General features: G+C 46.6%; 1 protein-coding gene across 1 annotated transcript; it reads left to right on the plus strand.

Moving 5' to 3' along the window:
• Positions 1–16,418: 16,418 nt before the first annotated feature.
• LOC137537295 (zinc finger protein 850-like) lies at positions 16,419–97,207 on the plus strand. Its single transcript, XM_068259372.1, has 11 exons — positions 16,419–16,476; positions 17,314–17,420; positions 17,510–17,632; positions 18,614–18,711; positions 18,823–19,483; positions 44,753–46,625; positions 51,800–51,912; positions 77,307–77,429; positions 78,637–78,734; positions 78,846–78,926; positions 95,512–97,207. Exons 2-11 carry the CDS (start codon positions 17,366–17,368, stop codon positions 96,868–96,870), a joined length of 4,584 nt encoding a protein of 1,527 aa, XP_068115473.1. The 5' UTR covers positions 16,419–16,476; positions 17,314–17,365; the 3' UTR covers positions 96,871–97,207.
• Positions 97,208–144,179: the final 46,972 nt, after the last annotated feature.

A 144,179-nucleotide genomic window follows, 5' to 3' on the forward strand; every position in this document is an offset into this window, starting at 1 on the left:
CACAGTCTGAGCTGTTCAGGTCAGAGCTTCCTATCCTTAGTGGTGCTGCACACAGTCTGAGCTGTTCAGGTCTGAGCTTCCTATCCTTAGTGATGCTGCACACAGTCTGAGCTGTTCAGGTCTGAGCTTCCTATCCATAGTGGTGCTGCACACAGTCTGAGCTGGTCACGTCTGAGCTCCCTATCCTTAGAGGTGCTGCACACAGTCTGAGCTGTTCAGGTCTGAGCTCCCTATCCTTAGTGGTGCTGCACACAGTCTGAGCTGTACAGGTCTGAGCTCCCTATCCTTAGTGGTGCTGCCCACAGTCTGAGCTGTTCAGGTCTGAGCTTCCTATCCTTAGTGGTGCTGCACACAGTCTGAGCTGTTCAGGTCTGAGCTTCCTATCCTTACTGGTGCTGCACACAGTCTGAGCCGTTCAGGTCTGAGCTTCATATCCTTAGTGGTGCTGCACAGAGTCTGAGCTGTTCAGGTCTGAGCTTCCTATCCTTAGTGGTGCTGCACACACAGTCTGAGCTGTTCAGGTCTGAGCTCCCTATCCTTAGTGGTGCTGCACACAGTCTGAGTTGTTCAGGTCTGATCTTCCTATCCTTAGTGGTGCTGCACACAGTCTGAGCTGTACAGGTCTGAGCTTCCTATCCTTAGTGGTACTGCACAAAGTCTGAGCTGTTCAGGTCTGAGCTTCCTATCCTTAGTGGTGCTGCACACAGTCTGAGCTGTTCAGGTCTGAGCTTCCTATCCTTAGTGGCGCTGCGCACAGTCTGAGCTGGTCAGGTCTGAGCTCCCTATCCTTAGTGGTGCTGCACACAGTCTGATCTGTTCAGGTCAGAGATTCCTATCCTTAGTGGTGCTGCACACAGCCTGAGCTGTTCAGGTCTGAGCTTCCTATCCTTAGTGGCGCTGCGCACAGTCTGAGCTGGTCAGGTCTGAGCTCCCTATCCTTAGTGGTGCTGCACACAGTCTGAGCTGTTCAGGTCTGAGCTTCCTATCCTTAGTGGTGCTGCACACAGTCTGAGCTGTTCAGGTCTGAGCTCCCTATCCTTAGTGGTGATGCACACAGTCTGAGTTGTTCAGGTCTGATCTTCCTATCCTTAGTGGTGCTGCACACAGTCTGAGCTGTACAGGTCTGAGCTTCCTATCTTTAGTGGTGCTGCACACAGTCTGAGCTGTTCAGGTCTGAGCTTCCTATCCTTAGTGGTGCTGCACACAGTCTGAGCTGTTCAGGTCTGAGCTTCCTATCCTTAGTGGTGCTGCACACAGTCTGAGCTGTTCAGGTCTGAGCTTCCTATCCTTAGTGGTGCTGCACACAGTCTGAGCCGTTCAGGTCTGAGCTTCCTATCCTTAGTGGTGCTGCACACAGTCTGAGCTGTTCAGGTCTGAGCTTCCTATCCTTAGTGGTGCTGCACACAGTCTGATCTGTTCAGGTCAGAGATTCCTATCCTTAGTGGTGCTGCACACAGTCTGAGCTGTTCAGGTCTGGGCTTCATATCCTTAGTGGTGCTGCACACAGTCTGAGCTGTTCAGGTCTGAGCTTCCTATCCTTAGTGGTGCTGCACACACAGTCTGAGCTGTTCAGGTCTGAGCTCCCTATCCTTAGTGGTGCTGCACACAGTCTGAGCTGTTCAGGTCTGAGCTTCCTATCCTTAGTGGTGCTGCACACAGTCTGAGCTGGTCAGGTCTGAGCTTCCGATCCTTAGTGGTGCTGCACACAGTCTGAGCTGGTCAGGTCTGAGCTTCCTATCCTTAGTGGTGCTGCACACAGTCTGAGCTGTTCAGGTCTGAGCTTCCTATCCTTAGTGGTGCTGCCCACAGTCTGAGTTTTTCAGGTCTGAGCTCCCTATCCTTCCGACCTCCGATAACAAGAACCTCAATTTTTTCAGCATTTAGTTTTAGCCAGTTATTATTCATCCACTCCTTGTGGGGTAGGGTTTGTACAATAAATATAACTGTGTGTCATCAGAATAGCAATGATATGTCAGGCCATGTTTTTGGACAATTTTTCAAAATGGGATTATGTATATGGTGAATAGCAAAGGGAACAGTATCCTGCCCTGGGGTACACCAGGCAGCCTGCCCTGCTCTGTGCTCTAGTCTCTAGTTACCTGTGCTCTCACCTGTCCTACTCTACTGTACTACTACTTCTGTGGTAGATAGATTTGTACTATTATTTTGTAGTTAGCAAGGCCCAGCTTTACTGCTATACCTGTCCTGTATCTGCTCTCTGTAATCTAGTCACACCTGTTCTATTATTTAGCTAGATTCTTCTATTGTTTAGTTAGTACAGTAGTGTACTCTAGTCTGTGTATAGGGACCGTCAGTCAGCGTCAGCTAGGGTCTTTGTGTGCGCAGTGCACGTCTGCGCTGTCCGCACCCTCTCGTTAGTGCTACACCCGTCCTATTGTTTATTTTACTTCTATTGTGTATTCCCTGAATTTTGTACTGTACTGTAGTCTGTGTATAGGGACACCGTCAGTCAGCGTCAGCTAGGGTCTTTGTGTGCGCAGTGCACGTCTGCGCTGTCCGCACCCTCTCGTTAGTGCTACACCCGTCCTATTGTTTATTTTACTTCTATTGTGTATTCCCTGAATTTTGTACTGTACTGTAGTCTGTGTATAGGGACACCGTCAGTCAGCGTCAGCTAGGGTCTTTGTGTGCGCAGTGCACGCCTGCCCTGTCTGCACCCTCTCGTTAGTGCTACACCCGTCCTATTGTTTATATTACTTGTATTGTGTATTCCCTGAATTTTGTACTGTACTGTAGTCTGTGTATAGGGACACCGTCAGTCAGCGTCAGCTAGGGTCTTTGTGTGCGCAGTGCACGTCTGCGCTGTCCGCACATTACAAGGTGCTGCTGCCCATGCGCCACCAGCTATTACGCTCAAAAATAGCTGCCTGCATTAATTTGAAAAAAAAAATTGTAATTATTTTAGAGGTGTCCGGGTTGAAAACTGTGCTGTCCCAATTGTGTATTGGACACAATGTGGGCTTCATGACCGCTGTCTGGAACCTCATGCTGTGTATTTACGGCCCTGGAACCACCGCTAGGAACCAGGGCCTATTATGTCAGTCAAATCACACTGCCTGAAACACACTACTCCTCCTCCTGTAGCTGCATTGAGCTTCTGCTGTCTGTGTGCTGCTACCACTGCCAGGGAGAACAGAAGAAGAACTATTTTCTGCTGCCACCTGCCCACCCACTCTCCTACCGGCAGCTATTACCGCACTACAACTTGCAACTACTTCCTCCTCCTGCTGATGTCTGTGTTTTACCACCGCCAGGGTACACAGAAAAAGGCGCTGTGGCTTGCAATGTGCCACTACCTACCTATTATGCCATCAACACAAATATAACTAATATTACAAAAAGGAGGATGAGGATGAGGATGAGGATGAGGAGGAGGATGAGAAGGAGGAGGAGGGTGAGGATGAGGATGAGGAGGATGAGGAGGAGGATGAGGATGAGGAGGAGGACTTTTTTTTATAACTACTACATCACCACATAATCACTTGATGTTTTTCTTCATAAAAAAGGTGGTTTCATGCATCATTGACCTCCAATACAAGTTTTACAAGCTATTTAAGGCCATCTCTAATATTTTACTCGAATACAGACTTGGATAGTGACGTCGGATATCCGAGGTCGAATCGGATATTCGATTAACTCGAATATCGAACTTCGAGTGAATTCGAATAGTTTACTATCCGAATTCGACCAAACTCGAATAGGATAATGAGGTATCCGAGCAACACTGGCAAGGATGCTGTTTCTGGAGAGCCTGGATTAAAGTTGGAGGTAGACAGCCGTTTCAATAACTTTCCCCAGAAAGGGGAGGTTAGAGACTGTAGCTGTTTAGAGCATCTGGGTATAAGTATGGTTTCTTGAGTAGCAGCCTGACGATTGCTTCTTTCAGACAGGTGGGAAACCTCCCATCTTATAAGGAACTAGTGGACCTAAACCCGTTTAAAAATGGGCTAGGTCTGTCACTGCGCATGCGCCCGCACATTTCTGCCATGCTCGTGCACATCGCGCCCGCCCACCTGCACACGCACGCCCACCGGCCCGTCCGCACCTTTGCCCATCATCGCTCGCCGTGCGTCACTCTCCCTCAATGTCTTTGCATCCCTGCACATGCGCAGAGTGCATGTGGGACACACACAGAGACAGTAGGGTGTTATTATAGAGGATTGTTGACTATTTCGTGGAATGCCAGTGTAAATAGTTCAGGGCATTTCAACATGAACTTAGTGGGGCCAGGGGCCAGATCGCAGGTAGTCAGGCGAAGGTTTGAGAGGATATCTAAGATACCTTCTTCAGTGATTGCCTTGAAATCAGACCACAGTGGTAGGCTATTGTTTCATCCGTTATATGGCTCTGCATGGGTTTACGGTGCTGTGACTTCAGATCTTATGGAGGAGACTTTGAGAAGAAGTGGGCAAGTTTCTCTCTAAGGTTCTGTGAGGGTCTGATGCTGGTTTTCCGGCCAGATGGGCTGGAGAGATTGTCAACTGTGCGGAAAAGCTGGGCAGCTCTCACAGCTGCATTTGCAATATCCTGAGACAGGAATAAGGGCCTTTTCTTGTTGATCAGTGTTTATTCTTTTTCAGGTGAGCAATTAGCGAATGTTTGTCTTCAGGGGACTGATGTTTGTGCCCCTGTCATTACAGTCAGCTCTTTGTTTCATTCTTTTACAGAGTTATCGAAGCAGAGAGTGTGATGTAGTGCAGGGCGTTTAATGCGTAAGGGAGCTATGGGGTGAAAAGCAGATGAAAAATAGTGGTTATATTTAACCACTTAGGGACCAGGCCAATTTCTAATGATCGGTGCTGCGTGGGCTCTACAGTAGAGATGGGCCAAACCTCAGATTTTCGGTTCGCGAACCCCGTTCGCGAACTTCCGCGGAAGGTTCGGTTCGCGTAAAAGTTCGTAAACCACAATAGACTTCAATGGGGAGGCGAACTTTGAAAAATAGAAAAAATTATGCTGGCCACAAAAGTGATGGAAAAGATGTTTCAAGGGGTCTAACACCTGGAGGGGGGCATGGCGGAGTGGGATACACGCCAAAAGTCCCAGGGAAAAATCTGGATGTGACGCAAAGCAGCGTTTTAAGGGCAGAAATGACATTGAATGCTAAATTGCAGGCCTAACGTGCTTTCAAACATCTTGCATGTGTATACATCAATCAGGGAGTGTAATTAGAGTACTGCTTCACACTGACACACCAAACTCACTGTGTAACGCAGCGCAAACAGCTGTTTGTGTAGTGACGGCCGTGCTGGACTGGTGCGCACTGTGGCGAGAGTGTAGGCAGTGGCGGTTTTCAAGCCCATATGGTCGCCGGGCTGTGGTAACTAAGTGATAGAACAACAGTGACTGTCCAGCTGATCAAATTTGGTCTGACCACAATAAAGCAACGACCTTATTATCTTTTGTGTGCCACCCCCACCCGAGACACTCAAATAGCCGGTGGTCATTGCTTCATTGTGATACGCAAGCCCCTTCACCGTGGCAAGGTAATGATCACGAAGGGGGATGGGCACATGTACATGCCTTTTGTTTTTTTGTTGCAGCCGCCCGCAGTGCAGCCAGAAAAAATAGGCAGGCATGTACACGCACCAGAAAAAGTCGCTGCTAGCAGCGGCCTTAAAAATTCAGGAATCCGCCTAGAGTCCTGGACTCTGTTGATGGTGGCAGAGAAGGCAAGTGGCCTGCAGGCAGAGATGCTGTGTGTGGGGACTGACTTAGTCTTCGGTCGTGCAGTAGCCCTCCGTGATCCATGCCTCATTCATTTTGATAAAGGTTAGGTACTGAACACTGTCGTGACTTAGGCGACTTCTCTTCTCAGTGACAATGCCTCCAGCTGCACTGAAGGTCCTTTCTGACAGGACGCTTGCGGCAGGGCAAGAGAGAAGTTGTATGGCAAATTGGGACAGCTCTGGCCACAGGTCAAGCCTGTGCAACCAGTAGTCCAAGGGTTCATCGTCGCTGCTCGCAGTGTCTACATCCACACTCAAGGCCAGGTAGTCGGCTACCTGCCGGTCCAGGTGTTGGTGTAGGGTGGATCCGGAAGGACTATGGCGAGTAGTTGGACTAAAGAATGTCCGCATGTCCGACATCACCCTGAGATCGCTGGAGCGTCCTGTCCTTGCCTGCGTGGACTTGGGAGGAGGAGGGATACTGCCAGTGGTACCTTGATTGCGTTGTGCAGCCACATCACCCTTAAACGCATTGTAAAGCATTATCGACAGCTTGTTCTGCAAGTGCTGCATTCTTTCCGCCTTCTGTTGAGTTGGTAACAGGTCCGCCACTTTTTGCCTGTACCGAAGGTCTAGTAGCGTAGCCACCCAGTACAGGTCATTCGCCTTGAGTTTTTTGATACGGTGGTCCCTCAACAGGCTGGACAACATGAAAGCTGGATGCATCTCCTCTTGCTCTTCCTCCGTGACAGGACGGAACTCCTCTTCCTCCCCCCAGCCACAAACAATACCACGGAAACGTGGAGCAGCAGAAGCCCCCTGTGACGGCTGCCGCGGTTGTTGTTCTTCCGCCGCCTCTTCCTCCTCCACAGAAACACCTTCATCATCATCAGAGTCTGACTCCTCTCCTTCCCCACACGACTCCTCTTCTTCCTCCTCCTCCCCCCTCTGTGCTGCCGCAGGTGTTGTGGAAACATCGGGTTCAGATGCAAATTGCTCCCACGACTCCTGTTGCCGTAACTGTTCTCGTTCACGCTCCTCCACAGCTGTATCCACCACTCTACGCACGGCACGCTCCAGGAAGTAGGCGTAGGGGATCAAGTCGCTGATGGTGCCCTCAGCGCAACTCACCAGTTTGGTCACCTCCTCAAAGGGCTCCATGACCCTGCATGCATTTTGCATCACTGTCCAGTTGTTCGGCCACAACATCCCCATCTTCCCAGATGGTGTCCTTGTACTGTAATGATACAGGTACTGGGTGACGGCTTTCTCCTGGTCTAGCAGGCGAGAGAACATCAGCAGGGTGGAATTCCAGCGAGTCGGGCTATCGCAAATCAAGCGTCTCACCGGCAAGTTGTTTCTACGCTGAATGTCCGCAAAGCGTGCCATGGCCGTGTAAGAGCACCTGATATGCCCACACAACTTCCTGGCCTGCTTCAGGATGTCCTCTAAACCTGGGTACTTGGACACAAATCTTTGCATGACCAGATTCAGCATATGTGCCATGCAGGGTACATGTGTCAGCTTTCCCAAATTCAACACGGAAATGAGATTGCTGCCGTTGTCACACACCAAGTTGCCGATCTCCAGCTAGTGCGGGGTAGGCCACTGATCCACCAGGAGAGCTGCTCCAGTGTGACTCTCCACTTTGAGGTAAGACATGTCTAAGATGGCGTGACACCGTCATACCTGGCATGCAGCATAGGCCCTGGGGTGCTGGGGCTGTGTAGCTGGAGAGGAGAACTGCCACTCAGCCAAGGAGGAGGTGGAGGTGGATGACGACAGCGAAGAGGCGGTAGCAGGCGGAGCGGAGGTAGCTGGAGGCCTGCCTGCAAGCCGTGGAGGTGTGACAAGTCGGTCCGCTGCGCAGCCACGTACTCCCTGCTTGCTGCCATCGGTCACCAGGTTGACCCAATGGGCTGTGTATGTAATGTAGTGGCCCTGCCCGTGCATGGCAGACCAGGCATCCGTGGTCAGGTGGACCCTTGACCCAACGCTCTTCGCCAGAGATGACACCACTTGCCTCTCAACTGCATGGTACAGTTTGGGTATGGCCTTTTGTGAAAAATAATTGCGGCCTGGTATCTTCCACTGCGGTGTACCAATGGCCACAAACTTACGGAAAGCCTCCGACTCCACCAGCTTGTATGGTAATAGCTGACGAGCTAATAGTTCCGCCACGCCAGCTGTCAGACGCCGGGCAAGAGGGTGACTGGCAGACATTTGCTTCTTACACTCAAATACTTCCTTCACGGACAGCTGGGTACTGCTGTGGGCAGAGGAGAAGGAACCGCTCAAGGGAAGAGGCGGTGTGGAGGAGGGTGGCTGTGAAGGTGCAAGGGAGAAAGCGGATGCAGACGATGCACCTGAAGGAGTAAGAGGAGAAGGAGGGTGGCTTGTCTTTTGGGTGCTGCTTTTCCTCAGGTGTTTTTGCCATAGCTATTTGTGCCTTCTCTCCAGGTGCCTTCATAAGGCACTTGTCCCTACGTGAGAGTTAGACTTTCCACGGCTCAATTTTTGCTGGCAGAGAGAACAGGTGGCTTTTCTTCGATCTGAGACCCACATGTTAAAAAATTTCCAAACCGCTGAACCCCCCTGGGGTGATGGCGCTAGGGTGGCATCAGCAGCTGACGTTGAAGGGCATGTTGGCTGGGTGTCCACAGCTGGTGATACATGGCGTGCCGAACACTGCCCCCAGCTGTTTCTGAGGATGAGCTCCCTCTGCTTCTATCATGGAGTCGTCTTCTCCTACTCCTCTCTGACTCCCCCTCTGAACTGTCCCCCTGGTCATCTCCTCTACTGGGAACATACGTGGCATCCGTATAATTGTCATCATAATCCTCCTGCCCAGCTTCGCTTTCCTCAGACACCTCCTCAACTGCACCAACTTCAGGTGGTTCATCATCCCCCTCCTCAAACGTTACGCCCATACTATCGCCACCTAACTCAGACGTATGAGGTGGTGTACCTGTGCCTTCTTCTTGTTGTTGCAGTAGTGGCTGGGAATCAGTGATTTCACCACCACCAAATAACTCCTGCAAAGTGTCAAATGCAGCGGATGTGGTGCTTGTTGTAGCGCTGGTGGCTGCGGGAGATGAGGTGTTCTGTGTTAAATACTCAAGCACGTCCTCACAATTTTGGGAAGTGATGGCACATGCCTTCTTCTGAGCACTGCACTTTGGGCCAGGTCAGCACGAAATCACAGCAACACCACCTCGCACAGACCTGCTGGTGCCTGGTGGCCTTCCTCTGGGTCTGCCTCTACCTGGTTTGTCCATTTTGTCCATCTCGGGGGGGATGCTAGGTATATGCAGTGAGCTGGGTTCACTCAACACAACAGGTAGTTATATGCAGTGAGGTGGGTTCACTGAACAGTAAAGGTAGTTATATGCAGTGAGGTGGGTTCACTCAACAAAACAGCTAGGTATATGCAGTGAGGTGGGTTCACTGAACACAACCGGTAGTTAGATGTAGTGAGCTGGGTTCACTCAACAGTAAAGGTAGTTATTAGAGATGTTGCGAACTGTTCGCTCGGCGAACATCTCTGGGGCGTTTACTACTTCCGGGTCGCACTGACCCGGAGTAGTACGCCTGCGCTGCCCGGCGAAGCGCGTCCTAGATCGCGCTCCTGTTGCCGGGTACTCTCTGCGCATGTGCGTGACGTCTTTCATGACGTCACGCACATGCGCAGAGAGTGCCCGGCAACAGGAGTGCGATCTAGGACGCGCTTCGCCGGGCAGCGCAGGCGTACTACTCCGGGTCAGAGCGACCCGGAAGTAGTAAAAGCCCCATGCATTCAGAGATGTTCGCCGGCGAACGGTTCGGGAACCGTTCGCTACATCTCTAGTAGTTATATGCAGTGAGGTGGGTTTACTCAACACAACAGGTAGGTATATGCAGTGAGGTGGGTTCACTCAACACAACAGGTAGTTAGATGCAGTGAGCTGGGTTCACTCAACAGTAAAGGTAGTTATATGCAGTGGGCTGGGTTCACTCAACACAACAGGTAGTTATATGCAGTGAGGTGGGTTCACTGAACAGTAAAGGTAGTTATATGCAGTGAGCTGGGTTCACTCAACACAACAGCTAGGTATATACAGTGAGGTGGGTTCACTGAACACAACAGGTAGTTAGGTGCAGTGAGGTGGGTTCACTCAACACAACAGCTAGGTATATGCAGTGAGATGGGTTCACTGAACACAACAGGTAGTTAGATGCAGTGAGCTGGGTTCACTCAACACAACAGGTAGTTAGATGCAGTGAGGTGGGTTCACTGAACAGTAAAAGTAGTTATATGCAGTGAGGTGGGTTCACTCAACACAACAGGTAGTTAGATGCAGTGAAAGTGGGTTCACTGAACAGTAAAGGTAGTTAGATGCAGTGAGGTGGGTTCTCTCAACACAAAGCTAGGTATATGCAGTGATGAGGTGGGTTAAGTAAACACAACAGGTACTGGGTATATGCAGTACTGGCAGTACAATGTGCAGCTCCCTGTCACACACACAGGTAGTCACTGAATGTGCTGGGCTGCTGGCAGTGGCACACACACTATCAATTAGCAAGGCTGTGCATGCAACAAAAGTGTCAGTTTGACACACAGAAAAAAAAAGTACAGGATTAGCTCTAAAAAGAGCTGTTAAGGGATGCTATAAAAGCAATAATAATCAGCCAGGAGCAAGCTAAGCAGCCAAGAACCTAACTAATCTGTCCCTAGGAGAACAAGTCTGCGCAGCTCTCCCTAGTCTGTCTATTTGCAGCAGGCAGACGAGTGACTGTAATGGCCGCCGGAGCCTGCCTTATGTAAGGGGGGGGGGGGGCTCCAGGGCTTAGTGTAGCCTTAATGGCTACAATGTGCCTGCTGACTGTGATGCAGAGGGTCAAAGTTGACTTTCATAGTGCATTATGGGGTCGAATCGAACTTCCGCAAAAGTTCGCCTGGTGCAGGCAAACGCGAACCCCCAAATTCGCCTGGAATCGTTCGCTACATCTCTAATCTCTAACATACGACATACTGCTCATGGGCAAGCTCTCAACTGACAAACTCACTTATCAAAACTCTTGGGAAAAAGCTCTAGGAAAGACATTGACTGATGACCAGTGGCAGGCAATCTGGCTTTTAACGCATAAAGGTTTTCCCAATGTTTTATGTCTTCAGGAACAAGGTTTCAAAATGTGAACCAATTGGTACAAAACCCTGGTTATCCTCAGCAAATTTGTTGCGGGAATCTCTGACTCTTGCTGCCGTTGTGGAAATCCAAAGGCTGATATGTTACATATATGTTGGAGTTGCACAGCATTGGCCCCATTCTGGAGGGAAGACCAGAAACTATGCAGTAAAATCTCTTCCAAGCAAATTCCTCTGGCACCTGTAGTGTTGCTGCTGCATTGCAACACACTTCCAGTGAAATCCTATAAGAAAAATATCTTGATCCATTTGATGACTGCTGCACGAGCAACTATTCCAGTGCTGTAGAAAAAACCTGAGCCCCCTACAATCAAGCAATGGCTGGCCAGAGTTGAGGGCCTTTCACAGATGGAGGACATTGCTTCTGTTGCTAGAGATCAAGTACACCAATATGTCGAAACTTGGGCATGCTGGATCATGTTCAAAGACACAGCTGAATACAAGACATTCATGTCTACATAAGTAAGCCTAAATAACTTCTCTGTCCTCTCGCCCCTTGTTTTTTCTGCTAACCCTTCTTCTTCTCCTTTTCCTGCTTCTACCCCCTTTTCACTCCCCTTCTATGTTGATCCCAGGTCTCTTGGTTTTGAACTGGGACCAAAAGAGGAAATGATAGCGGTAGAGATATGTAACCAATACTTTCCTGCTTCTCACAATCAGGGCCGGCGCTACCATTAAGGCAAAGGAGGCAGCTGCCCCAGGGCCCCAGAGCTTGTAGAGGCCCCCAGTGGCTACAAGAGGAAAAAAAAATTTCAAATCGGCCATATAGTTTTTGAGAAAATCGATTTTAAAGTTTTAAAGGAAAAAAAAAACACATTTAAAAACCTGCCGACTTTAATGGTTAATAGCAAATCCACCTTAAATGCTAGAAACCCTAAATTTGCAGGATATGTTAAGGAAATCATTAGGAATAAGAGGAAAAAACTATTTTTCAAAAAGACCTTATAGTTTTTGAGAAAATCGATTTTAAAGTTTCGAAGGAAAAAAGTATACTTTTAAATGCGGTAAATGTGACTTTTAGTAGCAAACCTAACGGTAGTGTAATTTTACATGCATCAAACGAAAGCACAATAAATTTCCTGACGGGGTTTCCAGGGGGTCTATACGCAGCCGCAGCGCTTTGGCCAGGGATTGCTATACAGCCGCAATATGGCTGTATGAAGATCCCTGGCATTTTTTCCTATTTTCCCAATTTTTTTTTTTATGTTTAGAGTGTGGGAATTTAAAAAAAAAAAATTATGTGGGGTCCCCCCTCCTGAAAATTTTTAACCCCTTGTCCCCCATGCAGGCTGGGATAGCCAGAATGTGGAGCTCTGACCGATTGGGACTTCACACCCTGACTATACCAGCTGCAAAAAATGTCCCCTAATGCCGATTTTTGTTCCGGGGTATATGTTGGGGGGGCCCCCCAGGTTTATTTTGCCCTAGGGCCCCATTGTTGCTTAAACCGGGCCTGCTCACAATACATAAGAATGGGTACAAGCCATACTGGGTCATATCTTTTCACTTACTAAGCTAACCTGACCATAGCACTGACCCATTTCTAATAAGAGACTCTTTTCTTGCCCCTATCGGAGACATGGAAATTTCTACTGTATCATCGCTCAATCTGAGTAGATGCTTATTTTTGATCACTGGTATTTTGTATTGTCAGTATTCTATAGTGCTCTTTTCATTGTATACCAGATCTGCTGAAAAGGTTTGTAATTCTGACATGTTTATTCACAATAAAAGCATTAAATGCGAAAAAAAAAACTTAAAAAGTAGATTTAAATATAAAATAAAACTGTGGAATATCTTAAAAAGTCAATTTTAGGAGAAGGAAGATCGAAACAATTGTTTATTTCATTAGTTGATTTTCGCTTCAGGTGTCCTTTAAAGGAAAACTGAAGTGAGAGGTATATGGAGGCTGTCATATTTATTTCTTTTTAAGCAATGCAAGTTGCCTGGCCATCCTGCTGGTCTATTTGGCTGCAGTAGTGTCTGAATCGCACCAGAAACAAGCATGCGGCTAATCTTGTCAGATCTGGTAATAATGTCAGAAACACCTGATCTGCTGCATGCTTGTTCAGGGGCTATGGCTAAATGTATTAGAGGCAGAGAATCAGCAGGACAGCCAGGCAACTGGTATTGCTTAAAAGGTGAGTGGGTCTGGAGCTGCTTTGCTGTCAAGCACTGACCCACGTGTTAAAGTCTCCCAGAATTATCCACAGAGGGTGTTTCAGTGTTATGCAAGATACAAGTTCTGCTATTTCCTTGAGAAAGGCTGAGCCAGCACCAGGGGGTCGGTAGACAAGCACGGTGTTTGTTTCTCAGCTGAGAGTTGGTCTGCCAGAAATTCAAAAGAGCAGGTGGGGGCAACAGCGAGGGGTTTAATGTTCATTCTGCATTTGAAGCCCAGAGCTAATCCTCCTCCCTTGTGGTCTTGTCTTTTGTAACACTGAGTAGTTGACTGGTACCGCAGCTGCTATGACTAAAAGCATTAGGTGCAGAGAATCAGCAGTGCAGCCAGGTAACTGGTATTGCTTAAATGAAATAAATATGTCAGCCTCCGTATCCCTCTCACTTCAGTTGTCCTTTAAGGCTAGATCTGAAGCCTCGGTAGTGAATAACGGCTGTTTTGTTGTTTATAGACCTGGCATTGCACAGTACTGCTTTCATGTAGTTTGCCTTAGCTTTGAGGCCCTTTTCACACTGGGGTGTTTTCATTGTGTTAGCGCAAGGGGATGCTTGGGAGTAAAAGCCTGTTGGGCCTTTCAAACTGTACCTGTGAGATGCTGTGCACTGGAAGTGCTGTTATTGCTGCACGGCCCACACTAGGGAATCCGCGCGTTGGTTACCGGCTCACCCGGTGACGTCCGGCAGACCGGAAGTCTTGTAAGTCTATGAGTATATATATTTTAATATTGTTTCCCACTATCTTTTTAACCTATCCTGCAAATGTGGTGTTGCTAGGATGTAAGGGGCCTTTGCTATTAACTGCTACAGTCGGCAGGAGATAATCACAAATTCATTTTTAATGTGATCACGACTGTGATTGCATTCTGAATATTTGTAATCAACGAATTTCCGTGGCTGATTTCCATGATCCAGAATCGATCACAGCGTCTAATACCGAAGCCAAATAGTGAAAAAATGCTTGTAAATCACTGCTAATCAGTGATCACGGAAAATATCTCCCCATCGCTGAGAGGGGGTGAGCCAGGTCACAGTAAGGGCAAGAAAGGGGAGGGTTTTTAAGATGAAGAGGTCATGGATGGTTGTAAGCTTGTTGCGGATAGACCTGGCATTCCAGAGACCGCAGAATAGAGGAAGAGATTGTCTGAGGATGGGGTGGATGGAAATGAGATTGGGGCGAGAATGTTTGTGGGTATGGGGAGGGTGGGAGGTGCAGCAGGGAGTGGGGCTAAGTGGGTGAATTTGGTTGTGGGGGGGTGGGGGGGCTGGGAGACCGGAGTGGGCCTGGGGTTAAGATGTGTGGCGAGAAGTGGACAAGGGACCAGGGGGAGGAGCAGATGGAACCAGAACATGAGGCACCAATAGGGCGAGTGATCAGGGGAGAGAGGAGGAGGTATGAGGGGGGTACGCATACTGATGTGCTGGGGATACATACTGTTGCACTGGGAGTGCTGGTGTGGTAGGTGGGGAAAATGGTGTAGCAGAAGCCGGGGAGTCTTTGGTGGTGGGCTTGACTAGGGCAATGGAGCAGCGGTTGGTAGAGTATCAGTTTGTTTGTTTTTTCGATGGGGTGGCTTGTAGGCAGAGATGATTTAGACAGACAGCAATAGTGTTCAGCAATAGAGTAAATTACAACAAAGATGATGTTACCTTGATGTGAGGCTTAAATCTGGTGAATTCGGGTAAATTTGTTTTTTCGCCCTTTGAAAGCTGCCTTTAGAAAGTGAACCCAGTTGTATTTAATGCCCTGGAAAACCACCTGCATCTCCCAAAACACAATCCCCGTTATTTCCTCAGGTATTCCTAGTACATGAAACTTCTGCCCAGATGATATTGTCCCCGCCCTCATACCTAGCCACACCCTAATCTCTCTCGGATACTCCCTGGCTGCTCTCCCTTCCTATGATTGATAAATGAGGCTGCAGTTACCTGACTGACCACGCCCAGATGATATTGGCCCCACCCTCATACCTAGCCACACCCCTCTATCTCCCGGATACTCCCTGGCTGCTCTCTCTTCCTATGACTGATAAATGAGGCTGCAGTTAGCTGACTGACCACGCCCAGATGATATTGTCCCCACCCTCATACCTAGCCACACCCCTCTCTCCCGGATACTCCCTGGCTGCTCTCCCTTCCTATGATTGATAAATAAGGCTGCAGTTACCTGACTGACCACACCCAGATGATATTGGCCCCGCCCTCATACCTGGCCACACCCCTCTATTTCCCGGATACTCCCTGGCTGCTCTCTCTTCCTACAGTTTAACAGAACAGTCAAGCAGCTCGGGGTGACCCAAACCACTAGGAATATATAGGGGGATAAAAGAGACTGAAAGACCTCCTACTAAAAATCATTGCTTGGTGCTTAAAACAGAAGGAGATTTGCAATAATTCAGCTATAAGTGAACATTTGTGGTTACCCACAATTCACCACTACTTATTATGCAAATTGTCTCTTTTTGCCCCTGTAAGCCTGCTAGCTTTGCGAAAAAAGAGATAATTTGCATATTCAGTAGCGGTGCATTGTGGGTAACCACAAATGTTCACTTATAGCTGAATTATTGCAAATCTTCTTCTGTTTTAAGAAGGCAAACCACACCAAGCATAGCTACAGTTTGATTAAAGAGGAACTGTAATGACAAAATGTCCCCTGGGGGGTACTCACCTCGGGTGGGGGAAGCCTCCGGATCCTAATGAGGCTTCCCACGCCGTCCTCCATCCGTCAGCGGTCTCGCTGTAGCCCTCCGTGCAGCGGTGACGTAATATTTACCTTCATGGCTCCTGCGCAGGCGCTCTGACGGCTGTCGGCTCCGAAGTAGGCGGAAATACCCGATCGCCGTCGGGTCTGCTCTACTGCGCAGGCGCAAGTTTCCGGCGCCTGCGCAGTAGAGCGGACCCGACGGAGATCGGGTATTTCCGTCTATTTCCGTGCCGAAAGTCACCACAGCGCCCCCGCTGGAGCCAGCAAAGGTAAATATTGAAGCTACAGTCGGCTCTGTCGCCGGCTGTTCGGAGGGCTGCAGCGAGACCCCCGTGGGACAGAGGACGGCGTGGGAAGCCTCATTAGGATCCGGAGGCTTCCCCCACCCAAGGTGAGTACCCCCCAGGGGAGGTTTTTGTTGTTACAGAGTGTCTTTTAATAAATGAGGCTGCAGTTAGCTGACTGACCACAAGATGGCGAGCTCCGCTCCACCAGCTGGAACGCAGAAACCGGAACCACAGAGAGGAAGTGAAAAGAGAGGCTGGAAGTTGGTGGGTGGAGCATATTGTGCTGCATCCACTGATAGTAGCTAATCACCCAAAGGAGGTCACGTTTGGGAGTGACGTCACTGGGAATCACCGCCCTCTGTTGTCAATTTGGAAGGAGACCGGAAGTGGTGAGAGCAGAGCTCGTGCTGGCTGCAGAGGAGGAGAGAAAAGGTTACTTTGTTTATATTTTATTTCCATTATTTCCCGCCTGTAACTATAATTTTTAATAATAACTGTAACATTTGTAAAGGGCTTTCCTCCTGTCACACCCAGTGCCTGAGAGCTGCAGCCACCAGAGAGAGGGGAGGTCAGGTATTGGGCTGAGGGAGGAGCACATAGTGGGGGAGGGCAGGTATTGGGGTGAGGGAGGAGCACATAGTGGAGGAGGGGAGGACAGGTATTGGGGTGAGGTAGGAGCACATAGTGGGGGAGGGGAGGACAGGTATTGGGGGGAGGGGAGGGCAGGTATTGGGGGGAGGGAGAAGCACACAGTGGGGGAGGGGAGGACAGGTATTGGGTGGGGGAGGGCAGGTATTGGGGTGGGGGAGGAGCACATAGTGGGGGAGGGGAGGACAGGTATTGGGGTGGGGGAGGGGGGACAGGTATTGGATTGAGGGAGGAGCACATAGTGGGGGAGGGGAGGGCAGGTATTGGGGTGGGGGAGGAGCACATAGTGGGGGAGGGGAGGACAGGTATTGGGGCGGGGGAGGGGGGGGCAGGTATTGGATTGAGGGAGGAGCACATAGTGGGGGTGGGACAGTGTATAGTGTAGAGGACATTCTGTGCACTTCCTGTTTGTCACACAAAGAGAATAGACACGCACTGCAGACTTAGACATGACTGGAGAGGAGGATGCTGGGTGTGTAACATAGCTGGAGAGGTGAGTAGTATTGTGAGAGTGTCACATGGCTGGAGAGGTGAGGAGGATTCTGGGAGTGTCACATGACTGGAGAGGTGAGAAGGATTCTGGGAGTGTCACATGACCTTACCTTCAGTCTCTCCATACAGAGTCTCCCTTCTGTGAAGTGTGCTGACCATCGCGGTATCCTGACCTCACCCCATGATATCTGAGAGACACGAGAAGCCCACAACATCCTCACTGATCTGCTGTCGGGGTGAGTTGAGCATTAGCAGGAATTATGGGGCAGTATCCAGTGACAGCCAGTGATTTGTATGGTGGTGACTGTATCATTCTGTGTGTCAGGTTCCTATAAGGAGGCTCATTGTCTCATCTATTTCTCCATGGAGGAGGGGCAGTTTATAGAAGGACACCAGGACCTCTATATGGACGCCAAGATGGAGAGTCAGCCGCCCCTCACATCACCGGGTAAGAGGAGACTTTTATTACTCGTACAGGAGAGAGCAGTACTTGGGGTCCACCTAGATCCCCCATCATCTGATAAACACATAGAGACAATGTATTCAGTCAGTGTGTGTGTTTCCTGCGGATGTATCCAGTAACAGAAACCCACCAGAGAGATGTACAGGTCCTCTTTATTTCTGGTATTGTCCACCTAGATCCCCCATCATCTGATAATCACATAGAGACAATGTATTCAGTCAGTGTGTGTGTGTTTCCTACAGATGTATCCAGTAACAGAAACCCACCAGAGAGATGTACAGGTCCTCTTTATTCCCAGGATTGCCCACCTAGATCCCCCATCATCTGATAATCACATAGAGACAATGGGCGTGATTCACAAAGCGGTGATAACTCAGTTATCACGCCTAAAAGACTTTAGGCGTGATAACCATTGCACCACGCTGGTGAAAAGCCAGTTTAGGCGTGATAAGTTTAGGCGTGATAAGTTTAGGTGTGATAAGTTTAGGGAAGCTAAGTTTAGATAAGTGTAGATATCGTGCAAAGTCCCGCACGCAAAGCAGCGCCATTAAACTCTATGCGAAGTGCACCAGACTTTGCTAGCGCAAAACTTTTGATCAGCTGTGCACTGCGGTGCTAACGCAGTTGGTGCTTAAACTTATCATGCCTAAACTTATCACACCTAAACTTATCATGCCTAAACTTATCACACCTAAACTTATCATGCCTAAACTTATCATGCCTAAACTGAGTTTAGGCATGATAAAGGGCTTTTCACCAGCGTGCTAACTGTTAGCACCGCTTTGTGAATCAGGCCCAATGTATTCAGTCAGTGTGTGTGTGTTTCCTACAGATGTATCCAGTAACAGAAACCCAACAGAGAGATGTACAGGTCCTCTTTATTCCCAGGATTGCCCACCTAGATCCCCCATCATCTGATAATCACATAGAGACAATGTATTCAGTCAGTGTGTGTGTTTCCTACAGATGTATCCAGTAACAGAACCCCACCAGAGAGATGTACAGGTCCTCTTTATTCCCAGGATTGTCCACAGGAAGGTCACACCACCCCCCAGCATTACCAGGTAAGGTGGGACTGAGGATCACCAGAGTCTCCAAACTGTTTTATATTATCCTCCTGCATGTGCTGTTATCTGTGGTCACAATTTATGTTAGCTCTCATTGTGTGCACTTAGGGTAGAGAACTGATACATGTAAGTGCTGTGGTTAAAGAGGAAGAAGAAGAGACGTATGTGAGGAGTGATCAGCAGTCTATGGAGGAGGGAGACATGATGAGGATAAGTAAAGAGGAAGAAGAAGAGACGTATGTGAGGAGTGATCAGCAGTCTATGGAGGAGGGAGACATGATGAGGATAAGTAAAGAGGAAGAAGAAGAGACGTATGTGAGGAGTGATCAGCAGTCTACGGAGAAGGGGGTCATGATGGTGAAAATTAAAGAGGAAGAAGAAGAGACGTATGTGAGGAGTGATCAGCACTCTACGGAGGAGGGTGACATGTTGGGGACAAGTAAAGAGGAAGAAGAAGAGACATATGTGAGGAGTGATCAGCAGTCTGTGGAGGAAGGTGACATGATGAGGACATGTAAAGAAGAAGAGACATATGTGAGGAGTGATCAGCAGTGTATGGAGGAGGGTGACATGATGAGGACATGTAAAGAGGAAGAAGAAGAGACATATGTGAGGAGTGATCAGCAGTCTATGGAGGAGGGTGACATGATGAGGACATGTAAAGAGGAAGAAGAAGAGACGTATGTGAGGAGTGATCAGCAGTCTATGGAGGAGGGAGGCATGATGAGGACAAGTAAAGAGGAGGACAATGTTACAGAGCGCAGAACAGGTGAGTAATCAGCAGTAATATAGAATAAATGTGTATGTATATTGCTGGTGTGGCTGTATTGCTGCTCACAGACTGGCCATGTTAGGAGCTGTTATTTGTACTCAGATATTGTGATTGTGTTTGGTGACAGCTTACTAACAATGACAGTACAGACACGCTGATTGGAGTTCCCTGCTCTGTTCTGTGGAGAGGGGAGGGGGTGATGGAGGGAGGAGCATCCGGCTACATCTCACAGCAGCAATACAATGCTGATCAGGGGAGGACTTTCCAACTGTGACAGCCACTAAATTGTCTCATGCGTGTGTGGTTTAAATGGGTTCTACCGCTGATAATGGTCACTGTACATTACTGTACACAGAATAGTCACAGTAGGGGTGACTTAGTGTTGCCAGCCTGTAATAAGCTGATAATGGTCGCTGTACATTACTGTACACAGATTGGTCACAGTAGGAGGTGACTTAGTGTTACCGGCCTGTAATAAGCTGATAATGGTCACTGTACATTACTGTACACAGATTGGTCACAGTAGGGGTGACTTAGTGTTACTGGCCTGTAATAAGCTGATAATGGTCACTGCACATTACTGTACACAGATTGGTCACAGTAGGGGTGACTTAGTGTTCCTGGCCTGTAATAAGCTGATAATGGTCACTGTACATTACTGTACACAGATTGGTCACAGTAGGGTGGTCACTTAGTGTTACCAGCCTGTAATAAGCTGATAATGGTCACTGTACATTACTGTACACAGATTGGTCACAGTAGGCGTGACTTAGTGTTACCGGCCTGTAATAAGCTGATAATGGTCACTGTACATTACTGTACACAGATTGGTCACAGTAGGGGTGACATAGTGTTACCGGCCTGTAATAAGCTGATAATGGTCACTGCACATTACTGTACACAGATTGGTCACAGTAGGGGTGACTTAGTGTTCCTGGCCTGTAATAAGCTGATAATGGTCACTGTACATTACTGTACACAGATTGGTCACAGTAGGAGGTGACTTAGTGTTACTGGCCTGTAATAAGCTGATAATGGTCACTGTACATTACTGTACACAGATTGGTCACAGTAGGGGTGACTTAGTGTTACCGGCCTGTAATAAGCTGATAATGGTCACTGTACATTACTGTACACAGATTGGTCACAGTAGGGGGTGACTTACTGTTATCGGCCAGTAATAAGCTGATAATGGTGACTTACTGTATGTAAGGGGTGACCTACTGTATGTATCGTATTCTATACTGGCGAAAATATTAGCGACACCCAGAAATATGTTGGTCCACCTTTTATCCCTGATCACAGCTGATATTCTTCTGGGCATAGACGCCACAAGATGCTGACGCTGTTACTGAGGAATGTTGGCCCGTGCTGACATAATGGCAGCGCTAAGTTGGGTCAGATTGGATGGTGACGTTTCCAAGCTTTGAAGTGATCTTTTGTCTTCGCCCCACAAATGCTCAGCAGGATTGAGGTCAGGGGACTGAGCTGGACATGGAAGCAGGTTAAACTCTGATTGATGTTCCTCAAACCGTTGGAGACCGATCGAGCACAGTGACAAGGGCCCACAACAGGCGTCTTTTCCTATTTTCTGAGATACCTAAGGCACTCTTGATGGTCTCCAGCTGCTAAAGCCCATCCTTTGCAAAGTCCTTCTTGTTGTGCATTGGGATAGGCTTTGTGATGAATTCAGCTGTCATTTGTTGTGTTGTTGCTCTTCTGTTGCTGCGGACTATGCTTGCTGCTCGCCTTACACCTCTCTCGTTCACCAGCCGTTTGTGACCAGAATAGTCCAAGATAATCTCTTGAAGTTTTTTGTCAATTGCCACTCTCTAGACACCGGAGATATTAGGTGAGAAAATTCTAAAACAGTCATTGTTTCAGAGATGCTAGCACCATCTTTTCTTGTACCAACAATCATCCCTCCTTAAAAGTCACTTTAATCTTTAGTTGTACCCATTTTGACATTAAAGTGCTATGCAACTGAGCATGTCCTCTGTAGCAGAACAGCATTCAAATCAAAGCAATATGTAGCAAGCACCTATGGTGGACCGAGGAAAAAGTTTGACGTGCTCTCCACTCCAGTCACCTGTGCACTATAGGTGTCTTCAACAGTAAGCATTCCTTTGAGTTAGCACCGTCTTCAATAAATAAGCTCTTTTATTGGTATCAAAGCATCATTAAAATCATGAAGATCAAGCAACCAGCTGGTTGCTTGATATTCATGATTTTAATAATGCTTTGATACCAATAAAAGAGCTTATTTATTGAAGACGGTGCTGACTCATTGGAATGCTTACTGCAGAACAGCATTCAAACAGGTAAACACAGCACTTGGTTCTTTAGTGGAAAGCAAGAGGTGATAACATTATCTTTGTTTACATTCCTCTGTCTGCTACAATTAGTATACAGACAGCAGCTTGCTGAAACAGAGCTGCATACATTGTAGAATGAGAGAGAGCTGAGAAGTGATCACTGGATACATCATAATATATAAATATAGCAGCTGTGCAGTAAAATGCAATGGCTGCTTTCAAATAAACTGTACTTTGGTAATTTGTAAACAGAAAATATAACTTGTGCACAAAAGCAAATATGGAAACTGTATGGGTAATAAAAAGGAGGAAAACACATTTTTGTTGTATCATAACATTGTGATGATTAACAACGACTTTGTCCAAAGCTGAGTGTTCCTTATATGCAGTGATGTGAAAAACTATTTGCCCCCTTCCTGATTTCTTATTCTTTTGCATGTTTGTCACGCTTAAATGTTTCTGCTCATCAAAAACCGTTACCTATTAGTCAAAGGTAACATAATTGAACACAAAATGCAGTTTTAAATGATGGTTTTTATTATTTAATGAGAAAAAAACTCAAAACCTACATGGCCCTGTGTGAAAAAGATGCTTAAAAACTAGAAGAGAATGGAGAGCCCAATATGGTGCAGTATTGTCAGGTAAAATGAAGAGTTCAATACAATTTTACGTGTGTATATATATGTGTATATATATGTATGTGTATATATATATATATATATATATATATATATATATATATATATATATATATATATATATATATATATATATATATATATATATATATATAATATATAATATACACACACTCACAAACACGGGTTACCAATAGGCAACCACTTTAAATGCAGGTGGGGAGCATTAGGACCTGACCCCACTCAGGTTAAGAAGTGGCTCTCTGTAGATAGTAGATGGGGATGCACCCCTCCACCCAGGGTGGACTAGAAGATCAGCAAAAACTTGGTATACAGAGGCACCAGAGTAGAGTAAAACGTTTTAAAAACCGCTTAAAAGCAGAGGGGGATGTTAGGGTGGACTCACCTCCCTCTTACAAAACAGAAAACTCACTCGAGTCTCAATAAAACAGAGTTGACATTGTTTATTCAACTCCACAAATGCAACGCGTTTCGCGGGCATGACCCCGCTTCCTCAGGCAAAAATGGGAGCAGAACTAGAATAAAAACAAAATATACACAAAATAACTACCCACAGAATTGCAACAATTGGCGCAGCAGATAATTGGTAGAGAACACATAAAATAATTGCTACATAAAGCATTGCTACAAAAAAACATTTACGGCCCATATAAACACAGGGCCATGCGAACAAGCTTAGATGTCAGAAATCAAATAGCTAAGGCCTAATGCTCACAGATTAGAGGGTTCATATTGTATGTCTCAAAGTGAAACAGTTACATGGTAGAGCCAGGTATAGGCCACGGTCTATTCCCAGACAGCATAGAGCTTTATATGGACACATGGTAGAGCCGGGTATAGGCCACGGTCTATTCCCAGACAGCATATAGAGCTTTATATGGACACATGATAGAGCTGGGTATAGGCCACGGTCTGTACCCATACAGCATATAGAGCTTTATATGGACACATGATAGAGCCAGGTATAGGCCACGGTCTGTTCCCAGACAACATATAGAGCTTTATATGGACACATGATAGAGCCGGGTATAGGCCACGGTCTGTTCCCAGACAACATATAGAGCTTTATATGGACACATGATAGAGCCAGGTATAGGCCACGGTCTGTTCCCAGACAGCATATAGAGCTTTATATGGACACATGGTAGAGCTGGGTATAGGCCACGGTCTGTACCCATACAGCATATAGAGCTTTATATGGACACATGATAGAGCCAGGTATAGGCCACGGTCTGTTCCCAGACAACATATAGAGCTTTATATGGACACATGATAGAGCCGGGTATAGGCCACGGTCTGTTCCCAGACAATATATAGAGCTTTATATGGACACATGATAGAGCCAGGTATAGGCCACGGTCTGTTCCCAGACAGCATATAGAGCTTTATATGGACACATGATAGAGCCAGGTATAGGCCACGGTCTATTCCCAGACAGCATATAGAGCTTTATATGGACACATGATAGAGCCAGGTATAGGCCACGGTCTATTCCCAGACAGCATATAGAGCTTTATATGGACACATGGTAGAGCCAGGTATAGGCCACGGTCTGTTCCCAGACAGCATATAGAGCATTATATGGACACATGATAGAGCCAGGTATAGGCCACGGTCTGTTCCCAGACAACATATAGAGCTTTATATGGACACATGATAGAGCCGGGTATAGGCCACGGTCTATTCCCAGACAGCATATAGAGCTTTATATGGACACATGATAGAGCCGGGTATAGGCCACGGTCTATTCCCAGACAGCATATAGAGCTTTATATGGACACATGATAGAGCCAGGTATAGGCCACGGTCTGTTCCCAGACAGCATACAGTGCTTTATATGGACACATGATAGAGCCGGGTATAGGCCACGGTCTGTTCCCAGACAGCATATAGTGCTTTATATGGACACATGATAGAGCCAGGTATAGGCCATGGTCTGTTCCCAGACAGCATATAGAGCTTTATATGGACACATAATAGAGCCAGTTATAGGCCTCGGTCTGTTCCCAGACAGCATATAGAGCTTTATATGGACACATGATAGAGCCGGGTATAGGCCACAGTCTGTTCCCAGACAGCATATAGAGCTTTATATGGACACATGATAGAGCCGGGTATAGGCCACGGTCTATTCCCAGACAGCATATAGAGCATTATATGGACACATGATAGAGCCAGGTATAGGCCACGGTCTATTCCCAGACAGCATATAGTGCTTTATATGGACACATGATAGAGCCAGGTATAGGCCACGGTCTATTCCCAGACAGCATATAGAGCATTATATGGACACATGATAGAGCTGGGTATAGGCCACAGTCTATTCCCAGACAGCATATAGTGCTTTATATGGACACATGATAGAGCCAGGTATAGGCCACGGTCTATTCCCAGACAGCATATAGAGCATTATATGGACACATGATAGAGCTGGGTATAGGCCACAGTCTATTCCCAGACAGCATATAGAGCTTTATATGGACACATGATAGAGCCGGGTATAGGCCACGGTCTATTCCCAGACAGCATATAGAGCTTTATATGGACACATGATAGAGCCAGGTATAGGCCACGGTCTATTCCCAGACAGCATATAGAGCTTTATATGGATACATGATATAGCCAGGTATAGGCCACGGTCTGTTCCCAGACAGCATATAGAGCTTTATATGGACACATGATAGAGCCAGGTATAGGCCACGGTCTGTTCCCAGACAGCATATAGAGCTTTATATGGACACATGATAGAGCCAGGTATAGGCCACGGTCTGATCCCAGACAGCATATAGAGCTTTATATGGACACATGATAGAGCCGGGTATAGGCCACGGTCTGTTCCCAGACAGCATATAGAGCTTTATATGGACACATGATAGAGCCGGGTATAGGCCACGGTCTGTTCCCAGACAGCATATAGAGCTTTATATGGACACATGATAGAGCCAGGTATAGGCCACGGTCTATTCCCAGACAGCATATAGAGCTTTATATGGACACATGATAGAGCCAGGTATAGGCCACGGTCTTTTCCCAGACAGCATATAGAACTTTATATGGACACATGATAGAGCCAGGTATAGGCCACAGTCTATTCCCAGACAGCATATAGAGCTTTATATGGACACATGATAGAGCCGGGTATAGGCCACGGTCTGTTCCCAGACAGCATATAGAGCTTTATATGGACACATGATAGAGCCAGGTATAGGCCACGGTCTGATCCCAGACAGCATATAGAGCTTTATATGGACACATGATAGAGCCGGGTATAGGCCACGGTCTGATCCCAGACAGCATATAGAGCTTTATATGGACACATGATAGAGCCGGGTATAGGCCACGGTCTGTTCCCAGACAGCATATAGAGCTTTATATGGACACATGATAGAGCCGGGTATAGGCCACGGTCTGTTCCCAGACAGCATATAGAGCTTTATATGGACACATGATAGAGCCGGGTATAGGCCACGGTCTATTCCCAGACAGCATATAGAGCTTTATATGGACACATGATAGAGCCAGGTATAGGCCACGGTCTATTCCCAGACAACATATAGAGCTTTATATGGACACATGATAGAGCCAGGTATAGGCCACGGTCTGTTCCCAGACAGCATATAGTGCTTTATATGGACACATGATAGAGCCAGGTATAGGCCACGGTCTGTTCCCAGACAGCATATAGAGCTTTATATGGACACATGATAGAGGCAGGTATAGGCCACGGTCTGTTCCCAGACAGCATATAGAGCTTTATATGGACACATGATAGAGCCAGGTATAGGCCACGGTCTGTTCGCAGACAGCATATAGTGCTTTATATGGACACATGATAGAGCTGGGTATAGGCCACGGTCTATTCCCAGAGAGCATATAGTGCTTTATATGGACACATGATAGAGCCAGGTATAGGCCATGGTCTATTCCCAGACAGCATATAGAGCTTTATATGGACACATGATAGAGCCAGGTATAGGCCATGGTCTATTCCCAGACAGCATATAGTGCTTTATATGGACACATGATAGAGCCAGGTATAGGGCACGGTCTATTCCCAGACAGCATATAGTGCTTTATATGGACACATGATAGAGCCAGGTATAGGGCACGGTCTGTTCCCAGACAGCATATAGTGCTTTATATGGACACATGATAGAGCCAGGTATAGGCCACGGTCTATTCCCAGACAGCATATAGTGCTTTATATGGACACATGATAGAGCCGGGTATAGGCCACAGTCTATTCCCAGACAGCATATAGTGCTTTATGTGGACACATGGTAGAGCCGGGTATAGGCCACGGTCTGTTCCCAGACAGCATATAGAGCTTTATATGGACACATGATAGTGCCAGGTATAGGCCACGGTCTATTCCCAGAGAGCATATAGTGCTTTATATGGACACATGATAGAGCCGGGTATAGGCCACGGTCTATTCCCAGAGAGCATATAGTGCTTTATATGGACACATGGTAGAGCCAGGTATAGGCCACGGTCTATTCCCAGACAGCATCTAGAGCTTTATATGGACACATGATAGAGCTGGGTATAGGGCACGGTCTATTCCCAGACAGCATATAGAGCTTTATATGGACACATGATAGAGCCAGGTATAGGGCACGGTCTATTCCCAGACAGCCTATAGAGCTTTATATGGACACATGATAGAGCCAGGTATAGGCCAAGGTCTATTCCCAGACAGCATATAGAGCTTTATATGGACACATGGTAGAGCCAGGTATAGGCCACGGTCTGTTCCCAGACAGCATATAGAGCTTTATATGGACACATGATAGAGCCAGGTATAGGCCACAGTCTATTCCCAGACAGCATCTAGAGCTTTATATGGACACATGATAGAGCCAGGCATAGGCCACGGTCTGTTCCCAGACAGCATATAGAGCTTTATATGGACACATGGTAGAGCCAGGTATAGGCCACGGTCTGTTCCCAGACAGCATATAGAGCTTTATATGGACACATGGTAGAGCCAGGTATAGGCCACGGTCTATTCCCAGACAGCATATAGAGCTTTATATGGACACATGATAGAGCCAGGTATAGGCCACGGTCTATTCCCAGACAGCATATAGAGCTTTCTATGGACACATGATAGAGCCAGGTATAGGCCACGGTCTGTTCGCAGACAGCATATAGTGCTTTATATGGACACATGATAGAGCTGGGTATAGGCCACGGTCTATTCCCATAGAGCATATAGTGCTTTATATGGACACATGATAGAGCCAGGTATAGGCCATGGTCTATTCCCAGACAGCATATAGAGCTTTATATGGACACATGATAGAGCCAGGTATAGGCCACAGTCTATTCCCAGACAGCATATAGTGCTTTATATGGACACATGATAGAGCTGGGTATAGGCCACGGTCTATTCCCAGACAGCATATAGAGCTTTATATGGACACATGATAGAGCCGGGTATAGGCCACGGTCTGTTCCCAGACAGCATATAGAGCTTTATATGGACACATGATAGAGCCAGGTATAGGCCACGGTCTATTCCCAGACAGCATATAGAGCGTTATATGGACACATGATAGAGCCAGGTATAGGCCACAGTCTATTCCCAGACAGCATATAGTGCTTTATATGGACACATGATAGAGCTGGGTATAGGCCACGGTCTATTCCCAGACAGCATATAGAGCTTTATATGGACACATGATAGAGCCGGGTATAGGGCACGGTCTGTTCCCAGACAGCATATAGTGCTTTATATGGACACATGATAGAGCCAGGTATAGGGCACGGTCTATTCCCAGACAGCATATAGAGCTTTATATGGACACATGATAGAGCCAGGTATAGGGCACGGTCTTTTCCCAGACAGCATATAGTGCTTTATATGGACACATGATAGAGCCAGGTATAGGCCACGGTCTATTCCCAGACAGCATATAGTGCTTTATATGGACACATGATAGAGCCGGGTATAGGCCACAGTCTATTGCCAGGCAGCATATAGAGCTTTATATGGACACATGATAGAGCCAGGTATAGGCCACGGTCTATTCCCAGACAGCATATAGAGCTTTATATGGACACATGATAGAGCCAGGTATAGGCCACGGTCTATTCCCAGACAGCCTATAGAGCTTTATATGGACATATGATAGAGCCGGGTATAGGCCACGGTCTATTCCCAGACAGCATATAGTGCTTTATATGGACACATGATAGAGCCGGGTATAGGCCACGGTCTGTTCCCAGACAGCTTATAGAGCTTTATATGGACACATGATAGTGCCAGGTATAGGCCACGGTCTATTCCCAGACAGCCTATAGAGCTTTATATGGACACATGATAGAGCCAGGTATAGGCCACGGTCTGTTCCCAGACAGGATATAGAGCTTTATATGGACACAAAAGGAATTAATATAAACTGCAAGCATAAAGTATAAGGTAACTTACCTCCGTGGGTCAAGCAATAGGTTTGAGCGCCTCTGTGTCAGTATGAAGTGAGGCTTGCTTTAAATGGGAAGAGAGGTTAAACTGACAGGACTGAAGTCCAATCAGGAAATGTTTGGTAACAGGAAGTATTTGGTAACAGGAGGTGTGACTAACTTTGCACAGGAAGTGAATCTCTCCAGTGGGATAGTTACGAAATTCCCAGCAGTGGCTGGGATGTGGGATAACCAGCAATGGCTGGATAGTGTAATGGTCAAGGGCTCTGCCTCTGACACAGGCGACCCGGGTTCAAAACCCGGCTCCACCAGTTCAGCACTTTTTTGTGGCAGCTAGACAATTCATGTAACTTTTAGCCATGGATGTTCGTATAAAGATGTCACTGGGTGTGCACATGTATACATATAGATTCAGGTGTAAAAATGGTAAAATATAAAACAGTATTTTTTTTAAAAACCATATAAACATGCCAACAGTATATAATAAAAGTATACATGAGATAGAGCATAAGGGGCCGCCAATGATAAAAATGCTAACACAATGTTGTTATAAAAATGTGGGTAGTGATGAAATAAATAAATAAGAAAAAAATATATATAAAAAAAAAACATAGACGTATAAAAGTAACATATATAAATATTGACATTAATCATAAAAGGGGTCAAGAGTAAGAAAGATATAAAAGAGAGGACCATTAAAAGCATAAAAAAGGTTTGGAGTATAGATGGAGCTATTTACCTATAATTAAAAACACTTGGGAGGTGGGATCAAAATACTTTTTCTAAGACCTCATTTAGCCCTGTTGGTGTTCGGTTTTTGAGGATCTGTATCCACATCGTCTCCCTATGCCGCAAAGTCTCAATAACGTTAGTGGTGTTGGGGGGTAGAGATTCAATCAGAGTGATAGTGAATAGGTGTGGGTTGTTTTGGGGATGGGTGCCAAAGTGCCAGGAAACAGTGTGGAGTGCATAATTATTAATGATGTTCCTTTTGTGTTGCCCAATTCTGGTGGTCTGGGTGGTCCGTCCGACATATTGCAGTTTGCAGGGGCATGATATTAGGTATATTACATTTTTGGTTTCACAGGTGATGTTTTGTTTGATTGTGTAATGAGTATTGGTGGTAAATGATTGAAAGGAATCTGTTTGGGTTATAAAGGAACAGGCCTGGCAGTGGGACTTTTGACAAGCCCGTGATCCTAGGAGTAGTGAGTTGGTGTGGTGGCTTGGTTCACTGGGTTGGATCATTTTCAGTCTGCTGGGGGCTAATAGGTTCCGGAGGTTGGGAGCCCTCCGAAAGGTAAGTGTTGGATTTTTTGGTAATGTGTTGAGTAGATAAGGATCCTGCTGTAGGATTTCCCACCTTGACTTAAGGATGGTTCTGATAGCACTATGTTGCATACTGAATTTGGTGATAAACCTTGGAAAAAGGGCAGAGGGGTTGGCTGATTGTGTGGGTTGGGTCTGGGCTGGTTGACGGGTATTCATGGCCCTGTGTTTGGCATCTTTCAGGAGTTTGCGTGGATAGTTACGGTCAGTGAATTTGCCTGTAAGTATTCTGGATTGGTCATGGAAGTTCTTAATGTCTGTGCAGTTACGGTGAATGCGTCTGTATTGGCTGTAGGGTGTGTTGGTTGTCCATGGGCGGTGATGATGACTGTCAAAGTGGATGTAATTGTTAGCATCTACCTTTTTAAAGTGGGTTTTGGTTTTGATGTGGATGGAATCAGTGAACAGTAGGAGATCTAAATATTCTATGGAATTATGGTTATATTGACAGGTAAATTGGAGTCCGGCAGGGTTGGTGTTAAGGAATTCTAAAAATAAATTAGTGCGTGTGGGGTCACCTTGCCAGATAAAGATTAGGTCGTCGATATAATTTTCCATACTCATCCTTCTTGACCTGTCATCAGCATTTGATACTGTCGACCACACCTTAATCCTACAAATACTTTCAAATGTAGGAATAAAGGGCCTCACTCTCACATGGTTATCTTCCTACCTCTCTGGAAGGTCCTTCACAGTCTCCTACTCAGATCAAATCTCTTCTCCTCATGCTTTGTCTGTCGGGGTTCCCCAAGGCTCTGTCCTTGGTCCTCTCCTCTTTTCCATCTACATGCACGGTCTTGGTGATTTAATCAACTCATTCGGGTTTCAATACCACCTCTATGCAGACGATACACAACTGTACCTCTCTGCCCCAGATCTTAACTCCCTCCTTAAACGTGTTCCTGACTGCTTGTCTGCTATATCCTCCTTCATGTCCTCTCGCTTCCTAAAACTTAATATGAGTAAAACTGAACTAATAATTTTTCGACCGTCTCTGTCCACCTCCCTGCCTGAAGTAACAATAAATGTTAATAACACTCCCATAACTTCAATTCCCAAAGCTCGGTGCTTGGGGGTGAGATTAGACTCATCTCTCTCTTTTATTCCTCATGTTCACTCTCTAACCAGCTCTTATCATCTCCAACTCAAAAATATATCTTGCATCCGACCTTTTCTCACTCAAGACACAACTAAAATGTTAATACATGCTCTTATAATATCTCGTCTGGACTACTGCAACATACTACTTTGTGGACTACCGTCTAACAAACTGGCCCCGCTCCAGTCGGTACTGAACTCAGCTGCTCGTCTCATTCATCTTTCTTCTCGATCTTCCTCTGCTGCTCCTCTCTGTCAAGCTCTTCACTGGCTGCCAATTAACCAGAGGATTCAGTTCAAACTCCTAACCCTAACCTACAAAGCTCTCCACAATCTCTCTCCCCGGTACATATCCTCACTAATCTCCAGATACAAACCCAATCGCAATCTCAGATCGGCACATGATCTTCTGTTGTCCTCCTCTAGAATCACCTCCTCACATTCCCGCTTACAAGACTTCGCACGCGCTTCACCCCTCCTCTGGAATGCCCTCCCACAACACATCCGTCACTCGCCAACCTTTGTTGCCTTTAAACGCTCTCTAAAAACACACTTGTTCCGAAAGGCATATGCGCTACCTTAGGCCACTTCCCTTTGTCCCAAGACCAAATTGCACTCCTACTAGGTGTCCTAAAACACACAGCCTCTATATATTTTTTGCATACTACCCCTCCTCTTGTTTCCTCCCATTCCCTTTAGATTGTAAGCCCGCAAGGGCAGGGTTCTCTCCCCCTTTTGTGTCTTGGTAACCATCATACATTTTATTAATCATGTTAATGTTATCTCTGTCATTACCAATTCTATAATTTGCTTTTGTATCATTCTTTGTATTTTTTCACTAATTATGTATCTTGTATTTTGGTGTATAGCATTGTCTGTATTATTATGTACCCCACGATTGTTTCTTACTTAGTACAGCGCCACCTAATATGTTGGCGCTTTATAAATCAATAATAATAATAATAATAATATAGCGGCGGTAAAAAATTATGTTTGAAAAGGGGTTGTCAGGAGTGAATTTTAGAAATTCTAGGTAGCCCATTGCTAGATTTGCATATGAAGGGGCAAATGAGCTACCCATGGCTGTGCCTGTTTGTTGGTCGTAATGGTTTCCTGCAAATGAAAAAAGTGTTTAATTATAGGTAAATAGCTCCATCTATACTCCAAACCTTTTTTATGCTTTTAATGGTCCTCTCTTTTATATCTTTCTTACTCTTGACCCCTTTTATGATTAATGTCAATATTTATATATGTTACTTTTATACGTCTATGTTTTTTATATATATATTTATTTTTTATTATTTATTTATATCATCATTACCCACATTTTTATAATAACATTGTGTTAGCATTTTTATCATTGGCGGCCCCTTATGCTCTATCTCATGTATACTTTTATTATATACTGTTGGCATGTTTATATGGTTTTTAAAAAACACTCATACTGTTATATTTTACCATTTTTACCGTTTTACACCTGAATCCGTATGTATACATGTGCACACCCAGTGACATCTTTATACGAACATCCATGGCTAAAAGTTACATGAATTGTCTAGCTGCCACAAAAAAGTGCTGAACTGGCGGAGCCGGGTTTTGAACCCAGGTCGCCTGTGTCAGAGGCAGAGCCCTTGACCATTACACTATCCAGCCATTGCTGGTTATCCCACATCCCAGCCACTGCTGGGAATTTCGTAACTATCCCACTGGAGAGATTCACTTCCTGTGCAAAGTTAGTCACACCTCCTGTTACCAAATACTTCCTGTTACCAAACATTTCCTGATTGGACTTCAGTCCTGTCAGTTTAACCTCTCTTCCCATTTAAAGCAAGTCTCACTTCATACTGACACAGAGGCGCTCAAACCTATTGCTTGACCCACGGAGGTAAGTTACCTTATACTTTATGCTTGCAGTTTATATTAATTCCTTTTGTGTCCATATAAAGCTCTATATCCTGTCTGGGAACAGACCGTGGCCTATACCTGGCTCTATCATGTGTCCATATAAAGCTCTATATGCTGTCTGGGAATAGACCGTGGCCTATACCTGGCTCTATCATGTGTCCATATAAAGCTCTATATGCTGTCTGGGAACAGACCGTGGCCTATACCTGGCTCTATCATGTGTCCATATAAAGCACTATATGCTGTCTGGGAATAGACCGTGGCCTATACCTGGCTCTATCATATGTCCATATAAAGCTCTATATGCTGTCTGGGAACAGACAGTGGCCTATACCCAGCTCTATCATGTGTCCATATAAAGCACTATATGCTGTCTGGGAACAGACCATGGCCTATACCTGGCTCTACCATGTGTCCATATAAAGCTCTATATGCTGTCTGGGAATAGACCGTGGCCTATACCTGGCTCTATCATGTGTCCATATAAAGCTCTATATGCTGTCTGGGAACAGACCGTGGCCTATACCTGGCTCTATCATGTGTCCATATAAAGCTCTATATGCTGTCTGGGAATAGACCGTGCCCTATACCTGGCTCTATCATGTGTCCATATAAAGCACTATATGCTGTCTGGGAATAGACCATGGCCTATACCTGGCTCTATCATGTGTCCATATAAAGCTCTATATGCTGTCTGGGAATAGACCATGGCCTATACCTGGCTCTATCATGTGTCCATATAAATCTCTATATGCTGTCTGGGAACAGACCGTGGCCTATACCCAGCTCTATCATGTGTCCATATAAAGTACTATATGCTGTCTGGGAATAGACTGTGGCCTATACCTGGCTCTATCATGTGTCCATATAAAGCACTATATGCTGTCTGGGAATAGACCGTGGCCTATACCTGGCTCTATCATGTGTCCATATAAAGCTCTATATGCTGTCTGGGAATAGACCGTGGCCTATACCTGGCTCTATCATGTGTCCATATAAAGCTCTATATGCTGTCTGGGAACAGACCGTGGCCTATACCTGGCTCTATCATGTGTCCATATAAAGCTCTATATGCTGTCTGGGAATAGACCGTGGCCTATACCCGGCTCTATCATGTGTCCATATAAAGCACTATATGCTCTCTGGGAATAGACCGTGGCCTATACCTGGCTCTATCATGTGTCCATATAAAGCACTATATGCTGTCTGGGAATAGACCGTGGCCTATACCTGGCTCTATCATGTGTCCATATAAAGCTCTATATGCTGTCTGGGAACAGACCGTGGCCTATACCTGGCTCTATCATGTGTCCATATAAAGCTCTATATGCTGTCTGGGAATAGACCGTGGCCTATACCCGGCTCTATCATGTGTCCATATAAAGCACTATATGCTCTCTGGGAATAGACCGTGGCCTATACCTGGCTCTATCATGTGTCCATATAAAGCTCTATATGCTGTCTGGGAATAGACCGTGGCCTATACTCGGCTCTATCATGTGTCCATATAAAGCTCTATATGCTGTCTGGGAATAGACCGTGGCCTATACCCGGCTCTATCATGTGTCCATATAAAGCTCTATATGCTGTCTGGGAACAGACAGTGGCCTATACCCAGCTCTATCATGTGTCCATATAAAGCTCTATATGCTGTCTGGGAATAGACCGTGGCCTATACCCGGCTCTATCATGTGTCCATATAATGCTCTATATGCTGTCTGGGAATAGACCGTGGCCTATACCTGGCTCTATCATGTGTCCATATAAAGCTCTATATGCTGTCTGGGAATAGACCGTGGCCTATACCTGGCTCTATCATGTGTCCATATAAAGCACTATATGCTCTCTGGGAATAGACCGTGGCCTATACCTGGCTCTATCATGTGTCCATATAAAGCTCTATATGCTGTCTGGGAATAGACCGTGGCCTATACCTAGCTCTATCATGTGTCCATATAAAGCACTATATGCTGTCTGGGAATAGACCGTGGCCTATACCCAGCTCTATCATGTGTCCATATAAAGCTCTATATGCTGTCTGGGAATAGACCGTGGCCTATACCCGGCTCTATCATGTGTCCATATAAAGCTCTATATGCTGTCTGGGAACAGACCGTGGCCTATACCCAGCTCTATCATGTGTCCATATAAAGCTCTATATGCTGTCTGGGAATAGACCGTGGCCTATACCCAGCTCTATCATGTGTCCATATAAAGCTCTATATGCTGTCTGGGAATAGACCGTGGCCTATACCTGGCTCTATCATGTGTCCATATAATGCTCTATATGCTGTCTGGGAATAGACTGTGGCCTATACCCAGCTCTATCATGTGTCCATATAAAGCACTATATGCTGTCTGGGAATAGACCGTGGCCTATACCTGGCTCTATCATGTGTCCATATAAAGCTCTATATGCTGTCTGGGAATAGACAGTGGCCTATACCCAGCTCTATCATGTGTCCATATAAAGCTCTATATGCTGTCTGGGAATAGACCGTGGCCTATACCCGGCTCTATCATGTGTCCATATAATGCTCTATATGCTGTCTGGGAACAGACAGTGGCCTATACCCAGCTCTATCATGTGTCCATATAAAGCTCTATATGCTGTCTGGGAATAGACCGTGGCCTATACCCGGCTCTATCATGTGTCCATATAATGCTCTATATGCTGTCTGGGAATAGACCGTGGCCTATACCTGGCTCTATCATGTGTCCATATAAAGCTTTATATGCTGTCTGGGAATAGACTGTGGCCTATACCTGGCTCTATCATGTGTCCATATAAAGCACTATATGCTGTCTGGGAACAGACAGTGGCCTATACCCAGCTCTATCATGTGTCCATATAAAGCACTATATGCTGTCTGGGAATAGACCGTGGCCTATACCTGGCTCTATCATGTGTCCATATAAAGCTCTATAGGCTGTCTGGGAATAGACCGTGGCCTATACCCGGCTCTATCATGTGTCCATATAAAGCACTATATGCTCTCTGGGAATAGACCGTGGCCTATACCTGGCTCTATCATGTGTCCATATAAAGCTCTATATGCTGTCTGGGAATAGACCGTGGCCTATACCTGGCTCTATCATGTGTCCATATAAAGCACTATATGCTCTCTGGGAATAGACCGTGGCCTATACCTGGCTCTATCATGTGTCCATATAAAGCTCTATATGCTGTCTGGGAATAGACCGTGGCCTATACCTGGCTCTATCATGTGTCCATATAAAGCTCTATATGCTGTCTGGGAATAGACCGTGGCCTATACCTGGTTCTATCATGTGTCCATATAAAGCTCTATATGCCATCTGGGAACAGACCGTGGCCTATACCCGGCTCTATCATGTGTCCATATAAAGCTCTATATGCTGTCTGGGAACAGACAGTGGCCTATACCTGGCTCTATCATGTGTCCATATAAAGCTCTATATGCTGTCTGGGAACAGACAGTGGCCTATACCTGGCTCTATCATGTGTCCATATAAAGCTCTATATGCTGTCTGGGAACAGACAGTGGCCTATACCCGGCTCTATCATGTGTCCATATAAAGCTCTATATGCTGTCTGGGAACAGACAGTGGCCTATACCCAGCTCTATCATGTGTCCATATAAAGCTCTATATGCTGTCTGGGAATAGACCGTGGCCTATGCCTGGCTCTATCATGTGTCCATATAAAGCTCTATATGCTGTCTGGGAATAGACCGTGGCCTATACCTGGCTCTATCATGTGTCCATATAAAGCTCTAGATGCTGTCTGGGAACAGACCGTGGCCTATACCTGGCTCTATCATGTGTCCATATAAAGCTCTATATTCTGTCTGGGAATAGACCGTGGCCTATACCCGGCTCTATCATGTGTCCATATAAAGCTCTATATGCTGTCTGGGAACAGACCGTGGCCTATACCCGGCTCTATCATGTGTCCATATAAAGCACTATATGCTGTCTGGGAATTGACTGTGGCCTATACCTGGCTCTATCATGTGTCCATATAAAGCTCTATATGCTGTCTGGGATCAGACCGTGGCCTATACCCGGCTCTATCATGTGTCCATATAAAGCTCTATGCTGTCTGGGAACAGACAGCGGCCTATACCTGGCTCTATCATGTGTCCATATAAAGCTCTATTTGCTGTCTGGGAACAGACAGTGGCCTATACCTGGCTCTATCATGTGTCCATATAAAGCTCTATATGCTGTCTGGGAACAGACAGTGGCCTATACCTGGCTCTATCATGTGTCCATATAAAGCTCTATATGCTGTCTGGGAACAGACCGTGGCCTATACCTGGCTCTATCATGTGTCCATATAAAGCTCTATATGCTGTCTGGGAACAGACCGTGGCCTATACCTGGCTCTATCATGTGTCCATATAAAGCTCTATATGCTGTCTGGGAACAGACAGTGGCCTATACCCAGCTCTATCATGTGTCCATATGAAGCTCTATATGCTGTCTGGGAATAGACCGTGGCCTATACCTGGCTCTATCATGTGTCCATATAAAGCTCTATATGCTGTCTGGGAATAGACCGTGGCCTATACCTGGCTCTATCATGTGTCCATATAAAGCTCTAGATGCTGTCTGGGAACAGACCGTGGCCTATACCTGGCTCTATCATGTGTCCATATAAAGCTCTATATGCTGTCTGGGAATAGACCGTGGCCTATACCCGGCTCTATCATGTGTCCATATAAAGCTCTATATGCTGTCTGGGAACAGACAGTGGCCTATACCTGGCTCTATCATGTGTCCATATAAAGCTCTATATGCTGTCTGGGAACAGACAGTGGCCTATACCTGGCTCTATCATGTGTCCATATAAAGCACTATATGCTGTCTGGGAACAGACAGTGGCCTATACCTGGCTCTATCATGTGTCCATATAAAGCTCTATATGCTGTCTGGGAATAGACCGTGGCCTATACCTGGCTCTATCATGTGTCCATATAAAGCACTATATGCTGTGTGGGAACAGACCGTGGCCTATACCTGGCTCTATCATGTGTCCATATAAAGCTCTATATGCTGTCTGGGAATAGACCGTGGCCTATACCCGGCTCTATCATGTGTCCATATAATGCTCTATATGCTGTCTGGGAACAGACAGTGGCCTATACCCAGCTCTATCATGTGTCCATATAAAGCTCTATATGCTGTCTGGGAACAGACCGTGGCCTATACCTGGCTCTATCATGTGTCCATATAAAGCTCTATATGCTGTCTGGGAACAGACCGTGGCCTATACCTGGCTCTATCATGTGTCCATATAAAGCTCTATATGCTGTCTGGGAATAGACCGTGGCCTATACCCGGCTCTATCATGTGTCCATATAATGCTCTATATGCTGTCTGGGAACAGACAGTGGCCTATACCCAGCTCTATCATGTGTCCATATAAAGCTCTATATGCTGTCTGGGAACAGACCGTGGCCTATACCTGGCTCTATCATGTGTCCATATAAAGCTCTAGATGCTGTCTGGGAACAGACCGTGGCCTATACCTGGCTCTATCATGTGTCCATATAAAGCTCTATATGCTGTCTGGGAACAGACCGTGGCCTATACCTGGCTCTATCATGTGTCCATATAAAGCTCTATATGCTGTCTGGGAATAGACCGTGGCCTATACCCGGCTCTCTCATGTGTCCATATAATGCTCTATATGCTGTCTGGGAACAGACAGTGGCCTATACCCAGCTCTATCATGTGTCCATATAAAGCTCTATATGCTGTCTGGGAACAGACCGTGGCCTATACCTGGCTCTATCATGTGTCCATATAAAGCACTATATGCTGTCTGGGAACAGACCGTGGCCTATACCTGGCTCTATCATGTGTCCATATAAAGCTCTATATACTGTCTGGGAACAGACCGTGGCCTATACCTGGCTCTATCATGTGTCCATATAAAGCTCTAGATGCTGTCTGGGAACAGACCGTGGCCTATACCTGGCTCTATCATGTGTCCATATAAAGCTCTATATGCTGTCTGGGAATAGACCGTGGCCTATACCTGGCTCTATCATGTGTCCATATAAAGCTCTATATGCTGTCTGGGAATAGACCGTGGCCTATACCCGGCTCTATCATGTGTCCATATAAAGCTCTATATGCTGTCTGGGAATAGACTGTGGCCTATACCCGGCTCTATCATGTGTCCATATAAAGCTCTATATGCTGTCTGGGAACAGACCATGGCCTATACCTGGCTCTATCATGTGTCCATATAAAGCTCTATATGCTGTCTGGGAATAGACTGTGGCCTATACCCGGCTCTATCATGTGTCCATATAAAGCTCTATATGCTGTCTGGGAACAGACCGTGGCCTATACCCGGCTCTATCATGTGTCCATATAAAGCTCTATGCTGTCTGGGAACAGACAGTGGCCTATACCTGGCTCTATCATGTGTCCATGTAAAGCTCTATATGCTGTCTGGGAACAGACCGTGGCCTATACCTGGCTATATCATGTGTCCATATAAAGCTCTATATGCTGTCTGGGAACAGACCGTGGCCTATACCTGGCTCTATCATGTGTCCATATAAAGCTCTATATGCTGTCTGGGAACAGACCGTGGCCTATACCCAGCTCTATCATGTGTCCATATAAAGCTCTATATGCTGTCTGGGAACAGACCATGGCCTATACCTGGCTCTATCATGTGTCCATATAAAGCTCTATATGCTGTCTGGGAACAGACCGTGGCCTATACCTGGCTCTATCATGTGTCCATATAAAGCTCTATATGCTGTCTGGGAACAGACCGTGGCCTATACCCAGCTCTATCATGTGTCCATATAAAGCTCTATATGCTGTCTGGGAACAGACCATGGCCTATACCTGGCTCTATCATGTGTCCATATAAAGCTCTATATGCTGTCTGGGAACAGACCGTGGCCTATACCTGGCTCTATCATGTGTCCATATAAAGCTCTATAAGCTGTCTGGGAACAGACCGTGGCCTATACCTGGCTCTATCATGTGTCCATATAAAGCTCTATATGCTGTCTGGGAACAGACCGTGGCCTATACCCAGCTCTTTCATGTGTCCATATAAAGCTCTATATGCTGTCTGGGAATAGACCGTGGCCTATACCTAGCTCTATCATGTGTCCATATAAAGCTCTATATGCTGTCTGGGAACAGACCGTGGCCTATACCTGGCTCTATCATGTGTCCATATAAAGCTCTATATGCTGTCTGGGAACAGACCGTGGCCTATACCTGGCTCTATCATGTGTCCATATAAAGCTCTAGATGCTGTCTGGGAACAGACCGTGGCCTATACCTGGCTCTATCATGTGTCCATATAAAGCTCTATATGCTGTCTGGGAATAGACCGTGGCCTATACCTGGCTCTATCATGTGTCCATATAAAGCTCTATATGCTGTCTGGGAATAGACTGTGGCCTATACCCGGCTCTATCATGTGTCCATATAAAGCTCTATATGCTGTCTGGGAACAGACCGTGGCCTATACCCGGCTCTATCATGTGTCCATATAAAGCTCTATATGCTGTCTGGGAACAGACAGTGGCCTATACCTGGCTCTATCATGTGTCCATGTAAAGCTCTATATGCTGTCTGGGAACAGACAGTGGCCTATACCCAGCTCTATCATGTGTCCATATAAAGCACTATATGTTGTCTGGGAACAGACCGTGGCCTATACCCAGCTCTATCATGTGTCCATATAATGCTCTATATGCTGTCTGGGAACAGACAGTGGCCTATACCTGGCTCTATCATGTGTCCATATAAAGCTCTATATGCTGTCTGGGAACAGACCGTGGCCTATACCTGGCTCTATCATGTGTCCATATAAAGCTCTATATGCTGTCTGGGAACAGACAGTGGCCTATACCCAGCTCTATCATGTGTCCATATAAAGCTCTATATGCTGTCTGGGAATAGACCGTGGCCTATACCTGGCTCTATCATGTGTGCATATAAAGCACTATATGCTGTGTGGGAACAGACCGTGGCCTATACCTGGCTCTATCATGTGTCCATATAAAGCTCTATATGCTGTCTGGGAATAGACCGTGGCCTATACCCGGCTCTATCATGTGTCCATATAATGCTCTATATGCTGTCTGGGAACAGACAGTGGCCTATACCCAGCTCTATCATGTGTCCATATAAAGCTCTATATGCTGTCTGGGAACAGACCGTGGCCTATACCTGGCTCTATCATGTGTCCATATAAAGCTCTATATGCTGTCTGGGAACAGACCGTGGCCTATACCTGGCTCTATCATGTGTCCATATAAAGCTCTATATGCTGTCTGGGAATAGACCGTGGCCTATACACGGCTCTATCATGTGTCCATATAATGCTCTATATGCTGTCTGGGAACAGACAGTGGCCTATACCCAGCTCTATCATGTGTCCATATAAAGCTCTATATGCTGTCTGGGAACAGACCGTGGCCTATACCTGGCTCTATCATGTGTCCATATAAAGCTCTATATGCTGTCTGGGAATAGACCGTGGCCTATACCCGGCTCTATCATGTGTCCATATAATGCTCTATATGCTGTCTGGGAACAGACAGTGGCCTATACCCAGCTCTATCATGTGTCCATATAAAGCTCTATATGCTGTCTGGGAACAGACCGTGGCCTATACCTGGCTCTATCATGTGTCCATATAAAGCACTATATGCTGTCTGGGAACAGACCGTGGCCTATACCTGGCTCTATCATGTGTCCATATAAAGCTCTATATGCTGTCTGGGAACAGACCGTGGCCTATACCTGGCTCTATCATGTGTCCATATAAAGCTCTAGATGCTGTCTGGGAACAGACCGTGGCCTATACCTGGCTCTATCATGTGTCCATATAAAGCTCTATAAACTGTCTGGGAATAGACCGTGGCCTATACCTGGCTCTATCATGTGTCCATATAAAGCTCTATATGCTGTCTGGGAATAGACCGTGGCCTATACCCGGCTCTATCATGTGTCCATATAAAGCTCTATATGATGTCTGGGAATAGACTGTGGCCTATACCCGGCTCTATCATGTGTCCAAATAAAGCTCTATATGCTGTCTGGGAACAGACCGTGGCCTATACCTGGCTCTATCATGTGTCCATATAAAGCTCTATATGCTGTCTGGGAATAGACTGTGGCCTATACCCGGCTCTATCATGTGTCCATATAAAGCTCTATATGCTGTCTGGGAACAGACCGTGGCCTATACCTGGCTCTATCATGTGTCCATATAAAGCTCTATGCTGTCTGGGAACAGACAGTGGCCTATACCTGGCTCTATCATGTGTCCATGTAAAGCTCTATATGCTGTCTGGGAACAGACAGTGGCCTATACCTGGCTCTATCATGTGTCCATATAAAGCTCTATAGGCTGTCTGGGAATAGACCGTGGCCTATACCCAGCTCTACCATGTGTCCATATAAAGCTCTATATGCTGTCTGGGAACAGACCGTGGCCTATACCTGGCTCTATCATGTGTCCATATAAAGCACTATATGCTGTCTGGGAACAGACAGTGGCCTATACCTGGCTCTGTCATGTGTCCATAGAAAGCTCTATATGCTGTCTGGGAATAGACCGTGGCCTATACCTGGCTCTATCATGTGTCCATATAAAGCACTATATGCTGTCTGGGAATAGACCGTGGCCTATACCTGGCTCTATCATGTGTCCATAGAAAGCTCTATATGCTGTCTGGGAATAGACCGTGGCCTATACCTGGCTCTATCATGTGTCCATAGAAAGCTCTATATGCTGTCTGGGAATAGACCGTGGCCTATACCTGGCTCTATCATGTGTCCATATAAAGCTCTATATGTTGTCTGGGAATAGACCGTGGCCTATACCTGGCTCTATCATGTGTCCATATAAAGCTCTATATGCTGTATGGGTACAGACCGTGGCCTATACCTGGCTCTATCGTGTGTCCATATAAAGCTCTATATGCTGTCTGGGAACAGACAGTGGCCTATACCCAGCTCTACCATGTGTCCATATAAAGCTCTATATGTTGTCTGGGAATAGACCGTGGCCTATACCTGGCTCTATCATGTGTCCATATAAAGCTCTATATGCTGTATGGGTACAGACCGTGGCCTATACCTGGCTCTATCATGTGTCCATATAATGCTCTATATGCTGTCTGGGAACAGACAGTGGCCTATACCCAGCTCTACCATGGGCGGGTAGTGGCGAATCGGCGGCGATCGGGATACGTACGCAGCTAGCAAAGTGCTAGCAGCGTGCAATAAAAAAAATTTGAAAATCGGCCCAGCGGGGCCTGAGAAATCCTCCTACGCAGGTTACCCCGAGCTGAGTCCGGGATAACCGGCAAGGAGGTTAAGTGATTTCTTGATTGAAACAGGTGTGGCAGTAATCAGGCCTGGGGGTGACTACAGAAATTGAACTCAGGTGTGATAAACCACAGTTAAGTTATTTTTTTAACAAGGGGGGCAATCACTTTTTCACACAGGGCCATGTAGATTTTGAGTTTTTTTTCTCACTAAATAATAAAAAACATCATTTAAAACTGCATTTTGTGTTCAATTATGTTATCTTTGACTAATAGTAACGGTTTTTGATGAGCAGAAAAATGTAAGTGTGACAAACATGCAAAAGAATAAGAAATCAGGAAGGGGGCAAATAGTTTTTCACATCACTGTAGGTGTATCTGCATTGCTACATCACTCTACGTCACTCTTGGATTGGTTGACTTTCAAATAAGGGGTGTGTCTAATTTTTCGACTACTCTGTGTATTTTTATATTTATATCCAGCTACAGCAGTATTAGTGGTTTGGGATCTCCATGACATAAATAGATAATTCCTCCACCTCGCAGCTCCTGTAATTTAGTGTTGTGTAACGTCACAATATCTTTATTTGCACAATTGGGGACAAGAGAGAGATAAATGGACATTACAAGGGGCATATGAGTGACACGAGGATACAATGGTAATAAGAATGTGTAAGTGACACCACATTGCTCTACAAACATAACACAGATCTCTTGCTATAAGTACATAGAGGTCTGTTGTCACAGGAGTAACACATTGCTGCCATTGTCTCATCAAGCTCTACAATTTACTGCTTTCCATGTATATTTCAACAACTCATGCGCCTAAGCATACAGTCTTGCTAGAATTTATTTCAAAACATTAATAAAAAATGTCATAAAATATGCCGTAAAAACTGGTTTGTGATCACACAACAGGAAATGCATTTGATTGTCTGAATTCCTAGCTACATGATATTTTCATGCAAGGCATAGTTATTGCCCTGTGATTGGCCGCCTGTAGTGAGCAAAACCTTCTGCAGTTCTCTGTCAGGCTGATAACTAGTGATGGTCAGTGACTTGCTCATAATTCTACGATGGTGCAAATTATATGTAAAGTTATACAGCTGCTACATTTGGTGCATTTGTGAATTTTCGACAGCTCACTGACCCTCCCTAATGATAATTGCTCCTCCCCTCAGAATTCTCTAACAGGAAGTGATGATGTTTCTCTATTTGCAGCGAGGAGTCCCGGCATCAGGAACCTCTCAGAGACTCGTCTCTCTGTATCCACAGACTGTACAACGGATGATGATGTCACTGGACAAGAGTCTCCTGCAGATATCCTGGTGACCCCAAATATTCCCCCAGACTCTCCTCACCTGTCTAACCCTGAGGGGCCTCATACCCAGCACAGCTCTCCCTCTGCTGGAGGGTCTCATTCCTGTTCCACGTGTGGGAAATGTTTTGTGCGGAAATCACAGCTTGTCAGACATGAGAGATCTCACTCTGGAGAGAAGCCCTATTCATGTGCTGAGTGTGGGCTACGTTTTTTATGGAAATCACACCTTGTTATACATGAGAGATATCACACTGGTGAGAAGCCCTATTCATGTGCTGAGTGTGGGAAATGTTTTTTTCAGAAATCACATCTTGTCAGGCATGAGAGATATCACACTGGTGAGAAGCCCTATTCATGTGCTGAGTGTGGGAAATGTTTTGTATGTAAATCAGAACTTATCACACATGAGATTTCTCACACTGAATACATGCCCTATTCATGTGCTGAGTGTGGGAAATGTTTTGTTTATAGATCACAACTTGTCACCCATGAGAAATCTCACAATGAAGAGATGCCCTATTCATGTGCCGAGTGTGGGGAATGTTTTGTTAATAAATCACATCTTGTGACACATGAGAGATCTCACACTGGTGAGAAGCTCTATTCTTGTGCTGAGTGTGGGAAATGTTTTGTATATAAATCACAACTTGTGACACATGAGAGATCCCACACAGGAGATAAGCCCTATTCATGTGCTGAGTGTGGAAAATGTTTTGGAACTAAAGAAGGCCTTGTTAGGCATGGGATAATTCACAGTGGTGAGAAGCCCTATTCATGTGCTGAGTGTGGGAAATGTTTTGGACAGAAAACAAAGCTTGTTCTACATGAGAGAACTCACACTGGTGAGAAGCCGTATTCATGTGCTGAGTGTGGGAAATGTTTTGGAACTAAAGGAAGCCTTGTCAGACATGAGACAGTTCACACTGGTGAGTTGATCTATTCATCTGCTGAGTGCAGAAAATTTATGGGACAGAAATCGCATCTTGTCAAACATGAGAGATCGCACACTGGTGAGAAGCCGTATTCATGTGCTGAGTGTGGGAAATGTTTTGTATGGAAATCGGAGCTTGTTAAACATAAGAGAATTCACACTGGTGAGAAACCTTATTCTTGTTCTGAGTGTGGGAAATGCTTTGCTCTTAAACCAGACCTTGTCAGACATGAGAGATTTCACACTGGTGAGAAGCCATATTCATGTGCTGAGTGTGGGAAATGCTTTGCACAGAAATCATACCTTGTCGCACACGAGAGAGTTCACACTGGTGAGAAGCCCTATTCATGTGCCGAGTGTGGGAAATGTTTTGCACTGAAATCACAGCTTGTAAGTCATGAGAGGTCTCACACTGGCGAGAAACCCTATTCTTGTACTGTGTGTGGGAAATGTTTCGCTTATAAACCAGACCTTGTCAGACATGAGCGAATTCACACTGGTGAGAAGCCCTATTCATGTACTGAGTGCGGGAAATGTTTTGGATACAAAAAAATCCTTGTCGTACATGAGAGATCTCACACTGGTGAGAAGCCGTATTCATGTACTGAGTGTGGGAAAGGCTTTACACAAAAGCCACATCTCATTATACATGAGAGATCTCACACTGGTGAGAAGCCTTATTCATGTGCTGTGTGTGGGAAATGTTTTGCTCGAAAAACACATCTTGACAGACATGAGAGATGTCACACTGGTGAGAAGCCATTTTCGTGTGCTGAGTGTGGGAAATGTTTTGTACAGAAATCACACCTTGTCAAACATGAGAGATCTCACACTGGTGATAAGTAAGGGTCAGTGATAGCTTTGCCTCCAGTGAACCTGAAGTGGCCACAGCATACTGCTCTCCATCTCCCCAGCATAGCAGGCAGTAGGGAGGATGGAGAGGGGGGTGCAGCAGCCAATAACAGGCTTGTTCACTTCCGCTTATCCCTCTCTCATCACTGGGAGAAGCTCTATTACTGCTCTGAGTGTGGGAAATGTTTTGGCCATCAGGGTTCCTATTATCTCTTGCTAGATGCACATGGCAGGATATTTACCCAGAATCCCGAGGACTCAGTCATGCTGCTCAGTGCATTGGTTTGTAAAGCATTAAACTCCCTGAACTGAAGTGACGTGATGAGAAAAACATGGCTACATATAGTACTAAGTCGACTTACCTGTGTCAGGTTATTTATTCCATTGCAAGGGTTAAAGAGAACCCGAAGTTGGTTTGTGAACTCATATTAGGACACAGAGACACGTTCTGTATACATTCACCTGTCTCTGTGTCCTTTCAGTATGCCTCCAGCCCCTTCACCCGGGCTCTGCTGTCCCCCGTTATAAAAAGCGCCAGGCTAGCCTGTTATTTACCTCTGCCCTGCCACTCACCTCCGCTCCCCTGCCTCCCGTGCAGCACACTGTGCAGGATGCCTTGTGCTTGTACTATAGTACAGAGTCACTGGGGCTCTGCGGGGAAAGCTAAGCTTGTACTGCTCCTCAGGCAATACATATCCTGCACCTGCTCACTACACATGCTTATTCATGGACAGGAGCTCAGCCAGGCACACTCTGTAACCACTTCAGCTCCCTTGCTATGCATATCTATACCCCTGTAAACCTCACTTCAGGGTCAGGGGAATAGATATGCGCTGTTAGCTTACCGCCGCCGCTTATGATCGTCGTATGCCTCCCATTTGCATTCGCAGCAATCCTGTCCCTCTGTGATCGGGGAATAGATAACAGCTCTTTCCATCCCCGATCACTGTGCCTGCAATGACTCAGAACTTCCGGCAGCTCCGATTAAAGAGATCTGACAGAAACAAATGTAAACACTTGGTTCCGTGCTATATTTTTTCAACACGGAACTCAGTGTAGCACCATCTTCTGGCCAAAAAGTTAAAATACATCCAAATACACTCTAATACACTCATAATCCATAGGAAAATTAAATAATTTTTTTAATTACTTTTAACCCCTTCCTCCCCACCTCATATGTTACCAAAATAATACACCATTGAAAACATTTATATAAATAGTTACCTTAGGGAATTTTTTAATAAGTAGGCCATGAGGGTATATTACTGTGGCTCTTATAAATAAAGGCTTGGAATTAGTATTATAATATAAAAAAACACTAATCAGAAAAATAGACACCTTTATTTCCAAATAAAATATTATTGCCACACATTGTACTAGGCACACAATTTAAATGTTGTAATAACCGGGTCAAATGGGCAAATACAATGTGTCTGTTTCATCATTAATAACACATTTTATTTTTAAACTACAATAGCTGGAAGCTGAGAAATGGTGAATATTTTTTCATTGTTTTTTCTTCTTCTTTCCTGCAAAATGCATATAAATAAAATCATTCTTAACAAAAAGTACTGCCCAAAGGAAAGCCTAGTTTGTCCCACAAAAGAATAATGTATAGATCATCTCAGTGTGATAAGTAGCAATAAAGTTATTGGTGAATGAATGGGAGGAGCGTGATTTGAAAATTGCTCTGTTCCTGAAGGGGAAAAAGCCTGTGGTAGGGAAGTGGTTAAAGGATAGCCGAGGTGACATGTGACATGATGAGATAGACATGGGTATGTACAGTGCCAAGCACACAAATAGCTAGGCTGTGTTCCTTTTATTCTTTCTCTGCCTGAAAGAGTTAAATATCAGGTATGTAAGTGGCTGACTCAGTCCTGACTCATGCAATGTAAAGTAATACCTGCCGGCCACAGAGATGGTTCCGTTTTTTCGGGGAGTCCAGCGAAACGTTGTGCTTTCTGTGTGCTATATCACCGCTCATGTACGCAATAAAAACCTGTTGGATCATCACAGGAGGGTTGAGTCCTATGTGGATGTTGTGACTGACTGTGACTCAGTCCTGACTCAGACAGGAAGTGGCTACAGTGTGACCCTCACTGATAAGAAATTCCAACTATGAGGGCTCGTTCACACTAGGGGTGTTTGTGTCATTTTTTTATTTTATGTTATTATTTTTGTATCCTTGTAGAAATGTTGCTATACTCTGTATATTTGGTTGTTATTAATGCAACTGCTGTTGACAATCTTTAGATAGCAATCATGCTTGTCACTGTAGATAATATGCTTATCTATATGTCACCGTGATTTAATAGTGTGAACCCATGTATTTCCTGGAAATGTTACGTGTATTGTTACATTATATACACATACAGCCTGTATACAGTCACAATGTCTGTCATTGTATAATGTTGGCATAAAAAACAATTTCCCTAAATAAAAGAATATTAAAAAAAAAAAGTCTCAGAGAAATCAAATAATAGATTATGTGGTATTTGCCAGAATACGCTTTCTCCTTCATATCCCAAACCTTTATGTAATGCCTGTAGGCTTAAAGGACAACTGAAGTGAGAAGAGCATGGAGGTTGCTGTATTTATATCTTGCTAAACAATACCAGTTGCCTGGCAGCCCTGCTGCTCTATTTGGCTGCAGTAGTGTTTGAATCACACACCAGAAACAAGCATGCCGCTAGTCTTGTCAGATCTGACAATAATGTCAGAAACACCTGATATGCTGCATGCTTGTTCAGGGGCTGTGGCTAAAAGTATTAGAGACAGAGGATCAGCAGGACAGCCAGGCAACTGGTATTGCTTTAAAGGAAATAAATATGGCCGGCTCCATATCCCTCTCACTTCAGTTGTCCTTTAAGGTGGTAAAGCCTGAAAGTGGAAACATATTTAAAAACGTCCAGAGTTTTTTCTGCTATGGAAACTTCCTCTTTACCGTCAGCGGGAATCCAGTCTATCCAGGCTACTGATATACCTCAAGTGTTTCCGGCCTTAGGGGTTTCAGATTTGCGTACCTAAGAAACGGCCGCCGGGAGACTTGGGTGCAGGATTCAGCCGATATACAGCTTACCCTGCTCCTGCACAAGTCCCAGTGGTGTTAATTACTATTCCCCCTCCAGATAGTGGGGGATGGTGTAAGTCAGCTTGCAGCTATTGCTGGAGGCTGAATTACAGAGTTTTACATGTAATTTCTGACGGCGCCGAAGTTACTCCCTGTGCGCTGCTATAGATGTAATTCCTATTATGGCCTATGGTGGCGCTGGCGGCTCCCAAGTCTCCTGCAATGTTTTAACAGCGCTCGTCAGATTCCTCTTCTGAGAAAGCAGAGCCAGCAGGAGAATCTTCCACCCAGGAAGGGGAGACACCCAGAGCTCTTCTAAAAGAAAGTGTATGTTACTTCCTTTCCGGGCAATCGGAGGATTTGCTAGACTAGCAGAGTTCCCCAATCCTGTCCTCAGGGCCCAGCAACAGTGCATGTTTTACAGGAAACCACAAACATGCACAGGAGGGGTAATCAGTGTCTCAGCTGGGCTGATTAACTACCTCTGTGGATTTCCACAAAACATGCACGGTTGGTGGGCCTGGAGGACAGGGTTGGGGAACACTGTGCTAGAGTATATATCTTCAGCATTACATATTAAAATAGAAAAAAAACAAAATCTACAACAGCAGAGGTTTTGGTGTATTCGGAACAAACAGTTACTAAAGAGGCGGTGTTTCCGGTTCATAGAACCATGGTTGATGAGTGGAAAGAACTTGACAAGAAAGCAGGAATACTTTACTAAACTCATCTGAGCACAAGCTTCCAACCCCCGACGTCTCTTTACCACTTTACACTCCCTTGTTATACCACCTCCCTACCCTCCATTTCATCCTTCTCTGCCACAGATTTAGCTACTCACTTCACCAACAAAAGTGTCTTTGTCTGTTAGGAAATCACTAGCCTTCAACTGTCACCTCCCACCCCCTCCCATATAACTATATAATTGGAAAGGTGCATACTCTGATATATTTCCTGACTCATTAGATCATGTGATTGATGCTTTCTTACCGATATATAAATTAACCCCCTCTGACTGAATCACAATTATCTGACCTGAATAGTCCTACTACTGAGGATGAGCTTCTTGCAAGCCTGGGATCCAAGGGCGTAACTAGAAAGCACTGCCCCCCCCTGCAAAACTTTGTATGTCCCCCCACCACACCAGGTATAGCTGCCCCCAGTATTGATAGCCAGGTATAGGTGCCTCCAGTATAGGTAGGTGGCCCAGGGGCACAGCACATCAGGGGGGAGCAATGGCCACACACAGTGGCGGGGAGGGAGACCTGACTCCCCCATCCCCCTCACCTCGCTTTCCCCCTTCAGCGCTCCCACCTCCAGCAATTACACCAGTGGCAAGGGGGCAGGAAATGCGGACTTAACTCTTCCACGTTCCACATGACGGAGGTCACCGATCTTCTCTGTAACAACACATCACTCTACTTCCTGATAAACAGGAAGTAGCATGAAGCACTTACAGAGAAGACTAAACTTACATCGCATGGAATGCAGAAGAGGTAAGTATGCATTTCCTACCTGCTTGCCACTGGTGTAATTGCAGGAGGGAAGAGCGCTGAAGGGGGGAGCGTGAGGTGAGGAGGAGTGGTCTTCTCTTTCCGCCGCTGTTTGTGGCCATTGCACCTCCCTCATGCACTGCGCCCCCTCCTGCCCCCAAAAATGGCACTGGTCATGCTCCCCCTCAGGCTCCTCCCTCCAAGGACCCCCCCTGCCCCTGTATCCCTTGCAGGGGCGATTGCTACACCCCTGCTGGGGTGCCTGCCTAACAGTAAATTGCCTGGGGCATATGGGGTCTGGCTGGAGTATTATAAGGTATATAAAGCACTTTGGCACCTACATTCACTAAGGCTTTTGAAAGTGTTTTTTTTTTTATTTTATAACTAACCCTCCTGGGAAAGACCCGCTACTGTGCACCGATTATCATCCCATATCTCTTCTAAACGTAGCTCTGAAAATCATGTCAAAAAATCTTTCACCACCAGATTACAAATGTTCCTTCCTCTGATAATGACCAGCTTTGCACAATGTCCATCATAGAGAGGCAGCGTAGAACAAGACAAAGACGTTGCTTCTCATGCAATATGCTCTACGCTGCAGGATCCCTGCTCTGTTGATGCTGGACAGGGTAATTAAGCAGGGTAGCCCCACACTTTCTGCAACAAGTATTGGTGTACAGAGGAATCTTGGAAGAGACGAGTTTCTATCAGAAGGTGACGCCCAAAAAATAAAAAGTAATAGAGGTAGTTTCTTTATCCACATCACCGACAGAGTTGCCCGGAAGAAGCCATGGCTAGCGATGAATGGGACCCGGAGGGTAGCCCCCTCTTCATATTCTTTGTATGGAGCAATTGGCAGAGGCGATAATCTCATCCAGACATTAGGGTTGTACAGGTGGTGCACAAATTACTTAAGGAGCGCTCAAGGATATGATTGTGAACTGACACCCTAATTAGGGGAGCCCACTAAGCCAACATATACAAAATTGCTAAGAAAAAAAAGCAAAAGTTGTCTTCTTCACAGTTCTCTATTCAAACAATATCAAAATACCAACCACATATGAAGCCCTTAAAATGAACACGGCCGTGTTATGATGTCAGCTGACCATACATCCAGACACACAATCACCTAATGATGTCTCACGCCTGTCACTGTAATAGAAGGTTGTGCACTGTCTTGTCAAGACTCTAATGCACCACGTGCAATCTTATTCACTAACAGCTAATCAGCAAAACCAAGGCATGTGTATGACCAGTCCACCTTCCATAGCCAGCACTGTTCCACCCAATGCAATTTTCAAGTTTCACCACTGTATTGTAAAGAGGCTCCGCCTCAACCCAGCCACTGTAGCTAAACCACATCAGGGTAATAAGCAATCAGTTGTGATTCACATGCCTATGTAGTGTCCCACATCCAGCTCAAAAAACACACAGTATGCTGTACCCGGCACCATCCCTACTAGAGAGAGAGAGAGATGAATGTACATGGCTATCTGGGGTTCTCTTCGGACAACTGTTGAACACAAAAGGCAAGGCCATGCCTGGGTGGGCTTGAACCACCAACCTTTCAGTTAACAGCCAAACGCGCTAACCAATTGTGCCACAAAGACTGTGTACCACAAAGACTGTGCATGCAGTTGCTGTTGAATGATTTTATGGGGATGTATGTGTGTCTTTTGGAGGGAGGAAGTAAGTCTACTCCAAGAAGTTTCAGCATGTTGTGTCGGTGGTATAATGGTTAGGATAGCAGCCTACAGAGCACTCAGACCTGGGTTCGATTCCCAGCCAATGTATGTGAGCTGGCTTTTGACATCCTACAATTCCCTAAGCAAGCTCATTTTTCTCTTGGGTATATCACAATGGTACATGCTAGGCTGGCTTTAGCATGTAGTGTTGGTGGTGGTATAGTGGTGAGGAGAGCTGCCTACCACGCACTCAGACCTGGGTTCAATTCCCGGCCAATGTATGTAAGCTGGCTTTTGAAATCCTACAATTCCCTGGAAGACAAGACCCTCCTCCTCAGGAGGAGGAGAAGGGAGGAAGGAGAAAAAGGACTAAGGGTACAGTCAATAGGTTTTATGGGCTACCATATAGTATAAACACGGTTCCATTTGTAACTACTTTAATTTTTCCGTCGGAATCCGGAATTCCGCGGAATTTCGTAAAAATCCGGTGGAATTTTCATAGCGACAGAATTAAGCGCTGGCGGAATCCGCGAATTCCGGGGGAACGGAATTTGCTCTTTCCGATCATTACTAAACACCAGCCTGCTCCCTCACATATCCCTGTTGATCCAGAAGAAGGCGAAAAACCCTTACAAGGCTTGGTCCAATTAGCCCCAGAAGGGAAAAAATTCCTTCCCGACTCCAGATGGCAATCAGATAAAATCTCAGGATCAACACCACTGGGCATTACCTAGTAATTGTAGCCACTGTACTTCAACGCAAGGAAAGCATCTAAGCCCCCTTTAAATGCAGGTATAGAGTTTGCCATAACTACTTCCTGTGGCAATGCATTCCACATCTTAATCACTCTTACTGTAAAGAACCCTTTCCTAAATAAATGGCTAAAACATTTTTCCTCCATGCGCAGCTCATGTCCTCTAGTCCTTTGAGAAGGACTAGGGACAAAAAGCTCATCCGCCAAGCTATTATATTGCCCTCTGATGTATTTATACATGTTAATTAGATCTCCTCTAAGGCGTCTTTTCTCTAGACTAAATAAACCCAGTTTATCTAACCTTTCTTGGTAAGTGAGACCTTCCATCCCACGTATCAATTTTGTTGCTCGTCTCTGCACCTGCTCTAAAACTGCAATATCTTTCCTGTAATGTGGTGCCCAGAACTGAATTCCAGATGTGGCCTTACTAGAGAGTTAAACAGGGGCAATATTATGCTAGCATCTCAAGTTTTTGTTTCCCTTTTAATGCATCCCAAAATTTTATTAGCTTTAGCTGCAGCGGCTTGGCATTGAGTATGATTATTTAACTTGTTGTCGATGAGTACTCCTAAGTCCTTCTCCAAGTTTGATGTCCCCAACTGTATCCCATTTATTTTGTATGGTGCTAGACCATTTTCGTGACCAAAATGTATGACTTTCCATTTTTCAACATTGAATTTCATCTGCCATGTATGTGCCCATATAGCCATCCTATCCAGATCCTGTTGCAATATGACACTATCTGCCTGAGAGTTGATGATTCTGCACAATTTTGTATCATCTGCAAAAATAGCAACATTGCTCACTACTGCATCTACTAGGTCATTAATAAATAAATTGAAGAGCACTGGACCCAGAACAGACCCCTGTGGGACCCCACTGCTAACAGTCACCCATTTTGAGTATGATCCATTGACCACAACTCTTTGTTTTCTGACACAACAACGTTTTCTCAGGGGACGGGGAGATGGGGTACCCTGGATGACACTCGCATAGTGTCTCTCATGTAGCCGGCTAACTACATCAGGGTTTTGGGCTACGGCCCCTCCTTGATACAGGAGTTCTGTAATGATCTCTTCCTGGAATTTAAGGAAGGATCCTGTCCTCCCAGCCTTACTGTAGAGAACAAAGCTATTGTAAATGGCCAATTAAATTAAACGGACACCTTCTTATACCAGCGTCTGGTGCATCGGGATTGAAGTAGGGAGCCTACATCTGTTCATTGAAGTCCACCCCTCCCATGTTTAAGTTATAGTCATGGATGGCAAGGGGATTGTAAGTGCCAAAGTGGGCCATGCTTGTGTAGTAGTTGTCCACATATAAGTGGTACCCCTTGTGGAATAAGTCACCAATCTTGCCACTGCTCCCCAGATAGTCAGGGCATCCGACCAGCTCCAGTTTTGAGTCTTTTCCCTCAAAGACCCTAAAACGATATGAATAGCCTGTGACCCATTCACAGAGCTTATACAGCTTGATCCCCTACCGGGTGCACTTGCTGGGGAAGTACTGTATGATGCCAAGGTGCCCGGTAAAATGTACAAGGGACTCTTCTATGCAGATGTTCTATTGGGGCATACTGACATCTGCCAATCTGGATGACAAGTGGTCTATGAGGGGCTGAATTTTATGGAGCCTGTCATAAGCAGGATGGCCTCTCGGATGACAGGTTGTGTTGTTGAAGTGCAGAAAGTGCGGGATGGTCTCAAAACGTGTCCTGGACATGGCAGCAGAGTACATGGTCATGCGATGTATTGGGTGCGTAGACCAATAGGACCGCAATACATTTTTTTTTAGTCAAACCCATGTTGATGAGAAGGCCCAAATGGTAAACTCGGAAACAGTGACTGGTTTCCATCAGAAAGGCTGGGCATAGAAGCTTTTCAGAGTGAGGGTTATGTACTGTGCTGGCATAGCGGTTAGTCTCATACAAGTAAGTCATAGAGATCCGCGGTGGACAACAGCACAAAAAACTCAAGGGCCGATCCTAAGTGATCTTTCTCCACCTGGACTCCAGACTGGGTGGTGAAAGGGGGCACTACAGAACCAGGGGGTTGCCAATCAGATCAGGATTTGCCAGGACCTCTGGGAGGCTAGGGGCACTACGGGCCTGTGTGTTTGTGGTGGCTGCGATGGTGGTGTAACTGCACATGCCACTGTACCAGCTTGAACTGCCCTGCTGGTGCTCACCACTTCACCAGGGTATACGGCAGTGCTGGTGCTCGCCACTTCACCAGGGTATACGGCAGTACTGGTACAAGGTCCAGGATGTGCTGTGCTGCTGGTGCTCGCCACTTCACCAGGGTATACGGCAGTGCTGGTGCTCACCACTTCACCAGGGTATACGGCAGTGCTGGTGCTCGCCACTTCACCAGGGTATACGGCAGTACTGGTACAAGGTCCAGGATGTGCTGTGCTGCTGGTGCTCGCCACTTCACCAGGGTATACGGCAGTACTGGTGCTCGCCACTTCACCAGGGTATACGGCAGTACTGGTGCTCGCCACTTCACCAGGGTATCCGGCAGTGCTGGTGCTCACCACTTCACCAGGGTATACGGCAGTGCTGGTGCTCGCCACTTCACCAGGGTATACGGCAGTGCTGGTACAAGGTCCAGGATGTGTTGTGCTGCTGGTGCTCGCCACTTCACCAGGGTATACGGCAGTGCTGGTGCTCGCCACTTCACCAGGGTATACGGCAGTACTGGTGCTCGCCACTTCACCAGGGTATACGGCAGTGCTGGTACAAGGTCCAGGATGTGCTGTGCTGCTGGTGTATGCCCCACCATGTAAACCCAGACCAGCGCTAGCACCACTCTGCTGCCCTTGAGGCTGATCCTGCGCCACCTGCAGTCCACTGACATGGGGTCGGGTACACCTGGCGCTAGCAGGGACCCCAACCTCGTCGTCAGAGCTAACAGTCAGAGAGCCAGCCACTGCTGTATACAGGGTTATATTCTGACCCGCTGGATTCTGCGGATGAGGCATCCCCATCACTCTCATCTGACAGGGCCAGAATCCTGTAGGCCTCTTCAGCGGAATACCACTTTTTGGACATTTTGGCCTCACTAAATTTAGGGGGTACTCATCTGAGACTATCAGGAAAAAGGAGCACTTGTCTAGCACAAAAAAAAATGAAAGAACTGCTTGTGAAGTAAAAATAAAAACTGTAATCGCTAAAAAGGATCAACACCGATCTTTATAATGCTGCAGAGATGGTATTGTGTTTTTGCAGTGATCAGAAAAAAAACATTTCTGTCTCTTGCGGAGGGGCAGTCAAACGCAAGTGTGAGCGAACGATCAGGCCTTATCAGGTGAACAATGTGGTTTTTGTGGAGCCTACACTAAGGTGACCCTAATCTACTGATATAGATCTGACTGTGATCAGTACTGATCACTTACAGATACTATATAGTACTGTTCAGGTCTGAAGTGTACTGGTGCTGCACACAGTCTGAGCTGTTCAGGTCTGAGCTTCCTATCCTTAGTGGTGCTGCACACACAGTCTGAGCTGGTCAGGTCTGAGCTTCCTATCCTTAGTGGTGCTGCACACACAGTCTGAGCTGTTCAGGTCTGACCTTCCTATCCTTAGTGGTGCTGCACACAGTCTGAGCTGTTCAGGTCTGAGCTTCCTATCCTTAGTGGTGCTGCACACAGTCTGAGCTGTTCAGGTCTTAGCTTCCTATCCTTAGTGGTGCTGCACACAGTCTGAGCTGTTCAGGTCTGAGCTCCCTATCCTTAGTGGTGCTGCACACACAGTCTGAGCTGATCAGGTCTGAGCTTCCTGTCCTTAGTGGTGCTGCACACAGTCTGAGCTGTTCAGGTCTGAGCTTCCTATCCTTAGTGATGCTGCACACAGTCTGAGCTGTTCAGGTCTGAGCTTCCTATCCTTAGTGGTGCTGCACACAGTCTGAGCTGCTCAGGTCTGAGCTTCCTATCCTTAGTGGTGCTGCACACACAGTCTGAGCTGTTCAGGTCTGAGCTTCCTATCCTTAGTGGTGCTGCACACAGTCTGAGCTGGTCAGGTCTGAGCTTCCTATCCTTAGTGGTGCTGCACACAGTCTGAGCTGGTCAGGTCTGAGCTTCCTATCCTTAGTGGTGCTGCACACAGTCTGAGCTGTTCAGGTCTGAGCTTCCTATCCTTAGTGGTGCTGCACACAGTCTGAGCTGTTCAGGTCTGATCTTCCTATCCTTAGTGATGCTGCACACACAGTCTGAGCTGATCAGGTCTGAGCTCCCTATCCTTAGTGGTGCTGCACACAGTCTGAGCTGTTCAGGTCTGAGCTTCCTATCCTTAGTGGTGCTGCACACAGTCTGAGCTGCTCAGGTCTGAGCTTCCTATCCTTAGTGGTGCTGCACACACAGTCTGAGCTGGTCAGGTCTGAGCTTCCTATCCTTAGTGGTGCTGCACACAGTCTGAGCTGTTCAGGTCTGAGCTTCCTATCCTTAGTGGTGCTGCACACAGTCTGAGCTGCTCAGGTCTGAGCTTCCTATCCTTAGTGGTGCTGCACACACAGTCTGAGCTGGTCAGGTCTGAGCTTCCTATCCCTAGTGGTGCTGCACACACAGTCTGAGCTGTTCAGGTTTGAGCTTCCTATCCTTAGTGGTGCTGCACACAGTCTGAGCTGGTCAGGTCTGAGCTTCCTATCCTTAGTGATGCTGCACACAGTCTGAGCTGTTCAGGTCTGAGCTTCCTATCCTTAGTGGTGCTGCGCACAGTCTGAGCTGTTCAGGTCAGAGCTTCCTATCCTTAGTGGTGCTGCACACAGTCTGAGCTGTTCAGGTCTGAACTTCCTATCCTTAGTGGTGCTGCACACACAGTCTGAGCTGTTCAGGTCTGAGCTCCCTATCCTTAGTGGTGCTGCACACACAGTCTGAGCTGGTCAGGTCTGAGCTTCCTATCCTTAGTGGTGCTGCACACACAGTCTGAGCAGTTCGGGTCTGAGCTTCCTATCCTTAGTGGTGCTGCACACAGTCTGAGCTGTTCAGGTCTGAGCTTCCTATCCTTAGTGGTGCTGCACACAGTCTGAGCTGTTCAGGTCTGAGCTTCCTATCCTTAGTGGTGCTGCACACAGTCTGAGCTGTTCAGGTCTGAGCTCCCTATCCTTAGTGGTGCTGCACACAGTCTGAGCTGTACAGGTCTGAGCTCCCTATCCTTAGTGGTGCTGCACACAGTCTGAGCTGTTCAGGTCTGAGCTTCCTATCCTTAGTGGTTCTGCACACACAGTCTGAGCTGTTCAGGTCTGAGCTTCCTATCCTTAGTGGTGCTGCACACAGTCTGAGCTGTTCAGGTCTGAGCTCCCTATCCTTAGTGGTGCTGCACACAGTCTGAGCTGTTCAGGTCTGAGCTCCCTATCCTTAGTGGTGCTGCACACAGTCTGAGCTGTTCAGGTCTGAGCTTCCTATCCTTAGTGGTTCTGCACACACAGTCTGAGCTGTTCAGGTCTGAGCTTCCCATCATTAGTGGTGCTGCACACACAGTCTGAGCTGTTCAGGTCTGAGCTCCCTATCCTTAGTGGTGCTGCACACAGTCTGAGCTGCTCAGGTCTGAGCTCCCTATCCTTAGTGGTGCTGCACACACAGTCTGAGCTGTTCAGGTCTGAGCTTCCCATCATTAGTGGTGCTGCACACACAGTCTGAGCTGTTCAGGTCTGAGCTCCCTATCCTTAGTGGTGCTGCACACAGTCTGAGCTGCTCAGGTCTGAGCTCCCTATCCTTAGTGGTGCTGCGCACAGTCTGAGCTGTTCAGGTCTGAGCTTTCTATCCTTAGTGGTGCTGCACACACAGTCTGAGCTGTTCAGGTCTGAGCTTCCTATCCGTAGTGGTGCTGCACACACAGTCTGAGCTGTTCAGGTCTTAGCTTCCTATCCTTAGTGGTGCTGCACACAGTCTGAGCTGGTCAGGTCTGAGCTTCCTATCCTTAGTGGTGCTGCACACCCAGTCCGAGCTGTTCAGGTCTTAGCTTCCTATCCTTAGTGGTGCTGCACACAGTCTGAGCTGTTCAGGTCTGAGCTTCCTATCCTTAGTGGTGCTGCACACACAGTCTGAGCTGCTCAGGTCTGAGCTTCCTATCCTTAGTGGTGCTGCACACAGTCTGAGCTGTTCAGGTCTGAGCTTCCCATCATTAGTGGTGCTGCACACACAGTCTGAGCTGTTCAGGTCTGAGCTTCCTATCCTTAGTGGTGCTGCACACAGTCTGAGCTGTTCAGGTCTCAGCTTCCTATCCTTAGTGGTGCTGCACACACAGTCTGAGCTGTTCAGGTCTGAGCTTCCTATCCTTAGTGGCGCTGCACACAGTCTGAGCTGTTCAGGTCTGAGCTTCCCATCATTAGTGGTGCTGCACACACAGTCTGAGCTGTTCAGGTCTGAGCTCCCTATCCTTAGTGGTGCTGCACACAGTCTGAGCTGTTCAGGTCTGAGCTTCCTATCCTTAGTGGTGCTGCATACACAGTCTGAGCTGTTCAGGTCTGAGCTTCCTATCCTTAGTGGTGCTGCACACAGTCTGAGCTGTTCAGCTCTGAGCTTCCTATCCTTAGTGGTGCTGCACACAGTCTGAGCTGTTCAGGTCTGAGCTTCCTATCCTTAGTGGTGCTGCGCACAGTCTGAGCTGTTCAAGTCTGAGCTTCCTATCCTTAGTGGTGCTGCACACACTGTCTAAGCTGGTCAGGTCTGAGCTTCCTATCCTTAGTGGTGCTGCACACAGTCTGAGCTGGTCAGGTCTGAGCTTCCTATCCTTAGTGGTGCTGCACACACAGTCTGAGCTGTTCAGGTCTGAGCTTCCTATCCTTAGTGGTGCTGCACACAGTCTGAGCTGTTCAGGTCTGAGCTTCCTATCCTTAGTGGTGCTGCACACAGTCTGAGCTGTACAGGTCTGACCTTCCTATCCTTAGTGCTGCTGCACACAGTCTGAGCTGGTCAGGTCTGAGCTTCCTATCCTTAGTGGTGCTGCACACAGTCTGAGCTGTTCAGCTCTGAGCTTCCTATCCTTAGTGGTGCTGCACACAGTCTGAGCTGTTCAGGTCTGAGCTTCCTATCCTTAGTGGTGCTGCGCACAGTCTGAGCTGTTCAAGTCTGAGCTTCCTATCCTTAGTGGTGCTGCACACACTGTCTAAGCTGGTCAGGTCTGAGCTTCCTATCCTTAGTGGCGCTGCACACAGTCTGAGCTGTTCAGGTCTGAGCTTCCCATCATTAGTGGTGCTGCACACACAGTCTGAGCTGTTCAGGTCTGAGCTCCCTATCCTTAGTGGTGCTGCACACAGTCTGAGCTGTTCAGGTCTGAGCTTCCTATCCTTAGTGGTGCTGCATACACAGTCTGAGCTGTTCAGGTCTGAGCTTCCTATCCTTAGTGGTGCTGCACACAGTCTGAGCTGTTCAGCTCTGAGCTTCCTATCCTTAGTGGTGCTGCACACAGTCTGAGCTGTTCAGGTCTGAGCTTCCTATCCTTAGTGGTGCTGCGCACAGTCTGAGCTGTTCAAGTCTGAGCTTCCTATCCTTAGTGGTGCTGCACACACTGTCTAAGCTGGTCAGGTCTGAGCTTCCTATCCTTAGTGGTGCTGCACACAGTCTGAGCTGGTCAGGTCTGAGCTTCCTATCCTTAGTGGTGCTGCACACACAGTCTGAGCTGTTCAGGTCTGAGCTTCCTATCCTTAGTGGTGCTGCACACAGTCTGAGCTGTTCAGGTCTGAGCTTCCTATCCTTAGTGGTGCTGCACACAGTCTGAGCTGTACAGGTCTGACCTTCCTATCCTTAGTGCTGCTGCACACAGTCTGAGCTGGTCAGGTCTGAGCTTCCTATCCTTAGTGGTGCTGCACACAGTCTGAGCTGTTCAGCTCTGAGCTTCCTATCCTTAGTGGTGCTGCACACAGTCTGAGCTGTTCAGGTCTGAGCTTCCTATCCTTAGTGGTGCTGCGCACAGTCTGAGCTGTTCAAGTCTGAGCTTCCTATCCTTAGTGGTGCTGCACACACTGTCTAAGCTGGTCAGGTCTGAGCTTCCTATCCTTAGTGGTGCTGCACACAGTCTGAGCTGGTCAGGTCTGAGCTTCCTATCCTTAGTGGTGCTGCACACACAGTCTGAGCTGTTCAGGTCTGAGCTTCCTATCCTTAGTGGTGCTGCACACAGTCTGAGCTGTTCAGGTCTGAGCTTCCTATCCTTAGTGGTGCTGCACACAGTCTGAGCTGTACAGGTCTGACCTTCCTATCCTTAGTGCTGCTGCACACAGTCTGAGCTGTTCAGGTCTGAGCTTCCCATCATTAGTGGTGCTGCACACACAGTCTGAGCTGTTCAGGTCTGAGCTCCCTATCCTTAGTGGTGCTGCACACAGTCTGAGCTGTTCAGGTCTGAGCTTCCTATCCTTAGTGGTGCTGCACACAGTCTGAGCTGTTCAGGTCTGAGCTTCCTATCCTTAGTGGTGCTGCACACAGTATGAGCTGGTCAGGTCTGAGCTTCCTATCCTTAGTGGTGCTGCACACATAGTCTGAGCTGTTAAGGTCTGAGCTTCCTATCCTTAGTGGTGCTGCACACAGTCTGAGCTGTTCAGGTCTGAGCTTCCTATCCTTAGTGGTGCTGCACACAGTCTGAGCTGTACAGGTCTGACCTTCCTATACTTAGTGCTGCTGCACACAGTCTGAGCTGGTCAGGTCTGAGCTTCCTATCCTTAGTGGTGCTGCACACAGTCTGAGCTGTTCAGGTCTGAGCTTCCCATCATTAGTGGTGCTGCACACAGTCTGAGCTGTTCAGGTCTGAGCTTCCTATCCTTAGTGCTGCTGCACACAGTCTGAGCTGGTCAGGTCTGCGCTTCCTATCCTTAGTGGTGCTGCACACAGTCTGAGCTGGTCAGGTCTGAGCTCCCTATCCTTAGTGGTGCTGCGCACAGTCTGAGCTGTTCAGGTCTGAGCTTCCTATCCTTAGTGGTGCTGCACACAGTCTGAGCTGTTCAGGTCTGAGCTTCCTATCCTTAGTGGTGCTGCACACAGTCTGAGCTGTTCAGGTCTGAGCTCCCTATCCTTAGTGGTGCTGCGCACAGTCTGAGCTGTTCAGGTCTGAGCTTCCTATCCTTAGTGGTGCTGCACACAGTCTGAGCTGTTCAGGTCTGAGCTCCCTATCCTTAGTGGTGCTGCACACAGTCTGAGCTGTACAGGTCTGAGCTCCCTATCCTTAGTGGTGCTGCACACAGTCTGAGCTGTTCAGGTCTGAGCTTCCTATCCTTAGTGGTTCTGCACACACAGTCTGAGCTGTTCAGGTCTGAGCTTCCTATCCTTAGTGGTGCTGCACACAGTCTGAGCTGTTCAGGTCTGAGCTCCCTATCCTTAGTGGTGCTGCACACACAGTCTGAGCTGTTCAGGTCTGAGCTTCCTATCCTTAGTGGTTCTGCACACACAGTCTGAGCTGTTCAGGTCTGAGCTTCCCATCATTAGTGGTGCTGCACACACAGTCTGAGCTGCTCAGGTCTGAGCTCCCTATCCTTAGTGGTGCTGCACACAGTCTGAGCTGCTCAGGTCTGAGCTCCCTATCCTTAGTGGTGCTGCACACACAGTCTGAGCTGTTCAGGTCTGAGCTTCCCATCATTAGTGGTGCTGCACACACAGTCTGAGCTGTTCAGGTCTGAGCTCCCTATCCTTAGTGGTGCTGCACACAGTCTGAGCTGCTCAGGTCTGAGCTCCCTATCCTTAGTGGTGCTGCGCACAGTCTGAGCTGTTCAGGTCTGAGCTTTCTATCCTTAGTGGTGCTGCACACACAGTCTGAGCTGTTCAGGTCTGAGCTTCCTATCCGTAGTGGTGCTGCACACACAGTCTGAGCTGTTCAGGTCTTAGCTTCCTATCCTTAGTGGTGCTGCACACAGTCTGAGCTGGTCAGGTCTGAGCTTCCTATCCTTAGTGGTGCTGCACACCCAGTCCGAGCTGTTCAGGTCTTAGCTTCCTATCCTTAGTGGTGCTGCACACAGTCTGAGCTGTTCAGGTCTGAGCTTCCTATCCTTAGTGGTGCTGCACACACAGTCTGAGCTGCTCAGGTCTGAGCTTCCTATCCTTAGTGGTGCTGCACACAGTCTGAGCTGTTCAGGTCTGAGCTTCCCATCATTAGTGGTGCTGCACACACAGTCTGAGCTGTTCAGGTCTGAGCTTCCTATCCTTAGTGGTGCTGCACACAGTCTGAGCTGTTCAGGTCTCAGCTTCCTATCCTTAGTGGTGCTGCACACACAGTCTGAGCTGTTCAGGTCTGAGCTTCCTATCCTTAGTGGCGCTGCACACAGTCTGAGCTGTTCAGGTCTGAGCTTCCCATCATTAGTGGTGCTGCACACACAGTCTGAGCTGTTCAGGTCTGAGCTCCCTATCCTTAGTGGTGCTGCACACAGTCTGAGCTGTTCAGGTCTGAGCTTCCTATCCTTAGTGGTGCTGCATACACAGTCTGAGCTGTTCAGGTCTGAGCTTCCTATCCTTAGTGGTGCTGCACACAGTCTGAGCTGTTCAGCTCTGAGCTTCCTATCCTTAGTGGTGCTGCACACAGTCTGAGCTGTTCAGGTCTGAGCTTCCTATCCTTAGTGGTGCTGCGCACAGTCTGAGCTGTTCAAGTCTGAGCTTCCTATCCTTAGTGGTGCTGCACACACTGTCTAAGCTGGTCAGGTCTGAGCTTCCTATCCTTAGTGGTGCTGCACACAGTCTGAGCTGGTCAGGTCTGAGCTTCCTATCCTTAGTGGTGCTGCACACACAGTCTGAGCTGTTCAGGTCTGAGCTTCCTATCCTTAGTGGTGCTGCACACAGTCTGAGCTGTTCAGGTCTGAGCTTCCTATCCTTAGTGGTGCTGCACACAGTCTGAGCTGTACAGGTCTGACCTTCCTATCCTTAGTGCTGCTGCACACAGTCTGAGCTGGTCAGGTCTGAGCTTCCTATCCTTAGTGGTGCTGCACACAGTCTGAGCTGTTCAGGTCTGAGCTTCCCATCATTAGTGGTGCTGCACACACAGTCTGAGCTGTTCAGGTCTGAGCTCCCTATCCTTAGTGGTGCTGCACACAGTCTGAGCTGTTCAGGTCTGAGCTTCCTATCCTTAGTGGTGCTGCACACAGTCTGAGCTGTTCAGGTCTGAGCTTCCTATCCTTAGTGGTGCTGCACACAGTATGAGCTGGTCAGGTCTGAGCTTCCTATCCTTAGTGGTGCTGCACACATAGTCTGAGCTGTTAAGGTCTGAGCTTCCTATCCTTAGTGGTGCTGCACACAGTCTGAGCTGTTCAGGTCTGAGCTTCCTATCCTTAGTGGTGCTGCACACAGTCTGAGCTGTACAGGTCTGACCTTCCTATACTTAGTGCTGCTGCACACAGTCTGAGCTGGTCAGGTCTGAGCTTCCTATCCTTAGTGGTGCTGCACACAGTCTGAGCTGTTCAGGTCTGAGCTTCCCATCATTAGTGGTGCTGCACACAGTCTGAGCTGTTCAGGTCTGAGCTTCCTATCCTTAGTGCTGCTGCACACAGTCTGAGCTGGTCAGGTCTGCGCTTCCTATCCTTAGTGGTGCTGCACACAGTCTGAGCTGGTCAGGTCTGAGCTCCCTATCCTTAGTGGTGCTGCGCACAGTCTGAGCTGTTCAGGTCTGAGCTTCCTATCCTTAGTGGTGCTGCACACAGTCTGAGCTGTTCAGGTCTGAGCTTCCTATCCTTAGTGGTGCTGCACACAGTCTGAGCTGTTCAGGTCTGAGCTTCCTATCCTTAGTGGTGCTGCACACAGTCTGAGCTGGTCAGGTCTGAGCTCCCTATCCTTAGTGGTGCTGCGCACAGTCTGAGCTGTTCAGGTCTGAGCTTCCTATCCTTAGTGGTGCTGCACACAGTCTGAGCTGTTCAGGTCTGAGCTTCCTATCCTTAGTGGTGCTGCACACAGTCTGAGCTGTTCAGGTCTGAGCTCCCTATCCTTAGTGGTGCTGCGCACAGTCTGAGCTGTTCAGGTCTGAGCTTCCTATCCTTAGTGGTGCTGCACACAGTCTGAGCTGTTCAGGTCTGAGCTTCCTATCTTTAGTGGTGCTACACACAGTCTGAGCTGTTAAGGTCTGAGCTTCCTATCCTTAGTGGTGCTGCACACAGTCTGAGCTGTTCAGGTCTGAGCTTCCTATCCTTAGTGGTGCTGCACACAGTCTGAGCTGGTCAGGTCTGAGCTCCCTATCCTTAGTGGTGCTGCACACAGTCTGAGCTGGTCAGGCCTGAGCTTCCTATCCTTAGTGGTGCTGCACACAGTCTGAGCTGTTCAGGTCTGAGCTTCCTATCCTTAGTGGTGCTACACACAGTCTGAGCTGTTCAGGTCTGAGCTTCCTATCCTTAGTGGTGCTGCACACAGTCTGAGCTGTTCAGGTCTGAGCTTCCTATCCTTAGTGGTGCTGCACACAGTCTGAGCTGTTCAGGTCTGAGCTTCCTATCCTTAGTGGTGCTGCACACAGTCTGAGCTGTACAGGTCTGACCTTCCTATACTTAGTGCTGCTGCACACACAGTCTGAGCTGATCAGGTCTGAGCTCCCTATCCTTAGTGGTGCTGCACACAGTCTGAGCTGTTCAGGTCTGAGCTTCCTATCCTTAGTGATGCTGCACACACAGTCTGAGCTGATCAGGTCTGAGCTCCCTATCCTTAGTGGTGCTGCACACAGTCTGAGCTGTTCAGGTCTGAGCTTCCTATCCTTAGTGGTGCTGCACACAGTCTGAGCTGGTCAGGGCTGAGCTTCCTATCCTTAGTGGTGCTGCACACAGTCTGAGCTGTTCAGGTCTGAGCTTCCTATCCTTAGTGATGCTGCACACAGTCTGAGCTGTTCAGGTCTGAGCTTCCTATCCTTAGTGATGCTGCACACACAGTCTGAGCTGATCAGGTCTGAGCTCCCTATCCTTAGTGATGCTGCACACAGTCTGAGCTGTTCAGGTCTGAGCTTCCTATCCTTAGTGGTGCTGCACACAGTCTGAGCTGTTCAGGTCTGACCTTCCTATCCTTAGTGGTGCTGCACACACAGTCTGAGCTGTTCAGGTCTGAGCTCCCTATCCTTAGTGGTGCTGCACACAGTCTGAGCTGTTCAGGTCTGAGCTTCTTATCCTTAGTGGTGCTGCACACAGTCTGAGCTGTTCAGGTCTGAGCTTCCTATCCTTAGTGGTGCTGCACATAATCTGAGCTGTTCAGGTCTGATGAGCAGCAGGAATTGTCTGTAGCAGTTTTCCTGTTGGGATGTGAAGCAGGAATTGTCTGTAGCAGTTCTCCTGTTGGGATGTGAAGCAGGAATTGTCTGTAGCAGTTCTCCTGTTGGGATGTGAAGCAGGAATTGTCTGTAGCAGTTCTCCTGTTGGGAAGTGAAGCAGCACTTGTTATTGCTTGCGGTGAGTGCCTTCTTGTGTTATTATTATTAATTTATACATCGCCAGCTTTTTCCGTGGCCCTATATGCAGCTTGCACCATATTACACATAAAGGCTATAAATAAAAAGTGATCTCTTTAAGATGGAAGTATCTTACTTTATTCGCCAATCATCAGTGAGCAAGTATCAAGATTGTTGAATTGATTGTTCAATTCTGCTACTGACTGTCCTCAGAGGAGCTCACAATCTAATCCCTTACATTATACAGCACCACAGAAGGTGAGAGCTTTTCATTTCACATACAGCAAAGTCCCCAGTACCCGGAGAGGATTGCCGGTCACATGTGCTCGCCAGTTGCCTGAGCATCCGGCCTAAAAACCACTAAATACTCACCGAGAGTCCAGCGCCGCCTCCTAACCTTCCTGTAGCTCCCGGTGGCATTCCGAATCCTCCGAGCACAGCTCTGTGTCACCTGACCCGCGTCACGTCACATGACACCCCAGGAGCTGTGCACAGACGCCGGAGAGCCGCTAGGAGCTACAGGAAGGTTAGGAGGCAGCGCTGGAGGCTCAGTGAGTATTTAATGCCCTGGAAAACCACATGCATCCCCAAAAACACAATCCCCATTATTTCCTCAGGTATTCCGAGTACTTGAAACTTCTGCCCAGATTATATTGGTCCCCGCCCTCATACCTAGCCACACCCCTCTATCTCCCGGATACTCCCTGGCTGCTCTCCCTTCCTATGACTGATAAATGAGGCTGCAGTTACCTGACTGACCACGCCCAGATGATATTGTCCCCGCCCTTATACCTAGCCACACCCCTCTCTCTCCCGGATACTCCCTGGCTGCTCTCTCTTCCTATGACTGATAAATGAGGCTGCAGTTACCTGACTGACCACGCCCAGATGATATTGTCCCTGCCCTCATACCTGGCCACACCCCTCTATCTCCCGGATACTCCCTGGCTGCTCTCTCTTCCTATGACTGATAAATGAGGCTGCAGTTACCTGACTGACCACGCCCAGATGATATTGTCCCCGCCCTTATACCTAGCCACACCCCTCTCTCTCCCGGATACTCCCTGGCTGCTCTCTCTTCCTATGACTGATAAATGAGGCTGCAGTTACCTGACTGACCACGCCCAGATGATATTGTCCCTGCCCTCATACCTAGCCACACCCCTCTATCTCCCGGATACTCCCTGGCTGCTCTCCCTTCCTATGACTGATAAATGAGGCTGCAGTTACCTGACTGACCAAGCCCAGATGATATTGTCCCCGCCCTCATACCTGGTCACACCCCTCTATCTCCCGGATACTCCCTGGCTGCTCTCCCTTTCTATGACTGATAAATGAGGCTGCAGTTACCTGACTGACCACGCCCAGATGATATTGTCCCCGCCCTCATACCTAGCCACACCCCTCTCTCTCCCGGATACTCCCTGGCTGCTCTCTCTTCCTATGACTGATAAATGAGGCTGCAGTTACCTGACTGACCACGCCCAGATGATATTGTCCCTGCCCTCATACCTAGCCACACCCCTCTATCTCCTGGATACTCCCTGGCTGCTCTCCCTTCCTATGAGTGATAAATGAGGCTGCAGATACCTGACTGACCACGCCCACATTATATTGTCCCCACCGTCATACCTAGCCACACCCCTCTCTCTCCCGAATACTCCCTGGCTGCTCTCCTTTCCTATGACTAATAAATGAGGCTGCAGTTAGCTGACTGACCACACCCAGATGATATTGTCCCCACCCTCATACCTGGCCACACCCCTCTCTCTCCCGAATACTCCCTGGCTGCTCTCTCTTCCTATGACTGATAAATGAGGCTGCAGTTACCTGACTGACCACGCCCAGATGATATTGTCCCTGCCCTCATACCTAGCCACACCCCTCTATCTCCCGGATACTCCCTGGCTGCTCTCTCTTCCTATGACTGATAAATGAGGCTGCAGTTACCTAACTGACCACGCCCAGATGATATTGTCTCCGCCCTTATACCTAGCCACACCCCTCCCTCTCCCGGATACTCCCTGGCTGCTCTCTCTTCCTATGACTGATAAATGAGGCTGCAGTTACCTGACTGACCACGCCCAGATGATATTGTCACCGCCCTTATACCTAGCCACACCCCTCTCTCTCCCGGATACTCCCTGGCTGCTCTCTCTTCCTATGACTGATAAATGAGGCTGCAGTTACCTGACTGACCACGCCCAGATGATATTGTCCCCGCCCTCATACCTAGCCACACCCCTCTATCTCCCGGATACTCCCTGGCTGCTCTCTCTTCCTATAACTGATAAATGAGGCTGCAGTTACCTGACTGACCACGCCCAGATGATATTGGCCCTGCCCTCATACCTAGCCACACCCCTCTCTCTCCTGGATACTCCCTGGCTGCTCTCTCTTCCTATGACTGATAAATGAGGCTGCAGTTACCTGACTGACCATGCCCAGATGATATTGTCCCCGCCCTCATACCTGGCCACACCCCTCTATCTCCCTGGCTGCTCTCTCTTCCTATGACTGATAAATGAGGCTGCAGTTACCTGACTGACCACGCCCAGATGATATTGGCCCTGCCCTCATACCTGGCCACACCCCTCTATCTCCCTGGCAGCTCTCTCTTCCTATGACTGATGAATGAGGCTGCAGTTACCTGACTGACCACGCCCAGATGATATTGGCCCCGCCCTCACACCTGGCCACACCCCTCTATCTCAGTGGCTGCTCTCTCTTCCTATGACTGATAAATGAGGCTGCAGTTACCTGACTGACCACGCCCAGGGCTGGATTTGTACTCCTTACTGCCCAAGGCCACTGTCGCCAGCCGCCCTTCTTCAGTATAGGTAGTGAGATGACCCCTCCCCTCTAGTATAGTTAGCCAGCACAGGCGGCTAGAAGCAGAAGTACAGGCTTGTAAATGCTGTACCAGTTTAGCCTGCTGCTTTGGTGCCCTTGCTTCTGTGGTGCCCTAGGCCATGGCCTATGTGGCCTTGGCCTAAATCCGTCCCTGACAACGCCCAGATGATATTGTCTCCGCCCTCATACCTAGCCACACCCCTCTATCTCCCGGATACACCCTGGCTGCTCTCTCTTCCTATGACTGATAAATTAGGCTGCAGTTACCTGACTGACCACGCCCAGATTATATTGTCCCCACCCTCATACCTAGCCACACCCCTCTATCTCCCGGATACTCCCTGGCTACTCTCTTTTCCTATGACTGATAAATGAGGCTGCAGTTACCTGACTAACCACGCCCAGATGATATTGTCCCCGCCCTTTTACCTAGCCACACCCAGAGCTGGGACAAGGTCCTCCAGCACCCAAGGCTGAGACACCAAAGTGCGCCCTTCCATCCCTCCCACCCCAGCCATCACACACTGATTGTTATTAGACTAAGAGGCGCCACAGGGCCCACAACCTCCCCAACACCTTAATATGTAGTTATCTGGCTTGCAGTCACTGCTATGTATCCCCTTTTCTTATTTCTTTCTGCTTCAAACACAATTAGGAATGACAGCTGAATGAATTCTGCGCCCCCCCTTACACTGCGCCCTGAGGCTGGAGCCTTTCCAGCCTATGCCTCGGCCCGGCCCTGGCCACACCCCTCTCTCTCCCGGATACTCCCTGGCTGCTCTCTCTTCCTTATTGCCCAAGGCCACTGTCACCAGCCGCCCTTCTTCAGTATACGTAGTGAGATGACCCCTCCCCTCTAGTATAGTTAGCCAGATGACTCCTCCCCCTTCACTCTAGTATAGGTAGCCTGATAACCCCCCAAGTATAGGTAGCCAGATGACTTCCTTAATCCCTCCCCCCCCCCCCCCCCTTCAGTATAGGTAGTTAGCTCGCCTTCTCACCGCAGCAGCTATCAGTGTCACTCATTTCTCCGTTCGTCTCCAGTGCAGAAGCTTCCTCTTCCTTTCCGTCACCAATGCTGCCCATGTCCATATCCGCCGGCCACAATGCAAACGTGCACAGAGAGCAAGGTGGCTGCTGCACAGGCGGCTAGCAGCAGAGTACAAGCTTGTAAATGCTGTACCAGTTTAGCCTGCTGCTTTGGTGCCCTTGCTTCTGTGGTGCCCTAGGCCATGGCCTATGTGGCCTTGGCCTAAATCCGTCTCTGACCACGCCCAGATGATATTGTCCCCGCCCTCATACCTAGCCACACCCCTCTATCTCCCGGATACACCCTGGCTGCTCTCTCTTCCTATGACTGATAAATTAGGCTGCAGTTACCTGACTGACCACGCCCAGATGATATTGTCCCCACCCTCATACCTAGCCACACCTCTCTATCTCCCGGATACTCCCTGGCTGCTCTCTCTTCCTATGACTGATAAATGAGGCTGCAGTTACCTGACTGACCACGCCCAGATGATATTGTCACCGCCCTCATACCTAGCCACACCCCTCTATCTCCCGGACACTCCCTGGCTGCTCTCTCTTCCTATGACTGATAAATGAGGCTGCAGTTAGCTGACTGACCACGCCCAGATGATATTGTCCCCGCCCTCATACCTAGCCACACCCCTCCCTCTCCCGGATACTCCCTGGCTGCTCTCTCTTCCTATGACTGATAAATGAGGCTGCAGTTACCTGACTGACCACGCCCAGATGATATTGTCCCCGCCCTTATACCTAGCCACACCCCTCTATCTCCCGGATACTCCCTGGCTGCTCTCTCTTCCTATGACTGATAAATGAGGCTGCAGTTACCTAACTGACCACGCCCAGATGATATTGTCCCCGCCCTCATACCTGGCTACACCCCTCTATCTCCCGGATACTCCCTGGCTGCTCTCTCTTCCTATGACTGATAAATGAAGCTGCAGTTACCTGAATGACCACGCCCAGATGATATTGTCCCCACCCTCACACCTAGCCACACCCCTCCCTCTCCTACTCCCTGGCTGCTCTCTCTTCCGATGACTGATAAATGAGGCTGCAGTTACCTGACTGACCACGCCCAGATTATATTGTCCCCGCCCTCATACCTAGCCACATCCCTCTCTCTCCCGGATACTCCCTGGCTGCTCTCTCTTCCTATGACTGATAAGTGAGGTTGCAGTTACCTGACTGACCACACCCAGATGATATTATCCCCGCCCTCATACCTAGCCACACCCCTCTATCTCCCGGATACTCCCTGGCTGCTCTCTCTTCCTATGACTGATAAATGAGGCTGCAGTTACCTGACTAACCACGCCCAGATGATATTGTCCCAGCCCTCATACCTGGCCACACCCCTCTCTCTCCCGGATACTCCCTGGCTGCTCTCTCTTCCTATGACTGATAAATGAGGCTGCAGTTACCTGACTCACCACGCCCAGATGATATTGTCCCCGCCCTCATACCTAACCACACCCCTCTATCTCCCGGATACTCCCTGGCTGCTTTCTCTTCCTATGACTGATAAATGAGGCTGCAGTTACCTGACTGACCACACCCAGATGATATTGTCCCCGCCCTCATACCTGGCCACACCCCTCTATCTCCCCAATACTCCCTCGCTGCTCTCTCTTCCTATGACTGATAAATGAGGCTGCAGTTACCTGACTAACCACGCCCAGATGATATTGTCCCCACCCTCATACCTAACCACACCCCTCTATCTCCAGGATACTCCCTGGCTGCTCTCTCTTCCTATGACTGATAGATGAGGCTGCAGTTACTTGACTGACCACGCCCAGATGATATTGTCCCCGCCCTCATACCTAGCCACACTCCTCTATCTCCCGGATACTCCCTGGCTGCTCTCTCTTCCTATGACTGATAAATGAGGCTGCAGTTACCTGACTGACCACGCCCATATGATATTGTCCCCGTCCTCATACCTGGCCACACCCCTCTCTCTCCCGGATACTCCCTGGCTGCTCTCTCTTCCTGTGAGTGATAAATGAGGCTGCAGTTACCTGACTGACCACGCCCATATGATATTGTCCCCGTCCTCATACCTGGCCACACCCCTCTCTCTCCCGGATACTCCCTGGCTGCTCTCTGTTCCTATGACTGATAAATGCGGCTGCAGTTACCTGACTGACCACGCCCAGATTATATTGTCCCCGCCCTCATACCTAACCACACCCCTCTATCTCCCGGACACTCCCTGGCTGCTCTCTCTTCCTATGACTGATAAATGAGGCTGCAGTTACCTGACTGACCACACCCAGATGATATTGTCCCCACCCTCATACCTAGCCACACCCCTCTCTCTCCCGGATACTCCCTGGCTGCTCTCTCTTCCTATGACTGATAAATGAGGCTGCAGTTACCTGACTGACCACGCCCAGATGATATTGTCCCCGCCCTCATACCTGGCCACACCCCTCTATCTCCCCAATACTCCCTCGCTGCTCTCTCTTCCTATGACTGATAAATGAGGCTGCAGGTACCTGACTAACCACGCCCAGATGATATTGTCCCCACCCTCATACCTAACCACACCCCTCTATCTCCAGGATACTCCCTGGCTGCTCTCTCTTCCTATGACTGATAGGTGAGGCTGCAGTTACTTGACTGACCACGCCCAGATGATATTGTCCCCGCCCTCATACCTAGCCACACCCCTCTATCTCCTGGATACTCCCTGGCTGCTCTCTCTTCCTATGACTGATAAATGAGGCTGCAGTTACCTGACTGACCACGCCCATATGATATTGTCCCCGTCCTCATACCTGGCCACACCCCTCTATCTCCCGGATACTCCCTGGCTGCTCTCTCTTCCTATCACTGATAAATGAGGCTGCAGTTACCTGACTGACCACGCACAGATGATATTGTCCCCGCCCTCATACCTAGCCACACCCCTCTCTCCCGGATAATCCCTGGATGCTCTCTCTTTCTATGACTGATAAATGAGGCTGCAGTTACCTGACTGACCACACCCAGATGATATTGTCCCCGCCCTCATACCTAGCCACACCCCTGTATCTTCTGGATACTCCCTGGCTGCTCTCTCTTCCTATGACTGATAAATGAGACTGCAGTTACCTGACTGACCAAGCCCAGATGATATTGTCCCCGCCCTCATACCTGGCCACACCCCTCTCTCTCCCGGATACTCCCTGACTGCTCTCTCTTCCTATGACTGATAAATGAGGCTGCAGTTTCCTGACTGACCACGCCCAGATGATATTGTCCCCACCCTCATACCTGGCCACACCCCTCTCTCTCCTGGATTCTCCCTAGCTGCTCTCCCTTCCTATGACTGATAAAAGAGGCTGCAGTTACCTGACTGACCACGCCCAGATGATATTGTCCCCACCCTCATACCTGGCCACACCCCTCTATCGCCCGGATACTCCCTGCCTGCTTTCTCTTCCTATGATTGATAAATGAGGCTGCAGTTACCTGACTGACCACGCCCAGATGATATTGTCCCGCCCTCATACCTGACCACACCCCTTTCTCTCCCGGATACTCCCTGGCTGCTCCCTCTTCCTATGGTTGATAAATGAGGCTGCAGTTACCTACTGACCACACCCTGATGCTATTGTCCCCGCCCTCATACCTAGCCACACCCCTCTATCTCCCGGATACTCCCTGGCTGCTCTCTCTTCCTATGACTGATAAATGAGGCTGCAGTTACCTGACTGACCACGCCCAGATTATATTGTCCCCGCCCTCACCCCTTTCTCTCCCGGATACTCCCTGGCTGCTCCCTCTTCCTATGGTTGATAAATAAGGCTGCAGTTACCTGACTGACCACACCCTGATGCTATTGTCCCCGCCCTCATACCTGGCCACACCCCTCCCTCTCCCGGATACTCCCTGGCTGCTCTCTCTTCCTATGACTGATAAATGAGGCTGCAGTTAGCTGACCGACCACAAGATGGCGAGCTCCCCTCTTCCAGCTGGAACGCAGAAACCGGAAATACAGAACCACAGAGAGGAAGTGATGAAAGGCCGGTAGTTGGTGGGTGGAGCATATTGTCCTGCAGCCAATGATAGCGCTACAATCACACAGAGGAGGTCACGTGGTGGGCAATGACGTCACTGGTAATCCCGGCCCTGTGCACGTTGGAAGAAGGAGACCGGAAGTGGTGATAGACCGGAAGTGGCGATAGAGCTCGTGCTGGCTGCAGAGGAGGGGAAAGGTTACTTTGTTTATATTGTATTTCCCGCCTGTAACCATAATTAATAATATCTGTAACATTTGTAAAGGGCTTTCCTCCTGTCACACCCAGTGCCTGAGAGCTGCAGCCACCAGGGGGAGGGGCACATAGTGGGTGAGGGGAGGAGCACATAGTGGGGGAGGGGAGGTCAGGTATTGGGGTGAGGGAGGGGAGGAGCACATAGTGGGGGAGGGGAGGACTGGTTTTGGGGTGTGGGAGGAGTACATAGTGGGGGAGGTGAGGACTGGTATTGGGGTGAGGGAGGAGCACATAGTGGGGGAGGGGAGGACAGGTATTGGGGTGGGGGAGGAACACACAGTGGGGGAGGGGAGGACAGGTATTGGGGTGTGGGAGGAGCACATAGTGGGGGAGGGGAGGACAGGTATTGGGGGGAGGGAGGAGCACATAGTGGGGGAGGGGAGGACAGGTATTGGGGTGAGGGAGGAGCACATAGTGGGTGAGGGGAGGACAGGTGTTGGGGTGAGGGAGGAGCACATAGTGGGGGAGGGGAGGTATTGGGGTGGGGGAGGAGCACATAGTGGGCGGGGGGGGGGAGGACAGGTATTGGGGTGAGGGAGGAGCACATAGTGGGGGAGGGGAGGACAGGTATTGGGGTGAGGGGAGGAGCACATAGTGGGGGAGGGGAGGACAGGTATTGGGGTGACGGAGGAGCACATAGTGGGGGAGGGGAGGACAGGTATTGGGGTGAGGGAGGAGCACATAGTGGGGGAGGGGAGGTATTGGGGTGAGGGAGGAGCACATAGTGGGGGAGGTGAGGACTGGTATTGGGGTGTGGGAGGAGCACATAGTAGGGGAGGGGAGGTATTGGGGTGAGGGAGGAGCACATTGGGGTGTGGGAGGAGCACATAGTGGGGGAGGGGACTGCAGGTATTGGGGTGAGGGAGGAGTACATAGTGGGGGAGGGGAGGACAGGTATTGGGGTGTGGGAGGAGCGCATAGTGGTTAAGGGGAGGTCAGGTATTGGGGTGAGGGAGGAGCACATAGTGGGGGAGGGGAGGACAGGTATTGGAGGGAGGGAGGAGCACATAGTGAGGGAGGGGAGGACAGGTATTGGGGGGAGGGAGGAGCACATAGTGAGGGAGGGGAGGACAGGTATTGGGGGGAGGGAGGTGCACATAGTGGGGGAGGGGAGGACAGGTATTGGGGTGAGGGAGGAGCACATGGGGGTGGGGAGGACAGGTATTGGGGTGAGGGGGGAGCACATGGGGGTGGGGAGGACAGGTTTTGGGGTGAGGGAGGAGCACATAGTGGGGGAGGGGAGGACAGGTATTGGGGTGAGGGAGGAGCACATAGTGGGGTAGGGGAGGACAGGTATTGGGGTGAGGGAGGAGCACATAGTGGGGGAGGGGAGAACAGGTATTGGGGTGAGGGAGGATCACATAGTGGGGGAGGGGAGGACAGGTATTGGGGTGAGGGAGGAGCACATAGTGGGGGTGGGGAAGTGTATAGTGTAGAGGACATTCTGTGCACTTCCTGTTTGTCACACAAAGAGAATAGACACGCACTGCAGACTTAGACATCATTGGAGAAGAGGATTCTGGGAATGTCATATTACTGGAGAGGGGAGGAGGGTTCTGGGAGTGTCACATGACTGGAGAGATGAGGAGGGTTCTGGGAGTGTCATATGACTGGAGAGGTGAGAAGGAATTTGGGAGTGTCACATGACTGGAGAGGTGAGGAGGATTGTGGGAGTGTCACATGACTGGAGAGGTGAGGAGGGTTCTGGGAGTGTCACATGACTGGAGAGGTGAGGAGGATTCTGGGAGTGTCACATGACTGGAGAGGTGAGGAGGGTTCTGGGAGTGTCACATGACTGGAGAGGTGAGAAGGATTCTGGGAGTGTTACATGACTGGAGAGGTGAGGAGGATTCTGGGAGTGTCACATGACTGGAGAGGTGAGGGGGGTTCTGGGAGTGTCACATGACTGGAGAGGTGAGGAGGATTCTGGGAGTGTCACATGACTGGAGAGATGAGGAGGATTCTGGGAGTGTCACATGACCTTACCTTCAGTCTCTGCATACAGAGTTTCCCTTCTGTGAAGTCTGCTGACCATCGCGGTATCCCCACCTCACCCCCTGATATCTGAGAGACACAAGAAGCCCACAACATCCTCACTGATCTGCTGTCGGGGTGAGTTTAGCATTAGCAGGAATTATGGGACAGTATCCAGTGACAGCTAGTGATTTGTATGGTGGTGACTGTATCATTCTGTGTGTCAGGTTCCTATAAGGAGGCTCATTGTCTCATCTATTTCTCCATGGAGGAGGGGCAGTATATAGAAGGACACCAGGACCTCTACAAGGACGCCATGATGGAGAGTCAGCCGCCCCTTACATCACCGGGTAAGAGGCGACTTTCATTACTTGTACAGGAGAGAGCAGTACTTGGGGTCCGCCTAGATAAAGCCGCCCCTCCCCCCACCCATTATCTGATAAACACATGCAGGCTCTCACAACAAAAAGTACATCCGTAAGGGAAAAGTGTCAACATTCTGATTAAAGTGTGGATATGTTGCGTGGCCACCATTATTCTCCAGCACTGCCTCTCTTGGGCGTGGAGGTCACTAGAGCGTCACAGGTGCCACTGGAATCCTCTTCCCCTCCTCCATGATGAAGCTGGGCGATGTTAGAGACCTTGCGCTCCTCCACCTTCCATATGAGGATGTCCCGCAGGTGCACAATGGGGTTTAGGTCTGGAGACACGCGTGGCCAGTCCAGCACCTTTACCATTTAGTTTCTATAGCCAGGCAATGGTCATCTTGGAGGTGTGTTTGGGGCCATTATCATGCTGGAATACTGCCCTGCAGCCCAGTGTCTAAAGGGAGGGGATCATGCTCTGCTTCAGTGTGTCACAGACAGTACATGTTGGCATTCATGGCTCCCCAATTCCAGCAGCACTCATGCAGCCCCAACCCATGACTCTCCCCCCACCATACTTCACAGTAGGCAACACACACTGACACAGTTGACACCATCTGAACCAAATAAGATTATCTTGGTCTCCTTAGACCACAGGATGTATCCAGTAACAGAAACCCACCAGAGAGATGTACAGGTCCTCTTTATTCCTGGGATTGTCCACCTAGATCCCCCATCATCTGATAATCACATGGACAATGTATTCAGTCAGTGTGTGTGTTTTCTGCAGATGTATCCAGTAACAGAAACCCACCAGAGAGATGTGCAGGTCCTCTTTATTCCCAGGATTGTCCACCTAGATCCCCCATCATCTGATAATCACATAGAGACAATGTATTCAGTCAGTGTGTGTGTTTCCTACAGATGTGTCCAGTAACAGAAACCCACCAGAGAGATGTGCAGGTCCTCTTTATTCCCAGGATTGTCCACCTAGATCCCCCATCATCTGATAATCACATAGAGACAATGTATTCAGTCAGTGTGTGTGTTTCCTACAGATGTGTCCAGTAACAGAAACCCACCAGAGAGATGTGCAGGTCCTCTTTATTCCCAGGATTGTCCACCTAGATCCCCCATCATCTGATAATCACATAGAGACAATGTATTCAGTCAGTGTGTGTGTTTCCTACAGATGTATCCAGTAACAGGAACCCACCAGAGAGATGTACAGGTCCTCTTTATTCCTGGGATTGTCCACAGGAAGGTCACACCACCCCCCGGCATCATCAGGTAGGTGGAGCTGGGGGGTCTCCAGAGACTCCAAACTGTATTATATTATCCTCCTGCATGTGCTGTTATCTGTGGTCACAATTTAAATTGGCTCTCATTTTGTGAACTTAGGGTGGAGAACTGATACATGTAAGTGCTGTGGTTAAAGAGGAAGAAGAAGAGACGTATGTGAGGAGTGATCAGCAGTGTATGGTGGAGGAAGACATGATGAGGACATGTAAAGAGGAAGAAGAGACATATGTGAGGAGTGATCAGCAGTCTATGGAGGAGAGTGACATGATGAGGACATGTAAAGAGGAAGAAGAAGAGACATATGTGAGGAGTGATCAGCAGTCTATGGAGGAGGGTGACATGATGAGGACATGTAAAGAGGAAGAAGAAGAGACGTATGTGAGGAGTGATCAGCAGTGTATGGTGGAGGAAGACATGATGAGGACATGTAAAGAGGAAGAAGAGACATATGTGAGGAGTGATCAGCAGTCTATGGAGGAGAGTGACATGATGAGGACATGTAAAGAGGAAGAAGAAGAGACATATGTGAGGAGTGATCAGCAGTCTATGGAGAAGGGTGACATGATGAGGACAAGTAAAGAGGAAGAAGAAGAGACGTATACGAGGAGTGATCAGCAGTCTATGGAGGAGGGTGACATGATGGGGACAAGTAAAGAGGAAGAAGGAGAGACGTATGTGAGGAGTGATCAGCAGTCTATGGAGGAGGGTGACATGATGAGGACAAGTAAAGAGGAAGAAGAGAAATATGTGAGGAGTGATCAGCAGTCTATGGAGGAGGGTGACATGATGAGGACAAGTAAAGAGGAAGAAGAAGAGACGTATGTGAGGAGTGATCAGCAGTCTATGGAGAAGGGTGACATGATGAGGACAAGTAAAGAGGAAGAAGAAGAGACATATGTGAGGAGTGATCAGCAGTCTATGGAGAAGGGTGACATGATGAGGACAAGTAAAGAGGAAGAAGAAGAGACGTATACGAGGAGTGATCAGCAGTCTATGGAGGAGGGTGACATGATGGGGACAAGTAAAGAGGAAGAAGGAGAGACGTATGTGAGGAGTGATCAGCAGTCTATGGAGGAGGGTGACATGATGAGGACAAGTAAAGAGGAAGAAGAAGAGACATATGTGAGGAGTGATCAGCAGTCTATGGAGAAGGGTGACATGATGAGGACAAGTAAAGAGGAAGAAGAAGAGACGTATACGAGGAGTGATCAGCAGTCTATGGAGGAGGGTGACATGATGGGGACAAGTAAAGAGGAAGAAGGAGAGACGTATGTGAGGAGTGATCAGCAGTCTATGGAGGAGGGTGACATGATGAGGACAAGTAAAGAGGAAGAAGAGAAATATGTGAGGAGTGATCAGCAGTCTATGGAGGAGGGTGACATGATGAGGACATGTAAAGAGGAAGAAGAGGAGACGTATGTGAGGAGTGATAAGCAGTCTATGGAGGAGGGGGACATGATGAGGACAAGTAAAGAGGAAGAAGAAGAGATGTATGTGAGGAGTGATCAGCAGTCTATGGAGGAGGGTGACATGATGAGGACATGTAAACAGGAAGAAGAAGAGACATATGTGAGGAGTGATCAGCAGTGTATGGAGGAGGGTGACATGATGAGGACAAGTAAAGAGGAAGAAGAAGAGACGTATGTGAGGAGTGATCAGCAGTCTATGGAGGAGGGGGACATGATGAGGACAAGTAAAGAGGAGGACAATGTTACAGAGCGCAGAACAGGTGAGTAATCAGCAGAAATATAGAATAAATGTGTGTGTATATTGCTGGTGTGGCTGTATTGCTGCTCACAGACTGGCCATGTTAGGAGCTGTTATTTGTACTCAGATATTGTGATTGTGTTTGGTGACATCTTACTAACAATAACAGTACAGACACCCTGATTGGAGTTCCCTGTTCAGTTTTTGTTTTTTTCTTTATTGAAAGATTTTTGATCCGGCATATAATAATAAACGTAGAGTAAGTCATCACAGTAAAACATGCCATACAAATTATACAGAAGGTCAGATTTGATGTATAACATTTAACTGCTAGTCAGATTGACCCTCTTATGATGTATGTAGAATTCCATGCTGGATGTTTTAAAAAGGAAAGACTAACAAGTAGTCATTCTGTTAGGATTACCTTTTAAGTGACCTCTAAAGGTCCACAATTCGAAAAAGCTGGATAACCTCCTAAACAGAGACCAAAGCAAAAGGAATAAACTGTTCCTGGACATCACCGATGTAAAAGGTGAGGGGGGGGGGGGGGCTCATGTATTTGCTTGACCCATACAAGATATTGCAGAAAGCCAGTCTGGGGGGAACATTGTCTTTTAAGCCAGGGCAAGTTTAATTTTAAGGTCATCTGATTCCCTCTAACTATCCCATGTTTTCTTAACCTGATCCGTCTTCCCTAGGATCAAATCTGAGTCGGCGTACTGTGTCGACTTCTTATATAAACTCTTGGAGAGACGGGGCTGTTACAGAGCCCCGAGACCTAATGAGAACTACCCTGGCTGCATTTAGCAGGTGTGGCCTGGAGGAAGGTCTGGGTTATTGAGGATTGATAACAATGGGGAAGGCCAGGGTGTCATGTGATTAAGTGGGCCCACCTGTCCAAGAATCTGCAAGGTGTTGGCGACCAGTGATGAGTGAGACCAGGTTGATTTAGGAGACTGGGATATCCATGGGAGAGTGTGTAATGGAAAAGTTGTCTAGGCTTGCTCAATGAGTGTCCATTGTTTCGTGAGAATGTTCCTGTTCCAGTCAACCACCCTGGTTAGGACTGCCGCCTGGTAATACTTTCAGACATCTGGGGCTGCTAGGCCTCCATCCTGTCTGGGTCTACAAAGAATTTGATTTTGCAACCGAGGTGGTTTGCCTTTCCAAAATTATCTGTTAAAGATCTTTTGTGTCTGCCTCTGAAAAACATTCGGAATACAGATCAGCAATGATTGAAAGAGATCGAGTAATCTTGGCATGATATTCATGTTAAGCACCGAGATGCGTCCCAATCAGGATAGCTGAGGGAAATCCCATTTTTAATATCAAGTTTAAGGGTTTCAAGGAGGGGTGGGAAATTGGATTTAAAGATGTCCTTAATGTCAGATGTGATCTTTGTACCCAAATAAGTGATGTGTGCTGATTTTATTTTGCGGTAGATTGACATTGAGGGGTTCACCTTTATCAAAATTAATTTTGAAGCGAGAGAGGTAGACACATTTAGCAAATTCCTGGGTTAAGTTAGGAAGAGTTATAAGCAGATTAGTAAGGAAGAACAGCAAATCTTCTGCACAAGCCGCTACTTTCTGCTGGTCCTTACTCTGACAAATCTCATTGGCGATTCGGTGGGGGGCAGAGTGACTCGGCCACGAGCAGTGTGGGGTAGGTGAATGCCGATGTGCAGAAGCTGAGGTCTGATCTCTCCCCCCCTCCCTCTTCCCCCGCTCAACCAGCTCCTCTGGCGGAAGATTCAGCGTCGCCGGCTCTGGGCTGTCTCAAACCCTACAGCGCCAGCCAGCTGCCTGATCCACGTTGTCTCCTGTCCCCTCTCTCCGATGCTGCGCATATTACTTCCAGTTTTAGTGTGCGCAGTATTGGAAAGAGGAGACAACATGAATCAGGCGGCTGGCTGGCGCTCTAGCCCGCCTGACCACTAGCCCACCAGCCTGACCACCTCCCCACTTGCCCACCAGCCTGACCACCTCCCCACTAGCCCACCAGCCGGACCACCTCCCCACTTGCCCACCAGCCTGACCACCTCCCCACTTGCCCACCAGCCTGACCACCTCCCCACTAGCCCACCAGCCTGACCACCTCCCCACTAGCCCACCAGCCTGACCACCTCCCCGCTAGCCCACCAGCCGGACCACCTCCCCACTAGCCCACCAGCCGGACCACCTCCCCACTAGCCCACCAGCCTTACCACTAGCCCACCAGCCTTACCACCACCCCACTAGCCCACCAGCCTGACCACCTACCCACTAGCCTGACCACCACCCCACTAACCACCAGCCTGATCACCACCCCATGAGCCACCAGCCTGACCACCTACCCACCCCACTAGCCACCAACCTCACCACTTACCAACTCGCCCCACTAGCCACCAGCCTGACCACCCCCCCCCCCCCACTATCCACCAGCCTGACCACCCACCCACTAGCCACCAGTCTCACCACTTCCCAACCCACCCCACTAGCCACCAGCCTGCCCACCTACCCCACTACCCACCAGCCTGACCACCTACCCCACTACCCACCAGCCTGACCACCTACCTACCCACCCCACTAGCCACCAGCCTGACCTACCCACCACACTAGCCACCAACCTAACCTACCTCACTAGACACCAGCCAGACCTACCTACCCACTTACCCAACCCACCAGCCTGACGTACTTACCCACCTACCCCACTTCGGTGTAACCCTCCTTTTCCACCCAGCATGACCTTAGGGCCCTTTTCCACTAGCTGCGCTTCAGAAAGCGGATTGCAGCCGTTTTGATGAGCACTGTGATAACATGTAAATCGCAGTGCTTATTTCCCACTAGCATGCGTCGTATTTTCTCTCTGCGTCCTCCAGTCCGGCCCCCTGAATTGAGAGTACACTGGATCTGTCCTATTTAAGAAACACAGACTTTGATTAATTAAACCCAATTAAGGCCACCTGCCTGCATATATAGGTGCACCTCCCCCTTCATCCCTCACTTTTCACTGTGTTTCTTAACCTATTGGTAACACAGGCTGGATTTCTTTTACAGATTTAGGCTAAGGGTCCTGCGTTGTAGTCGTTAGGACCCTTAGACCTAGGCCAAGTTCTCTGCGTGCAGCGCTAGCTACAAATGGTGGGCTAGCATTGCGGTGTGGCTCATAGCAATAGGTGTGTGGGGTAGATTACCTTTAATCTATTTGCTGTGGCTGTGCGACTGTTGGGACAGGCGGCAGTTGCCTTTTGGATGCTGGGCTGCGCATTGTTGGACGTCTCCGGAGCGGGTATGACACGTGGGGAACCACTTCCAGGTCATGCAGTCTACTTCCGCCTACGTCCCGATGCACGCGAGAAGGCAGACACTCCCACCGCTGGCAGGGCGAGCGGAAGCAGATGCCACGACGGCGTCTGCTCGCCATCTCTTTCTCTTCCACATGGCAGATGCTGCTTCCAGCAATTGTTAAACACAATCATTAGATTGTATCATTGATGACCAATGGGAAAATCCATAGAAAAGATTTTTAGTTCCAAAATCCTTCAAACACAAATTTCCTTTTAAAGAGGCAGAAATTCAGAGATGGGATAAGTGCCCAAAATTGGATGCAGCACTTTCTCAATTCTCTAAAGATGCGGACCTCTCCTTTGAGGATACTGGGGCCTTAAAGGACCCATTAGATAGAAAAGTTGAGGTTTTGGAAAGAATTGGGGAAGAATTTCCCTTTGGTTTAGGCCCAACATCTTATTGTTTAGGCCCAACATCTCGTCTATCTGTGTGTCCAGGAATCTTATTTCATGGGTGGATGAGATGCAACAGTTGCTAGCAGGGGGTACTCCAGTAGAACAGGTTCTTGAGTCCTTCCCGGGGGTTTCTAGAGCCTTAGCATTCATCTGTGATGCGCTAGTGGAATCCCTTAGAGGTACAGCTAAAATTGCAGCTTTTGTAAACTCTATAAGGAGAGCAATTTGAGAACCTGGAAGGGGGATATTACATCCAAAAGCAGGTTGTGTGCTATGAAGTTTGAAGGGAAGTTACTTTTTGGCAAAGATTTGGAGAATATCTTATCCAGGTCAACAGACAAATAGAAAAAGTTCCCTGATAAACGTAAGAAAACCACTACCAAGAGGTATTTCCAGGGTAGGAATCAAATGTCACAGAAGGGGAAAATCCTGAACAGAACAAGAAATGGTCTTACTTCAGGGGTAGAGGTAGGGGAACAAACGTGTCCCAAAAACCTCGGACCCCAGGAAACAAAGACGCAAAATGACCAGTTTCAGGTCGGGGGGAGGCTATTAAACGTTCTTCCTCAGTGGGAAAGTATCACACAAAACAAGTTCATATTGAATATAATAAAATTGGAGTGCAAACTCGAATGCAGCAGGGAGCCTCCCCCCAGGTACTACTTGACAAAACCTCCGCAAGACAGGGACAAAGCTCAGGCATTAAGGCAGGCTGTCACCTCCTTGCTTCTGCAAATCGTAGCGGTAAGAGTACCTCCTTCAGAACTAAGGGAGGGCTTCTACTCTCACATTTTCATGGTTCGAAAACCGTCAGGAAAATATTGCCTTATTATAAATCTAAGCAACTTGAATTTTTTTTCTAAGAGAGAAAAAAATTCAAGATGGAAAAGATTTACTCGGTAAAGGACCTCCTGACTTCCTTTGCTTGATTGGCCTTGATCGATCTTCAAGACGCGTATTTACACGTTCCAATCTCCACGGTCCATCAAAGATTCTTAAGGTTTGCCCTGGAATTCGGCAACAAAACCATTTCCAGTTCAGGGCCCTCCCATTTGGGTTAGCAGCTTCTCCACGCATCTTCATGAAAATTGTAGCAGAAGTGACAGCCTGCCTTGACCTGGAAAATATCAGAATTGTCCCATATCTGGATGATTTTCCTATTTTTGCTCAGACAAAAGAACATTTAGAAAGAGTTTTAAAAATTTGCTTACAGATCCTGCAAAGGTTAGGATGGGTGATCATTTGGGAGAAGTCAAACTTAGTTCCATCCCAAAAGGTTTTATTTCTAGGTTACTCGTTAGACACAGTAAGTCAAAAAACTTGGTTACCCCTAGAAAAGATAGAGAAACTTTCTCGAAAGATTTCAAGTTTGCTGAGTCAAGAAGAGATCTCGCTACGGGAAGCATGTTCTCTACTGGGGTCCATGACATCTTGCATTCCAGCATTACAGTGGGCACAGTTACACCCCCACCTTCTACAGGAGTGGTTACTATCAGAAGGGGGAGGCCAACAGAGAAAGTGAAAGCCAACAGAGCAAGTCAGAAACTCTTTAAGTTGGTGGCAGGACCCCCACAATCTCTCTCAGGGCCGAAGTTGGGTCCAGCAGGAGGAAATCAGGGTCACCACAGACGTCAGCGCCTGGGGGGCCCATTGCCAGAATATCCAGATTCAAGGAGTATGGAGTTAGGAACTGAAGTTAAGTTCCTCCAACTTCAGGGAACTGTCAGCCGTAAAAGAAGCTTTACTAGCTCTGATAGAGGTAGTGAAGAGCAAGCATGTCAAAATCTTGTCCGACAATATTGTAACGGTGACATATCTAAACAAGCAAGGCGGAACCAAAGTCCGTACACTTCTTTACCTTTCCCTAGAGATTCTTCACTGGTCAGAAAAGCATCTCTTATCTCTGTCGGCAGTCCACATAAAGGGTTCAACAAACCAATTAGCGGACAGTTTAAGTCGCAGGACAGTACGGGAGGCAGAATAGAAACTTTGTCCAGAGATTTTCAAACTCATAACCCAGAGGTGGGGGGTTTCCCAGAATAGACCTCTTTGCCTCCCCTTTAAATGCAAAACTTCCAGATTTTTGTTCGTTGGACGTCTCTTCAAGGAACAACAGATTAGACGCTCTAACAGTAAATTGGGGAAAGGACTTGGTCTATGCATTCCCTCCATTCAATCTGCTTCTAAGGGTGGTCAGGAAGATTCAGTTAGAACAGGCCAAGGTGATTCTTATCATTCCTTGGTGGCCCAGAAGGGCCTGGTTTCCAATAGTCAGATTGCTAGCTATACAGGATCCTTGGAAACTCCTGTGCAGGCCAGATCTACTTTCTCAGAATGGAATCGTTCATCCAGATCCACAAAAACTCAGTCTCCCAGCTTGGATCTTGAGAAGCAGCTGTTAGCAAAGAGGGTTTTCAGACAAAGTAATCCAGACCCTCTTTAAAAGTAGGAAAGAGGTTACAAAGATAATTTATGGGAAGGTTTGGAAAACCTTCAATGGATGGAAAGAAAGGAGAGGTTTCCAAACACACCAAAATGGTCTGCCACTCGTTTTAGACTTTCTACAAGATGGAGTACAATGTTCTCCCCAGAAAAATGTTTCCAGCTGGGTGGCATGAAAAAGTAGCCGGGTGGGGTGAGATGAGAAAATGCAGGGCCGGTGTTTCTGTTTGCCACTGCTTACAGCATAGCAGGAGGTGAGCTGATGACAGCCGGGTGCTCATCAAAACTAGCCGGGTGGAGCACCCAGCTAAATGAGCCTCGGGAGAACACTGGAGTAGATTTGGGTCTTTCGGTTAGTACTATTAAGGTACAAATTGCAGCTTTGTCTATATTCCTAGATAGACAATTGGCAAAAGAACAGTATGTTAAAGCATTTGTTAAAGCAGTGTCAAGGTCCAGGCCCATTCAGTCAAAGACCTTTCCACCTTGGGACCTGCCATTGGTACTACAGGAGCTTCAGAAACCTCCTTTTGAGCCGTTAGATCAAATTGACCCAAAATATCTAACCCTTAAAGTAGCTTTCCTGTTGGCCATGACGACGGCTAGGAGGGTAGGTGACTTACAGGCTTTATCTACTAAAGACCCTTATATGACGATACAACCTGACAAAATTGTTTTCAGGACTGATCAGACATACATTCCCAAAGTAAATTCAAAATTTCACAGGACATAATTCTCCCTTCCTTCTGTGCTAACCCTAAAACTAGAAAAAAAAAACTGTTTCATTCTTTAGATGTGAGAAGAGCAGTGCTAGTTTATTTGAAGAGAACTAAGCAATGGAGAAGATGAAAGAAGTTACTAGTTTTGTTTGCAGGACAAAGGAAAGGTTTGCAAGCCACTAAATCCTCGGTAGCTAGATGGATCATTAGACAGACGATAGACATTTGCTACCAGTCAGCAGGTAAACAATCTCCAATGCAAATTAAAGCCCATTCGACCAGATCAGTCTCTACCTCATGGGCAGAAAGAGCAGGGGCATCTTTAGATCAAATTTGTAGAACTGCAACATGGTCAAACCCATCAACGTTTATAAGGCACTACAGAATTGACCTGCTGTCAAATCAGGACATGCCCTACGGAAGAAAAGTTCTGCAGGCAGTTGTCCCACCCTAATTGTGAGTAAGAGCAAGTTCTCTGTGGTCTCTCAATTCAGGGAGCCGGACTGGAGGATGCAGAGAGAAAATACCTGTTAGTGTCTGGTAATACGTATTTCTAATAGTCCTTCAGTCCGGCCCCCTCTATTACCCATACCCTATAGTCACTCCTGGTGTAAGGTTCGTTCTGACTCACTTCCTTCTGACTTTGCGTGTGTGCACCTTGGTGTATATTACTCTGTGATAAGTGAGGGATGAAGGGGGAGGTGCACCTATATATGCAGGCAGGTGGCCTTAATTGGGTTTAATTAATCAAAGTCTGTGTTTTTTAAATAGGACGGATCCAGTGTACTCTCAATTCAGGGGGCCAGACTGAAGGACTATCAGAAATACCTATTACAAGACACTAACAGGTATTTTTCCAAAACACAGTTGTCGGGCAATCGTGCTCCGTTCCCGGCAGCTATATGGAGAAATCACAGGTAGTGTAGATTGTAGGTTGCGTGATCGCAGCGCAATTACGTTTGCACATCCTAGTGGAAAAGGGCCCTTACTTTCCCACTCGGCTACTTTTTCATGCCACCCGGCTGAAAAAAATTCTGGGGAGAACACTGAAGCTGATAATGGTCATTGTACATTACTGTACACAGATTGGTCACAGTAGGGGGAGTTAGTGTTACTGGCCTGTAATATGCTGATAATGGTCACTGTACATTACTGTACACAGATTGGTCACAGTAGGGGGTGACTTAGTGTTACTGACCTGTAATAAGCTGATAATGGTCACTGTACATTACTGTACACAGATTGGTCACAGTAGAGGTGACTTAGTGTTACCGGCCTGTAATAAGCAGATAACGGTCACTGTACATTACTGTACACAGATTGGTCACAGTAGGGGTGACTTAGTGTTACTGGTCTGTAATAAGCTGATAATGGTCACTGTACATTACTGTACACAGATTGGTCACAGTAGGGGGAGTTAGTGTGACTGGCCTGTAATATGCTGATAATGGTCACTGTACATTACTGTACACAGATTGGTCACAGTAGGGGGTGACTTAGTGTTACTGGCCTGTAATAAGCTGATAATGGTCACTGTACATTACTGTACACAGATTGGTCACAGTAGAGGTGACTTAGTGTTACCGGCCTGTAATAAGCAGATAACGGTCACTGTACATTACTGTACACAGATTGGTCACAGTAGGGGTGACTTAGTGTTACTGGTCTGTAATAAGCTGATAATGGTCACTGTACATTACTGTACACAGATTGGTCACAGTAGAGGTGACTTAGTGTTACCGGCCTGTAATAAGCAGATAACGGTCACTGTACATTACTGTACACAGATTGGTCACAGTAGGGGTGACTTAGTGTTACTGGCCTGTAATATGCTGATAATGGTCACTGTACATTACTGTACACAGATTGGTCACAGTAGGGGGTGACTTAGTGTTACTGGCCTGTAATAAGCTGATAATGGTCACTGTACATTACTGTACACAGATTGGTCACAGTAGAGGTGACTTAGTGTTACCGGCCTGTAATAAGCAGATAACGGTCACTGTACATTACTGTACACAGATTGGTCACAGTAGGGGTGACTTAGTGTTACTGGTCTGTAATAAGCTGATAATGGTCACTGTACATTACTGTACACAGATTGGTCACAGTAGGGGGAGTTAGTGTTACTGGCCTGTAATATGCTGATAATGGTCACTGTACATTACTGTACACAGATTGGTCACAGTAGGGGGTGACTTAGTGTTACTGGCCTGTAATAAGCTGATAATGGTCACTGTACATTACTGTACACAGATTGGTCACAGTAGAGGTGACTTAGTGTTACAGGCCTGTAATAAGCAGATAACGGTCACTGTACATTACTGTACACAGATTGGTCACATTAGGGGTGACTTAGTGTTACTGGTCTGTAATAAGCTGATAATGGTCACTGTACATTACTGTACACAGATTGGTCACAGTAGGGGTGACTTGGTGTTACTGGCCTGTAATAAGCTGATAATGGTCACTGTACATTACTGTACACAGATTGGTCACAGTAGGGGTGACTTAGTGTTACTGGCCTGTAATAAGCTGATAATGGTCACTGTACATTACTGTACACAGATTGGTCACAGTAGTGGTGACTTAGTGTTACTGGCCTGTAATAAGCTGATAATGGTCACTGTACATTACTGTACACAGATTGGTCACAGTAGGGGTGACTTAGTGTTACCGGCCTGTAATAAGCTGATAATGGTCACTGTACATTACTGTACACAGATTGGTCACAGTAGGGGTGACTTAGTGTTACTGGCCTGTAATAAGCTGATAATGGTCACTGTACATTACTGTACACAGATTGGTCACAGTAGGGGTGACTTAGTGTTACTGGCCTGTAATAAGCTGATAATGGTCACTGTACATTACTGTACACAGATTGGTCACAGTAGGGGTGACTTAGTGTTACCGGCCTGTAATAAGCGGATAATGGTCACTGTACATTACTGTACACAGGTTGGTTACAGTAGGGGTGACTTAGTGTTACCGGCCTGTAATAAGCTGATAATGGTCACTGTACATTACTGTACACAGATTGGTTACAGTAGGGGTGACTTAGTGTTACTGGCCTGTAATAAACTGATATTGGTTACTGTACATTACTGTACACAGATTGGTCAAAGGAGGGGTGACTTAGTGTTACTGGCCAGTAATACGCTGATATTGGTCACTGTACATTACTGTACACAGATTGGTTACAGTAGGGGTGACTTAGTGTTACTGGCCTGTAATAAACTGATAATGGTCACTGTACATTACTGTACACAGATTGGTCACAGTAGGGGTGACTTAGTGTTACCGGCCTGTAATAAGCTGATATTGGTCACTGTACATTACTGTACACAGATTGGTCACAGTTGGGGTGACTTAGTGTTACTGGCCTGTAATAAGCTGATAATGGTCACTGTACATTACTGTACACAGATTGGTCCCAGTAGAGGTGACTTAGTGTTACCGGCCTGTAATAAGCTGATAATGGTCACTGTACATTACTGTACACAGATTGGTCACAGTAGGGGTGACTTAGTGTTACCGGCCAGTAATAACCTGATAATGGTCACTGTACATTACTATACACAGATTGGTCACAATAGGGGTGACTTAGTTTTACTGGCCTGTAATACGCTGATAATGGTCACTGTGCATTACTGTACACAGATTGGTCACAGTAGGGGTGACTTAGTGTTACCGGCCTGTAATAAGCTGATAATGGTCACTGTACATTACTGTCTACAGATTGGTCACAGTAGGGGTGACTTAGTGTTACCAGCCTGTAATAAGCTGATAATGGTCACTGTACATTACTGTACACAATTTGGTCACAGTAGGGGTGACTTAGTGTTACCAGCCTGTAATAAGCTGATAATGGTCACTGTACATTACTGTGTACAGATTGGTCACAGTAGGGGTGACTTAGTGTTACCGGCCTGTAATAAGCTGATAATGGTCACTGTACATTACTGTACACAGATTGGTCACAGTAGCGGTGACTTAGTGTTACCAGCCTGTAATAAGCTGATAATGGTCACTGTACATTACTGTACACAATTTGGTCACAGTAGGGGTGACTTAGTGTTACCAGCCTGTAATAAGCTGATAATGGTCACTGTACATTACTGTGTACAGATTGGTCACAGTAGGGGTGACTTAGTGTTACCGGCCTGTAATAAGCTGATAATGGTCACTGTACATTACTGTACACAGATTGGTCACAGTAGCGGTGACTTAGTGTTACCAGCCTGTAATAAGCTGATAATGGTCACTGTACATTACTGTACACAATTTGGTCACAGTAGGGGTGACTTAGTGTTACCAGCCTGTAATAAGCTGATAATGGTCACTGTACATTACTGTGTACAGATTGGTCACAGTAGGGGTGACTTAGTGTTACCGGCCTGTAATAAGCTGATAATGGTCACTGTACATTACTGTACACAGATTTGTCACAGTAGCGGTGACTTAGTGTTACCAGCCTGTAATAAGCTGATAATGGTCACTGTACATTACTGTACACAATTTGGTCACAGTAGGGGTGACTTAGTGTTACCAGCCTGTAATAAGCTGATAATGGTCACTGTACATTACTGTACACAGATTGGTCACAGTAGGGGTGACTTAGTGTTACTGGCCAGTAATAAGCTGATAATGGTCACTGTACATTACTGTACACATATTGGTCACAATAGGGGTGACTTAGTGTTACCGGCCTGTAATAAGCTGATAATGGTCACTGTACATTACTGTACACAGATTGGTCACAGTAGGGGTGACTTAGTGTTACCGGCCTGTAATAAGCTGATAATGGTCACTGTACATTACTGTACACAGATTGGTCACAGTAGCGGTGACTTAGTGTTACCAGCCTGTAATAAGCTGATAATGGTCACTGTACATTACTGTACACAATTTGGTCACAGTAGGGGTGACTTAGTGTTACCAGCCTGTAATAAGCTGATAATGGTCACTGTACATTACTGTACACAGATTGGTCACAGTGGGGGTGACTTAGTGTTACTGGCCAGTAATAAGCTGATAATGGTCACTGTACGTTACTGTACACATATTGGTCACAATAGGGGTGACTTAGTGTTACCGGCCTGTAATAAGCTGATAATGGTCACTGTACATTGCTGTACACAGATTGGTCACAGTAGGGGTGACTTAGTGTTACTGGCCTGTAATAAGCTGATAATGGTCACTGTACATTACTGTACACAGATTGGTCACAGTAGGGGTGACTTAGTGTTACTGGCCTGTAATAAGCTGATAATGGTCACTGTACATTACTGTACACAGATTGGTCACAGTAGGGGTGACTTAGTGTTACTGGCCTGTAATAAGCTGATTATGGTGACTGTACGTTACTGTACATATACACTTTTGTATAGTATTATATACTCGCCAAAAAATATTGTTTTGGTCTACCTTTAGCTCTGATCACAGCTGATATTCTTCTTGGCCTGGACTCTATAAGATGCTGACGCTGTTACTGAGGAATGTTGGCTCGTGCTCACACAACGGCAGCGCTAAGTTGGGTCAGATTGGATGGTGGCGTTTCCAAGCTTTGAAGTGATCTTTTGTCTTCGCCCCACAAATGCTCAGCAGGATTGAGGTCAGGGGACTGAGCTGGCCATGGAAGCAGGTTAAACTTTGATTGATGTTCCTCAAACCAGTTGGAGACCGATAGAGCACAGTGACAAGGGCCCACAACAGGCGTCTTTTCCTTTTTTTCTGGGATACCAAGGGCACTCTTGATGGTCTCCTGCTGCTAAAGCCCATCCTTAGCAAAGTCCGTCTTGTTGGGCGTTGGGATAGGCTTTGTGATGCAGCTGCATTGAATTCAGCTGTCATTTGCCTTGTTTCTGCCCTTCTGTTGCTGTGGACTATGCGTGCTACTTGCCTTTCAGCTCTGTCATTTACCAGCCTTTTTATGACCAGAATAGTCCTCATCTCTTGAAGTTTTTTTTTTCTCAACTGCCACTCTCTAGACACCGGAGATATTAGGGGAGAAAATCCTAAAACAGTCATTGTTTCAGAGATGCTAGCACCATCTTTTCTTGTACCAACAATCATCCCTCCTTAAAAGTCACTTTAATCTTTAGTTGTACCCATTTTGACATTAAAGTGCTATGCAACTGAGCATGTCCTCTGTAGCAGAACAGCATTCAAACAGGTAAACACAGCACTTGGTTCTTTAGTGGAAAGCAAGAGGTGATAACATTATCTTTGTTTACATTCTTCTGTCTGCTACAATCAGGCTTGCTCAAATCTGTATTCGGAAGACACCCGGATAGTTCTATCCGGATATCTCCTAGTAAACCTGTGGAGGGGTGTCAAGCTTACCTGTCTGACGTCTTGCTTCGTCCCTCGGTGCCTCCCGCGATGCGCTCCAAGCGCATCACATGACTCCAAACACTTCCTCCTTCAACCCGGAAGGAGGAAGTGTGTGGAGTCACGTGACCGACGCGTGGACCGTATCATGGGAGGCACCGAGGGACGAAGCAAGAAGATGTCACACAGGTGAGATTGACACCCCCCCCCCCTCCGCACAGGTTTACTGGGAGATATCCGGATAGAACTATCTGGGTATCTCCCGAATACGGATTTGTAGCCTGGCTACAATTAGTATACAGCCAGCAGTGTGCTGAAACAGAGCTGCATACATCGTAGAATGAGAGAGAGCTGAGAAGTGATCACTTGATACATTATAATATATAAATATAGCAGCTGTGCAGTAAAATGCAATGGCAGCTTTCAAATAAACTGTACTTTGGTAATTTGTAACAGAAAATATAACTTGACCACAAAAGCAAATATGATAACTGTATGGGTAATAAAAAGGAGGAAAACACATTTTATTGAATGTTATATTAGAACATTATGACGATTAACAACGACTTTGTCGGAAGCTGAGTGTTCCTTATATAGGTGTATCTGCATTGTTACATCACTCTACGTCACTCTTGGATTGGTTGACTTTCAAATAAGGGGTGTGTCTAATTTTTTGACTACTCTGTGTATTTTTATATTTATATCCAGCTACAGAAGTATTAGTGGTTTGGGATCTCCATGACATAAATGGATAATTCCTCCACCTCGCATTTCCTATAATTTAGTGTGTAACATCACAATGGCCTCAATTCACTAAGCTTATCTCCTGTCTTTAATAACGTTTCTAGAGTTATCACCATGGTGATAAGGCATGTCGTATTCAGGAAACATTTTACCTCAGGCAAACCTAAAGTTAACTCTTCTGTCTTTAAGTTAACTATCCAAGCCTTAAAATAACTCCAGAGTTAAAGACAGGCTGTTAATTAACTGTGTGTGAAATTAACTACAGAGGAGGTAAATTAACTACAGAGGAGGTAAATTAACTACAGAGTAGGTAACTTGAGTAATGAAGAGATAAGATAACTCTCTCACTGTGTGGTGGCAAGTTTACTCTTGCCTTATTATCTCCAGCATTATCTTAGTGAATTGAGGCCAATATCTTTATTTGCACAATTGGGGACAAGAGAGAGATAAAGGGACATTACAAGGGGCATATGAGTGACACGAGGATACAATGGTAATAAGAATGTGTAAGTGACACCACATTGCTCTACAAACATAATACAGATGTCTTGCTATAAGTACATAGAGGTCTGTTGTCACAGGAGTAACACATTGCTGCCATTGTCTCATCAAGCTCTACAATGTACTGCTTTCCATGTATGTTACACCAACTCATGCGCCTAAGCATACAGTCTTGCTAGAATTTATTTCGAAACATTAATAAAAAATGTCATAAAATATGCCGTAAAAACTGGTTTGTGATCACACAACAGGAAATGTATTTGATTGGCTGAATTCCTAGCTACATGATATTTTCATGCAAGGCAAAGTTATTGCCCTGTGATTGGCCGCCTGTAGTGAGCAAAACCTTCTGCAGTTCTCTGTCAGGCTGATAACTAGTGATGGTCAGTGACATGCCAATAACTCTGGGATGGTGCAAATTATATGTAAAATTATGCAGCCGCTGCATCTGGTCCATTTCCAATCTGCATCATCTTTGCACCAACTTGGAATTCTCAGCAGCTCACTGACCGCCCCTAATGATAATTGCTCCTCCCCTCAGAATTCTCTAACAGGAAGTGATGATGTTTCTCTATTTGCAGCGCGGAGTCCCGGCATCAGGAACCTCTCAGAGACTCGTCTCTCTGTATCCACAGACTGTACAACGGATGATGATGTCACTGGACAAGAGTCACCTGCAGATATCCTGGTGACCCCAAATATTCCCCCAGACTCCCCTCACCTGTCTAACCCTGAGGGGCCTCATACCCAGCACAGCTCTCCCCCTGCTGGAGGGTCTCATTCCTGTTCCACGTGTGGGAAATGGTTTGTACGGAAATCACTACTTATCAGACATGAGAGATCTCACACTGGAGAGAAGCCCTATCCATGTGCTGAGTGTGGGAAATGTTTTTCATGGAAATCGCACCTTGTTATACATGAGAGATATCACATTGGTGAGAAGCCCTATTCATGTGCTGAGTGTGGGAAATGTTTTTTTCAGAAATCACATCTTGTCAGGCATGAGAGTTATCACACTGGTGAGAAGCCATATTCATGTGCTGAGTGTGGGAAATGTTTTGTTTATAGATCACAACTTGTCACCCATAAGAGATCTCACACTTGTGAGAAGCCATATTCATGTACCGAGTGTGGGAAATGTTTTGGAACTAAAGGAAGCCTTGTCAGACATGAGACAGTTCACACTGGTGAGATGATATATTCATCTGCTGAGTGCGGAAAATGTATGGAACAGAAATTGCATCTTGTCAAACATAAGAGATCTCACACTGGTGAGAAGCCCTATTCATGTGCTGAGTGTGGGAAATGTTTTGTATGGAAATCAGAGCTTGTTAAACATAAGAGAATTCACACTGGTGAGAAACCTTATTGTTGTACTGAGTGTGGGAAATGCTTTGCTCTTAAATCAGACCTCGTCAGACATGAGAGATTTCACACCGGTGAGAAGCCCTATTCATGTGCTGAGTGTGGGAAATGCTTTGCATATAAACCAGACCTTGTCACACATGAGAGAACTCACACTGGTGAGAAGCCTTATTCATGTGCTGAGTGCGGGAAATGTTTTGGACATAAAAAAAGTCTTGTCAAACATGAGAGATCGCACACTGGTGAGAAGCCTTATTCATGTGCTGAGTGTGGGAAATGCTTCGCATATAAACCAGACCTTGTCACCCATGTGAGAACTCACACTGGTGAGAAGCCATATTCATGTGCTGAGTGTGGGAAATGTTTTGGACATAAAAAAAGCCTTGTTATACATGAGCGATCTCACACTGGTGAGAAGCCCTATTCATGTGCTGAGTGTGGGAAATGTTTTGCACGGAAAACACAACTTGATATACATGAGAGAACTCACACTGGTGAGAAGCCATTTTCGTGTGCTGAGTGTGGGAAATGTTTTGTACATAAATCACACCTTGTCAGTCATGAGAGATCTCACACTGGTGATAAGTAAGGCTCAGTGATAGCTTTGCCTCCAGTGAACCTGAAGTGGCCACAGCATACTGCTCTCCATCTCCCCAGCATAGCAGGCAGTAGGGAGGATGGAGAGGGGAGTGCAGCAGCCAATAACAGGCCTGTTCAGTTCCGCTCATCCCTCTCTCATCACTGGGTGAAGCTCTATTACTGCTCTGAGTGTGGGAAATGTTTTGCACAGCAATCGACTCTCGTAAGACACGGTAGAACTCACACAGGTGCTAAGTAATGGTCAGTGATAGCTTTGCCTCCAGTGAACCTGAAGTGGCCACAGCATACTGCTCTCCATCTCCCCAGCATAGCAGGCAGTAGGGAGGATGGGGGGGGGGGGGTGCAGCAGCCAATAACAGGCTTGTTCAGTTCCGCTTATCCCTCTCTCATCACTGGGAGAAGCTCTATTACTGCACTGAGTGTGGGAAATGTTTTGGTCATCAGTGTTCCTATTATCTCTTGCTAAATGCACATGGCAGCATATTTACCCAGAATCCCGAGGACTCTCTCATACTGCTCACTGCATTGGTTTGTAAAGCATTAAACTCCCTGCACTGAGGTGACATAATGAGATAAACATGGCTACATATAGTACTAAGTCGACTTGCCTGTGTCAGGTTTTTATTTATTCCATTGCAAGGGTTAAGGAGAACCCGAGGTGGGCTTGTGAACTCCTATTAGGACACAGAGACACGTTCTGTATACATTCACCTGCCTCTGTGACCTTTCTGGTTCAATTTGTTTTTATTAAAGTTTTTGAAGTTGTAAAAACAAACAAGCAAGCATGGTAAAGGCAATGACAATATTTAGGCAAAGGTAACATCGAAATGTTGGTTACTGATGACAAGTGAAAGAGAAATACAAAAAAGGTTAATAACAATGAACAATTCAGTGTTTACAAAGATCGCGGAATGTAATAGTACGAAAATTATCAACCGAACTGCCTGACAAACTTATTGTAGATGTTATTTGCTGAACAGGAGTATGTATAAAAAAGCAATTTACCTAATAAAGGGAGGGGGGAGGGAAGGTATGTATGTGTGGGGGGGGGGAGATAGGTAAGGGGTAGTTGGGGAAGGGAGGGGAGAGTCAGGCATATGTCAATTAGATTTCAGGTGTGAAGTTAATAAACAGTAGCCAGTAACCATAACCAGCCCAAAACAGAAGACTGGATAGTCAAAGTGGGTGATATATGTCTAACCTAATGTAATATAGTATGAATTATCCCTTTTGTATGTAATTATGCTAAGACAGTATTCAAGGTATTCAAATGAAAGTTATGTAGTATAGATGTGAATTGTTGAGATTCGCGAAAGTCTATCCAGCAGTACCAAGGATACTATCATCTAATGATGAGAGTTCATCCATTCTCATCAGTTCATTCATAGCAATAACCCAGCCATGTAAAGAAGGTGTGCCAAGCTTTTTCCAGTGTCTAGCTAGAACAGTATGTGCTGCGGTAAGGCAGTGGCGGAGAATACCTTTTTTTTAGCTTTAGACAGAGATCCTGGTAGTAATGAGAGAATTGCGATTTCAGGAGAATTAGACATCTGGGAGAGGGTCATGTCTCTGTAGATCTTAAAGATTATGTCCAAGAAAGACAGGATCAAAGGGCATTGCCACCAAATGTGGAGAGGGGTGCCAATATCTGCATTACAACGCCAGCACAGATCAGGAGTGTCAGGGCATATACGATGTAGAGTGTCAGGGCATCTATACCACAGAGATAGTATCCGGAAGTTTCTTTCTTGAAGATTGTTACTTCTTGACATGGCATGAGTTAATGAGAAGATCCTCAGTGGAGAACTGTCTGTTTAAGGCATGTTCCCAGTATCTTATAAAAGTGAGTTTACCACTATGGATGCTCTCTCTCAGCAGGGTGTATGTTAAAGAAAGTAAATGTTGTGGTTTAACAGCATGAAGGCATAATGGTTCTAGGTCTGTGAGATCTCTAGGGGAGTAATTGTTAGACTTGCAGAAGTCTATGAAACTCCTAAACTGTCTATATAGAAGCCAGTTCTGATTGTTAAAAGTGTCAATTTGAAGAGTGGAAGAGAAAATCTCTCGCAGTCTCGGGTTATTTTTCTTAGACCATTGAAAGATCCTGTTCGAATCTATGCCAGCTGGGAATAATGGGTTGTTAAAGAGTGGGATGAGTGGGCTAAGGGAAGGGAGAATATGCAGATTATTTTGTATTTGGTCCCAGCATTTAAGAGTGTGACGGCTCAGGAAAGCGATCTCAAGATTTTTGAGTCTCAGGGAGTTGGGGATCCACACCAGAGATTTGAGACTATATTGAGCTAGATATTCTTCATGATATGATTCAATAGTCCCGCTAGAGGCATACTGCCATTCAATTATTCTGGACAGTTGAGCAGCTTTACAGTATAGTGCAAAGTCTGGTAGTCCCAGTCCACCCTGGCACTTAGCTCTTGTTAAGGTGGAGAATTTAATCCTGGGCTGACCCGTGGACCATATAAATGTACACGATAGAGATCTAAGGGCTGAGAAAAAATGTGAAGGTATGGAGATGGGAACTGTCTGGAATTTGTATAGGAGTTTAGGAAGTATATCCATTTTTATAATATTTATTTTGGCTGAGAGGGAAAGTGGAAGTGAGGACCAGGACCTATAATATTGAGAAATCTCATTAAGATAAGGGCTAAAATTTAGGGAATATAGTTGACTTAAGTCAGCAGGTATCGTTACTCCGAGATATTGTATAGCTGTTTTCTGCCATGTAAAGTTAAAGGATGCAGCTCTGCACCGTACGCCGAGGGAGAGATATGTTGAAAGCTTCAGTTTTGTTTAAGTTGACCTTGAAATGACTGAGAAACCCAAACCTTTCAAATTCTGTGAGAATATTATGGAAGGAAATCATGGGTTGGGAGACCTAGATGAATAAATCATCGGTGTACAGGGCGACCTTATGATGTTGTCCCTTTATCATCACTCCATGAATATCCCCATTTAGTCGTAGGGCATTGGCTAGGTGTTCCATGGCCAGCACATATAATAAGGGCGACAGGGGGCACTCTTGACCGGTGCCATTATGTACTGAAAAGGAGTCTGAAAGGATTCCGTTCACTCGGATACGAGCAGTAGGGTGGCTATAAAGAGCCATCACTTTGTTAATTAAGGCTTTCCCAAGGCCAGTTTGGTGTAGGGTGGTACAAAGAAAGTTCCAGTCCACCCTATCCAATGCCTTTACGGCATCAACACTTAGCAGGGATGGAGTGTGAACGGACATAGTCTATTATATTTATTGTTCTAGTTGTGTTCATTTTGGCCTCCCTCCCTGGGACAAAACCGACCTGATCTCCCCTAATCAAGTATTTCATCAATGGTTGTAATCGGTTGGATAACGTTTTGGAATATATAAAAAAAGAGAGAACCGAGAGCCCAATATAGTGTAGTATGTCTAGGTAATGGTAGACAAATGAAAAAGAGTATTGAATAATACTCACAAAGCAGGGTTACTTGCAGGCAACCACTGTATAGGCAGGTGGGGCGATTCTCCTGTCCTCACTCAGGCAACCACTGTACAGGCAGGTGGGGCGATTCTCCTGTCCTCACTCAGGCAACCACTGTACAGGCAGGTGAGGAGATTGTCCTGTCCTCACTCAGGCAACCACTGTACAGGCAGGTGGGGCGATTGTCCTGTCCCTACTCAGGCAACCACTGTACAGGCAGGTGAGGAGATTCTCCTGTCCTCACTCAGGCAACCACTGTACAGGCAGGTGAGGAGATTGTCCTGTCCTCACTCAGGCAACCACTGTACAGGCAGGTGAGGAGATTGTCCTGTCCTCACTCAGGCAACCACTGTACAGGCAGGTGGGGCGATTGTCCTGTCCTCACTCAGGCAACCACTGTACAGGCAGGTGAGGAGATTGTCCTGTCCTCACTCAGGCAACCACTGTACAGGCAGGTGGGGCGATTGTCCTGTCCTCACTCAGGCAACCACTGTACAGGCAGGTGGGGCGATTCTCCTGTCCTCACTCAGGCAACCACTGTACAGGCAGGTGGGGCGATTCTCCTGTCCTCACTCAGGCAACCACTGTACAGGCAGGTGAGGAGATTGTCCTGTCCTCACTCAGGCAACCACTGTACAGGCAGGTGAGGAGATTGTCCTGTCCTCACTCAGGCAACCACTGTACAGGCAGGTGAGGAGATTGTCCTGTCCTCACTCAGGCAACCACTGTACAGGCAGGTGAGGAGATTGTCCTGTCCTCACTCAGGAATAAGAAGTCGCTCTCTGTAGACGTGAAAAGAAAGGGGTATCCCCCTCCACCAGGGGTGGATGTTAAACGTATTGTAAAGGAGAACAGAGGCGCCAAAAGGATAAAAACAGTACTTAAAATGGTTAAAATTGCTTAGGAGGAAGCGGTGAACTTACCTCCCTCAAGCAGACATAACAAGCTGTGCATTCAAGACAAGGTAAATTTATTGGTACACTCCAGGGGTTAATCGCAACGCGTTTCACAGACCCAAGCCCGCTTCATCAGGCAATAGATGACAGGAGTACACGACTGGGGACAAAAGGCACAAAAGGGTGTATATCCAGACAAAAGGGCAAATGAGTATGCAAACAGACTGCAAACAGAAATAAAGATATATACACACACTTTTAGTATTGCATGTGTAGTGTACAACAATTCCATGTTCCAGTATTGTAACGCTGAGGTGAAACAGAGAGGGAGGGAAAAAGGTAGGGGAGAGGGAAGAAGGGGGTGGGAGGGAAAAGTGGAGTGGAGGAGGGGGATTGGGGAATTATGCAGTTAAACCCAGTATTGAATTAGTCCATAAGGGTAGTATCCCCGTGGTGGGTAATGGTAATAGGCAAAGTGCTCTATAATAAGCAGTGTACGGTTCAGAGGGGACTGTCAGATCATAAAAACTGGATTGAATTGAAAAGGGGGGCATCAGCCCTTGAAAGAACTTACCAGCAAAGTGTCCGGATTACACCTGGCGCCTCAGTGGCGAGGTGCACCGGAACTACTGCTTAAAAAGTGAAGGAGCACGCCCTCCAGCCAATGGGCGTGTGGGGCGGGGAGTACGCTTCCTGCCGAGCGGGGGACACGACCAGAATTCCGCATCAGCAACGTGCGCCGCCAAGCGTCATGCATATGTTGGCGTGGGGTAGGTGGATGCGTCACTAGGGACGCATTAGGGCAGAGTAAGTTGCTTCCGGTTTACCGCGGAAGTGATGTAATGGATGCAGGGCGCCGCTTGTGCGCATGTCAGTGCCAGCATGCACCATCTTGGGAGTGGGCAGCAGGGACGGCAGTCTGCCCTTACTAGTTTTAATGTGACCTTAAAGAGTTAAATATCAGGCATGTAAGTGGCTGACTCAGTCCTGACTCAGACAGGAAGTGGCTACAGTGTGTCCCTCACTGATAAGAAATTCCAAGTATGAGGGCTCAGTCACACTAGGGGTGTTTGTGGCATTTTTTTAAGCGCTGGCGATTTTCAAAATCGCCCTGAAAGCGCTTGTGCAATGATTCTCTAAGAGAAAATTCTCATCTGAGCGGATGGTTTCCAATCTGCTCAGAAAAGCGCTGCACGAGCCATTTTTGAGGCGATTTTGCCTCAATGGAAGGAATAGGAAAAACAGAAATGCTCATAAAATCGCTTAGTGCAGCGATTGCGTTGTATTTATTCTTTTCCGGATCAAAGAGTTCACTTACTGACTAACGCTTGGCAAAACCTCTTAGAAAAGCGGGTAAAAAAATTACAACGCGCAGGTAATCGCCGGGAATTGGATAAAAGAAAAACTCCACAAAACCCGCCCAATGCGGACGGACATGCGAACGGAACGCAATGTGAACAAGGCCTAAAACACTTTCCTAGCAGAAAATGGCTTCTGAGAGCAGCAAAGAGATAAATAGGCCAATAGTTCATAGATTTTAGCTCTGGCATACTTCAATGAATGTGTCATTGAGCAGAAACAATAAAACAGTTAAAACTTAAAGTAGATTTAAACACAAAAATAAAACTGGAATATCTTAGTCATTTTTAGGAGAAGGAGGATAGTTATAATTGTTTATTTCCTTAGTTTATTTTTTGCCTCAGGTGTCCTTTAACCACCCTGGCGTTCTATTAACTGCACCAGGGTGGTTTCCTTGAGGGCTTCCCCCGTCGCCATGACGACGATCGCAATGACGGCATCGACGTCGTGACGTCAGACGGAGTCCTGATCCGTCCCTCAGCGTCACCTGCCACTGATTGGCCAGGCTGCGCAGGGGTCTCGGCGGGGGGGTGTTACGTGGCAGGTAGCGGCGCATCGGCGGCGATCGTCATCAACACGCAGCAAGCAAAGTGCTTGCTGCGTGTTTAAAAAAAATAATTGTGAAAATCGGCCCAGCGGGGCCTGAGCTGCGCCTTCCGGCGGTCATGGACGAGCTGAGCTCGTCTGTACCGCCAAGGAGGTTAAAACTAAGAAGGCAAACCACACTAAGCATTGCTATTAGTAGGAGGGCTTTTCGGGCTCTTTTAGTCCTGTGCACTTTCCTAGTGGTTTTGGATCACCCCGAGCTGCTTGGTTACTCTGAATGATTGGTCTATGAATAGATAGATAATAATCTGTGGTGCGAGGACTCCTTAGTTCCTCCAGGTGTTTATTAGCTGATAGATGGAAGGATCTCCTGGCTAGACAGAGATAGAGACTGAGCTCCATCATACATCACCTATGGAAGGCCACACAGCCCTGCACACATCAGAGGCCTTTCATCAGCTGCTTGGTTACTCTGCATGATTGGTCTATGAATAGATAGATAATAATCTGTGGTGCGAGGACTCCTTAGTTCCTCCAGGTGTTTATTAGCTGATAGATGGAAGGATCTCCTGACTAGACAGATAGTGAGTGAGCTCCATCATACATCACCTATGGAAGGCCACACAGCCCTGCACACATCAGAGGCCTTTCATCAGCTTCTCATTTTAGGGACATGTTTAGAGAATCAGATGTTGGAGGGAAGATGAGAGCGACCCGACTGGCACCTTTATAGTGAAAACACACCGTGGCCCGTAAGGAATTCCCTTTGTCTCCTGAGTCTTCTCCTCAGTGATATTGTCACAACTTGTCAGTAAAATGCCTTCCAAGCATTCAGCAAGCCAGGAAATACTTCTGACAGCACCTTTTCACCTACTGTCTGTTACCTTTTCAATAGCAAAGTGCTCAAAGTTATTTTAAAGGACACCCGAGGTGAAAATAAACTAATGAAATACAAGAATATCTATCCCCCCTTCTCCTAAAAATGTCTTTATAAGATATTCCACAGTTTTATATTATATTTAAATCTACTTTTTAAGTTACATAGTTATTTGGGTTGAAAAAAAGACATATGTCCGTCGAGTTCAAACCAGAGAACAAGTTTTTACTGTTTTATTGTTTCTGCTCAATGACACATTCATTGAAGTATGCCAGAGCTAAAATCTATGAACTATTGACTCTATTGTATCTCTTCCCTGCTCTCACAAGCCATTTTCTGCTAGGAAAGTGTTTTATAGTTGGAATTTCTCATCCGTGAGGGTCACACTGTAGTCTGACCCAGTCCTGACTCAGACAGGAACTGCCACTTACATACCTGATGTTTAACTCTTTCAGAAAAAAAGGAACACAGCCTAGTTATTTGTGTGGTAGGCACTGTACATACACATGTCTATCTCATCATGTCACTTCCTGTATCCTATAAACAGATGTTGTAACAACATCTCCTAGGGGAAAATTCAGGTGAAGAAGTGAATTACATATGAGCCCATGAGTTGGTGGAGGGAAATCTGCCAGGAAGTGTGACCGCTCTGATATGTGAGATAACAGAGAGACGCCATGCCTGCCTGTTTCAGTTACAAGTCTACATTATTCATATTATTGAGTTGTATCATTTTGGACACAGTTACTGATCTGTTCTGTTATTATTTTTATACCCTTGTAGAAATGTTGCTATACTCTGTATATTTGGTTGTTATTAATGCAACTGCTGTTGACAATCTTTAGATAGCAATCATGCTTGTCACTGTAGATAATATGCTGATTTAATAGTGTCAACCCATGTATTTCCTGGAAATGTTACATGTATTGTTACATTATATACATATACAGTCTGTATACAGTCACGTTTTCTGTCATTGTATAATGTTGGCATAAAAAACAATTTCCCGAAATAAAAGAATATAAAAAAAAGTCTCAGAGAAATCAAATAATAGATTATGTGGTATTTGCCAGAATAAGCTTTCTCCTTCATATCCCAAACCTTTATGTAATGCCTGTAGGCTTAAAGGACTTACGAGCCCAAGGTCGGGCTCCCCTTCCTCTCCCAAGATGGCCGCCAGAGCCGGCCGCGGCTGCGCAGTCCGCATACGCGTTAGTGTGGCTGCGCAGCTCTAGGGCCTCCCCCCTCGATCCACGCTACTGTGCGTGGATCGGGGGGGAGGGCCCTAGAGCTGCGCAGCCACACTAACGCGTATGCGGACTGCGCAGCCGCGGCCGGCTCTGGCGGCCATCTTGGGAGAGGAAGGGGAGCCCGACCCCGTCCGTGGGGTCGGGAGCGGCACGGGGGGCGATCAGACTGCGGGGACCCGGCGGAACTGCATGGAGGGCGCGGACGGCGTCCTCCGTGCATTTAAAAATGATTAAGGTACTTATCTTTTTTTCAATATTTGGGCTCGTAAGTCCTTTAAAGGACAACTGAAGTGAGAAGAGCATGGAGGTTGCTGTATTTATAACTTGTTAAATAATACCAGTTGCCTGGCAGCCCTGCTGCTCTATTTGGCTGCAGTAGTGTTTGAATCACACACCAAAAACCAGCATGCTGCTATTCTTGTCAGATCTGACAATAATGTCAGAAACACCTGATCTGCTGCATGCTTGTTCAGGGGCTGTGGCTAAAAGTATTAGAGGCAGAGGGTCCGCAGGATAGCCAGGCAACTGGTATTGCTTAAAAGGAAATAAATATGGCCGGCTCCATATCCCTCTCACTTCTGTTGTCCTTTAAGGTGGTAAAGCCTGAAAGTGGAAACATATTTATAAACATCCAGAGTTTTTTTCTGCTATGGAAACTTCCTCTTTACCGTCAGCGGGAATCCAGTCTATCCAGGCTACTGATATACCTCAAGTGTTTCCGGCCTTAGGGGTTTCAGATTCGCGTACCTAAGAAACGGCCGCCGGGAGACTTGGGCGCAGGATACAGCCGATATACAGCTTACCCTGCACAAGTCCCAGTGGTGTTAATTACTATTCCCCCTCCAGATAGTGGGGGAATGATGTAAGTCAGCTTGCAGCTATTGCTGGAGGCTGAATTACAGAGTTTTACATGTAATTTCTGATGGCGCCAAAGTTACTCCCTGTGCATTGCTATAGCTGTAATTCCTATTATGGCCTATGGTGGCGCCGGCGGCTCCCAAGTCTCCTGCGATGTTTTAACAGCGCTCTTCAGATTCCTCTTCTGAGAAAGCAGAGCCAGCAGGAGAATCTTCCACCCAGGAAGGGGAGACACCCAGAGCTCTTCTAAAAGAAAGTGTATGTTACTTCCTTTCCGGGCAATCGGAGGATTTGCTAGACTAGCAGAGTTCCCCAATCCTGTCCTCAGGGCCCTCCAACAGTGCATGTTTTACATAAAACCACAAACATGCACAGGAGGGGTAATCAGTGTCTCACCAGAGCTGATTAATTACCTCTGTGGATTTCCACAAAACATGCACTGTTGGTGGGCCCGGAGGACAGGGTTGGGGAACACTGTGCTAGAGTATATATCTTCAGCATTAAACATTAAAATAGAAAAAATCTAAACCTACAACAGCAGAGGATGTGATGTATTTGGAACAAAGAGTTACTAAAGAGACTGTGTCTCTGGTTCATAAAACCATGATTTTATTTTTTTGAAGATTCTTTATTTTCAAAAGATTTTTCAAAATATAACAGAGTAGAAAAACCTATATAAAGAGAGTGGTACAAAGTATAACATGCCATGTCTAAACAGCATAAGTATGAAGCAGTGGTCAACTACCGGTGTCAACCCATTAACTCATATGACACAACACAAACATATTTTTTTCAATTATTTTCCTTAATACATTTTCCATATTATAAAAACAGCACACTTATACAATACCTGGGGAGGGGAATTTTTGAGATGCAGACATTTACCTTCTAAGAAGAAGAGAAACCTTTCAATTTCTTTCCTATCATTGGTAATATAAATTGCTCTCTTCCATAAACAAATATACACTACATCTATAAATGCAGCATTCCATCATATCCCCTCCCTTTTCTTCATGTAAAGCATATAAAAAAAACAACACTCATTCATTCTTCACTCCCTCACATACTTTCTCAGGTCAATCAAGTTTCTATTCCCTTATCTCTTTCTGATTTTATTACGTCACCAAATCAGTAGGCCCATCTTGTCCTGCCCCCTTTCTTACCCTCTCATATTCCCTCGATGATTTGAATTTCCGCCATTGTTTCCATCTTTCCTCGTGTCTTTCCCTTTTTCCATGTATATAACTGGTTAGATCTTCCATCTTCCAAACCCATTATATTTCATCAAACCATTCCCATATTGATGGATTTTGGGTTGTTAACCTCTCCCTATCCACAGGCACCTTCCCCTCAGACTTCAAGCAGGCCACTGTACTACCCTTGCTCAAGAAACCCTCCCTCGACCCCTCGCTACCCTCCAACTACCGCCCTATCTCCCTCCTCCCCTTTGTCTCAAAACTCCTTGAGTGTCTGGTTCACAAACGCCTGACCCAGTACCTCAATGCCAACTCACTGCTAGACCCACTGCAATCTGGATTTCGGGCTGCACCCTCAACTGAAACAGCTCTCACCACAGGGGTCAATGACCTTGCCTTAGCTAAAGCTGAAGGTAAATACTCAATTCTCCTCCTCCTCGACCTTTCAGCAGCTTTTGACACAGTAGATCATCCCCTTCTCCTCCAGTCCATGGACATTCACGACCTTGCCCTGACCTGGCTTTCATCCTACCTCTCCAACCGCTCCTTCACAACTTCCTTCAATGAATCCTCATCCACCTCTCAGTGGGAGTCCCCCAAGGCTCGGTCCTTGGCCCCCTACTGTTCACGCTATACACATCCTCCATTGGCAAGGTTATCTCCTCCATGGGTTTTAAATATCATCTGTATGCAGATGACACTCAGATCTACCTCCACACCCCTGACATATCGACCACTACCATGGACAAGGTCTCCTCCTGCCTATCAGCCATCTCCTCCTGGATGTCCGCTAGGTTCCTGAACCTAAACCTGGACAAAACGGAATTTATGATCTTCCCACCCCGGCCATCCCTGAACCTCCCAGATGTGCATGTCACTGTTAACCACACTACCATTCGCCCTACCTCTCAAGCCCGCTGTCTGGGTGTCAGCAGAGCAGGCGCAATTGCAGTCAACTTACAAGTTGGTGGTAATGAAACTGCACCACGGTAGGAGAACGGAGGATCATAGAGGACGGCACGGGACAGGAAGGCTGGCAGAGGCCCCAGGTAAGTGAAACTCTTTGTTTCAGCTAAATCTTCAGCTCCACTTTAATGTGTGGATTGAGATGTCACTAAAATTGGCACACATTCATGTGGTAAAAACAACAGCAAAAATAAGAAACAATAGGAGTAGAACACTGCCCTTGCTAGCTTACAATCTAGAGGGTAGTGGGGAGGAAACAATAAGGAAGGTAACATAGGAAATGGGGAAGTGAACTTCCAATGCTACCTATAGCAAATTATAGGCTTGTCTGAATAGGTGTGTTTTCAGAGTACGTTTAAAGGTTTCCAGGCTTGGAGCATGGCAGACAGGATGTGGGAGAGAGTTCCAAAAGAGAGGGACAGCCGTGAGAAGTCCTGGATGTGAGAGGAGGTGACCAGGCTAGAGGAGAAATGGAGAGGAACAGGATGGGGTGGGGGAAGCTTCTGGGTCCTAACGAGGCTTCCCTGTCCTCCGCTGTCCATGTAATCCAGCGCAGCCCCCCTCCCCCAAACAGCGGCGAGGTAAATATTTACCTACTGCGATCCTGCGCAGGCGCACTAGTGGCTCTTCATTCTGGCTAAGGTGGAAATAGCCGAACCTGATGGTATTCGGTCTACTGTGCAAGCGCGAGTCCTTTGTGCCTGCGTGAGTCCTTTGTGCCTGCACGAGTCCTTTGTGCCTGCACGAGTCCTTTGTGCCTGCGCGAGTCCTTTGTGCCTGCGCGAGTCCTTTGTGCCTGCGCGAGTCCTTTGTGCCTGCGCGAGTCCTTTGTGCCTGCGCGAGTCCTTTGTGCCTGCGCGAGTCCTTTGTGCCTGCGCGAGTCCTTTGTGCCTGCGCGAGTCCTTTGTGCCTGCGCGAGTCCTTTGTGCCTGCGCGAGTCCTTTGTGCCTGCGCGAGTCCTTTGACCCGGCGTGAGTCCTTTGTGCCTGCGAGTCCTTTGTGCTGAGTCCTTTGTGCCGAGTCCTTTGTGCCTGCGCGAGTCCTTTGTGCCTGCGCGAGTCCTTTGTGCCTGTGCCTGCGCGAGTCCTTTGTGCCTGTGCCTGCGCGAGTCCTTTGTGCCTGCGCGAGTCCTTTGTGCCTGCGCGAGTCCTTTGTGCCTGCGCGAGTCCTTTGTGCCTGTGCGAGTCCTTTGTGCCTGCGCGAGTCCTTTGTGCCTGTGAGTCCTTTGCGCCTGCGCGAGTCCTTTGCGCCTGCGCGAGTCCTTTGCGCCTGCGCGAGTCCTTTGCGCCTGCGCAGTAGAGCGGATCAGACTCAGCTATCTGCCTTTCCCTCAATGAAGAGCGGCTAGTGCACCTGCGCAGGATCCTGGTGGGTAAATATTGCCCGCGCCTGCGTACCGTTGTCAAGCCTTTGTCGAGGGACTTTCAGGGGAGCCAGCGCTGGATTCCCCCGAGCTACAGAGGACGGGGAAGCCTAATACGGACCAGGAGGCTTCTCCCTACTGAGGTAAGTATCCCCAGAAGGGTTTGTGTCTGTTACAGGGCCTCTTTACTGTACAGAAAGTTGTTAGTAGGGAGGAGGTTTCTTTTTCATCAACCAAAAGTGTTTATTGAAGAATTAAACAGTACAGAATAAATTGCAGACACAATAATAAATACAAAGTAATATCACGTATGCTCAGTTGGGGAAGTTGACAAACATAACAGCAGAAAATACAGTATAACAATACACAGAGTACTCAAAATACCATCATAACAGCATTGCGGCATTAGGAGGGGTGGAGCCATCTGTCCCAAACTTGGTTACATTTTGTGGGGCATTTTCTGTGGGAATAAAGTATTTGTTATACAGCAAATGTTCCCTAATTCTAGTCCTCCCGGCCTCTAATGTAGGGGGATTGGGGATAACCAGCAGAAAGTAATACACCGCTTGTTATAAGGCAAATGTTTCCTAACTCTAGTCTTCCCGGCCTCTAATGTAGGGGGGATTGGGGATAACCAGCAGAAAGTAATACACTGCTTGTTATAAGGCAAATGTTCCCTAACTCTAGTCTTCCCGGCCTCTAATGTAGGGGGATTGGGGATAACCAGCAGAAAGTAATACACTGCTTGTTATAAGGCAAATGTTTCCTAACTCTAGTCTTCCCGGCCTATAATGTAGGGGGATTGGGGATAACCAGCAGAAAGTAATACACTGCTTGTTATAAGGCAAATGTTTCCTAACTCTAGTCTTCCCGGCCTCTAATGTAGGGGGATTGGGGATAACCAGCAGAAAGTAATACACTGCTTGTTATAAGGCAAATGTTTCCTAACTCTAGTACCCCCGGCCTCTAATGTAGGGGGAGTGGGGATAACCAGCAGACAGTAATACACTGCTTGTTATAAGGCAAATGTTTCCTAACTCTAGTCTTCCCGGCCTCTAATGTAGGGGGATTGGGGATAACCAGCAGAAAGTAATACACTGCTTGTTATAAGGCAAATGTTCCCGAACTCTAGTCTTCCCGGCCTCTAATGTAGGGGGGATTGGGGATAACCAGCAGAAAGTAATACACTGCTTGTTATAAGGCAAATGTTTCCTAACTCTAGTCTCCCCGGCCTCTAATGTAGGGGGGATTGGGGATAACCAGCAGAAAGTAATACACTGCTTGTTATAAGGCAAATGTTTCCTAACTCTAGTCTTCCCGGCCTATAATGTAGGGAGATTGGGGATAACCAGCAGAAAGTAATACACTGCTTGTTATAAGGCAAATGTTCCCTAACTCTAGTCTCCCCGGCCTATAATGTAGGGAGATTGGGGATAACCAGCAGAAAGTAATACACTGCTTGTTATAAGGCAAATGTTTCCTAACTCTAGTCTCCCCGGCCTCTAATGTAGGGGGGATTGGGGATAACCAGCAGAAAGTAATACACTGCTTGTTATAAGGCAAATGTTTCCTAACTCTAGTCTTCCCGGCCTCTAATGTAGGGGGATTGGGGATAACCAGCAGAAAGTAATACACCGCTTGTTATAAGGCAAATGTTTCCTAACTCTAGTCTCCCCGGCCTATAATGTAGGGGGATTGGGGATAACCAGCAGAAAGTAATACACTGCTTGTTATATGGCAAATGTTTCCTAACTCTAGTCTTCCCGGCCTCTAATGTAGGGGGATTGGGGATAACCAGCAGAAAGTAATACACTGCTTGTTATAAGGCAAATGTTTCCTAACTCTAGTCTCCCCGGCCTCTAATGTAGGGGGGATTGGGGATAACCAGCAGAAAGTAATACACTGCTTGTTATAAGGCAAATGTTTCCTAACTCTAGTCTTCCCGGCCTCTAATGTAGGGAGATTGGGGATAACCAGCAGAAAGTAATACACTGCTTGTTATACGGCAAATGTTTCCTAACTCTAGTCTCTCCGGCCTCTAATGTAGGGGGATTGGGGATAACCAGCAGAAAGTAATACACTGCTTATTATAAGGCAAATGTTTTCTGACTCTAGTCTCCCCGGCCTCTAATGTAGGGGGATTGGGGATAACCAGCAGAAAGTAATACACTGCTTGTTATAAGGCAAATGTTTCCTGACTCTAGTCTTCCCGGCCTCTAATGTAGTGGGGATTGGGGATAACCAGCAGAAAGTAATACACTGCTTATTATAAGGCAAATGTTTCCTAACTCTAGTCTTCCCGGCCTCTAATGTAGGGGGATTGGGGATAACCAGCAGAAAGTAATACACTGCTTGTTATAAGGCAAATGTTTCCTGACTCTAGTCTTCCCAGCCTCTAATGTAGGGGGGATTGGGGATAACCAGCAGAAAGTAATACACTGCTTGTTATAAGGCAAATGTTTCCTAACTCTAGTCTCCCCGGCCTCTAATGTAGGGGGGATTGGGGATAACCAGCAGACAGTAATACACCGCTTGTTATAAGGCAAATGTTTCCTAACTCTAGTCTTCCCGGCCTCTAATGTAGGGGGATTGGGGATAACCAGCAGAAACTAATACACCGCTTGTTATAAGGCAAATGTTTCCTAACTCTAGTCTTCCCGGCCTCTAATGTAGGGGGGATTGGGGATAACCAGCAGAAAGTAATACACTGCTTGTTATAAGGCAAATGTTTCCTAACTCTAGTCTTCCCGGCCTCTAATGTAGTGGGGATTGGGGATAACCAGCAGAAAGTAATACACCGCTTGTTATAAGGCAAATGTTCCCTAACTCTAGTCTTCCCGGCCTCTAATGTAGGGGGGATTGGGGATAACCAGCAGAAAGTAATACACTGCTTGTTATAAGGCAAATGTTCCCTAACTCTAGTCTTCCCAGCCTCTAATGTAGGGGGGATTGGGGATAACCAGCAGACAGTAATACACTGCTTGTTATAAGGCAAATGTTTCCTAACTCTAGTCTTCCCGGCCTCTAATGTAGGGGGATTGGGGATAACCAGCAGAAAGTAATACACCGCTTGTTATAAGGCAAATGTTCCCTAACTCTAGTGTCCCCGGCCTCTAATGTAGGGGGGATTGGGGATAACCAGCAGAAAGTAATACACCGCTTGTTATAAGGCAAATGTTCCCTAACTCTAGTCTCCCCGGCCTCTAATGTAGGGGGGATTGGGGATAACCAGCAGAAAGTAATACACTGCTTGTTATAAGGCAAATGTTCCCTAACTCTAGTCTTCCAGGCCTCTAATGTAGGGGGATTGGGGATAACCAGCAGAAAGTAATACACCGCTTGTTATAAGGCAAATGTTCCCTAACTCTAGTCTTCCCGGCCTCTAATGTAGGGGGGATTGGGGATAACCAGCAGAAAGTAATACACTGCTTGTTATAAGGCAAATGTTTCCTGACTCTAGTCTTCCCGGCCTCTAATGTAGGGGGATTGGGGATAACCAGCACAAAGTAATACACTGCTTGTTATAAGGCAAATGTTTCCTAACTCTAGTCTTCCAGGCCTGTAATGTAGGGGGGATTGGGGATAACCAGCAGAAAGTAATACACTGCTTGTTATAAGGCAAATGTTTCCTAACTCTAGTCCTCCCGGCCTCTAATGTAGGGGGATTGGGGATAACCAGCAGAAAGTAATACACTGCTTGTTATAAGGCAAATGTTCCCTAACTCTAGTCTTCCCGGCCTCTAATGTAGGGGGATTGGGGATAACCAGCAGACAGTAATACACTGCTTGCTATAAGGCAAATGTTTCCTAACTCTAGTCTCCCCGGCCTCTAATGTAGGGGGGATTGGGGATAACCAGCAGAAAGTAATACACTGCTTGTTATAAGGCAAATGTTTCCTAACTCTAGTCTCCCCGGCCTATAATGTAGGGAGATTGGGGATAACCAGCAGAAAGTAATACACTGCTTGTTATAAGGCAAATGTTTCCTAACTCTAGTCTTCCTGGCCTCTAATGTAGGGGGATTGGGGATAACCAGCAGAAAGTAATACACTGCTTGTTATAAGGCAAATGTTTCCTAACTCTAGTCTCCCCGACCTCTAATGTAGGGGGATTGGGGATAACCAGCAGAAAGTAATACACTGCTTGTTATAAGGCAAATGTTTCCTAACTCTAGTCTCCCCGGCCTCTAATGTAGGGGGGATTGGGGATAACCAGCAGAAAGTAATACACTGCTTGTTATAAGGCAAATGTTTCCTGACTCTAGTCTCCCCGGCCTCTAATGTAGGGGGATTGGGGATAACCAGCAGAAAGTAATACACTGCTTGTTATAAGGCAAATGTTTCCTAACTCTAGTCTTCCCGGCCTCTAATGTAGGGGGGATTGGGGATAACCAGCAGAAAGTAATACACCGCTTGTTATACAGCAAATGTTCCCTAACTCTAGTCTCCCCGGCCTCTAATGTAGGGGGATTGGGGATAACCAGCAGAAAGTAATACACTGCTTGTTATAAGGCAAATGTTCCCTAACTCTAGTCTTCCCGGCCTCTAATGTAGGGGGATTGGGGATAACCAGCAGAAAGTAATACACTGCTTGTTATAAGGCAAATGTTTCCTAACTCTAGTCTTCCCGGCCTCTAATGTAGGGGGATTGGGGATAACCAGCAGAAAGTAATACACTGCTTGTTATAAGGCAAATGTTCCCTAACTCTAGTCTTCCCGGCATCTAATGTAGGGGGGAATGGGGATAACCAGCAGAAAGTAATACACCGCTTGTTATAAGGCAAATGTTTCCTAACTCTAGTCTCCCCGGCCTCTAATGTAGGGGGATTGGGGATAACCAGCAGAAAGTAATACACTGCTTGTTATAAGGTAAATGTTCCCTAACTCTAGTCTCCCCGGCCTCTAATGTAGGGGGATTGGGGATAACCAGCAGAAAGTAATACACTGCTTGTTATAAGGCAAATGTTTCCTAACTCTAGTACCCCCGTCCTCTAATGTAGGGGGATTAGGGATAACCAGCAGACAGTAATACACTGCTTGTTATAAGGCAAATGTTTCCTAACTCTAGTCTTCCAGGCCTCTAATGTAGGGGGGATTGGGGATAACCAGCAGAAAGTACCGTAATACACTGCTTGTTATAAGGCAAATGTTCCCTAACTCTAGTCTTTCCGGCCTCTAATGTAGGGGGATTGGGGATAACCAGCAGAAAGTAATACACTGCTTGTTATAAGGCAAATGTTCCCTAACTCTAGTGTCCCCGGCCTCTAATGTAGGGGGGATTGGGGATAACCAGCAGAAAGTAATACACTGCTTGTTATAAAGGCAAATGTTTCCTAACCCTAGTCTTCCCGGCCTCTAATGCAGGGGGATTGGGGACAACCAGCAGAAAGTAATACACTGCTTGTTATAAGGCAAATGTTCCCTAACTCTAGTCTTCCCGGCCTCTAATGTAGGGGGATTGGGGATAACCAGCAGAAAGTAATACACTGCTTGTAATAAGGCAAATGTTCCCTAACTCTAGTCTCCCCGGCCTCTAATGTAGGGGGATTGGGGATAACCAGCAGAAAGTAATACACTGCTTGTTATAAGGCAAATGTTCCCTAACTCGAGTCTTCCCGGCCTCTAATGTAGGGGGGATTGGGGATAACCAGCAGAAAGTAATACACTGCTTGTTATAAGGCAAATGTTCCCTAACTCTAGTCTTCCCGGCCTCTAATGTAGGGGGGAATGGGGATAACCAGCAGAAAGTAATACACCGCTTGTTATAAGGCAAATGTTTCCTAACTCTAGTCTCCCCGGCCTCTAATGTAGGGGGATTGGGGATAACCAGCAGAAAGTAATACACTGCTTGTTATAAGGCAAATGTTTCCTAACTCTAGTACCCCCGGCCTCTAATGTAGGGGGATTGGGGATAACCAGCAGACAGTAATACACTGCTTGTTATAAGGCAAATGTTTCCTAACTCTAGTCTTCCAGGCCTCTAATGTAGGGGGGATTGGGGATAACCAGCAGAAAGTAATACACCGCTTGTTATAAGGCAAATGTTCCCTAACTCTAGTCTTCCCGGCCTCTAATGTAGGGGGATTGGGGATAACCAGCAGACAGTAATACACTGCTTGTTATAAGGCAAATGTTTCCTAACTCTAGTCTTCCAGGCCTCTAATGTAGGGGGATTGGGGATAACCAGCAGAAAGTAATACACCGCTTGTTATAAGGAAAATGTTTCCTAACTCTAGTCTTCCCGGCCTCTAATGTAGGGGGATTGGGGATAACCAGCAGAAAGTAATACACTGCTTGTTATAAGGCAAATGCTCCCTAACTCTAGTCTTCCAGGTCTCTAATGTAGGGGGATTGGGGATAACCAGCAGAAAGTAATACATTGCTTGTTATAAGGCAAATGTTCCCTAACTCTAGTGTCCCCGGCCTCTAATGTAGGGGGGATTGGGGATAACCAGCAGAAAGTAATACACCGCTTGTTATAAGGCAAATGTTCCCTAACTCTAGTCTCCCCGGCCTCTAATGTAGGGGGGAATGGGGATAACCAGCAGAAAGTAATACACTGCTTGTTATAAGGCAAATGTTTCCTAACTCTAGTACCCCCGGCCTCTAATGTAGGGGGAGTGGGGATAACCAGCAGACAGTAATACACTGCTTGTTATAAGGCAAATGTTTCCTAACTCTAGTCTTCCCGGCCTCTAATGTAGGGGGGATTGGGGATAACCAGCAGAAAGTAATACACTGCTTGTTATAAGGCAAATGTTCCCGAACTCTAGTCTTCCCGGCCTCTAATGTAGGGGGGATTGGGGATAACCAGCAGAAAGTAATACACTGCTTGTTATAAGGCAAATGTTTCCTAACTCTAGTCCTCCCGGCCTCTAATGTAGGGGGGATTGGGGATAACCAGCAGAAAGTAATACACCACTTGTTATAAGGCAAATGTTTCCTAACTCTAGTCTTCCAGGCCTCTAATGTAGGGGGGATTGGGGATAACCAGCAGAAAGTAATACACTGCTTGTTATAAGGCAAATGCTCCCTAACTCTAGTCTTCCCGGCCTCTAATGTAGGGGGATTGGGGTAACCAGCAGAAAGTAATACACCGCTTGTTATAAGGCAAATGTTTCCTAACCCTAGTCTTCCCGGCCTCTAATGTAGGGGGATTGGGGATAACCAGCAGAAAGTAATACACTGCTTGTTATAAGGCAAATGTTTCCTAACTCTAGTCTTCCCGGCCTCTAATGTAGGGGGGATTGGGGATAACCAGCAGAAAGTAATACACTGCTTGTTATAAGGCAAATGTTTCCTAACCCTAGTCTTCCCGGCCTCTAATGTAGGGGGATTGGGGATGACCATCAGAAAGTAATACACCGCTTGTTATAAGGCAAATGTTTCCTAACTCTAGTCTCCCCGGCCTCTAATGTAGGGGGATTGGGGATAACCAGCAGAAAGTAATACACTGCTTGTTATAAGGCAAATGTTTCCTAACTCTAGTCTTCCAGGTCTCTAATGTAGGGGGGATTGGGGATAACCAGCAGAAAGTAATACACTGCTTGTTATAAGGCAAATGTTCCCTAACTCTAGTCTCCCCGGCCTCTAATGTAGGGGGATTGGGGATAACCAGCAGAAAGTAATACACCGCTTGTTATAAGGAAAATGTTTCCTAACTCTAGTCTTCCCGGCCTCTAATGTAGGGGGATTGGGGATAACCAGCAGAAAGTAATACACTGCTTGTTATAAGGCAAATGCTCCCTAACTCTAGTCTTCCAGGTCTCTAATGTAGGGGGATTGGGGATAACCAGCAGAAAGTAATACATTGCTTGTTATAAGGCAAATGTTCCCTAACTCTAGTGTCCCCGGCCTCTAATGTAGGGGGGATTGGGGATAACCAGCAGAAAGTAATACACTGCTTGTTATAAGGCAAATGTTCCCTAACTCTAGTCTCCCCGGCCTCTAATGTAGGGGGGAATGGGGATAACCAGCAGAAAGTAATACACTGCTTGTTATAAGGCAAATGTTTCCTAACTCTAGTACCCCCGGCCTCTAATGTAGGGGGAGTGGGGATAACCAGCAGACAGTAATACACTGCTTGTTATAAGGCAAATGTTTCCTAACTCTAGTCTTCCCGGCCTCTAATGTAGGGGGGATTGGGGATAACCAGCAGAAAGTAATACACTGCTTGTTATAAGGCAAATGTTCCCGAACTCTAGTCTTCCCGGCCTCTAATGTAGGGGGGATTGGGGATAACCAGCAGAAAGTAATACACTGCTTGTTATAAGGCAAATGTTTCCTAACTCTAGTCCTCCCGGCCTCTAATGTAGGGGGGATTGGGGATAACCAGCAGAAAGTAATACACCACTTGTTATAAGGCAAATGTTTCCTAACTCTAGTCTTCCAGGCCTCTAATGTAGGGGGGATTGGGGATAACCAGCAGAAAGTAATACACTGCTTGTTATAAGGCAAATGCTCCCTAACTCTAGTCTTCCCGGCCTCTAATGTAGGGGGATTGGGGTAACCAGCAGAAAGTAATACACCGCTTGTTATAAGGCAAATGTTTCCTAACCCTAGTCTTCCCGGCCTCTAATGTAGGGGGATTGGGGATGACCAGCAGAAAGTAATACACCGCTTGTTATAAGGCAAATGTTTCCTAACTCTAGTCTTCCCGGCCTCTAATGTAGGGGGGATTGGGGATAACCAGCAGAAAGTAATACACTGCTTGTTATAAGGCAAATGTTTCCTAACCCTAGTCTTCCCGGCCTCTAATGTAGGGGGATTGGGGATGACCATCAGAAAGTAATACACCGCTTGTTATAAGGCAAATGTTTCCTAACTCTAGTCTCCCCGGCCTCTAATGTAGGGGGATTGGGGATAACCAGCAGAAAGTAATACACTGCTTGTTATAAGGCAAATGTTCCCTAACTCTAGTCTTCCCGGCCTCTAATGTAGGGGGGATTGGGGATAACCAGCAGAAAGTAATACACTGCTTGTTATAAGGCAAATGTTTCCTAACTCTAGTCTTCCAGGTCTCTAATGTAGGGGGGATTGGGGATAACCAGCAGAAAGTAATACACTGCTTGTTATAAGGCAAATGCTCCTTAACTCTAGTCTTCCAGGTCTCTAATGTAGGGGGATTGGGGATAACCAGCAGAAAGTAATACACTGCTTGTTATAAGGCAAATGCTCCCTAACTCTAGTCTCCCCGGCCTCTAATGTAGGGGGATTGGGGATAACCAGCAGAAAGTAATACACTGCTTGTTATAAGGCAAATGTTCCCTAACTCTAGTGTCCCCGGCCTCTAATGTAGGGGGGATTGGGGATAACCAGCAGAAAGTAATACACCGCTTGTTATAAGGCAAATGTTCCCTAACTCTAGTCTCCCCGGCCTCTAATGTAGGGGGGATTGGTGATAACCAGCAGAAAGTAATACACTGCTTGTTATAAGGCAAATGTTTCCTAACTCTAGTACCCCCGGCCTCTAATGTAGGGGGAGTGGGGATAACCAGCAGACAGTAATACACTGCTTGTTATAAGGCAAATGTTTCCTAACTCTAGTCTTCCCGGCCTCTAATGTAGGGGGGATTGGGGATAACCAGCAGAAAGTAATACACTGCTTGTTATAAGGCAAATGTTCCCGAACTCTAGTCTTCCCGGCCTCTAATGTAGGGGGGATTGGGGATAACCAGCAGAAAGTAATACACTGCTTGTTATAAGGCAAATGTTTCCTAACTCTAGTCCTCCCGGCCTCTAATGTAGGGGGGATTGGGGATAACCAGCAGAAAGTAATACACCACTTGTTATAAGGCAAATGTTTCCTAACTCTAGTCTTCCAGGCCTCTAATGTAGGGGGGATTGGGGATAACCAGCAGAAAGTAATACACTGCTTGTTATAAGGCAAATGTTTCCTAACCCAAGTCTTCCCGGCCTCTAATGTAGGGGGATTGGGGATGACCAGCATAACGTAATACACTGCTTGTTATAAGGCAAATGTTTCCTAACCCAAGTCTTCCCGGCCTCTAATGTAGGGGGGATTGGGGATAACCAGCAGAAAGTAATACACTGCTTGTTATAAGGCAAATGTTTCCTAACTCTAGTCTCCCCGGCCTCTAATGTAGGGGGATTGGGGATAACCAGCAGAAAGTAATACACTGCTTGTTATAAGGCAAATGTTTCCTAACTCTAGTACCCCAGGCCTCTAATGTAGGGGGATTGGGGATAACCAGCAGAAAGTAATACACTGCTTGTTATAAGGCAAATGTTCCCTAACTCTAGTCTTCCCGGCATCTAATGTAGGGGGGAATGGGGATAACCAGCAGAAAGTAATACACCGCTTGTTATAAGGCAAATGTTTCCTAACTCTAGTCTCCCCGGCCTCTAATGTAGGGGGATTGGGGATAACCAGCAGAAAGTAATACACTGCTTGTTATAAGGCAAATGTTTCCTGACTCTAGTCTTCCCGGCCTCTAATGTAGGGGGATTGGGGACAACCAGCAGAAAGTAATACACTGCTTGTTATAAGGCAAATGTTCCCTAACTCTAGTCTTCCCGGCCTCTAATGTAGGGGGATTGGGGATAACCAGCAGAAAGTAATACACTGCTTGTTATAAGGCAAATGTTTCCTAACTCTAGTACCCCCGGCCTCTAATGTAGGGGGATTGGGGATAACCAGCAGACAGTAATACACTGCTTGTTATAAGGCAAATGTTTCCTAACTCTAGTCTTCCAGGCCTCTAATGTAGGGGGGATTGGGGATAACCAGCAGAAAGTACCGTAATACACTGCTTGTTATAAGGCAAATGTTCCCTAACTCTAGTCTTCCCGGCCTCTAATGTAGGGGGATTGGGGATAACCAGCAGAAAGTAATACACTGCTTGTTATAAGGCAAATGTTTCCTAACTCTAGTACCCCAGGCCTCTAATGTAGGGGGATTGGGGATAACCAGCAGAAAGTAATACACTGCTTGTTATAAGGCAAATGTTCCCTAACTCTAGTCTTCCCGGCCTCTAATGTAGGGGGGATTGGGGATAACCAGCAGAAAGTAATACACTGCTTGTTATAAGGCAAATGTTTCCTAACTCTAGTCTTCCAGGTCTCTAATGTAGGGGGGATTGGGGATAACCAGCAGAAAGTAATACACCGCTTGTTATAAGGCAAATGTTCCCTAACTCTAGTCTCCCCGGCCTCTAATGTAGGGGGATTGGGGATAACCAGCAGAAAGTAATACACTGCTTGTTATAAGGCAAATGTTCCCTAACTCTAGTCTTCCCGGCCTCTAATGTAGGGGGGATTGGGGATAACCAGCAGAAAGTAATACACTGCTTGTTATAAGGCAAATGTTTCCTGACTCTAGTCTTCCCGGCCTATAATGTAGGGAGATTGGGGATAACCAGCAGAAAGTAATACACCGCTTGTTATAAGGCAAATGTTTCCTAACTCTAGTCTTCCAGGCCTCTAATGTAGGGGGATTGGGGATAACCAGCAGAAAGTAATACACTGCTTGTTATAAGGCAAATGTTCCCGAACTCTAGTCTTCCCGGCCTCTAATGTAGGGGGGATTGGGGATAACCAGCAGAAAGTAATACACTGCTTGTTATAAGGCAAATGTTTCCTAACTCTAGTCTCCCCGGCCTCTAATGTAGGGGGATTGGGGATAACCAGCAGAAAGTAATACACTGCTTGTTATAAGGCAAATGTTTCCTAACTCTAGTACCCCAGGCCTCTAATGTAGGGGGATTGGGGATAACCAGCAGAAAGTAATACACTGCTTGTTATAAGGCAAATGTTCCCTAACTCTAGTCTTCCCGGCCTCTAATGTAGGGGGGATTGGGGATAACCAGCAGAAAGTAATACACTGCTTGTTATAAGGCAAATGTTTCCTAACTCTAGTCTTCCAGGTCTCTAATGTAGGGGGGATTGGGGATAACCAGCAGAAAGTAATACACCGCTTGTTATAAGGCAAATGTTCCCTAACTCTAGTCTCCCCGGCCTCTAATGTAGGGGGGAATGGGGATAACCAGCAGAAAGTAATACACTGCTTGTTATAAGGCAAATGTTCCCTAACTCTAGTCTTCCCGGCCTCTAATGTAGGGGGGATTGGGGATAACCAGCAGAAAGTAATACACTGCTTGTTATAAGGCAAATGTTTCCTGACTCTAGTCTTCCCGGCCTATAATGTAGGGGGATTGGGGATAACCAGCAGAAAGAAATACACCGCTTGTTATAAGGCAAATGTTTCCTAACTCTAGTCTTCCCGGCCTCTAATGTAGGGAGATTGGGGATAACCAGCAGAAAGTAATACACCGCTTGTTATAAGGCAAATGTTTCCTAACTCTAGTCTTCCAGGCCTCTAATGTAGGGGGATTGGGGATAACCAGCAGAAAGTAATACACTGCTTGTTATAAGGCAAATGTTCCCGAACTCTAGTCTTCCCGGCCTCTAATGTAGGGGGGATTGGGGATAACCAGCAGAAAGTAATACACTGCTTGTTATAAGGCAAATGTTTCCTAACTCTAGTCTCCCCGGCCTCTAATGTAGGGGGATTGGGGATAACAAGCAGAAAGTAATACACTGCTTGTTATAAGGCAAATGTTTCCTAACTCTAGTCTTCCCGGCCTATAATGTAGGGAGATTGGGGATAACCAGCAGAAAGTAATACACTGCTTGTTATAAGGCAAATGTTTCCTAACTCTAGTCTCCCCGGCCTCTAATGTAGGGGGATTGGGGATAACCAGCAGACAGTAATACACTGCTTGTTATAAGGCAAATGTTTCCTAACTCTAGTCTTCCCGGCCTCTAATGTAGGGGGATTGGGGATAACCAGCAGAAAGTAATACACTGCTTGTTATAAGGCAAATGTTCCCTAACTCTAGTCTTCCCGGCCTCTAATGTAGGGGGGATTGGGGATAACCAGCAGAAAGTAATACACTGCTTGTTATAAGGCAAATGTTTCCTAACTCTAGTCTTCCCGGCCTCTAATGTAGGGGGATTGGGGATAACCAGCAGAAAGTAATACACTGCTTGTTATAAGGCAAATGTTTCCTAACTCTAGTCTCCCCGGCCTCTAATGTAGGGGGATTGGGGATAACCAGCAGAAAGTAATACACCGCTTGTTATAAGGCAAATGTTTCCTAACTCTAGTCTCCCCGGCCTCTAATGTAGGGGGGATTGGGGATAACCAGCAGAAAGTAATACACTGCTTGTTATAAGGCAAATGTTTCCTAACTCTAGTCTCCCCGGCCTCTAATGTAGGGGGGATTGGGGATAACCAGCAGAAAGTAATACACTGCTTGTTATAAGGCAAATGTTTCCTAACTCTAGTCTCCCCGGCCTCTAATGTAGGGGGGATTGGGGATAACCAGCAGAAAGTAATACACTGCTTGTTATAAGGCAAATGTTTCCTAACTCTAGTCTCCCCGGCCTCTAATGTAGGGAGATTGGGGATAATCAGCAGAAAGTAATACACTGCTTGTTATAAGGCAAATGTTTCCTAACTCTAGTCTTCCCGGCCTCTAATGTAGGGGGATTGGGGATAACCAGCAGAAAGTAATACACTGCTTGTTATAAGGCAAATGTTTCCTAACTCTAGTCTTCCCGGCCTCTAATGTAGGGGGATTGGGGATAACCAGCAGAAAGTAATACACTGCTTGTTATAAGGCAAATGTTTCCTAACTCTAGTCCTCCCCGCCTCTAATGTAGGGGGGATTGGGGATAACCAGCAGAAAGTAATACACTGCTTGTTATAAGGCAAATGTTTCCTAACTCTAGTCTTCCAGGCCTCTAATGTAGGGGGGATTGGGGATAACCAGCAGACAGTAATACACTGCTTGTTATAAGGCAAATGTTTCCTAACTCTAGTCTTCCCGGCCTCTAATGTAGGGGGATTGGGGATAACCAGCAGAAAGTAATACACCGCTTGTTATAAGGCAAATGTTTCCTAACTCTAGTCTTCCAGGTCTCTAATGTAGGGGGGATTGGGGATAACCAGCAGAAAGTAATACACTGCTTGTTATAAGGCAAATGTTCCCTAACTCTAGTGTCCCCGGCCTCTAATGTAGGGGGGATTGGGGATAACCAGCAGAAAGTAATACACCGCTTGTTATAAGGCAAATGTTCCCTAACTCTAGTCTCCCCGGCCTCTAATGTAGGGGGGAATGGGGATAACCAGCAGAAAGTAATACACTGCTTGTTATAAGGCAAATGTTTCCTAACTCTAGTCTTCCCGGCCTCTAATGTAGGGGGATTGGGGATAACCAGCAGAAAGTAATACACCGCTTGTTATAAGGCAAATGTTTCCTAAGTCTAGTCTTCCAGGCCTCTAATGTAGGGGGGATTGGGGATAACCAGCAGAAAGTAATACACTGCTTGTTATAAGGCAAATGTTTCCTAACTCTAGTACCCCCGGCCTCTAATGTAGGGGGAGTGGGGATAACCAGCAGACAGTAATACACTGCTTGTTATAAGGCAAATGTTTCCTAACTCTAGTCTCCCCGGCCTCTAATGTAGGGGGGATTGGGGATAACCAGCAGAAAGTAATACACCGCTTGTTATACAGCAAATGTTCCCTAACTCTAGTCTCCCCGGCCTCTAATGTAGGGGGATTGGGGATTACCAGCAGAAAGTAATACACTGCTTGTTATAAGGCAAATGTTCCCTAACTCTAGTCTTCCCGGCCTCTAATGTAGGGGGGATTGGGGATAACCAGCAGAAAGTAATACACTGCTTGTTATAAGGCAAATGTTCCCTAACTCTAGTCTTCCCGGCCTCTAATGTAGGGGGGAATGGGGATAACCAGCAGAAAGTAATACACCGCTTGTTATAAGGCAAATGTTTCCTAACTCTAGTCTTCCCGGCCTCTAATGTAGGGGGATTGGGGATAACCAGCAGAAAGTAATACACTGCTTGTTATAAGGCAAATGTTTCCTAACTCTAGTCTCCCCGGCCTCTAATGTAGGGAGATTGGGGATAATCAGCAGAAAGTAATACACTGCTTGTTATAAGGCAAATGTTTCCTAACTCTAGTCTCCCCGGCCTCTAATGTAGGGAGATTGGGGATAATCAGCAGAAAGTAATACACTGCTTGTTATAAGGCAAATGTTCCCTAACTCTAGTCTTCCCGGCCTCTAATGTAGGGGGGATTGGGGATAACCAGCAGAAAGTAATACACTGCTTGTTATAAGGCAAATGTTTCCTAACTCTTGTCTTCCAGGCCTCTAATGTAGGGGGATTGGGGATAACCAGCAGAAAGTAATACACTGCTTGTTATAAGGCAAATGTTTCCTAACTCTAGTCTTCCAGGCCTCTAATGTAGGGGGATTGGCGATAACCAGCAGAAAGTAATACACTGTTAGTTATAAGGCAAATGTTTCCTAACTCTAGTACCCCAGGCCTCTAATGTAGGGGGATTGGGGATAACCAGCAGAAAGTAATACACTGCTTGTTATAAGGCAAATGTTCCCTAACTCTAGTCTTCCCGGCCTCTAATGTAGGGGGGATTGGGGATAACCAGCAGAAAGTAATACACTGCTTGTTATAAGGCAAATGTTTCCTAACTCTAGTCTTCCAGGTCTCTAATGTAGGGGGGATTGGGGATAACCAGCAGAAAGTAATACACTGCTTGTTATAAGGCAAATGCTCCCTAACTCTAGTCTTCCAGGTCTCTAATGTAGGGGGATTGGGGATAACCAGCAGAAAGTAATACACTGCTTGTTATAAGGCAAATGCTCCCTAACTCTAGTCTCCCCGGCCTCTAATGTAGGGGGATTGGGGATAACCAGCAGAAAGTAATACACTGCTTGTTATAAGGCAAATGTTCCCTAACTCTAGTGTCCCCGGCCTCTAATGTAGGGGGGATTGGGGATAACCAGCAGAAAGTAATACACCGCTTGTTATAAGGCAAATGTTCCCTAACTCTAGTCTCCCCGGCCTCTAATGTAGGGGGGATTGGTGATAACCAGCAGAAAGTAATACACTGCTTGTTATAAGGCAAATGTTTCCTAACTCTAGTACCCCCGGCCTCTAATGTAGGGGGAGTGGGGATAACCAGCAGACAGTAATACACTGCTTGTTATAAGGCAAATGTTTCCTAACTCTAGTCTTCCCGGCCTCTAATGTAGGGGGGATTGGGGATAACCAGCAGAAAGTAATACACTGCTTGTTATAAGGCAAATGTTCCCGAACTCTAGTCTTCCCGGCCTCTAATGTAGGGGGGATTGGGGATAACCAGCAGAAAGTAATACACTGCTTGTTATAAGGCAAATGTTTCCTAACTCTAGTCCTCCCGGCCTCTAATGTAGGGGGGATTGGGGATAACCAGCAGAAAGTAATACACCACTTGTTATAAGGCAAATGTTTCCTAACTCTAGTCTTCCAGGCCTCTAATGTAGGGGGATTGGGGATGACCAGCAGAAAGTAATACACTGCTTGTTATAAGGCAAATGTTCCCTAACTCTAGTCTTCCCGGCATCTAATCCTAACTCTAGTCTCCCCGGCCTCTAATGTAGGGGGATTGGGGATAACCAGCAGAAAGTAATACACTGCTTGTTATAAGGCAAATGTTTCCTGACTCTAGTCTTCCCGGCCTCTAATGTAGGGGGGATTGGGGATAACCAGCAGACAGTAATACACTGCTTGTTATAAGGCAAATGTTTCCTAACTCTAGTCTTCCAGGCCTCTAATGTAGGGGGGATTGGGGATAACCAGCAGACAGTAATACACTGCTTGTTATAAGGCAAATGTTTCCTAACTCTAGTCTTCCCGGCCTCTAATGTAGGGGGATTGGGGATAACCAGCAGAAAGTAATACACTGCTTGTTATAAGGCAAATGTTTCCTAACTCTAGTCCTCCCCGCCTCTAATGTAGGGGGGATTGGGGATAACCAGCAGAAAGTAATACACTGCTTGTTATAAGGCAAATGTTTCCTAACTCTAGTCTTCCAGGCCTCTAATGTAGGGGGGATTGGGGATAACCAGCAGACAGTAATACACTGCTTGTTATAAGGCAAATGTTTCCTAACTCTAGTCTTCCCGGCCTCTAATGTAGGGGGATTGGGGATAACCAGCAGAAAGTAATACACCGCTTGTTATAAGGCAAATGTTTCCTAACTCTAGTCTTCCAGGTCTCTAATGTAGGGGGGATTGGGGATAACCAGCAGAAAGTAATACACTGCTTGTTATAAGGCAAATGTTCCCTAACTCTAGTGTCCCCGGCCTCTAATGTAGGGGGGATTGGGGATAACCAGCAGAAAGTAATACACCGCTTGTTATAAGGCAAATGTTCCCTAACTCTAGTCTCCCCGGCCTCTAATGTAGGGGGGAATGGGGATAACCAGCAGAAAGTAATACACTGCTTGTTATAAGGCAAATGTTTCCTAACTCTAGTCTTCCCGGCCTCTAATGTAGGGGGATTGGGGATAACCAGCAGAAAGTAATACACCGCTTGTTATAAGGCAAATGTTTCCTAAGTCTAGTCTTCCAGGCCTCTAATGTAGGGGGGATTGGGGATAACCAGCAGAAAGTAATACACTGCTTGTTATAAGGCAAATGTTTCCTAACTCTAGTACCCCCGGCCTCTAATGTAGGGGGAGTGGGGATAACCAGCAGACAGTAATACACTGCTTGTTATAAGGCAAATGTTTCCTAACTCTAGTCTCCCCGGCCTCTAATGTAGGGGGGATTGGGGATAACCAGCAGAAAGTAATACACCGCTTGTTATACAGCAAATGTTCCCTAACTCTAGTCTCCCCGGCCTCTAATGTAGGGGGATTGGGGATTACCAGCAGAAAGTAATACACTGCTTGTTATAAGGCAAATGTTCCCTAACTCTAGTCTTCCCGGCCTCTAATGTAGGGGGGATTGGGGATAACCAGCAGAAAGTAATACACTGCTTGTTATAAGGCAAATGTTCCCTAACTCTAGTCTTCCCGGCCTCTAATGTAGGGGGGAATGGGGATAACCAGCAGAAAGTAATACACCGCTTGTTATAAGGCAAATGTTTCCTAACTCTAGTCTTCCCGGCCTCTAATGTAGGGGGATTGGGGATAACCAGCAGAAAGTAATACACTGCTTGTTATAAGGCAAATGTTCCCTAACTCTAGTCTTCCCGGCCTCTAATGTAGGGGGGAATGGGGATAACCAGCAGAAAGTAATACACCGCTTGTTATAAGGCAAATGTTCCCTAACTCTAGTCTTCCCGGCCTCTAATGTAGGGGGATTGGGGATAACCAGCAGAAAGTAATACACTGCTTGTTATAAGGCAAATGTTTCCTAACTCTAGTCTCCCCGGCCTCTAATGTAGGGAGATTGGGGATAATCAGCAGAAAGTAATACACTGCTTGTTATAAGGCAAATGTTTCCTAACTCTAGTCTCCCCGGCCTCTAATGTAGGGAGATTGGGGATAATCAGCAGAAAGTAATACACTGCTTGTTATAAGGCAAATGTTCCCTAACTCTAGTCTTCCCGGCCTCTAATGTAGGGGGGATTGGGGATAACCAGCAGAAAGTAATACACTGCTTGTTATAAGGCAAATGTTTCCTAACTCTTGTCTTCCAGGCCTCTAATGTAGGGGGATTGGGGATAACCAGCAGAAAGTAATACACTGCTTGTTATAAGGCAAATGTTTCCTAACTCTAGTCTTCCAGGCCTCTAATGTAGGGGGATTGGGGATAACCAGCAGAAAGTAATACACTGCTTGTTATAAGGCAAATGTTCCCTAACTCTAGTCTTCCCGGCCTCTAATGTAGGGGGGATTGGGGATAACCAGCAGAAAGTAATACACTGCTTGTTATAAGGCAAATGTTTCCTAACTCTAGTCTTCCAGGTCTCTAATGTAGGGGGGATTGGGGATAACCAGCAGAAAGTAATACACTGCTTGTTATAAGGCAAATGCTCCCTAACTCTAGTCTTCCAGGTCTCTAATGTAGGGGGATTGGGGATAACCAGCAGAAAGTAATACACTGCTTGTTATAAGGCAAATGCTCCCTAACTCTAGTCTCCCCGGCCTCTAATGTAGGGGGATTGGGGATAACCAGCAGAAAGTAATACACTGCTTGTTATAAGGCAAATGTTCCCTAACTCTAGTGTCCCCGGCCTCTAATGTAGGGGGGATTGGGGATAACCAGCAGAAAGTAATACACCGCTTGTTATAAGGCAAATGTTCCCTAACTCTAGTCTCCCCGGCCTCTAATGTAGGGGGGATTGGTGATAACCAGCAGAAAGTAATACACTGCTTGTTATAAGGCAAATGTTTCCTAACTCTAGTACCCCCGGCCTCTAATGTAGGGGGAGTGGGGATAACCAGCAGACAGTAATACACTGCTTGTTATAAGGCAAATGTTTCCTAACTCTAGTCTTCCCGGCCTCTAATGTAGGGGGGATTGGGGATAACCAGCAGAAAGTAATACACTGCTTGTTATAAGGCAAATGTTCCCGAACTCTAGTCTTCCCGGCCTCTAATGTAGGGGGGATTGGGGATAACCAGCAGAAAGTAATACACTGCTTGTTATAAGGCAAATGTTTCCTAACTCTAGTCCTCCCGGCCTCTAATGTAGGGGGGATTGGGGATAACCAGCAGAAAGTAATACACCACTTGTTATAAGGCAAATGTTTCCTAACTCTAGTCTTCCAGGCCTCTAATGTAGGGGGATTGGGGATGACCAGCAGAAAGTAATACACTGCTTGTTATAAGGCAAATGTTCCCTAACTCTAGTCTTCCCGGCATCTAATCCTAACTCTAGTCTCCCCGGCCTCTAATGTAGGGGGATTGGGGATAACCAGCAGAAAGTAATACACTGCTTGTTATAAGGCAAATGTTTCCTGACTCTAGTCTTCCCGGCCTCTAATGTAGGGGGATTGGGGACAACCAGCAGAAAGTAATACACTGCTTGTTATAAGGCAAATGTTCCCTAACTCTAGTCTTCCCGGCCTCTAATGTAGGGGGATTGGGGATAACCAGCAGAAAGTAATACACTGCTTGTTATAAGGCAAATGTTTCCTAACTCTAGTACCCCCGGCCTCTAATGTAGGGGGATTGGGGATAACCAGCAGACAGTAATACACTGCTTGTTATAAGGCAAATGTTTCCTAACTCTAGTCTTCCAGGCCTCTAATGTAGGGGGGATTGGGGATAACCAGCAGAAAGTACCGTAATACACTGCTTGTTATAAGGCAAATGTTCCCTAACTCTAGTCTTCCCGGCCTCTAATGTAGGGGGATTGGGGATAACCAGCAGAAAGTAATACACTGCTTGTTATAAGGCAAATGTTTCCTAACTCTAGTACCCCAGGCCTCTAATGTAGGGGGATTGGGGATAACCAGCAGAAAGTAATACACTGCTTGTTATAAGGCAAATGTTCCTTAACTCTAGTCTTCCCGGCCTCTAATGTAGGGGGGATTGGGGATAACCAGCAGAAAGTAATACACTGCTTGTTATAAGGCAAATGTTTCCTAACTCTAGTCTTCCAGGTCTCTAATGTAGGGGGGATTGGGGATAACCAGCAGAAAGTAATACACCGCTTGTTATAAGGCAAATGTTCCCTAACTCTAGTCTCCCCGGCCTCTAATGTAGGGGGATTGGGGATAACCAGCAGAAAGTAATACACTGCTTGTTATAAGGCAAATGTTCCCTAACTCTAGTCTTCCCGGCCTCTAATGTAGGGGGGATTGGGGATAACCAGCAGAAAGTAATACACTGCTTGTTATAAGGCAAATGTTTCCTAACTCTAGTCTTCCAGGCCTCTAATGTAGGGGGATTGGGGATAACCAGCAGAAAGTAATACACTGCTTGTTATAAGGCAAATGTTTCCTAACTCTAGTCTTCCCGGCCTATAATGTAGGGAGATTGGGGATAACCAGCAGAAAGTAATACACCGCTTGTTATAAGGCAAATGTTTCCTAACTCTAGTCTTCCAGGCCTCTAATGTAGGGGGATTGGGGATAACCAGCAGAAAGTAATACACTGCTTGTTATAAGGCAAATGTTCCCGAACTCTAGTCTTCCCGGCCTCTAATGTAGGGGGGATTGGGGATAACCAGCAGAAAGTAATACACTGCTTGTTATAAGGCAAATGTTTCCTAACTCTAGTCTCCCCGGCCTCTAATGTAGGGGGATTGGGGATAACCAGCAGAAAGTAATACACTGCTTGTTATAAGGCAAATGTTTCCTAACTCTAGTACCCCAGGCCTCTAATGTAGGGGGATTGGGGATAACCAGCAGAAAGTAATACACTGCTTGTTATAAGGCAAATGTTCCCTAACTCTAGTCTTCCCGGCCTCTAATGTAGGGGGGATTGGGGATAACCAGCAGAAAGTAATACACTGCTTGTTATAAGGCAAATGTTTCCTAACTCTAGTCTTCCAGGTCTCTAATGTAGGGGGGATTGGGGATAACCAGCAGAAAGTAATACACCGCTTGTTATAAGGCAAATGTTCCCTAACTCTAGTCTCCCCGGCCTCTAATGTAGGGGGGAATGGGGATAACCAGCAGAAAGTAATACACTGCTTGTTATAAGGCAAATGTTCCCTAACTCTAGTCTTCCCGGCCTCTAATGTAGGGGGGATTGGGGATAACCAGCAGAAAGTAATACACTGCTTGTTATAAGGCAAATGTTTCCTGACTCTAGTCTTCCCGGCCTATAATGTAGGGAGATTGGGGATAACCAGCAGAAAGTAATACACCGCTTGTTATAAGGCAAATGTTTCCTAACTCTAGTCTTCCAGGCCTCTAATGTAGGGGGATTGGGGATAACCAGCAGAAAGTAATACACTGCTTGTTATAAGGCAAATGTTCCCGAACTCTAGTCTTCCCGGCCTCTAATGTAGGGGGGATTGGGGATAACCAGCAGAAAGTAATACACTGCTTGTTATAAGGCAAATGTTTCCTAACTCTAGTCTCCCCGGCCTCTAATGTAGGGGGATTGGGGATAACAAGCAGAAAGTAATACACTGCTTGTTATAAGGCAAATGTTTCCTAACTCTAGTCTTCCCGGCCTATAATGTAGGGAGATTGGGGATAACCAGCAGAAAGTAATACACTGCTTGTTATAAGGCAAATGTTTCCTAACTCTAGTCTCCCCGGCCTCTAATGTAGGGGGATTGGGGATAACCAGCAGACAGTAATACACTGCTTGTTATAAGGCAAATGTTTCCTAACTCTAGTCTTCCCGGCCTCTAATGTAGGGGGATTGGGGATAACCAGCAGAAAGTAATACACTGCTTGTTATAAGGCAAATGTTCCCTAACTCTAGTCTTCCCGGCCTCTAATGTAGGGGGGATTGGGGATAACCAGCAGAAAGTAATACACTGCTTGTTATAAGGCAAATGTTTCCTAACTCTAGTCTTCCCGGCCTCTAATGTAGGGGGATTGGGGATAACCAGCAGAAAGTAATACACTGCTTGTTATAAGGCAAATGTTTCCTAACTCTAGTCTCCCCGGCCTCTAATGTAGGGGGATTGGGGATAACCAGCAGAAAGTAATACACCGCTTGTTATAAGGCAAATGTTTCCTAACTCTAGTCTCCCCGGCCTCTAATGTAGGGGGGATTGGGGATAACCAGCAGAAAGTAATACACTGCTTGTTATAAGGCAAATGTTTCCTAACTCTAGTCTCCCCGGCCTCTAATGTAGGGGGGATTGGGGATAACCAGCAGAAAGTAATACACTGCTTGTTATAAGGCAAATGTTTCCTAACTCTAGTCTCCCCGGCCTCTAATGTAGGGGGGATTGGGGATAACCAGCAGAAAGTAATACACTGCTTGTTATAAGGCAAATGTTTCCTAACTCTAGTCTCCCCGGCCTCTAATGTAGGGAGATTGGGGATAATCAGCAGAAAGTAATACACTGCTTGTTATAAGGCAAATGTTTCCTAACTCTAGTCTTCCCGGCCTCTAATGTAGGGGGATTGGGGATAACCAGCAGAAAGTAATACACTGCTTGTTATAAGGCAAATGTTTCCTAACTCTAGTCTTCCCGGCCTCTAATGTAGGGGGATTGGGGATAACCAGCAGAAAGTAATACACTGCTTGTTATAAGGCAAATGTTTCCTAACTCTAGTCCTCCCCGCCTCTAATGTAGGGGGGATTGGGGATAACCAGCAGAAAGTAATACACTGCTTGTTATAAGGCAAATGTTTCCTAACTCTAGTCTTCCAGGCCTCTAATGTAGGGGGGATTGGGGATAACCAGCAGACAGTAATACACTGCTTGTTATAAGGCAAATGTTTCCTAACTCTAGTCTTCCCGGCCTCTAATGTAGGGGGATTGGGGATAACCAGCAGAAAGTAATACACCGCTTGTTATAAGGCAAATGTTTCCTAACTCTAGTCTTCCAGGTCTCTAATGTAGGGGGGATTGGGGATAACCAGCAGAAAGTAATACACTGCTTGTTATAAGGCAAATGTTCCCTAACTCTAGTGTCCCCGGCCTCTAATGTAGGGGGGATTGGGGATAACCAGCAGAAAGTAATACACCGCTTGTTATAAGGCAAATGTTCCCTAACTCTAGTCTCCCCGGCCTCTAATGTAGGGGGGAATGGGGATAACCAGCAGAAAGTAATACACTGCTTGTTATAAGGCAAATGTTTCCTAACTCTAGTCTTCCCGGCCTCTAATGTAGGGGGATTGGGGATAACCAGCAGAAAGTAATACACCGCTTGTTATAAGGCAAATGTTTCCTAAGTCTAGTCTTCCAGGCCTCTAATGTAGGGGGGATTGGGGATAACCAGCAGAAAGTAATACACTGCTTGTTATAAGGCAAATGTTTCCTAACTCTAGTCTCCCCGGCCTCTAATGTAGGGGGGATTGGTGATAACCAGCAGAAAGTAATACACCGCTTGTTATACAGCAAATGTTCCCTAACTCTAGTCTCCCCGGCCTCTAATGTAGGGGGATTGGGGATTACCAGCAGAAAGTAATACACTGCTTGTTATAAGGCAAATGTTCCCTAACTCTAGTCTTCCCGGCCTCTAATGTAGGGGGGATTGGGGATAACCAGCAGAAAGTAATACACTGCTTGTTATAAGGCAAATGTTCCCTAACTCTAGTCTTCCCGGCCTCTAATGTAGGGGGGAATGGGGATAACCAGCAGAAAGTAATACACCGCTTGTTATAAGGCAAATGTTTCCTAACTCTAGTCTTCCCGGCCTCTAATGTAGGGGGATTGGGGATAACCAGCAGAAAGTAATACACTGCTTGTTATAAGGCAAATGTTTCCTAACTCTAGTCTCCCCGGCCTCTAATGTAGGGAGATTGGGGATAATCAGCAGAAAGTAATACACTGCTTGTTATAAGGCAAATGTTTCCTAACTCTAGTCTCCCCGGCCTCTAATGTAGGGAGATTGGGGATAATCAGCAGAAAGTAATACACTGCTTGTTATAAGGCAAATGTTCCCTAACTCTAGTCTTCCCGGCCTCTAATGTAGGGGGGATTGGGGATAACCAGCAGAAAGTAATACACTGCTTGTTATAAGGCAAATGTTTCCTAACTCTTGTCTTCCAGGCCTCTAATGTAGGGGGATTGGGGATAACCAGCAGAAAGTAATACACTGCTTGTTATAAGGCAAATGTTTCCTAACTCTAGTCTTCCAGGCCTCTAATGTAGGGGGATTGGCGATAACCAGCAGAAAGTAATACACTGTTAGTTATAAGGCAAATGTTTCCTAACTCTAGTACCCCAGGCCTCTAATGTAGGGGGATTGGGGATAACCAGCAGAAAGTAATACACTGCTTGTTATAAGGCAAATGTTCCCTAACTCTAGTCTTCCCGGCCTCTAATGTAGGGGGGATTGGGGATAACCAGCAGAAAGTAATACACTGCTTGTTATAAGGCAAATGTTCCCTAACTCTAGTCTTCCCGGCCTCTAATGTAGGGGGGAATGGGGATAACCAGCAGAAAGTAATACACCGCTTGTTATAAGGCAAATGTTTCCTAACTCTAGTCTTCCCGGCCTCTAATGTAGGGGGATTGGGGATAACCAGCAGAAAGTAATACACTGCTTGTTATAAGGCAAATGTTTCCTAACTCTAGTCTCCCCGGCCTCTAATGTAGGGAGATTGGGGATAATCAGCAGAAAGTAATACACTGCTTGTTATAAGGCAAATGTTTCCTAACTCTAGTCTCCCCGGCCTCTAATGTAGGGAGATTGGGGATAATCAGCAGAAAGTAATACACTGCTTGTTATAAGGCAAATGTTCCCTAACTCTAGTCTTCCCGGCCTCTAATGTAGGGGGGATTGGGGATAACCAGCAGAAAGTAATACACTGCTTGTTATAAGGCAAATGTTTCCTAACTCTTGTCTTCCAGGCCTCTAATGTAGGGGGATTGGGGATAACCAGCAGAAAGTAATACACTGCTTGTTATAAGGCAAATGTTTCCTAACTCTAGTCTTCCAGGCCTCTAATGTAGGGGGATTGGCGATAACCAGCAGAAAGTAATACACTGCTTGTTATAAGGCAAATGTTTCCTAACTCTAGTACCCCAGGCCTCTAATGTAGGGGGATTGGGGATAACCAGCAGAAAGTAATACACTGCTTGTTATAAGGCAAATGTTCCCTAACTCTAGTCTTCCCGGCCTCTAATGTAGGGGGATTGGGGATAACCAGCAGAAAGTAATACACTGCTTGTTATAAGGCAAATGTTTCCTAACTCTAGTCTTCCAGGCCTCTAATGTAGGGGGATTGGGGATAACCAGCAGAAAGTAATACACTGCTTGTTATAAGGCAAATGTTTCCTAACTCTAGTCTTCCCGGCCTCTAATGTAGGGGGATTGGGGATAACCAGCAGAACGTAATACACTGCTTGTTATAAGGCAAATGTTTCCTAACTCTAGTCTACCCGGACTCTAATGTACGGGGGATTGGGGATAACCAGCAGAAAGTAATACACTGCTTGTTATAAGGCAAATGTTTCCTAACTCTAGTCTTCCTGGCCTCTAATGTAGGGAGATTGGGGATAACCAGCAGAAAGTAATACACTGCTTGTTATAAGGCAAATGTTTCCTAACTCTAGTCTTCCCGGCCTCTAATGTAGGGGGATTGGGGATAACCAGCAGAAAGTAATACACCGCTTGTTATAAGGCAAATGTTTCCTAACTCTAGTCTTCCCGGCCTCTAATGTAGGGGGATTGGGGATAACCAGCAGAAAGTAATACACTGCTTGTTATAAGGCAAATGTTCCCTAACTCTAGTCTTCCCGGCCTCTAATGTAGGGGGGATTGTGGATAACCAGCAGAAAGTAATACACTGCTTGTTATAAGGCAAATGTTTCCTAACTCTAGTCTTCCCGGCCTCTAATGTAGGGGGGATTGTGGATAACCAGCAGAAAGTAATACACTGCTTGTTATAAGGCAAATGTTTCCTAACTCTAGTACCCCCGGCCTCTAATGTAGGGGGAGTGGGGATAACCAGCAGACAGTAATACACTGCTTGTTATAAGGCAAATGTTTCCTAACTCTAGTCTTCCCGGCCTCTAATGTAGGGGGGATTGGGGATAACCAGCAGAAAGTAATACACTGCTTGTTATAAGGCAAATGTTCCCGAACTCTAGTCTTCCCGGCCTCTAATGTAGGGGGGATTGGGGATAACCAGCAGAAAGTAATACACTGCTTGTTATAAGGCAAATGTTTCCTAACTCTAGTCCTCCCGGCCTCTAATGTAGGGGGGATTGGGGATAACCAGCAGAAAGTAATACACCACTTGTTATAAGGCAAATGTTTCCTAACTCTAGTCTTCCAGGCCTCTAATGTAGGGGGGATTGGGGATAACCAGCAGAAAGTAATACACTGCTTGTTATAAGGCAAATGCTCCCTAACTCTAGTCTTCCCGGCCTCTAATGTAGGGGGATTGGGGTAACCAGCAGAAAGTAATACACCGCTTGTTATAAGGCAAATGTTTCCTAACCCTAGTCTTCCCGGCCTCTAATGTAGGGGGATTGGGGATGACCAGCAGAAAGTAATACACCGCTTGTTATAAGGCAAATGTTTCCTAACTCTAGTCTCCCCGGCCTCTAATGTAGGGGGATTGGGGATAACCAGCAGAAAGTAATACACTGCTTGTTATAAGGCAAATGTTTCCTAACCCTAGTCTTCCCGGCCTCTAATGTAGGGGGATTGGGGATGACCAGCAGAAAGTAATACACCGCTTGTTATAAGGCAAATGTTTCCTAACTCTAGTCTCCCCGGCCTCTAATGTAGGGGGATTGGGGATAACCAGCAGAAAGTAATACACTGCTTGTTATAAGGCAAATGTTTCCTGACTCTAGTCTTCCCGGCCTCTAATGTAGGGGGATTGGGGACAACCAGCAGAAAGTAATACACTGCTTGTTATAAGGCAAATGTTCCCTAACTCTAGTCTTCCCGGCCTCTAATGTAGGGGGATTGGGGATAACCAGCAGAAAGTAATACACTGCTTGTTATAAGGCAAATGTTTCCTAACTCTAGTACCCCAGGCCTCTAATGTAGGGGGATTGGGGATAACCAGCAGAAAGTAATACACTGCTTGTTATAAGGCAAATGTTCCCTAACTCTAGTCTTCCCGGCCTCTAATGTAGGGGGGATTGGGGATAACCAGCAGAAAGTAATACACTGCTTGTTATAAGGCAAATGTTTCCTAACTCTAGTCTTCCAGGTCTCTAATGTAGGGGGGATTGGGGATAACCAGCAGAAAGTAATACACCGCTTGTTATAAGGCAAATGTTCCCTAACTCTAGTCTCCCCGGCCTCTAATGTAGGGGGGGATGGGGATAACCAGCAGAAAGTAACACTGCTTGTTATAAGGCAAATGTTCCCTAACTCTAGTCTTCCCGGCCTCTAATGTAGGGGGGATTGGGGATAACCAGCAGAAAGTAATACACTGCTTGTTATAAGGCAAATGTTTCCTGACTCTAGTCTTCCCGGCCTATAATGTAGGGAGATTGGGGATAACCAGCAGAAAGTAATACACCGCTTGTTATAAGGCAAATGTTTCCTAACTCTAGTCTTCCAGGCCTCTAATGTAGGGGGGATTTGGGATAACCAGCAGAAAGTAATACACTGCTTGTTATAAGGCAAATGTTTCCTAACTCTAGTACCCCCGGCCTCTAATGTAGGGGGAGTGGGGATAACCAGCAGACAGTAATACACTGCTTGTTATAAGGCAAATGTTTCCTAACTCTAGTCTTCCCGGCCTCTAATGTAGGGGGATTGGGGATAACCAGCAGAAAGTAATACACTGCTTGTTATAAGGCAAATGTTCCCGAACTCTAGTCTTCCCGGCCTCTAATGTAGGGGGGATTGGGGATAACCAGCAGAAAGTAATACACTGCTTGTTTTAAGGCAAATGTTTCCTAACTCTAGTCTCCCCGGCCTCTAATGTAGGGGGATTGGGGATAACCAGCAGAAAGTAATACACTGCTTGTTATAAGGCAAATGTTTCCTAACTCTAGTCTTCCCGGCCTATAATGTAGGGAGATTGGGGATAACCAGCAGAAAGTAATACACCGCTTGTTATAAGGCAAATGTTTCCTAACTCTAGTCTTCCCGGCCTCTAATGTAGGGGGATTGGGGATAACCAGCAGAAAGTAATACACCGCTTGTTATAAGGCAAATGTTTCCTAACTCTAGTCTTCCCGGCCTCTAATGTAGGGGGATTGGGGATAACCAGCAGAAAGTAATACACTGCTTGTTATAAGGCAAATGTTCCCTAACTCTAGTCTTCCCGGCCTCTAATGTAGGGGGATTGTGGATAACCAGCAGAAAGTAATACACTGCTTGTTATAAGGCAAATGTTTCCTAACTCTAGTCTTCCCGGCCTCTAATGTAGGGGGGATTGTGGATAACCAGCAGAAAGTAATACACTGCTTGTTATAAGGCAAATGTTTCCTAACTCTAGTACCCCCGGCCTCTAATGTAGGGGGAGTGGGGATAACCAGCAGACAGTAATACACTGCTTGTTATAAGGCAAATGTTTCCTAACTCTAGTCTTCCCGGCCTCTAATGTAGGGGGGATTGGGGATAACCAGCAGAAAGTAATACACTGCTTGTTATAAGGCAAATGTTCCCGAACTCTAGTCTTCCCGGCCTCTAATGTAGGGGGGATTGGGGATAACCAGCAGAAAGTAATACACTGCTTGTTATAAGGCAAATGTTTCCTAACTCTAGTCCTCCCGGCCTCTAATGTAGGGGGGATTGGGGATAACCAGCAGAAAGTAATACACCACTTGTTATAAGGCAAATGTTTCCTAACTCTAGTCTTCCAGGCCTCTAATGTAGGGGGGATTGGGGATAACCAGCAGAAAGTAATACACTGCTTGTTATAAGGCAAATGCTCCCTAACTCTAGTCTTCCCGGCCTCTAATGTAGGGGGATTGGGGTAACCAGCAGAAAGTAATACACCGCTTGTTATAAGGCAAATGTTTCCTAACCCTAGTCTTCCCGGCCTCTAATGTAGGGGGATTGGGGATGACCAGCAGAAAGTAATACACCGCTTGTTATAAGGCAAATGTTTCCTAACTCTAGTCTCCCCGGCCTCTAATGTAGGGGGATTGGGGATAACCAGCAGAAAGTAATACACTGCTTGTTATAAGGCAAATGTTTCCTAACCCTAGTCTTCCCGGCCTCTAATGTAGGGGGATTGGGGATGACCAGCAGAAAGTAATACACCGCTTGTTATAAGGCAAATGTTTCCTAACTCTAGTCTCCCCGGCCTCTAATGTAGGGGGATTGGGGATAACCAGCAGAAAGTAATACACTGCTTGTTATAAGGCAAATGTTTCCTGACTCTAGTCTTCCCGGCCTCTAATGTAGGGGGATTGGGGACAACCAGCAGAAAGTAATACACTGCTTGTTATAAGGCAAATGTTCCCTAACTCTAGTCTTCCCGGCCTCTAATGTAGGGGGATTGGGGATAACCAGCAGAAAGTAATACACTGCTTGTTATAAGGCAAATGTTTCCTAACTCTAGTACCCCCGGCCTCTAATGTAGGGGGATTGGGGATAACCAGCAGACAGTAATACACTGCTTGTTATAAGGCAAATGTTTCCTAACTCTAGTCTTCCAGGCCTCTAATGTAGGGGGGATTGGGGATAACCAGCAGAAAGTACCGTAATACACTGCTTGTTATAAGGCAAATGTACCCCCGGCCTCTAATGTAGGGGGATTGGGGATAACCAGCAGACAGTAATACACTGCTTGTTATAAGGCAAATGTTTCCTAACTCTAGTCTTCCAGGCCTCTAATGTAGGGGGATTGGGGATAACCAGCAGAAAGTAATACACTGCTTGTTATAAGGCAAATGTTTCCTAACTCTAGTACCCCAGGCCTCTAATGTAGGGGGATTGGGGATAACCAGCAGAAAGTAATACACTGCTTGTTATAAGGCAAATGTTCCCTAACTCTAGTCTTCCAGGTCTCTAATGTAGGGGGGATTGGGGATAATCAGCAGAAAGTAATACACCGCTTGTTATAAGGCAAATGTTCCCTAACTCTAGTCTCCCCGGCCAATAATGTAGGGAGATTGGGGATAACCAGCAGAAAGTAATACACCGCTTGTTATAAGGCAAATGTTTCCTAACTCTAGTCTTCCCGGCCTCTAATGTAGGGGGGATTTGGGATAACCAGCAGAAAGTAATACACTGCTTGTTATAAGGCAAATGTTTCCTAACTCTAGTACCCCCGGCCTCTAATTAGGGGGAGTGGGGATAACCAGCAGACAGTAATACACTGCTTGTTATAAGGCAAATGTTTCCTAACTCTAGTCTTCCCGGCCTCTAATGTAGGGGGATTGGGGATAACCAGCAGAAAGTAATACACTGCTTGTTATAAGGCAAATGTTCCCGAACTCTAGTCTTCCCGGCCTCTAATGTAGGGGGGATTGGGGATAACCAGCAGAAAGTAATACACTGCTTGTTATAAGGCAAATGTTTCCTAACTCTAGTCTCCCCGGCCTCTAATGTAGGGGGATTGGGGATAACCAGCAGAAAGTAATACACTGCTTGTTATAAGGCAAATGTTTCCTAACTCTAGTCTTCCCGGCCTATAATGTAGGGAGATTGGGGATAACCAGCAGAAAGTAATACACTGCTTGTTATAAGGCAAATGTTTCCTAACTCTAGTCTCCCCGGCCTCTAATGTAGGGGGGATTGGGGATAACCAGCAGAAAGTAATACACTGCTTGTTATAAGGCAAATGTTTCCTAACTCTAGTCTTCCCGGCCTCTAATGTAGGGGGATTGGGGATAACCAGCAGAAAGTAATACACCGCTTGTTATAAGGCAAATGTTTCCTAACTCTAGTACCCCCGGCCTCTAATGTAGGGGGAGTGGGGATAACCAGCAGACAGTAATACACTGCTTGTTATAAGGCAAATGTTTCCTAACTCTAGTCTTCCCGGCCTCTAATGTAGGGGGGATTGGGGATAACCAGCAGAAAGTAATACACTGCTTGTTATAAGGCAAATGTTCCCGAACTCTAGTCTTCCCGGCCTCTAATGTAGGGGGGATTGGGGATAACCAGCAGAAAGTAATACACTGCTTGTTATAAGGCAAATGTTTCCTAACTCTAGTCCTCCCGGCCTCTAATGTAGGGGGGATTGGGGATAACCAGCAGAAAGTAATACACCACTTGTTATAAGGCAAATGTTTCCTAACTCTAGTCTTCCAGGCCTCTAATGTAGGGGGGATTGGGGATAACCAGCAGAAAGTAATACACTGCTTGTTATAAGGCAAATGCTCCCTAACTCTAGTCTTCCCGGCCTCTAATGTAGGGGGATTGGGGTAACCAGCAGAAAGTAATACACCGCTTGTTATAAGGCAAATGTTTCCTAACCCTAGTCTTCCCGGCCTCTAATGTAGGGGGATTGGGGATGACCAGCAGAAAGTAATACACCGCTTGTTATAAGGCAAATGTTTCCTAACTCTAGTCTCCCCGGCCTCTAATGTAGGGGGATTGGGGATAACCAGCAGAAAGTAATACACTGCTTGTTATAAGGCAAATGTTTCCTAACCCTAGTCTTCCCGGCCTCTAATGTAGGGGGATTGGGGATGACCAGCAGAAAGTAATACACCGCTTGTTATAAGGCAAATGTTTCCTAACTCTAGTCTCCCCGGCCTCTAATGTAGGGGGATTGGGGATAACCAGCAGAAAGTAATACACTGCTTGTTATAAGGCAAATGTTTCCTGACTCTAGTCTTCCCGGCCTCTAATGTAGGGGGATTGGGGACAACCAGCAGAAAGTAATACACTGCTTGTTATAAGGCAAATGTTCCCTAACTCTAGTCTTCCCGGCCTCTAATGTAGGGGGATTGGGGATAACCAGCAGAAAGTAATACACTGCTTGTTATAAGGCAAATGTTTCCTAACTCTAGTACCCCCGGCCTCTAATGTAGGGGGATTGGGGATAACCAGCAGACAGTAATACACTGCTTGTTATAAGGCAAATGTTTCCTAACTCTAGTCTTCCAGGCCTCTAATGTAGGGGGGATTGGGGATAACCAGCAGAAAGTAATACACTGCTTGTTATAAGGCAAATGTACCCCCGGCCTCTAATGTAGGGGGATTGGGGATAACCAGCAGACAGTAATACACTGCTTGTTATAAGGCAAATGTTTCCTAACTCTAGTCTTCCAGGCCTCTAATGTAGGGGGATTGGGGATAACCAGCAGAAAGTAATACACTGCTTGTTATAAGGCAAATGTTTCCTAACTCTAGTACCCCAGGCCTCTAATGTAGGGGGATTGGGGATAACCAGCAGAAAGTAATACACTGCTTGTTATAAGGCAAATGTTCCCTAACTCTAGTCTTCCCGGCCTCTAATGTAGGGGGGATTGGGGATAACCAGCAGAAAGTAATACACTGCTTGTTATAAGGCAAATGTTTCCTAACTCTAGTCTTCCAGGTCTCTAATGTAGGGGGGATTGGGGATAATCAGCAGAAAGTAATACACCGCTTGTTATAAGGCAAATGTTCCCTAACTCTAGTCTCCCCGGCCTATAATGTAGGGAGATTGGGGATAACCAGCAGAAAGTAATACACTGCTTGTTATAAGGCAAATGTTTCCTAACTCTAGTCTTCCAGGCCTCTAATGTAGGGGGGATTGGGGATAACCAGCAGAAAGTACCGTAATACACTGCTTGTTATAAGGCAAATGTACCCCCGGCCTCTAATGTAGGGGGATTGGGGATAACCAGCAGACAGTAATACACTGCTTGTTATAAGGCAAATGTTTCCTAACTCTAGTCTTCCCGGCCTCTAATGTAGGGGGGATTTGGGATAACCAGCAGAAAGTAATACACTGCTTGTTATAAGGCAAATGTTTCCTAACTCTAGTACCCCCGGCCTCTAATGTAGGGGGAGTGGGGATAACCAGCAGACAGTAATACACTGCTTGTTATAAGGCAAATGTTTCCTAACTCTAGTCTTCCCGGCCTCTAATGTAGGGGGATTGGGGATAACCAGCAGAAAGTAATACACTGCTTGTTATAAGGCAAATGTTCCCGAACTCTAGTCTTCCCGGCCTCTAATGTAGGGGGGATTGGGGATAACCAGCAGAAAGTAATACACTGCTTGTTATAAGGCAAATGTTTCCTAACTCTAGTCTCCCCGGCCTCTAATGTAGGGGGATTGGGGATAACCAGCAGAAAGTAATACACTGCTTGTTATAAGGCAAATGTTTCCTAACTCTAGTCTTCCCGGCCTATAATGTAGGGAGATTGGGGATAACCAGCAGAAAGTAATACACTGCTTGTTATAAGGCAAATGTTTCCTAACTCTAGTCTCCCCGGCCTCTAATGTAGGGGGGATTGGGGATAACCAGCAGAAAGTAATACACTGCTTGTTATAAGGCAAATGTTTCCTAACTCTAGTCTTCCCGGCCTCTAATGTAGGGGGATTGGGGATAACCAGCAGAAAGTAATACACCGCTTGTTATAAGGCAAATGTTTCCTAACTCTAGTCTCCCCGGCCTCTAATGTAGGGGGGATTGGGGATAACCAGCAGAAAGTAATACACTGCTTGTTATAAGGCAAATGTTTCCTAACTCTAGTCTCCCCGGCCTATAATGTAGGGGGGATTGGGGATAACCAGCAGAAAGTAATACACTGCTTGTTATAAGGCAAATGTTTCCTAACTCTAGTCTTCCCGGCCTCTAATGTAGGGGGATTGGGGATAACCAGCAGAAAGTAATACACTGCTTGTTATACGGCAAATTTTTCCTAACTCTAGTCTTCCAGGCCTCTAATGTAGGGAGGATTGGGGATAACCAGCAGAAAGTAATACACTGCTTGTTATAAGGCAAATGTTTCCTAACTCTAGTCTCCCCGGCCTCTAATGTAGGGGGGATTGGGGATAACCAGCAGAAAGTAATACACTGCTTGTTATAAGGCAAATGTTTCCTGACTCTAGTCTCCCCGGCTTCTAATGTAGGGGGATTGGGGATAACCAGCAGAAAGTAATACACTGCTTGTTATAAGGCAAATGTTTCCTAACTCTAGTCTTCCCGGCCTCTAATGTAGGGGGGATTGGGGATAACCAGCAGAAAGTAATACACTGCTTGTTATAAGGCAAATGT

The sequence above is a fragment of the Hyperolius riggenbachi genome, chromosome 10 (assembly GCF_040937935.1).
Source record: "Hyperolius riggenbachi isolate aHypRig1 chromosome 10, aHypRig1.pri, whole genome shotgun sequence".
Taxonomy (NCBI): domain Eukaryota; kingdom Metazoa; phylum Chordata; class Amphibia; order Anura; family Hyperoliidae; genus Hyperolius; species Hyperolius riggenbachi.

Bases quoted from the DNA above. Each gene is read 5' to 3' on its own strand.
- LOC137537295 (XM_068259372.1), top strand. From the start codon at position 17,366: ATGATATCTGAGAGACACGAGAAGCCCACAACATCCTCACTGATCTGC. The intron at 77,430-78,636 runs GTAAGAGGCGAC...TGTTTCCTACAG, and splicing joins GCCGCCCCTTACATCACCGG to ATGTATCCAGTAACAGGAAC. The intron at 78,927-95,511 runs GTGGAGGAAGAC...CGGAGTCCCGGC, and splicing joins GGAGTGATCAGCAGTGTATG to ATCAGGAACCTCTCAGAGAC.